Source organism: Aplidium turbinatum, chromosome 3 (assembly GCF_918807975.1).
Source record: "Aplidium turbinatum chromosome 3, kaAplTurb1.1, whole genome shotgun sequence".
Lineage (NCBI taxonomy): Eukaryota > Metazoa > Chordata > Ascidiacea > Aplousobranchia > Polyclinidae > Aplidium > Aplidium turbinatum.
The window spans coordinates 21575784-21719962 of record NC_137474.1 but is presented as its reverse complement, the minus strand read 5'-3'; the positions used below and the strand labels follow the sequence as shown (position 1 = coordinate 21719962).

The window sequence follows — 144179 nt, the reverse complement described above, 5'->3', positions numbered from 1 at the left end:
GGTGTTAGAGGAGAAGCCAAAGAAGCCAAGACTCCTCGGCAAGCATGGGAACTATTTTTTTCTTTAAACATTTTGAACATTATTGTTCAAGAATCAAATAGAAAAATTGCCACACTCATTTCTCAATTGCCAGAGAGAATTTTAGATGACAGCAGGTACTGCTATTTTGGCCCAACCAACAACGAGGAGATGCTGGCCTTTGTTGGATTGGAGTATTTTCGGGGGCTTTTAGGACAGGCTGGTCATTCCACGGATGTATTGTTCAATCAACTGCAAGGACATCCCGTGTTTAGTGCAACAATGAGCAAGAACCGCTTTAAATTTTTATTTTCGAACATTTCGTTCTACGACCAAAATACTAGGCCGCAACGTTGGAAGAATGACTGGTTGGCCGCATTTCGAGTCGTTTTCGAAATGTTTAACGAAAACTGCGGCAAACATGTCATTCCAGGTGACTACTTGTCGTTGGACAAAACGCTATACCCCATGAGGACACAAATTGCCTTCAAGCAATATAATCCAAACAAGCCTGCGAAATATGGCCTTCTGTTCAAGTCGGTAAACGCCAGCAGATTCCCATACACATTTGCGGCATCGGTCTATTCAGGTAAACCGAAGGAAGAGCCATTTAATTTTTACGTTCGTGGAACAGAAGAACTGGTAAAAGGAATGGTGATGAGCCTGGAACAACACGGTGACCTTCAAGGTCGGAATATTTTGTATGACCGCTTGTACACCTCCATACCACTCGCGCAGTGGTTGCTTGACAGGGGTATAACGTCAGCTGGAACCCTCAACGCTATACGTAGAGGAATACCCCTGGAAGTGAAGCAAGTGAGTGATAGGGAGAAGTTTTCGTACGAAATTTATTGGCAGACGAGTGAGGCTGATCTCAGCCTACATTCTTATGTAGTAAAAACGAAGAATTCTGGCATGCGGAATGTGTTGATGTTGACGATCATGCAACCTCTATTGGGGATTACCAAGGATGACGGCAAAAAGAAGCCAGGCTTGTATAAGCTTTACGACTTCACAAAGGGTGGCACCGATATCATCGACCAAAGGATGGGTTGGTTCATTCACGTGCAAAGCGAAGTCCCCACGGTGGACAACTACTGCGTTTGCTTATTGAGAAGGTGCCAGGAAAAATAAACTACCAAAAAACCGTGGCCAATGTCAGTGCATTGAAAAGCCTTTATGCCCTGCACATTCCATACGAGTATGTCAAGCTTGCTTTTGCGCAGAATAAACTATTTGAATGATTGCGGTTTTATAAACTTTGGCTTCAACCACAGCCTAAATAAAACGCGGAGCTCAATGAAAGATTTTCCTTTTTTCCTTTCATTAGACAGATAGCTATTTTTACGTTGATTCAACATATCAAGACGTTGAATACTTGTAAACATGTGCGGTTTTGCAATTAGATTGCTTATCAAAATCATCTATCCTTTTTTGTATAAAAAGTGGGTCATAAAACTAATCGTAATACTCGATGTAAAATTCAGTATTTTTATATGCTGAAACAGTATTGTATTCATATTTTATAAATCCATTTTCTATTTAGAAAATATCAATATAATGCGGTTTGAGCATAGCTGAATTTTAGCACGGATACAACGACGGATTTTATGACTTTTATACAAACAAGTACAGAAGAGAAGTAATCTAATTGCAAACCTGCGCATGTTTACATCGTCTTGCAATGTTGAATCCACGTCGAAATGATTGTATTAGCGTTGTATTCAATTTCTCGTATTATCGAACTGTAAATGTGCAGCCACTTGTAATTTCAATGTGCCTCATTGCATATTCCTAAATATTTCTGAACTTGTGTGTACATAACCTGACAGAACACAGGTTGCTTTACCATTGAATCAAGTTGAAAAACGTTGCAGCAAGAGCCTTGTGCCAATTGCTGCAGTCCGGTATATCAATATTTTGCTGCCAAACTGACATTTTTATCGCATAAACGCCCATTAGGCAGCTAATTCTTTGTAAAGTATTTCTCCAGGTTCACAATGATTTGACGCATAATAAATACTACTTTGAATAAATTTAAATATTGTTTGGATTTTAGTGTGTGGCATATGAATCTTAGAGAGCTTATTGAATCCACAAGAAAATGACCCGAGGCATTACAGATTTTACTTTTGATGAAAAGCGTTGTGACGTTCTGTTAATTAATGAACCGTAACTGTTTTATTTTGAATTTCTTTCTGACTTCTGTTTACGTGAAGCATCATCGACTTTATCGGGTACTCTTACTCCTAGTACTAGCCTTGTATGTAGCCGAGTTCACATTGAACTTACATTGAGAGACGCTGTTGCAACTACAATACATTGCATTTAAACCGCGTTTTTTGTTGCATGATCTTCCATTCGTTTCGTGGATTACATAATAGTATTTGATAAACGCCACCCTGCTTCTTCAGCTGGTCTACATTTGTTAATAAAGCGTAGGAGTTGCTGTTCTTGGAACCGAGGTCACAAGATCATAATCCAAATTGGTGTGACACGCGTTCAGAAATCTCATTACTGCATGTAATTGATGAAGCATTGTTCTTTTAGTCAAGGAGTGAGCTTTATTTTGAGCGTGGGAAAAGTTATTATTTTGCATGAAAAATATAGATTCAAATTGAGATTATGTAAAAAAAATTATATCACAACATTGCAATGCATGTTCTTCATTACTCTACCAAAAAATAATGTGTAAACTCACGCTACAATTGCTTTAATCGCAAAATAATCCAAAAGTCATAAGTCACCTCAACATTTCAACGTCTATGAGCAGTTCTAAAATTCACATAGGTTTAATTTTCGGATATGCTCAGCGTGAATAATTTTACAAAGTGAATCCCAAAGTTTGAAATCGTACCTTAAAAAATAACAGAGATATCACTCCTAAAGCATAAGAAGAATCGACAGCCCCCCCCCAAACTGAGCAAGACTCCAGGGAGCCCAACCTCGTAAGGGTTAAATTACAGTTGTAATATTTAATATCTTTTCAGAATTATCGATTATTTACTGTTTGCATGTGTTTTTTTCAGACCTTCTGATGATCCGTTAGGTGAAACAATTTGTAAAGGCTTCAGATAGTAATAACTATATTTGATTTAATTCGCTCTGCTTTGCCTTTTTGCTTGGCATTGAGCACTTTTTGTAGTATTAATAGTTTTCATTGTTTAGATATATATATATATACATATCAATATACTATAAATATTATAGTTTTTTTCTGTACATTTGGTTGGCTGTCTTTTGGTCTCTTCACTACAATATACAAAATTATGAAGAAATTCCGTCTCTTCATACAGAAAATAAGGATAAAGTTGAAAGCGGAAAAAGTACATTGCGATTGTTTTTAAAACGTTGGAACATTTAAATGCTACTGACAATTCGAGTAGTTTTCTCATGTTTACACGAAAGTTAAATACAAACAATCTGATGGAGTTTATTAGGTGCAAACTATGTCTAAAATTTTAGGAAAACAAAATTTTACTTAAGTAAAACAAGCGTATTGTAACCAGTTCGTATTTTCATTCACAAAAGCTGATCATTCAACAATCTAGTATGTGTAGGCTATTCAAGCCTGTTTTTTATCAACCCCTGGTGAGATCGGTTTAAAAGCTATGATAACATGTATGAGATTGTCATATCTAACAAAACGTTTAAAGTTACACAAAAAGATTAAAATAGTTACCAAAGAATACAGTGACATTAAAAAAAATTATCCTTTCCATGGTGTAAATACGTGACATTCATCGAAATCTAAAGAACCCTGTTACAGCATAAAGTTGAAACAATGTTGCAATCAATGCAAATACAAAGCATGTTCAGACTTGTTTCAAAAAGTAGATTGTGTCGAGTGTAACAGTACAGATGATGCTTTATGATCGGAGAAGAATGAGGAAGGTTTATTTTTGCTTAACACTTATTTTTTGTTATTATTTGCAAATGAAATACAATTAGTGTGTAGACCGAAATTGTTGTCAAGTTTAACGTTGATAGCCTGAAGAATAAATATAATACAACTTAAGAAAGTTATTTAAAAGATATATGGGTATCGTACACCATTTTAAACTGAGTCTTTTCATCCGACATTTTCAAACAAAAGATAGATTAATACTGCTACAATCATAAAAAACTCAAAATAATTACGGTTACAAAAGGGTTGCCAAAGACATAGCCTATTATCGGACTAAAGTTTAAGAGCAAGTTGTTAATTTTCGTATGACAACTATAATTTTATCGGTTTCGTATCGCCTTCTATAAACATTGGTAATTTTAATCATGTTAGTTTCTTCTTAAGTTTTCTCTGTATGCGTATGAGCGTATGAGTGGTGTGGGGACTGTTCTTATTGAAAGCTAACGTGAGGTAAATCCGCACTTTCATAAAATATCTTGTGATCTGTAATTAATGACATGTATAAGCTTTCTCTAAATTTTATTGGTACCGGTATTACATTTTGCTTTAAGTGGATTTGTAAGTTAGATATATTGGGCACAATATTCTTAAATAATGAAACTTGGAAGCAAAATTCTTTAACCATTTTATCTTCGTAACAAAGCTTTATTTCAAGCTTTTTAAAAATAAAAGTTTTTTTTAAATGAAGTGAAAGAGAATGGTCATCAATGTTGGATGTGAGATTCGAATCCACGCGGACGTTAACCAATTGGTTTTTAAGACCGACACCTTATACCCTCTCCTTGTCCAGTCTGTTTAATAAACCTTGTTATCACTTTCCATCGTGATGTGTCGTCTTTAAACCGAAGGTTGGTTGTCGCTTGCTTCCACATGTCACGCTTGTACTATTATTTTTTGCTTCTCGATGCTTGACAAGCCAGTCACTGGTGTACAACATCTCTCCAAGTTCGTCTCTGTTTTCCCTTGCATCTTTTTGGTTCACCTTACCTTACGATTAAGAACGAGAGTTGACACTTCAATACTTGCTTGACACGCTGGGGTATGAGGGACTCTGCTGTGTGTCAGCGCAGTGCCACGGAGCAAACAGTCAACCACATCATCTTTGGGTGTCTCATCTACTCCCTTCCCAACGGAATAACAGTCATCCGTACACTTGACGATCTGACGAAAAGTTGGCTCCAAGTCCTTCCTTTCGACCGACCACAAACTTTTTGCTTCATACGAACAAGGATGACTACCTTACCTTCAACACCCAATTGATGTCTAACAATCGTCTCCTCATATATCTCCCAAATTTCATCTTTTGTTCTACAAAATTGAAAACTAAACAATTTTTTAAAGGACACCATGTGTTTTGTTTTTTTTTACAAAATCGAAACTTTCACTTGTTCGTATCTTTGTTATTCTTTTTGCTTGTCGATGCTTGACAAGTCAGCTTACATTTGTAAGTTACAACACCTCTCCAAGTTTGTCTCCGTTTTCCCTTGCATCTTTTTTGTTCACCTTACCTTCAACAATCAATTGATGTACCTGGTCTGACAATGGTCTCAACATATGTCTTTTAAGTTTCATCTTTTGTTCTACAAAATTGAACTAAAAAAGAAAAAACCAAAGCAAAGGACAATATGTGTTTTGTTACAAAAAAGAAACTTCAATTGTTAGTACCTTTGTTATTCTTTTAGCTTCTCTATGCCTGACAATGTGTACAACGGCTCTCTATGTTCGTCTCTTTTTCCTCTGAACCTTGCTCTTTCTATCCTACCTTCAACAACCAATTGATGTAGCTGGTCTGACGATCCTCTCAACATAATGTCCCCACAAGTTTCATCTTTTGTTTTACAAAATCGCAAACTAAAAATACGGTAATAAAAATTACAAGTTAATACTTATAAAATGTCTTATAAATTTGGAAAAGAAAATTTATTTCAAGGACAGCTCTGCACTTTGCTATAAAAAACGAAACTTCCAGTTGTTATTTTCTACGCTATTGTTTTTGCCTCTCGATGCTTGACAAGTTGTACAACGGCTCTCCAAGTTCGCCTTTTTTTCCTCTGAACCTATTGCTCTTTCTATCCTACCTTCAAGAACCAATTGATGTAGCTGGCCTGACGATCCTCTCAACATATGTCCCCACAAGTTTCATCTTTTGTTTTACAAAATCCCAAACTAAAACTTATAAAGTTTCTCATAAATTTAGAAAAGAAAATTTATTTGCAGTACAACTCTGTGTTTTGTTGTAAAACAGAAACTTCCAGTTGCTAGCTCCTACGTTATTATTTTTGCTTCCCTATGTTTGACAAGTTATGCGTTGTAAACGTTGTGCTAAAATTTGATTGTTTGTTCTCATCATCATGTATCGGCCATGTAGTATGAGTATTGTGTTAGGTGTTCATTTGTGTGTCTCTTTTATACAAAAGTAGTTGTCTAAACTTGCGTTTGTTTCTCATATTTAGAAAATCTTGTCTTTTTATCATTAAAAATAGTTTAAAATAAAACTTGAAATGACTACAACACTCAGAAGTTCATCTAAAAACCCTATTGGTAACAATCACTTGAGTATGTCATAGATCGATAGTGTTTCACGTAGTAATTTCAAACACATCTCTTGTGATCACCTCATGTAGAATCACATCTGAGGAAGCTTGATAGGTAAGTATCTTACAAAATCTGAACCGAACAACTTCATCACAAAAAAAAAACTCAGAATACATGAATTTTTGTAGACTTATGGTATGTTTTGTTGGTGTGATTGTGTGTTCTTACAAAAAACAAAATGCCTTGGAGGCTAGGTGCTATTGTAAAAGAGAGTGATCGTTTACCAAGTCGTGTTGTTATATTATCATGTCAGTGCTTAGTTGTTGTTAGTATCATACAGTAAGACAAAAAAGTTATTTCCAAAAATACAAATAAAACTACAAACTTACGTCATTGCGACAAAGTTATCACTTTTGCAAACCTTGGGTTGTAACAATTTCAGGGTTTACTGCAGTTACAAACAATTGGTATCAAGCTTTTAACGAAAGCCGTTGTTGCGCTAACCTTCACTAAATGAAGACCTATAATGGAGGTTTACCAATACATGTATATAAACTAAAACAAGATGAAAGAATATAGGATTTGTTAAGTCTTTGGGTTAAACTGTTGGACATAGAGGGATAAAAATTAAAGAGTATGAATTAATATCAGAGTTGTAATATAGTTTGAGGCAACTGCGAAAGGTTACAGATAATAATGAATCCCAAAACTAAATGATAAGTGACTAAGGAACACTTTAAAACCTTGGATTACGATAAACTTAAACCAACCAAAAAGCTGTTACCTAACAAATGTACCTTAGATGATAATTTTTTTATAAAACTAAAATAAAACTTTAGTTCAACTAATCTTCTAAGGTTAAAGAGTATGAATTAAAATCAGTATTGTAATATAATTTGAGGCAACTGCGAAAGGTTACAGATAATAATGGATACCAAAACTAAATGATAAGTGACAAAGGAACCCTTTAAAACAAATTTCCTACAAAATTATGAGTAGGGAAAGTACCGACTTCTTTTTTCATTTATCCAGACGAATTAAGATTACGCAATGGTTGTGACACCGATGAACGATGACGCGGAGGAACTAAGATAATGTCGTTGCTCAGCTTTAAAGACACTGCTTTGTTTGGCTACACTGCTCTGTTTGGCTACACTGCTCTGTTTAGTTACCCTGCTTCTTGCTGTGTACTAGTACTACCAGACGTAACACTGTATGGTGACTGCCTATCTCACAAAATAAAACAAACAAGATATAAATCATTTCAATTGCTCATAAAATACACAAACAAGAAATAATAATCAGCTTTTACTACTTTTTTACACTGCTACCAGACGCTAAGGACATTGTCAGGACTCTTGCTCTGTTAGGACTCAGCTTGTCTCATCATATAAACAAACAAGATATAAATAATACCAAATTCACATAAAATACACAAACAAGAAACAATACTCAGCTTTCACTGCTTTGTCACACTACTTCTTGCTCTATACTGCCAGTCGTAGCATTGTAAAGGGGCTGTTTTCCTCATAAAATAAACAAACAAGAAATAAATAATAACAATTTCGCATAAAATAAAACAAACAAGAAATAATACCCAGTTTTCAGTGCTTTGCCACACTACTTCTTGCTCTGTACTGGCAGATGTACCATTGTAAGGGGGCTGTTTTCCTCATAAAATAAACACAACAAGAAATAAATAATACCAATTTTGCATAAAATAAACAAACAAGAAATAATATCAACTTCACATAAAATAAACAAACAAGAAACAATACTCAGTTTTCACTGCTTTGCCACACTACTTTTTGCTCTGTACTGCCAGTAGTAGCATTGTAAGGGGGCTGTTTTCCTCATAAAATAAATAAACAAGAAATAAATAATAACAATTTAGCATAAAATAAAACAAACAAGAAATAAATAATAACAATTTCGCATAATATAAACAAAGAAGAAATAATACCAAGACACTGCCAGAGCACTGCTTTTTGAATCTGCCAGAACTCTGCTTTTGGCTCTGCTAGGGCAGTGTTTTATAAACAAACAAGACAACTACCAGGGCAGTGCCAGGGCACTGCTTTCATAAAGTAGAGACTTTCAGTGTTTAGAGATGGATACAGATTCATTGTATTACGCTCTCTCTGCCCCTTGCCTCGAAGATGTCATCATTCCGGAAAAACGCAAACAATTTTACACAAATTACCACAAATGGCTTCCTGCAAAAGCCTGTCCTGCCCATCGAGAGGAGTTTGTTCGCCTGAAAATGTCTGGGGATGTCTTTCACCAAACGGATTGTTGTGTAGGCTACGCCAGCAACTCTTTGATAAGAGAACCCCTGGACTTTTCAAGTTGGAGTGGGAAGGATCCGGCTTCATAGGTCTTTCCAGCAAGACCTATTACTGTTTTGGTAAAAGTAATAAACAAGTTTCCAAAGGAATCAGTGTGAGACAAAACAATTTCAACAAGGATTCATACCTCAACGTCATTCGAACCAAACATAACCAATCAGGCACAAACATTTCATTCAGAACACAGAACAACAAAGTCTTCACATACACACAGACAAAAAACGGTCTCACCTACTTTTACCCCAAGCGCCAAGTTCATCCAGACGGTATAACCACAAGTCCACTTTGCATTTAATTGTGATCAGTTTATATGTAATTGATCTAGTTTCGCTTTGAGCAGTATAAATCGTTATTTTCTTCACAAACGTGATGTCGTTTATATTGAATTTGTTGATCGTGTATGTATTGAAATAAAACATCTGACGCAATGGTTGTGACATCATGGTAAGCTTTGCACAAGACCACTGCCAGGGCAGTGCCAGAGCACTGCTTTTTTGACTCTGCCAAGACTCTGACAGTACAGAGCACTTGCTCTGCTAAGGCTCTGCCAGGACAGTGTTTTGATTGATTGATTGAATCTTTATCCTCGGACTGGGAAAGCTTCTTGCAGAGCTTAATCCTGGCAGTTTCGCATACTTGTAGTAGAGGCTTTGAATCACTGACGCAGGCCCGGTCACCGAGATTGACAGAGTGAAGTTTCCGATTGTTGAAGTCTTGTTGCCGGGGAACTATTCCATCCATTAAATGCCGCTGAATGGAGAGCAGTTCTTAACGTGCGTTGCTCAAGCGTACACCCCGAGAGTCGAACCAGCGCCGCTTGATCTTGAAGCTTCCCAGACAGCCACTTAATCTGGTGCTGATCGTATTTTAACCGGGCATGGTCGGGCGTGAACAGAAAATGCTGATGCCAAATCAAAACCGCCTCTGGTCTGGACATGGTAGCACGAACAACGGATGCGGACGTCTGAACAGATCTGGCAATGATCTGTTTCACATTGGAAATAGCCTAGCCTACTGATGAGCAAAACATTGCAAAATGTATTTGAAACAGGTGAACCGCTGGTAATTTAAATCATAACACAGCAGAAATACTTCAGTTTAATGGTTTTAGATCGATAAGTCAATAAGTTAGAAAATCAAAACTAATGGATATATCAACAAATAAAAATGTAAAATATAAATTTGTGATGACAGGTTGAAACTTGGAAAATCACTATTGTTGGTTTTGTCGCTGTCTGATTGGTGTGTGATTTTGAGTTAGTTTTTTAAATGAAAATGTGATGAGCAGGGAAGGCAAAGCAAGGCAAAGAAGCCGATCTTCGTGGCCATCTTCAGTTCAAAGATATAAAGTCACAGCCGCGTGCTCATCACGTGATACTCCAAATACACGCGATTAAATTGCACACGTTTGTGACGTTTGTATTGCGCAACAAATCAGAAAGCACATTAGAAAACTTCCATTTTGTTGAAAACTCCATAGAAACTTTTCAGTTTTAAAGCGATTTCCGTAGTTTAAGTAGAAGTTTTAAGTAAGTTTCTGTTTTGCAAAAAGGTAAGCCTGGTTTTATGTGTGTGATCAGTGAATGAAAAGCCTATCTGTAGGCTACGCTACAGTAAGTGAAATTGGATATTAAAATTCAGAATGTACTAGGCTAATTCTTCTGTAGGTCGTGAAGTTACAGAAACAAGCGTTCAGACAATCTTAGTTGAAAAAGAAAAAATTAAATATTAGCTACAAGCATCACCGTGTCATCGTTATTGACAAAATGCAACTGGTTGTCACCAGGCCAAATTTAAAGTACAGGATAGGTTTATTTTAATACTTGCTGGAAGTGCGCTGCAAGTTTGGTAAAAACACCAGAGATGGAACACAAAGGTGAATCATACTGGACAAATCGCCGAATTTTGTGAGATAAAACAAATGCACACATTCAAGCAGTTTCTGAATGTTTAAATAGTGAAGCCTTATTTAAATGGCAGTGGCTATTTGACCGGCTCCGGTCTTTGAATCTGAAACACTATTTGACCGGTCATGACGTCACTACATAAGCACTTTTTTCTTTTTCTCATTCAAAGCAAAAGACGATAAGCGCCTTAAGTTTTAAATTCAACACGTTTTCTTCAACTGAGTCCGTGGCGCATACGTAACGTCTCGGGCCTCCATTCTAGAGGGAATGAGTTCGATACTATCCGGAAACGTTCTTTTTTTTTTTTTTTAACTAAATTTTGACCCAAAGTGCATTTTTGTCGTCAATTTTTAATTTGAGTAGCCTACAGCCCATTTTTTTAAATCTTTCCAAATGTGAGTAATAAAGTTAAGTTTTTTTAATTTGTGAATAAAAGAATAACAGTTAACCTCTCAAGTACATGTAGCTCCACACAGAGTGAAATTTACATGCCTTTTGACTCCTTTTTATTTCTTTAAAAGTAATATCTAAAAAGACATTATTGACCCAAAAAGAATGTCTAAAAAGACATTATGAAAAGCAACTACGGACAAAGGCCAGTGTTTCGATCTCCCGACCTCTTCAGCGTAGCCGTAGCGTAGTAAAGTACTAAAGTGAAAGTGGAAAGTTGTCTTGAAGGGTTGGTTGAGATGATGATTTGAAACTTGACTGATTGTTGTGCGACAATGAGACTGGATTTAATTTTTAACTTCGGACTTCAGCGAAACGTAATCTTACAGCCTATTAGAAGGCGTGATTTTTTTCAGAGAATTTGTGCTAAGAAATGAAAGGAATTTGTTAAAAAAAGACTAGAAAAAACTTTTTAATTCGTTTTGAAACTTTTTTATTCACTTGTTGATTCATTCAGATTCATATCAGTTTGTATCCTTTTGTAGATAAAAAAAAAAAAAAAGAACGCTTCGGGATAGTATCGAACTCATTCCCTCTAGAATGGAAGCCCGAGACGTTACGTATGCGCCACGGACTCAGTTGAAGAAAACGTGTTGAATTTAAAACTTAACGCGCTTATCGTCTTTTGCTTTGAAAGAGAAAAAGAAAAAAGTGCTTATGTAGTGACGTCATGACCGGTCAAATAGTGTTTCAGATTCAAAGACCGGAGCCGGTCAAATAGCCACTGCCTTTTTAAATCTATTATTGATGGTGTTCAATCTTCTCAAGGTGTACACATTGTCTTAACTCTTATATGTGGACTTTTCATAATGACTTTCTGTACTATGTAGGCTATAGGCTCTTCCATTAATTTGACTTTCGAACGGTAGGGTGAGTGCGTGCTTTTATATAGGCCAACTATTAGCAGAGTTGGTGTACAAGTCCCCCCCTGGTAAATCATGACAAAGACAGGAATCGACCAAACATATAGGGTGAAACTACTTTACCTTTGCTTTACTGTTCACACACTTCAATCCACATGTTTTGGTCAATTCCTGTATTGATGATTTACCAGGTGGGGGGGGGGACTTGTACACCAGCTCCCTATTAACATATAAAAAGGTAGCCTACTGATTTTATTTACCAGTAAGTAGAAGTTGTATTGGTATTGGTTAGGGATATTGGACTTAGGGGATCCGAAGCTTATCCGTTTTTTCATTTATTCCGTCCAACTGAAGGGCATGCCTAAATCGTGGTGTGCTCGTTTTTAGTTTGGTTTAAGCTGGTAGGTTATGGATATTGAAGACAAAGTTGTGACTAGTGTCAGTCTGTCAGATAGGTTAGACCGAGCAGATTTTTAATTTTCAAAATTATGTTGATTGGGTGAAGTGTCAATCTGCTATTGCCTGGAGTGGTCATTTTCTAGGCCTTAGGGTACCAGTACGGTATGTTGGAGGGTTGATTGATTGAATCTTTATCCTTGGACTGGGAAAGCTTCTTGCAGAGCTTAATCCTGGCAGTTTCGCATACTTGTAGAGGCTTTGAATCATTGACGCAGGCCCGGTCACCGAGATTGACAGAGTGAAGTTTCCGATTGTTGAAGTCTTGTTGCCGGGGAACTATTCCATCCATTAGATGCCGCTGAATGGAGAGCAATCCTTAACGTGCGTTGCTCAAGCGCACACCCCGAGAGTCGAACCAGCGCCGCTTGATCTTGAAATAGTTAATTTCATTATGAACTGACGGTCCAAGTTTATTCATAATAAAAACATACTTGAGTTTAGTACTAATCAGCTGGAAGCAGCAAATGACCAATGAGATTAGTAGGCTAACACTGGGGGAACAAGTCTTTTAGGCGCAGACAGTTAGGCGCCGGTCAAATAGACGCGCACACTGTGGCGTCTGGATATAATTAGGTGCGGAGCACTGGGGCGCCCGTTTATTTAGGTGCTATTCCTAGTAAAGTCTGCAGATTGTATCAGCTTGGCAGGTAGGGCAATGCTTTTCACACAAAATGTTATATTGAACTAAAAAATATGTCATGGCTTCCGTAAGTGAAGCTGCTTATGCCGGCAATGCTTTTCCCACAAAATGTTATATTGAACAGAAAAATATGTTGTATTTTAATGCGCGTGTTTGGCATTTATTTGTTGTTAGTCCAGGTTTGCGTCGGCGAAAGTTTTATCAATAAATTATTCAAGTTTCCGAACATTACTGAGTTCACTTTTAGTTAAGTCAAATAATAACTAGGCTACACTAAACATCAGTAAAAAATATACCGGTACCGTAGCCTATATTCAAGCGGGTGGTAGGCTTGAGTGAAGAGTAACTTAGTTTTCTGTCAAAACCCTGACTAGGTTGAATAACGAGCAAAGTCGCACCATTATGATATGCTTGCAACTTGTAACCAGGGTTCACATGCCCTATAGATTAGAAGTGTATTCATGTAGTAGAGTAGAGCATTGTCTCATACGTACTCGCAACACGACCAATCCATCCGAGTAGAAGTAATTGCGAAAGATAACAGATTAAGTAAAGGTCCGTCTGGCTGCAACCTGTGTTCAGGATGAATAGCAAATGTCCTGTGGAGATGAGCTAAAATCAAGAGTAGTAGAGCGTTGTCTCGCACCTCATATCCACACGTGCATTAACAAAACAAGATATTTTTCTGTTCAATATAGCATTTTGTGTGAAAAGCATTGCCCTACCTGCCAAGCTGATACAATCTGCAGACTTTACTAGGAATAGCACCTAAATGAACGGGCGCCACAGTGCTCCGCACCTAAATATACAGACGCCACAGTGTGTGCGTCTACTTGACCGGCGCCTAACTGTCTGCGCCTAAAAGACGTGGACCCAACACTGGTAGGTAGGCTAACAATACACAATTACACATCATTTCTACTCGTGCCAATGTATGATATAATGCTACAGGCCTCGAAATTCACGGCGGACACGGCGGTCATGTCCGCCGTCACAGCATATGATGTCCGCGGGAAGTACCATCTAGATCGGTCATATTTGTCCGCCGAGAAAGAACACAGGAACTAGCGATACAAATCGTCATTGCATACCACGAACAATTGTTGCAAGAATATAATTTCCCTCGCATTCTAGCACGCATCTAGAAAATGTGAATATTGTATCGTAACCCTTAGTTTCCATTCAATCAGGAAAACTTTCGATTTTTACGTTGCTTCAACGATTGATGACATTGAATCAGCGTAACAAAGGTGAATTATTCGCCAAGAATCGATGGGAGTACGGTACTTCTACACTATTCACGCGCAACTTTGTTTACGTCTTACGTCACAATCTCTGGCTTTGATCTCTGGGTAATATTGATAAGGCAAGGTTGGTTACAAAATTTTTTAAGCTTATGATATTACAGTAAGAAAGAAAAGGCCTAGGGAAAATTCACTTTCGCTCACATGACACGCAAAAATAAACCTAAATAAAAAGCCTAGTGAAACTTTGCACAGCAGAAAATAGTAGCGTTAGTGTAGAAGTTTTCCGATTCGTGCCCAGAGCATTGTGACGCAAGAAGCCACACGACCTCGTTCGGTGGAAGTTAATCAGTTATGCGGCGTATTAAGCAGCTACAGGGCGCTTTGACTCTTCAAGCGCAGGTCGTTGGTCTGATAAAAGCCTTTCAGAGTGACTTCACTGCAATTTTAACAAGCCTTCTAAACCGTAGCTATAGTTCCCAAATGGTGAAGAATTATCAAGATAAAGTGATTAAGCATGACGATCGACGCTAAAACTGGTGTGTCCGCCGTGAGACTTAATTTGTCCGTCGAGATAGCTGCTCAGACCGGACACGTTTGTCCGCCGTCAACAAAAACGATTTTCGAGGCCTGTGCTACCAAGTCTTTTTCATATCTCATTGTGCATATACCTGAAACTAAGTACTTGTGCTTGAATGTTATAGGTCATTCAAATTGTTTAGCAATATGGGGTTTACCTGTTTCGTTCCTAATTGTAATACTGGTTATCGTTTATCTCAAAGTAATAGACTAAAAGTGTAACTTTTTCGATTTCCTCGCAATCAAGATGCAATTCAAGCTTGGATTAAAGCTATTCCTAGAGAACAATATGCAGTCACTTCCTCCAGTAGAGTTTGTGCAAAACATTTTTATGATTCAGACTTTATATAACAAGTACTACCGATGTCCGGGAAAGAAGAGTTGCAAAAAGAGAATTGTTGCAACTGAAAAAGCTTCGCCTAAAGCCGTCAGCTGTACCAAGAATATTTTCTGGTTATCTGACAAAGCAACAGCCACCTAAAAGATCCACTTCTACATCTACAGCGTCTGCAAGACTGAAAAAGGAAAATTATTTAACAACTAACCGAACAATTTACAATTCAAGACTCGTTTTAAAATGATTTAAAAAAAGTGATGAATGCACTAGATGAAATCTTCTTTGTTGTTGCTGTCTCCGTTGACAATCATCTTTGCAACAGGTATTTATGTCTGCATGAATTGGTTGTGATGAGAGCTGGGTAATAATATTTTTGACATGCTTTAATTTGTCACTAGACCCAGGGTAGTTCCCAGTGCCGTTAAAGGATAATAGTTTGCGCATGTGTGCGCCTATTTGACCGGCGCCTAACTGTCTGCACCTAAAAGACGTCGACCCTTGTAAGTTAGGTGTACTTTTATGCAGTTTGAATGTATATACAAATTTATTGGACAAAAGGTGTAATTTTATTGGTGGTAATGCCTTGCTTCACATCGTTCAAATTAACTAACAATGTACATACTCTTTTATTTAGAAAAATGTTCATGGATATGTGCGGGAACAACAAATTGTCAAGTTGCATTGTGCATCCTACAAGGAAAGAAAAGCATTTGTACTTATTATTTGACTTCACACACAATTTTAAAAATAGTTTCAATAATTTTCTGAATAGAAAGAGAATGCACTTTCCTCCTGTTGGTGAAGATCATAGACACGTCTTTGGTGAAAAATGCACTGCTCGTTTTGAGCATATAAAACGCTTGTATGCTCTTGAGGAACACAAGCCTCTGAAGGCTGCATTTGCACTGAGGAAAGCATCGCTAAATCCCAGCAGCATAGCACGTACATCACCTGGCAACATGCTTTAAGTAAGTAAAGTTGTAAAATATGGCATTAATGACACAGAGACCCATCTGTGAATTGAGTATAGAATTCACTGCCTTGTAATGCATACACATAAATGGTGCTCAACTGGTGTAGTTTCTGTCTTGTATGCAGAAAGGTTTTGTCCGGATGATATGAGCATTGAGCACAACAACATTTTAAAATAGCATTTGAAATTGGCCGGTTATGACATCACAAAGACATATATATAAAAGGAAGTAATCAAATGTAGTTATTACTATCTGAAGCCTTTACAAATTGTTTCACCTAACGGATCATCAGAAGGTCTGCAAAAAACATGTAAACAGTAAAGAATCGATAATTCTGAAAAGATAGTAAATATTACAACTGTAAATTAATCTGCCAAAAAAAATTTCTAAACTTGTACTTCCTGAGAAGATATTAAATATTACAGCTGTAATTTAATCTGCAAAAAAAACCTCTAAACCTGCATTCCTGAAAAGATATTAAATATTATAACCGTAATCCAATCTGCAGAAAAAAAACTCCAGAATTACTAAGGACAGCCTCCATCCGCCACGATAAAGTATCAATCAATTTGTCCCAATGGAAACCAAGCAACAATGATGGCAACATCTATGACATCACAAAGAAGCAAAATGCTTGTTATGATCGGCTCAACCTGTAGTAATCTGCACAGAATGAATAAAAATTGTTTTTAAACCTGTAAAAATTAAATGAGATTTATAACCTGTAAAAATCAAATGAAATTTTATTCAAAATTATAACCTGTAAAAATCCCAAGGAATTGTGATGATGTAACCTGTAGTGTCCTGAACAAATGAAATAAAATCCGTTTATAAATCTGTAAAAATTAAATGAGATTTATAGCCTGTAAAAATCAAATGAAATTTTAAAAACCTGTGAAAATCAAAAGGAATTTATTTTATTTTGAAGTACTTGAGTTTAAATTTGTTTCTATGACGACATTTGCCGACCAGTTCCGAACGCTTGTTCAAAAGGTGGCCACTATCAGCCTTCAGAATGGCCAGCTTTTCAGCCAAACATAGGCCACAATTGTTACGACCACCACCACTATAAGGCCGAGCACAGCTGTGGATGGACCAAGTTATTTTAGGGTCAACACCCTTGTCCTTAAGGTCCCAAACTGCCTTAGATAGCTCGGTGCTGTTTCGTTTAGACCTATCCATGAAAGTACATTTATGGTTGGAAAAACGTTTTTTAAAAGTAGTTTCGCAACAACCAATGTAATTAAGAACCTTCGGGCTGTTATCAATGGTAGCTTTGTAAACAATGGCCTTCTGCAAGCATTGCCCATTCAAAGGACAATCTGGCCTCACCCTACAATTGCAACCAGGCTGCGATGGTATATTATCAGCCTGCAATATTGCTTTATTGTGGGAGGATATGACGCTTGCAACATTCGGAGTACAACTGTAGCTCAGCTTAATAGTATTACGGTTGAATATTTTGTGCAATCTATGATGGGGTGGAAAGTGTGTGGAAACAAGTTTGAAAAATTCCTTACCAATATTGCTATCAACCTGCAAGCTGAAAGGAGGGTTAAACCATAAAATTTTCCGGCTCCTTTTCCTAGATGTTCGTAAGTTATTAGCAGGGTTGTAGCAAACTCTCTCCGCAAAACCACTTTTCAAAAGGGCATCGTTATAAACAGATGCGGTCTTATCAAATTCATTTTGGCCAAATGATGTGGCGGACAATCGCTTTGAAATCATAGTCGGGATTTGTCTCTTAATGTTGGGTGGGTGATTGGACTGGGCATGGATGTAAATTGGGTCATTATTGGGTTTTCTATAAGGCCAGAATTTACCAGATAGCAAATTCAAAGTGACGTCAAGAAAATCAGTTTCAATTAGACCAGTATCCACAGTAATATTTAAGCCATGTTGTTTAAATAATTGAATGACATTCTTTCTCAAACGATCAATCTTAGGGCCGGATAAATTACGCAAAATAGCCAGACCATCATCACGATATAAGCCAAGCATGTCTCTGTCAACAATAGCAGAAAGTTCGTTCAAAAGAAACAAGCCGACCAACTCACAAATCTCAGCACCATCAAATGAGCCCATTGTAACGTCAAACAAACCATCTTTCTTAGCCCAAGTATCACCACCATCAAAAAGCAACGATTTCCTAGCATGGAAAATTGTTTGTATGATACAATCATCCAAATCCATAAATGGTTTGGCAAACTCAATTGCTTTACACAAAAGTTCCTCCGTAATGGATGGATAAAAATCAACAATGTCAAATTTCATAAAGGTGCATTGACGTTTAGATGGAATAGCCTTAAACCAGGATAACACAGAGTCTGTGTTTTTCCATTGATTCAGTCGTGATGCATCACGGATGGTTACGTTAATAGAGTCCAAGTATTGTTTACTTATACGGCCAATCTGGGACTTGGAAGGGTTAATCAACCTGCATTTAGGGTTCGATGTAAAATTTGGTTTATGATCTTTTAGCGTAATAAACGCTGGGTTGCTTGATACTTTTTCAACCCGATCATCAACCTTTAACGCCTTGGCAATCGTTTTAGCCTCAGTATTGATCGTGTCACTGATAGCAGGATTCACCTTTTTGTATTTTGCCGATACATTATCATTAAGCAATTTTTTATAATCCTGGGTTTTAACTTTGTATAAGTTAGTAGTTTTATCTGCTGATATCAACAGATCCGTAGAGTTAATAATATTCTTAATGTCATTAGTTAGTTTTCTCTGAAAAGAATTGTAAATGGGTTTGAACTTAATCTTACGAACCATCTCGTATAAACCATTCTCAAATGGTATCAAAGCACCATGCTGTGGAGGTGTTCTTTCAGTCGTAAAGCCAAAGTTATTAAAATGCTCAGACTGAGAAACATCTTGCTGGTTAAGATCGAAAAAATAGGCCTTCCAACGTAAACGTTTAATAAAATTTTCAAGCTTACCTAACATCGTCTTCAAATATCGATCTTTACTAAATAAAAAATCAATAATAAATAATAATAAATAATAAATAAATAAAAGTAAAGATCGATATTTGAAGACGATGTTAGGTAAGCTTGAAAATTTTATTAAACGTTTACGTTGGAAGGCCTATTTTTTCGATCTTAACCAGCAAGATGTTTCTCAGTCTGAGCATTTTAATAACTTTGGCTTTACGACTGAAAGAACACCTCCACAGCATGGTGCTTTGATACCATTTGAGAATGGTTTATACGAGATGGTTCGTAAGATTAAGTTCAAACCCATTTACAATTCTTTTCAGAGAAAACTAACTAATGACATTAAGAATATTATTAACTCTACGGATCTGTTGATATCAGCAGATAAAACTACTAACTTATACAAAGTTAAAACCCAGGATTATAAAAAATTGCTTAATGATAATGTATCGGCAAAATACAAAAAGGTGAATCCTGCTATCAGTGACACGATCAATACTGAGGCTAAAACGATTGCCAAGGCGTTAAAGGTTGATGATCGGGTTGAAAAAGTATCAAGCAACCCAGCGTTTATTACGCTAAAAGATCATAAACCAAATTTTACATCGAACCCTAAATGCAGGTTGATTAACCCTTCCAAGTCCCAGATTGGCCGTATAAGTAAACAATACTTGGACTCTATTAACGTAACCATCCGTGATGCATCACGACTGAATCAATGGAAAAACACAGACTCTGTGTTATCCTGGTTTAAGGCTATTCCATCTAAACGTCAATGCACCTTTATGAAATTTGACATTGTTGATTTTTATCCATCCATTACGGAGGAACTTTTGTGTAAAGCAATTGAGTTTGCCAAACCATTTATGGATTTGGATGATTGTATCATACAAACAATTTTCCATGCTAGGAAATCGTTGCTTTTTGATGGTGGTGATACTTGGGCTAAGAAAGATGGTTTGTTTGACGTTACAATGGGCTCATTTGATGGTGCTGAGATTTGTGAGTTGGTCGGCTTGTTTCTTTTGAACGAACTTTCTGCTATTGTTGACAGAGACATGCTTGGCTTATATCGTGATGATGGTCTGGCTATTTTGCGTAATTTATCCGGCCCTAAGATTGATCGTTTGAGAAAGAATGTCATTCAATTATTTAAACAACATGGCTTAAATATTACTGTGGATACTGGTCTAATTGAAACTGATTTTCTTGACGTCACTTTGAATTTGCTATCTGGTAAATTCTGGCCTTATAGAAAACCCAATAATGACCCAATTTACATCCATGCCCAGTCCAATCACCCACCCAACATTAAGAGACAAATCCCGACTATGATTTCAAAGCGATTGTCCGCCACATCATTTGGCCAAAATGAATTTGATAAGACCGCATCTGTTTATAACGATGCCCTTTTGAAAAGTGGTTTTGCGGAGAGAGTTTGCTACAACCCTGCTAATAACTTACGAACATCTAGGAAAAGGAGCCGGAAAATTTTATGGTTTAACCCTCCTTTCAGCTTGCAGGTTGATAGCAATATTGGTAAGGAATTTTTCAAACTTGTTTCCACACACTTTCCACCCCATCATAGATTGCACAAAATATTCAACCGTAATACTATTAAGCTGAGCTACAGTTGTACTCCGAATGTTGCAAGCGTCATATCCTCCCACAATAAAGCAATATTGCAGGCTGATAATATACCATCGCAGCCTGGTTGCAATTGTAGGGTGAGGCCAGATTGTCCTTTGAATGGGCAATGCTTGCAGAAGGCCATTGTTTACAAAGCTACCATTGATAACAGCCCGAAGGTTCTTAATTACATTGGTTGTTGCGAAACTACTTTTAAAAAACGTTTTTCCAACCATAAATGTACTTTCATGGATAGGTCTAAACGAAACAGCACCGAGCTATCTAAGGCAGTTTGGGACCTTAAGGACAAGGGTGTTGACCCTAAAATAACTTGGTCCATCCACAGCTGTGCTCGGCCTTATAGTGGTGGTGGTCGTAACAATTGTGGCCTATGTTTGGCTGAAAAGCTGGCCATTCTGAAGGCTGATAGTGGCCACCTTTTGAACAAGCGTTCGGAACTGGTCGGCAAATGTCGTCATAGAAACAAATTTAAACTCAAGTACTTCAAAATAAAATAAATTCCTTTTGATTTTCACAGGTTTTTAAAATTTCATTTGATTTTTACAGGCTATAAATCTCATTTAATTTTTACAGATTTATAAACGGATTTTATTTCATTTGTTCAGGACACTACAGGTTACATCATCACAATTCCTTGGGATTTTTACAGGTTATAATTTTGAATAAAATTTCATTTGATTTTTACAGGTTATAAATCTCATTTAATTTTTACAGGTTTAAAAACAATTTTTATTCATTCTGTGCAGATTACTACAGGTTGAGCCGATCATAACAAGCATTTTGCTTCTTTGTGATGTCATAGATGTTGCCATCATTGTTGCTTGGTTTCCATTGGGACAAATTGATTGATACTTTATCGTGGCGGATGGAGGCTGTCCTTAGTAATTCTGGAGTTTTTTTTCTGCAGATTGGATTACGGTTATAATATTTAATATCTTTTCAGGAATGCAGGTTTAGAGGTTTTTTTTGCAGATTAAATTACAGCTGTAATATTTAATATCTTCTCAGGAAGTACAAGTTTAGAAATTTTTTTTGGCAGATTAATTTACAGTTGTAATATTTACTATCTTTTCAGAATTATCGATTCTTTACTGTTTACATGTTTTTTGCAGACCTTCTGATGATCCGTTAGGTGAAACAATTTGTAAAGGCTTCAGATAGTAATAACTACATTTGATTTAATTCGCTCTGCTTTGCCTTTTTGCTTGGCATTGAGCACTTTTTGTAGTATTAATAGTTTTCATTGTTTTAAAAGGAAGTAATAATATGCTAGTAACTTAGGTTAGCACTATTACTGGAAACTGTGTACGAAATTAAAGTCATAGAATAAAAAATACTGAATAAGACTATTTTTGCCAGCCGCAAGCCAACGATGGCCTTTGCTATTTTCAGGTGTGTTCTGTGAATCAACTGCGCAGTGCGCATGCCTTGGAGTTGTATGCTGAAAGCAATGCTGGGTTCCTGGAAACATCAAGATTTGTGAAATTCATATAGAACATTTGGAAAATCATGTCCGTTAAATCACCATTTAAGGGTATGTCATGTCACTATACTGATATCGCAAATTTTGCATATATACTGTATAAAGCAGACTTCGTACTACCAACAACAACAGCTTTTCTGCAAAGTTTACAGAAGTCAGTGGAAGAAGTTAAAAACAGTGAACCAGCATATTTGAATCAATCTTATTGGTGCATACGACCCTAAAGCTGTTCTAAAGTTTATTATGCTTCCTGTCCACAACATTACTTGTGAAAATTTTCTGTTTTTTTTTCAATCAAATTAGATCATGAGCAAGTGGTTGAATCACTATCACCAGCAACTATTCCAACACATTAATAGCCAAATTCAGGACTTGTAGACTACACGAGGAAACATTTGCTACTGATAGCGATTCGACATGTTACTTTCCAGGCGTCGCACTCTCTTATAAATGGTTACATATTAAAGCAATGTTATTGATGACATTTTTTCTTTTTTGTTTGTGAAATGCTCACTTAACTCACTGCATTGTGTGTTTTGAAGGTGTAGCAAAAAAGGATGACATGTGCATGCCAAGGAAATTTCCTAAAGAAGGAGAGGATCAACCAAACATTCTTGGCATACATTCAAACGATGACAGCAGTGCCCGAACTTGCTCAGTATTTGCATGACAGTTTGGGATTGATGTGCATTCTTCAGTGCCAACAGAGTTGTGCTTTGCTGTAACGACAATGGCTGTTCAGTATTACGATGTCGTACTCAGCAATCCTTCTGCTAAAAAGAAAATGCTCACCCTACCAAACTCACGCTCTGCTTTTTTTCGAGCCGTTAAAAATGCAGCAGAGACGTCATTTGGTTTGCAGGCTGATGTGGCTTGTTCAAAAGGCTACTGCAATTTCGTGTTGATTGGAAAAACTTTGTTTAATTGTTTTGCCAAAAATGAACTAAAACGTTTGAACGCTTCCAGGCGCGAGGAACCCGCGAAGATGGCTTGAACAGTACGCAAGCGTACGAATGGTGGTTCACGCAAGACTGCAAATACTTGAATTTGTGTCATTGCCTGATTGTGGTTACAGTGTGAAATTATGATATCTGATTGTCCAGTGCAGGCGCGGATTTATGGGGGGGGCCCAGGCCCCCCCCAAAATTTTGTGAAAAATTGTATGTTTCCGCATCAAATGGTTTGATATGCTTCTAAACAGCTGATATTAGTCCCTCGGCATCACAATTGATGAAAATGGTTGTTTTAATGTCTATTTTCTAGCATATCGCCGCTTTAATTCAAGACTGACTTAAGTCCACTTTTCATGATTTTGACTTTTTTGCATTTTTTTGCTAATTGGACATAAGCCCATGTTATGAGCAATTTGCTAAGCTGTACCTGCCTTAAAACCAGAGATACTGTAGGCTTATGTCCACACATTTTTCCAAGTTTTAATAATTTATAGACTTATGTCCATGCATGGACATAAGATAAATTTTTTTATAAAACATTTGGACTTAAGATATTTTTGTGGACTTATGTCCAAAAACTATCAGTGTAATTTTGGTTGTAAGTCCATTACCAATTACTGGCAACTAGTTAAGCTTGCATTGTATCAACATCATAATAACAATCACTTTTCCTTGCAACAAAACTACAGCAGTTGGCCTGCACTTCAACTGGCAGCATGGCAAGTACGGTTTAATTGAACAGTCGTATGCACATTGTATCTATGCGTTCGGGGATTTAAGTAACTTTCAGATTGTACACCTGTACGTAACATACGAACAGAAACCACACAGTCTTGCCATGATCTCTTAGGTAATAGATATTTTATACCAATACAGCATCAGAAAAGGTTGTTGGCTATACCTCCTAGCAGGGAAAACGTTCTTTCATGACAGTATGATACAGGAATGAATCAGTCATTTGTTTGTAACATCTTTAACATTTTTTGACAATCATTTCTACTTATAACCTACCCCTACCTATGGTCATGGTATTTACAGCAGCCTATACCTGAATTATGTTGATGATTGCAAATATAATAATGTGTTGTTTTTAAATAGGTTGTAGTATTTTAGAGTATGGTAAGATAATAACTTAGGGCAGTGAAAATGGAAATAGCAGAAAGCTCAAAAGGTGCAGGTACGAGAAGTTGGATATCAAGCACAGATAAAATAAAAGCGAATGATTGCATATTTGTTCAAGCTGATTTATTCAACAAAAGTGATGTAGGACCAAAGTATACAGATGGCTTATTGTACAAAGAAAAGTCTCTCCTCAAAGGAATTGTGTTGAGTGTATATAGTAACACACTGAGGGTAAAATTTCTGATAGATAATGATGTTACATCCATCAACAAAGAAAATGCTATAACAGAACAAAGACTTGGTGATCAACAACAAAAATTTATTCTTCCAAAAACAAGCGATATTGATGATGATTCAGATATGGATCCTGCTTTTGTGCCACCTTCAAAGCCCCATAATCATGCTGTTACTGATGTGGAAGTTACTGCCAATGTCAACACAGAAGAAGAGGAAGTGTTTCTTTGTGAAAGTGGACAACATTTATTTAAAGCTATGATAGATGAAAGAGATTGTGGTACAGTTCACGGCGTACAAGTTCAGTCTTTTGAAAGGCGATATTTTATTACAGAAGTGCTAAGTGATGCATATTTGTGGGAATGTTTTGATGAAGATGTACACTGCAAGGGAAGTGCAATACTTTGGAATGAAAGTGCTGTTTCAAAGGGTGATTTGAAGTATGGAGTTGAAGGAAGACCTCCGACTCCATTGGAGAAAAGAAAGCGCAAACGGAATGAAGCAGAGTGGGAGAAGAACGTTTTAAAAAAGAAGAGACAAGCAGGAGAGCAATACACTTATAAATCAAAATGTGGTCAAGATTTCGTGAAATCTGCTAGAGCAGTAAAGCAACCATGCTCTGGAATCTGTAAAAAGAAATGTGCAGAAAACATTACAGAAGAAGAAAGAAAGCTAATCCATGACGAATTTTGGGAATTATCTAATATAGGCATAAAACGCACATTTTTAAGTAAATTAATTAATGTGTCAAAAAAGAAGAGAGAAAGGAAGCGTAAGAACCCGAAAGGAAAGAGACGTAACCGACAGTTCACAATAACCTACTCCTTGATTAAACCCAACAGCTCAGGCACAAGTACATCAGTACCAGTATGTCAAAGTTTCTTTCTTAATACACTTGATATTTCAGAAAAGATGGTGAGAACAGTTATCCAGAAAACATCAAAGAGTGGAGCTATTGAAGGAGACTTGCGTGGTCAAACATCAGATCACAACAAGATAGAAGAAAGCAGAATCAACACTATAAAGCAGCATATTCTGATGTTCAAAACTGTTGAATCCCATTACATCAGAAAAGAATCAAATTGTGAATACTTGCCAGAACACTTAAATATTGCAGAGATGCATAGAATGTATGTTGAATGGTGCAGTGAACGTAAGTTTCAACCAGAAAACTATTCCACGTATTACCAAGTATTAACCCAACAATTCAATCTGAAATTTCACAAACCGAAGAAGGATCAATGTGATAGCTGTGTTACTTTTGATAATACTCCAGAACATCTTGTTACCGATCAAATGAAGGCTGATCAACAAAAACACCTTGCTGAAAAGCAACTTGCAAGAGAGCATAAAGAAAAAATGAAGAAGGAAGCTTCTAACGATGCATCTGTTCTTACTGCAGGATTCGATTTCCAGAAAACATTGCTTTCACCTCATGGAAAAGCATCTTCATTTTATTACAGTTTAAGGTTGAAAAATTACAACTTTACTGTGACTAATTTGAACTCTATGCAAACTACTTGCTTTTTGTGGAACGAATGTCATGCAAGAAAAGGTTCTTGTGAAGTAGCATCATGTCTTCTAAGTTTTTTATCAAAACCAAACACCAATGGGGTAAAGAAAATTCACTTGTTTTGTGATCGATGCTGTGGCCAGAACAGTAACCGTATGGTTTATATCATGCTGGCTATTGCTCTCGAGATTTATGGCTTTGATGAAATCACCTTGAACTTTTTGGTATCTGGGCATAGCCAAAACGAAAATGATACAGCCCATTCAATCATAGAACGTGCTGCAAGCAAAATGACCATTTACACTACTGCACAATGGGAAACTTTGATTATGACTGCCTTCAAAAAGCATCAACCAATTGTTGAATGTCTGCAACATAGTGATGTGATTGATTTCAAAAGCAAGGATTTCACTCAGTTTTCGAAAATGATGAAAGCCAATGTCAATGATGGCAATGGAGAAAGAATCTACTGGTCCAAAATTATGCAACTAAAAATCACCAAAGCAGAGCCAACAACATTTTTTATAAAATACAGCTACAGTGAAAGCACATTCAGAAAACTAGACTTAATTGTTCGAAAATCCAGAAAGACGAAGCTGAGCACTACCACAGTACCACTATGCCAAGGTTATATAAATCTTTTCCTGGCACTTCAATGGATAAGAAGAATGATTTGAAAAAACTCTGCCTCAAAGGCTTAATTCCAATTCAACATCACGACTTCTTTCGAAATCTTCCGGTCACTCCCAACAAAGCCAGTATTGAAGTATAATTTCATAAACTAGGCTCAGAAATAAGTGATAGCGCTTCTTTGCAGACACTTTTGATTTAAAGACTTTATGCATATTGATGATTAAAGAAGTTATGCATAAAGTTATGCATATTGATAACGCATCATTCTGTTATGTCCAGTGAACTTGTCAATGTCATTATGCAGTATGGTGGTATATATATATAAGTTGTGCCAGTTAATAAGTGAAGTGAATGAAAGCGCATTGAATTTAGCAAATATGAAAAAAATTGAGGAAATTTAATAAGGAGATTGTGCTGGTGAATTGTAATGAGTTGGCAATAGTGGTAATTAATGAAGTGCAGTGGATTTAATAAACAAATTAAGTGCAGTAGTTACTATGTGCAATAGCTGAGTTAACAGTGGTAGTTGTTTAAGTACGGTACATTAAATTCAATTACAGTGACTACAGGTTGAATTGCACTAACTGTAGTCTGTATGAAATGGCAACATGTTAATTGAACAGAGAAAGATAATTCAGCACAACTAGTCAACTACACAGCAGTTTTACTCTCTTTTGGGAAAATGTTGCAAATTCACAGTTAGTGTGAGAGTTTGCTAAGAAGAAGAAGAGTTTTTTGGAAGAGTTTGTGTCAGTGTGATTGAATAATTAAATTTGTGATACAGAAATTTTGAACATGAAAGTTTGAGTAAAAATTATGTTATTTTGCTGTATGCTATGATACTTTACCTCTAAAAGTGATTCATCAAATGAAAATGAATGATGCTGCACTGGTATTAAACAATTCATTCGTGTTTTTCAGCATGTAGGTATCTTAACCTTAAGGATAAATAAGACTTATGTCCATTTACATAAAAATGAATCAAAAATATTTCGGAGCAAGAAAGACTTAAGTCCAACAACATACAAAAAAAAAATGATGGCACCACCTAGTGGCAAATTCTTCGGTGATTTTTGTGGACCAACATATTGCCTATCACTGGTAAATAGTAAGTCTCTGTGTGCACATCCATGTCAAAGAAATTTGTTCAGTTGTACAGGCAAATGCAGTTATTTGCAATTATCTCAAAACGCTAAAAATGGACTTAAGTCAGTTTTGAATTCAAGCGGCGATATCGTATATGTCGTAAGCTTAGTATCATTGTTCATATCTGTTTAGCTTTTTCTTTCTTTTTAATTGATTTTCAAATTTTCTGTCCCCCCCCGAAAAACACTCTTAGATTCGCGCCTGGTCCAGTGATATTTATTGGTAGTATTTTTGTTTGTGTACATAGCCTAGTAGCCAAGTTTATGAACAATAAGCCATTGGTCGTTTTTTTCTTTTGTGGATTCTACATGTAGCCTAATAAATTGGTTATAACTTACAATATTAATAATTTTGTCATCAACATAAGATTAACAATAATGTACAGATACAACTTTTGTGAAACGACGAATAAAACAGCCAGTGCAAAACAAACATTTTCTCGTGTAGTAACACCGCATTGTGCAATTCATTGTAGGCAACATGGTTAGCCCTTCAGTTGGACGGACGGATTTTGAGTTTCGCATCCCGTTAGTGTCTAGGTATCCCTGGTATTGGTGAAAAGATTGGTGTCAGTGCACTGGTAAGACTATATTATATGTGTTTCATGCTATTTTACATTTTCCTTTAAACTCTACTGATTTAGGTATCTGTAAGGTGTCTAGATTGTCTGGTTCTCTACGTATTGCTTTGTTCGCAGACATACAGTGTATTGTGATATTACCTGTAAAAAGCTATTTTGCTGTTATTCCTGTATTGCACCAGTCTTGGTTGATTTTGTCTCAGTTGATTTTTCTTTCAAAGATTTCTGTGTTTACTGATTTCTTGATTTATTAAGGTGCATCAATTATTGTAAAATATTTTGTGGTATTACCGTATCTTGTTTCTTATGTTTTTTCACTTTAAATTTTACATCAGTTTCTTATTGTTTTGCAATGACATCGTTGCACATTTTGTTGTTATTTTTGGAACGTGATGTTGCTTTCCAAAGGAACCCTTTAAAACAAATTTCCTACAAAATTATGAGTAGGGAAAGTACCGACTTCTTTTTTCATTTATCCAGACGAATTAAGATTACGCAATGGTTGTGACACCGATGAACGATGACGCGGAGGAACTAAGATAATGTCGTTGCTCAGCTTTAAAGACACTGCTTTGTTTGGCTACACTGCTCTGTTTGGCTACACTGCTCTGTTTAGTTACCCTGCTTCTTGCTGTGTACTAGTACTACCAGACGTAACACTGTATGGTGACTGCCTATCTCACAAAATAAAACAAACAAGATATAAATCATTTCAATTGCTCATAAAATACACAAACAAGAAATAATAATCAGCTTTTACTACTTTTTTACACTGCTACCAGACGCTAAGGACATTGTCAGGACTCTTGCTCTGTTAGGACTCAGCTTGTCTCATCATATAAACAAACAAGATATAAATAATACCAAATTCACATAAAATACACAAACAAGAAACAATACTCAGCTTTCACTGCTTTGTCACACTACTTCTTGCTCTATACTGCCAGTCGTAGCATTGTAAAGGGGCTGTTTTCCTCATAAAATAAACAAACAAGAAATAAATAATAACAATTTCGCATAAAATAAAACAAACAAGAAATAATACCCAGTTTTCAGTGCTTTGCCACACTACTTCTTGCTCTGTACTGGCAGATGTACCATTGTAAGGGGGCTGTTTTCCTCATAAAATAAACACAACAAGAAATAAATAATACCAATTTTGCATAAAATAAACAAACAAGAAATAATATCAACTTCACATAAAATAAACAAACAAGAAACAATACTCAGTTTTCACTGCTTTGCCACACTACTTTTTGCTCTGTACTGCCAGTAGTAGCATTGTAAGGGGGCTGTTTTCCTCATAAAATAAATAAACAAGAAATAAATAATAACAATTTAGCATAAAATAAAACAAACAAGAAATAAATAATAACAATTTCGCATAATATAAACAAAGAAGAAATAATACCAAGACACTGCCAGAGCACTGCTTTTTGAATCTGCCAGAACTCTGCTTTTGGCTCTGCTAGGGCAGTGTTTTATAAACAAACAAGACAACTACCAGGGCAGTGCCAGGGCACTGCTTTCATAAAGTAGAGACTTTCAGTGTTTAGAGATGGATACAGATTCATTGTATTACGCTCTCTCTGCCCCTTGCCTCGAAGATGTCATCATTCCGGAAAAACGCAAACAATTTTACACAAATTACCACAAATGGCTTCCTGCAAAAGCCTGTCCTGCCCATCGAGAGGAGTTTGTTCGCCTGAAAATGTCTGGGGATGTCTTTCACCAAACGGATTGTTGTGTAGGCTACGCCAGCAACTCTTTGATAAGAGAACCCCTGGACTTTTCAAGTTGGAGTGGGAAGGATCCGGCTTCATAGGTCTTTCCAGCAAGACCTATTACTGTTTTGGTAAAAGTAATAAACAAGTTTCCAAAGGAATCAGTGTGAGACAAAACAATTTCAACAAGGATTCATACCTCAACGTCATTCGAACCAAACATAACCAATCAGGCACAAACATTTCATTCAGAACACAGAACAACAAAGTCTTCACATACACACAGACAAAAAACGGTCTCACCTACTTTTACCCCAAGCGCCAAGTTCATCCAGACGGTATAACCACAAGTCCACTTTGCATTTAATTGTGATCAGTTTATATGTAATTGATCTAGTTTCGCTTTGAGCAGTATAAATCGTTATTTTCTTCACAAACGTGATGTCGTTTATATTGAATTTGTTGATCGTGTATGTATTGAAATAAAACATCTGACGCAATGGTTGTGACATCATGGTAAGCTTTGCACAAGACCACTGCCAGGGCAGTGCCAGAGCACTGCTTTTTTGACTCTGCCAAGACTCTGACAGTACAGAGCACTTGCTCTGCTAAGGCTCTGCCAGGACAGTGTTTTGATTGATTGATTGAATCTTTATCCTCGGACTGGGAAAGCTTCTTGCAGAGCTTAATCCTGGCAGTTTCGCATACTTGTAGTAGAGGCTTTGAATCACTGACGCAGGCCCGGTCACCGAGATTGACAGAGTGAAGTTTCCGATTGTTGAAGTCTTGTTGCCGGGGAACTATTCCATCCATTAAATGCCGCTGAATGGAGAGCAGTTCTTAACGTGCGTTGCTCAAGCGTACACCCCGAGAGTCGAACCAGCGCCGCTTGATCTTGAAGCTTCCCAGACAGCCACTTAATCTGGTGCTGATCGTATTTTAACCGGGCATGGTCGGGCGTGAACAGAAAATGCTGATGCCAGATCAAAACCGCCTCTGGTCTGGACATGGTAGCACGAACAACGGATGCGGACGTCTGAACAGATCTGGCAATGATCTGTTTCACATTGGAAATAGCCTAGCCTACTGATGAGCAAAACATTGCAAAATGTATTTGAAACAGGTGAACCGCTGGTAATTTAAATCATAACACAGCAGAAATACTTCAGTTTAATGGTTTTAGATCGATAAGTCAATAAGTTAGAAAATCAAAACTAATGGATATATCAACAAATAAAAATGTAAAATATAAATTTGTGATGACAGGTTGAAACTTGGAAAATCACTATTGTTGGTTTTGTCGCTGTCTGATTGGTGTGTGATTTTGAGTTAGTTTTTTAAATGAAAATGTGATGAGCAGGGAAGGCAAAGCAAGGCAAAGAAGCCGATCTTCGTGGCCATCTTCAGTTCAAAGATATAAAGTCACAGCCGCGTGCTCATCACGTGATACTCCAAATACACGCGATTAAATTGCACACGTTTGTGACGTTTGTATTGCGCAACAAATCAGAAAGCACATTAGAAAACTTCCATTTTGTTGAAAACTCCATAGAAACTTTTCAGTTTTAAAGCGATTTCCGTAGTTTAAGTAGAAGTTTTAAGTAAGTTTCTGTTTTGCAAAAAGGTAAGCCTGGTTTTATGTGTGTGATCAGTGAATGAAAAGCCTATCTGTAGGCTACGCTACAGTAAGTGAAATTGGATATTAAAATTCAGAATGTACTAGGCTAATTCTTCTGTAGGTCGTGAAGTTACAGAAACAAGCGTTCAGACAATCTTAGTTGAAAAAGAAAAAATTAAATATTAGCTACAAGCATCACCGTGTCATCGTTATTGACAAAATGCAACTGGTTGTCACCAGGCCAAATTTAAAGTACAGGATAGGTTTATTTTAATACTTGCTGGAAGTGCGCTGCAAGTTTGGTAAAAACACCAGAGATGGAACACAAAGGTGAATCATACTGGACAAATCGCCGAATTTTGTGAGATAAAACAAATGCACACATTCAAGCAGTTTCTGAATGTTTAAATAGTGAAGCCTTATTTAAATGGCAGTGGCTATTTGACCGGCTCCGGTCTTTGAATCTGAAACACTATTTGACCGGTCATGACGTCACTACATAAGCACTTTTTTCTTTTTCTCATTCAAAGCAAAAGACGATAAGCGCCTTAAGTTTTAAATTCAACACGTTTTCTTCAACTGAGTCCGTGGCGCATACGTAACGTCTCGGGCCTCCATTCTAGAGGGAATGAGTTCGATACTATCCGGAAACGTTCTTTTTTTTTTTTTTTAACTAAATTTTGACCCAAAGTGCATTTTTGTCGTCAATTTTTAATTTGAGTAGCCTACAGCCCATTTTTTTAAATCTTTCCAAATGTGAGTAATAAAGTTAAGTTTTTTTAATTTGTGAATAAAAGAATAACAGTTAACCTCTCAAGTACATGTAGCTCCACACAGAGTGAAATTTACATGCCTTTTGACTCCTTTTTATTTCTTTAAAAGTAATATCTAAAAAGACATTATTGACCCAAAAAGAATGTCTAAAAAGACATTATGAAAAGCAACTACGGACAAAGGCCAGTGTTTCGATCTCCCGACCTCTTCAGCGTAGCCGTAGCGTAGTAAAGTACTAAAGTGAAAGTGGAAAGTTGTCTTGAAGGGTTGGTTGAGATGATGATTTGAAACTTGACTGATTGTTGTGCGACAATGAGACTGGATTTAATTTTTAACTTCGGACTTCAGCGAAACGTAATCTTACAGCCTATTAGAAGGCGTGATTTTTTTCAGAGAATTTGTGCTAAGAAATGAAAGGAATTTGTTAAAAAAAGACTAGAAAAAACTTTTTAATTCGTTTTGAAACTTTTTTATTCACTTGTTGATTCATTCAGATTCATATCAGTTTGTATCCTTTTGTAGATAAAAAAAAAAAAAAAGAACGCTTCGGGATAGTATCGAACTCATTCCCTCTAGAATGGAAGCCCGAGACGTTACGTATGCGCCACGGACTCAGTTGAAGAAAACGTGTTGAATTTAAAACTTAACGCGCTTATCGTCTTTTGCTTTGAAAGAGAAAAAGAAAAAAGTGCTTATGTAGTGACGTCATGACCGGTCAAATAGTGTTTCAGATTCAAAGACCGGAGCCGGTCAAATAGCCACTGCCTTTTTAAATCTATTATTGATGGTGTTCAATCTTCTCAAGGTGTACACATTGTCTTAACTCTTATATGTGGACTTTTCATAATGACTTTCTGTACTATGTAGGCTATAGGCTCTTCCATTAATTTGACTTTCGAACGGTAGGGTGAGTGCGTGCTTTTATATAGGCCAACTATTAGCAGAGTTGGTGTACAAGTCCCCCCCTGGTAAATCATGACAAAGACAGGAATCGACCAAACATATAGGGTGAAACTACTTTACCTTTGCTTTACTGTTCACACACTTCAATCCACATGTTTTGGTCAATTCCTGTATTGATGATTTACCAGGTGGGGGGGGGGACTTGTACACCAGCTCCCTATTAACATATAAAAAGGTAGCCTACTGATTTTATTTACCAGTAAGTAGAAGTTGTATTGGTATTGGTTAGGGATATTGGACTTAGGGGATCCGAAGCTTATCCGTTTTTTCATTTATTCCGTCCAACTGAAGGGCATGCCTAAATCGTGGTGTGCTCGTTTTTAGTTTGGTTTAAGCTGGTAGGTTATGGATATTGAAGACAAAGTTGTGACTAGTGTCAGTCTGTCAGATAGGTTAGACCGAGCAGATTTTTAATTTTCAAAATTATGTTGATTGGGTGAAGTGTCAATCTGCTATTGCCTGGAGTGGTCATTTTCTAGGCCTTAGGGTACCAGTACGGTATGTTGGAGGGTTGATTGATTGAATCTTTATCCTTGGACTGGGAAAGCTTCTTGCAGAGCTTAATCCTGGCAGTTTCGCATACTTGTAGAGGCTTTGAATCATTGACGCAGGCCCGGTCACCGAGATTGACAGAGTGAAGTTTCCGATTGTTGAAGTCTTGTTGCCGGGGAACTATTCCATCCATTAGATGCCGCTGAATGGAGAGCAATCCTTAACGTGCGTTGCTCAAGCGCACACCCCGAGAGTCGAACCAGCGCCGCTTGATCTTGAAATAGTTAATTTCATTATGAACTGACGGTCCAAGTTTATTCATAATAAAAACATACTTGAGTTTAGTACTAATCAGCTGGAAGCAGCAAATGACCAATGAGATTAGTAGGCTAACACTGGGGGAACAAGTCTTTTAGGCGCAGACAGTTAGGCGCCGGTCAAATAGACGCGCACACTGTGGCGTCTGGATATAATTAGGTGCGGAGCACTGGGGCGCCCGTTTATTTAGGTGCTATTCCTAGTAAAGTCTGCAGATTGTATCAGCTTGGCAGGTAGGGCAATGCTTTTCACACAAAATGTTATATTGAACTAAAAAATATGTCATGGCTTCCGTAAGTGAAGCTGCTTATGCCGGCAATGCTTTTCCCACAAAATGTTATATTGAACAGAAAAATATGTTGTATTTTAATGCGCGTGTTTGGCATTTATTTGTTGTTAGTCCAGGTTTGCGTCGGCGAAAGTTTTATCAATAAATTATTCAAGTTTCCGAACATTACTGAGTTCACTTTTAGTTAAGTCAAATAATAACTAGGCTACACTAAACATCAGTAAAAAATATACCGGTACCGTAGCCTATATTCAAGCGGGTGGTAGGCTTGAGTGAAGAGTAACTTAGTTTTCTGTCAAAACCCTGACTAGGTTGAATAACGAGCAAAGTCGCACCATTATGATATGCTTGCAACTTGTAACCAGGGTTCACATGCCCTATAGATTAGAAGTGTATTCATGTAGTAGAGTAGAGCATTGTCTCATACGTACTCGCAACACGACCAATCCATCCGAGTAGAAGTAATTGCGAAAGATAACAGATTAAGTAAAGGTCCGTCTGGCTGCAACCTGTGTTCAGGATGAATAGCAAATGTCCTGTGGAGATGAGCTAAAATCAAGAGTAGTAGAGCGTTGTCTCGCACCTCATATCCACACGTGCATTAACAAAACAAGATATTTTTCTGTTCAATATAGCATTTTGTGTGAAAAGCATTGCCCTACCTGCCAAGCTGATACAATCTGCAGACTTTACTAGGAATAGCACCTAAATGAACGGGCGCCACAGTGCTCCGCACCTAAATATACAGACGCCACAGTGTGTGCGTCTACTTGACCGGCGCCTAACTGTCTGCGCCTAAAAGACGTGGACCCAACACTGGTAGGTAGGCTAACAATACACAATTACACATCATTTCTACTCGTGCCAATGTATGATATAATGCTACAGGCCTCGAAATTCACGGCGGACACGGCGGTCATGTCCGCCGTCACAGCATATGATGTCCGCGGGAAGTACCATCTAGATCGGTCATATTTGTCCGCCGAGAAAGAACACAGGAACTAGCGATACAAATCGTCATTGCATACCACGAACAATTGTTGCAAGAATATAATTTCCCTCGCATTCTAGCACGCATCTAGAAAATGTGAATATTGTATCGTAACCCTTAGTTTCCATTCAATCAGGAAAACTTTCGATTTTTACGTTGCTTCAACGATTGATGACATTGAATCAGCGTAACAAAGGTGAATTATTCGCCAAGAATCGATGGGAGTACGGTACTTCTACACTATTCACGCGCAACTTTGTTTACGTCTTACGTCACAATCTCTGGCTTTGATCTCTGGGTAATATTGATAAGGCAAGGTTGGTTACAAAATTTTTTAAGCTTATGATATTACAGTAAGAAAGAAAAGGCCTAGGGAAAATTCACTTTCGCTCACATGACACGCAAAAATAAACCTAAATAAAAAGCCTAGTGAAACTTTGCACAGCAGAAAATAGTAGCGTTAGTGTAGAAGTTTTCCGATTCGTGCCCAGAGCATTGTGACGCAAGAAGCCACACGACCTCGTTCGGTGGAAGTTAATCAGTTATGCGGCGTATTAAGCAGCTACAGGGCGCTTTGACTCTTCAAGCGCAGGTCGTTGGTCTGATAAAAGCCTTTCAGAGTGACTTCACTGCAATTTTAACAAGCCTTCTAAACCGTAGCTATAGTTCCCAAATGGTGAAGAATTATCAAGATAAAGTGATTAAGCATGACGATCGACGCTAAAACTGGTGTGTCCGCCGTGAGACTTAATTTGTCCGCCGAGATAGCTGCTCAGACCGGACACGTTTGTCCGCCGTCAACAAAAACGATTTTCGAGGCCTGTGCTACCAAGTCTTTTTCATATCTCATTGTGCATATACCTGAAACTAAGTACTTGTGCTTGAATGTTATAGGTCATTCAAATTGTTTAGCAATATGGGGTTTACCTGTTTCGTTCCTAATTGTAATACTGGTTATCGTTTATCTCAAAGTAATAGACTAAAAGTGTAACTTTTTCGATTTCCTCGCAATCAAGATGCAATTCAAGCTTGGATTAAAGCTATTCCTAGAGAACAATATGCAGTCACTTCCTCCAGTAGAGTTTGTGCAAAACATTTTTATGATTCAGACTTTATATAACAAGTACTACCGATGTCCGGGAAAGAAGAGTTGCAAAAAGAGAATTGTTGCAACTGAAAAAGCTTCGCCTAAAGCCGTCAGCTGTACCAAGAATATTTTCTGGTTATCTGACAAAGCAACAGCCACCTAAAAGATCCACTTCTACATCTACAGCGTCTGCAAGACTGAAAAAGGAAAATTATTTAACAACTAACCGAACAATTTACAATTCAAGACTCGTTTTAAAATGATTTAAAAAAAGTGATGAATGCACTAGATGAAATCTTCTTTGTTGTTGCTGTCTCCGTTGACAATCATCTTTGCAACAGGTATTTATGTCTGCATGAATTGGTTGTGATGAGAGCTGGGTAATAATATTTTTGACATGCTTTAATTTGTCACTAGACCCAGGGTAGTTCCCAGTGCCGTTAAAGGATAATAGTTTGCGCATGTGTGCGCCTATTTGACCGGCGCCTAACTGTCTGCACCTAAAAGACGTCGACCCTTGTAAGTTAGGTGTACTTTTATGCAGTTTGAATGTATATACAAATTTATTGGACAAAAGGTGTAATTTTATTGGTGGTAATGCCTTGCTTCACATCGTTCAAATTAACTAACAATGTACATACTCTTTTATTTAGAAAAATGTTCATGGATATGTGCGGGAACAACAAATTGTCAAGTTGCATTGTGCATCCTACAAGGAAAGAAAAGCATTTGTACTTATTATTTGACTTCACACACAATTTTAAAAATAGTTTCAATAATTTTCTGAATAGAAAGAGAATGCACTTTCCTCCTGTTGGTGAAGATCATAGACACGTCTTTGGTGAAAAATGCACTGCTCGTTTTGAGCATATAAAACGCTTGTATGCTCTTGAGGAACACAAGCCTCTGAAGGCTGCATTTGCACTGAGGAAAGCATCGCTAAATCCCAGCAGCATAGCACGTACATCACCTGGCAACATGCTTTAAGTAAGTAAAGTTGTAAAATATGGCATTAATGACACAGAGACCCATCTGTGAATTGAGTATAGAATTCACTGCCTTGTAATGCATACACATAAATGGTGCTCAACTGGTGTAGTTTCTGTCTTGTATGCAGAAAGGTTTTGTCCGGATGATATGAGCATTGAGCACAACAACATTTTAAAATAGCATTTGAAATTGGCCGGTTATGACATCACAAAGACATATATATAAAAGGAAGTAATAATATGCTAGTAACTTAGGTTAGCACTATTACTGGAAACTGTGTACGAAATTAAAGTCATAGAATAAAAAATACTGAATAAGACTATTTTTGCCAGCCGCAAGCCAACGATGGCCTTTGCTATTTTCAGGTGTGTTCTGTGAATCAACTGCGCAGTGCGCATGCCTTGGAGTTGTATGCTGAAAGCAATGCTGGGTTCCTGGAAACATCAAGATTTGTGAAATTCATATAGAACATTTGGAAAATCATGTCCGTTAAATCACCATTTAAGGGTATGTCATGTCACTATACTGATATCGCAAATTTTGCATATATACTGTATAAAGCAGACTTCGTACTACCAACAACAACAGCTTTTCTGCAAAGTTTACAGAAGTCAGTGGAAGAAGTTAAAAACAGTGAACCAGCATATTTGAATCAATCTTATTGGTGCATACGACCCTAAAGCTGTTCTAAAGTTTATTATGCTTCCTGTCCACAACATTACTTGTGAAAATTTTCTGTTTTTTTTTCAATCAAATTAGATCATGAGCAAGTGGTTGAATCACTATCACCAGCAACTATTCCAACACATTAATAGCCAAATTCAGGACTTGTAGACTACACGAGGAAACATTTGCTACTGATAGCGATTCGACATGTTACTTTCCAGGCGTCGCACTCTCTTATAAATGGTTACATATTAAAGCAATGTTATTGATGACATTTTTTCTTTTTTGTTTGTGAAATGCTCACTTAACTCACTGCATTGTGTGTTTTGAAGGTGTAGCAAAAAAGGATGACATGTGCATGCCAAGGAAATTTCCTAAAGAAGGAGAGGATCAACCAAACATTCTTGGCATACATTCAAACGATGACAGCAGTGCCCGAACTTGCTCAGTATTTGCATGACAGTTTGGGATTGATGTGCATTCTTCAGTGCCAACAGAGTTGTGCTTTGCTGTAACGACAATGGCTGTTCAGTATTACGATGTCGTACTCAGCAATCCTTCTGCTAAAAAGAAAATGCTCACCCTACCAAACTCACGCTCTGCTTTTTTTCGAGCCGTTAAAAATGCAGCAGAGACGTCATTTGGTTTGCAGGCTGATGTGGCTTGTTCAAAAGGCTACTGCAATTTCGTGTTGATTGGAAAAACTTTGTTTAATTGTTTTGCCAAAAATGAACTAAAACGTTTGAACGCTTCCAGGCGCGAGGAACCCGCGAAGATGGCTTGAACAGTACGCAAGCGTACGAATGGTGGTTCACGCAAGACTGCAAATACTTGAATTTGTGTCATTGCCTGATTGTGGTTACAGTGTGAAATTATGATATCTGATTGTCCAGTGCAGGCGCGGATTTATGGGGGGGGCCCAGGCCCCCCCCAAAATTTTGTGAAAAATTGTATGTTTCCGCATCAAATGGTTTGATATGCTTCTAAACAGCTGATATTAGTCCCTCGGCATCACAATTGATGAAAATGGTTGTTTTAATGTCTATTTTCTAGCATATCGCCGCTTTAATTCAAGACTGACTTAAGTCCACTTTTCATGATTTTGACTTTTTTGCATTTTTTTGCTAATTGGACATAAGCCCATGTTATGAGCAATTTGCTAAGCTGTACCTGCCTTAAAACCAGAGATACTGTAGGCTTATGTCCACACATTTTTCCAAGTTTTAATAATTTATAGACTTATGTCCATGCATGGACATAAGATAAATTTTTTTATAAAACATTTGGACTTAAGATATTTTTGTGGACTTATGTCCAAAAACTATCAGTGTAATTTTGGTTGTAAGTCCATTACCAATTACTGGCAACTAGTTAAGCTTGCATTGTATCAACATCATAATAACAATCACTTTTCCTTGCAACAAAACTACAGCAGTTGGCCTGCACTTCAACTGGCAGCATGGCAAGTACGGTTTAATTGAACAGTCGTATACACATTGTATCTATGCGTTCGGGGATTTAAGTAACTTTCAGATTGTACACCTGTACGTAACATACGAACAGAAACCACACAGTCTTGCCATGATCTCTTAGGTAATAGATATTTTATACCAATACAGCATCAGAAAAGGTTGTTGGCTATACCTCCTAGCAGGGAAAACGTTCTTTCATGACAGTATGATACAGGAATGAATCAGTCATTTGTTTGTAACATCTTTAACATTTTTTGACAATCATTTCTACTTATAACCTACCCCTACCTATGGTCATGGTATTTACAGCAGCCTATACCTGAATTATGTTGATGATTGCAAATATAATAATGTGTTGTTTTTAAATAGGTTGTAGTATTTTAGAGTATGGTAAGATAATAACTTAGGGCAGTGAAAATGGAAATAGCAGAAAGCTCAAAAGGTGCAGGTACGAGAAGTTGGATATCAAGCACAGATAAAATAAAAGCGAATGATTGCATATTTGTTCAAGCTGATTTATTCAACAAAAGTGATGTAGGACCAAAGTATACAGATGGCTTATTGTACAAAGAAAAGTCTCTCCTCAAAGGAATTGTGTTGAGTGTATATAGTAACACACTGAGGGTAAAATTTCTGATAGATAATGATGTTACATCCATCAACAAAGAAAATGCTATAACAGAACAAAGACTTGGTGATCAACAACAAAAATTTATTCTTCCAAAAACAAGCGATATTGATGATGATTCAGATATGGATCCTGCTTTTGTGCCACCTTCAAAGCCCCATAATCATGCTGTTACTGATGTGGAAGTTACTGCCAATGTCAACACAGAAGAAGAGGAAGTGTTTCTTTGTGAAAGTGGACAACATTTATTTAAAGCTATGATAGATGAAAGAGATTGTGGTACAGTTCACGGCGTACAAGTTCAGTCTTTTGAAAGGCGATATTTTATTACAGAAGTGCTAAGTGATGCATATTTGTGGGAATGTTTTGATGAAGATGTACACTGCAAGGGAAGTGCAATACTTTGGAATGAAAGTGCTGTTTCAAAGGGTGATTTGAAGTATGGAGTTGAAGGAAGACCTCCGACTCCATTGGAGAAAAGAAAGCGCAAACGGAATGAAGCAGAGTGGGAGAAGAACGTTTTAAAAAAGAAGAGACAAGCAGGAGAGCAATACACTTATAAATCAAAATGTGGTCAAGATTTCGTGAAATCTGCTAGAGCAGTAAAGCAACCATGCTCTGGAATCTGTAAAAAGAAATGTGCAGAAAACATTACAGAAGAAGAAAGAAAGCTAATCCATGACGAATTTTGGGAATTATCTAATATAGGCATAAAACGCACATTTTTAAGTAAATTAATTAATGTGTCAAAAAAGAAGAGAGAAAGGAAGCGTAAGAACCCGAAAGGAAAGAGACGTAACCGACAGTTCACAATAACCTACTCCTTGATTAAACCCAACAGCTCAGGCACAAGTACATCAGTACCAGTATGTCAAAGTTTCTTTCTTAATACACTTGATATTTCAGAAAAGATGGTGAGAACAGTTATCCAGAAAACATCAAAGAGTGGAGCTATTGAAGGAGACTTGCGTGGTCAAACATCAGATCACAACAAGATAGAAGAAAGCAGAATCAACACTATAAAGCAGCATATTCTGATGTTCAAAACTGTTGAATCCCATTACATCAGAAAAGAATCAAATTGTGAATACTTGCCAGAACACTTAAATATTGCAGAGATGCATAGAATGTATGTTGAATGGTGCAGTGAACGTAAGTTTCAACCAGAAAACTATTCCACGTATTACCAAGTATTAACCCAACAATTCAATCTGAAATTTCACAAACCGAAGAAGGATCAATGTGATAGCTGTGTTACTTTTGATAATACTCCAGAACATCTTGTTACCGATCAAATGAAGGCTGATCAACAAAAACACCTTGCTGAAAAGCAACTTGCAAGAGAGCATAAAGAAAAAATGAAGAAGGAAGCTTCTAACGATGCATCTGTTCTTACTGCAGGATTCGATTTCCAGAAAACATTGCTTTCACCTCATGGAAAAGCATCTTCATTTTATTACAGTTTAAGGTTGAAAAATTACAACTTTACTGTGACTAATTTGAACTCTATGCAAACTACTTGCTTTTTGTGGAACGAATGTCATGCAAGAAAAGGTTCTTGTGAAGTAGCATCATGTCTTCTAAGTTTTTTATCAAAACCAAACACCAATGGGGTAAAGAAAATTCACTTGTTTTGTGATCGATGCTGTGGCCAGAACAGTAACCGTATGGTTTATATCATGCTGGCTATTGCTCTCGAGATTTATGGCTTTGATGAAATCACCTTGAACTTTTTGGTATCTGGGCATAGCCAAAACGAAAATGATACAGCCCATTCAATCATAGAACGTGCTGCAAGCAAAATGACCATTTACACTACTGCACAATGGGAAACTTTGATTATGACTGCCTTCAAAAAGCATCAACCAATTGTTGAATGTCTGCAACATAGTGATGTGATTGATTTCAAAAGCAAGGATTTCACTCAGTTTTCGAAAATGATGAAAGCCAATGTCAATGATGGCAATGGAGAAAGAATCTACTGGTCCAAAATTATGCAACTAAAAATCACCAAAGCAGAGCCAACAACATTTTTTATAAAATACAGCTACAGTGAAAGCACATTCAGAAAACTAGACTTAATTGTTCGAAAATCCAGAAAGACGAAGCTGAGCACTACCACAGTACCACTATGCCAAGGTTATATAAATCTTTTCCTGGCACTTCAATGGATAAGAAGAATGATTTGAAAAAACTCTGCCTCAAAGGCTTAATTCCAATTCAACATCACGACTTCTTTCGAAATCTTCCGGTCACTCCCAACAAAGCCAGTATTGAAGTATAATTTCATAAACTAGGCTCAGAAATAAGTGATAGCGCTTCTTTGCAGACACTTTTGATTTAAAGACTTTATGCATATTGATGATTAAAGAAGTTATGCATAAAGTTATGCATATTGATAACGCATCATTCTGTTATGTCCAGTGAACTTGTCAATGTCATTATGCAGTATGGTGGTATATATATATAAGTTGTGCCAGTTAATAAGTGAAGTGAATGAAAGCGCATTGAATTTAGCAAATATGAAAAAAATTGAGGAAATTTAATAAGGAGATTGTGCTGGTGAATTGTAATGAGTTGGCAATAGTGGTAATTAATGAAGTGCAGTGGATTTAATAAACAAATTAAGTGCAGTAGTTACTATGTGCAATAGCTGAGTTAACAGTGGTAGTTGTTTAAGTACGGTACATTAAATTCAATTACAGTGACTACAGGTTGAATTGCACTAACTGTAGTCTGTATGAAATGGCAACATGTTAATTGAACAGAGAAAGATAATTCAGCACAACTAGTCAACTACACAGCAGTTTTACTCTCGTTTGGGAAAATGTTGCAAATTCACAGTTAGTGTGAGAGTTTGCTAAGAAGAAGAAGAGTTTTTTGGAAGAGTTTGTGTCAGTGTGATTGAATAATTAAATTTGTGATACAGAAATTTTGAACATGAAAGTTTGAGTAAAAATTATGTTATTTTGCTGTATGCTATGATACTTTACCTCTAAAAGTGATTCATCAAATGAAAATGAATGATGCTGCACTGGTATTAAACAATTCATTCGTGTTTTTCAGCATGTAGGTATCTTAACCTTAAGGATAAATAAGACTTATGTCCATTTACATAAAAATGAATCAAAAATATTTCGGAGCAAGAAAGACTTAAGTCCAACAACATACAAAAAAAAAATGATGGCACCACCTAGTGGCAAATTCTTCGGTGATTTTTGTGGACCAACATATTGCCTATCACTGGTAAATAGTAAGTCTCTGTGTGCACATCCATGTCAAAGAAATTTGTTCAGTTGTACAGGCAAATGCAGTTATTTGCAATTATCTCAAAACGCTAAAAATGGACTTAAGTCAGTTTTGAATTCAAGCGGCGATATCGTATATGTCGTAAGCTTAGTATCATTGTTCATATCTGTTTAGCTTTTTCTTTCTTTTTAATTGATTTTCAAATTTTCTGTCCCCCCCCGAAAAACACTCTTAGATTCGCGCCTGGTCCAGTGATATTTATTGGTAGTATTTTTGTTTGTGTACATAGCCTAGTAGCCAAGTTTATGAACAATAAGCCATTGGTCGTTTTTTTCTTTTGTGGATTCTACATGTAGCCTAATAAATTGGTTATAACTTACAATATTAATAATTTTGTCATCAACATAAGATTAACAATAATGTACAGATACAACTTTTGTGAAACGACGAATAAAACAGCCAGTGCAAAACAAACATTTTCTCGTGTAGTAACACCGCATTGTGCAATTCATTGTAGGCAACATGGTTAGCCCTTCAGTTGGACGGACGGATTTTGAGTTTCGCATCCCGTTAGTGTCTAGGTATCCCTGGTATTGGTGAAAAGATTGGTGTCAGTGCACTGGTAAGACTATATTATATGTGTTTCATGCTATTTTACATTTTCCTTTAAACTCTACTGATTTAGGTATCTGTAAGGTGTCTAGATTGTCTGGTTCTCTACGTATTGCTTTGTTCGCAGACATACAGTGTATTGTGATATTACCTGTAAAAAGCTATTTTGCTGTTATTCCTGTATTGCACCAGTCTTGGTTGATTTTGTCTCAGTTGATTTTTCTTTCAAAGATTTCTGTGTTTACTGATTTCTTGATTTATTAAGGTGCATCAATTATTGTAAAATATTTTGTGGTATTACCGTATCTTGTTTCTTATGTTTTTTCACTTTAAATTTTACATCAGTTTCTTATTGTTTTGCAATGACATCGTTGCACATTTTGTTGTTATTTTTGGAACGTGATGTTGCTTTCCATTTGGATGTTTACCTCCATTTTTTGACAAATTATTTTGTAACAGGTAGCCTAGTAAAAAATTATTTTACATTGTTAGTAATCTGTGTGTTTGTAATTACAAAGTATGGATACACTGAAGCTTGAAACATATGTAGTGGTTGAGTATACGCTGACAAACAAAGTATGGCAGTTATTCCTTTGCAGTGGATGAAAAGTCCATATGAAGCTTGTTGGCCTCCATACATCAATTCAAAACATAGCCATAATGCTGCCAAAAAAAAGAAGCTCCTGCTGATTTGGAAGGTTTTTGCAGTAAAAGAATGGTTTAGAACAGTGGTTCTTAACCTATGGGTAATTACCCACATGTGGGTAATTTCAGGATAGCAGGTGGGTAATCAGCTGAACCAGAATATTTAGAATTATAGATGTAACAAACAATGCCACAGCTGTAAGTGGTAAAGTTGCTTTATTACTTATACTTTTTTTTGATGTTTTGAGTCCGTTCAATACAACCAAACAAGCACAGTGATATTTTATCATTTTCAGAATTGTTTCGTCATAGTGATTTATTTTTCGCATTATTTTTGTTGCCGGTTTTATGTATTTCATATTTGTGACATAATAAGTAAGATTTTTCTTGTATAGCCTAATCAGTTCAGTTACAGTTGTTTTATGAGCAAGCTTGATGGCTGCGTTGCTGTTTGAAGTAGTATAGCTAAGTGTACATTTAGAGTTAGTGTTGAGACGAGCGAGCTATAGGCTATACTTTTGAAGATGAAAGCTTGGGAAAATTCTGGGGAATGATGGGGAAAGCATATCCAAAAGTTGTGCAAAACCATTAACATTGTTGACTATGTTCCTTTCTACTTATCTCTGTGAATCAGCATTTTCAAGTGATGTTGCTTTGAAGTCAAAATTACGAAACAAGCTGTTAGATCTGAAGTCAGACTTGCTTTGTGCAGTATCCAAAATCGCACCCAATATTGCATCGATTGTACACAAAAAAAGCGCAAATGTCTCACTGAAACTATTGATGCCGTTCTTTACGTTATATAAATGTTGTTTTTGTTGAATAACGCTGTTTTATATTTTTAATATGGTAAACTAGTTAAAATTAGATTTTGGGTAATGGGACTTTGATCTGGACAGAAATGGGTAATAAGGGAAAAAAGGTTAAGAACCCCTGGTTTAGAACAAGTACGGTAAGTTATTGTGTTGCAGTATTTATATCAATAGGCTGAGATATTATACAAAATGCCGATACTACAGGGAAAGAATCTGGTGGCACAAGTGGCTGCTATTTTACTTTGTACAATTAAGCTGAGTACGGTATGTTATGTTGTTTTACCACGTTTTGTACCAACATGTTTAATGATTTCATATCACAGGTGATTGGAGTGCTGCAAACAAAAAATGCACCATCTGGAGGTTACTTCAAATATTGAATCAAGTGATGATGATAATAGAGGGTGCTTTAAACGGGCTTAAAGGTAAATATTATACAGTTTATTATGAAACCATTTTGATCATGTGTGTAAAATGACTTCATACTGGTGTTATCTATATGTATATAGTATATTGTATGCATATATCTATTTGAATAAGTGTGCACTCGATGATTGGTTTGGCCAGAAATCAAAAGTTGTTTTAACTTTTCTATCAGATTTCATTGCTATATTCTTTATAGCAAGTGTTTTATCCAGTGCACTTTGACTGGTCTGATAGGACTTTGAGGTCAAAACATTGTCGCTGTTTGCAGTTATTCTTATGTCTTAATGACCTTTAAGGTGCATTATAAAAGAATGATATCTTTGATTTATTGTTTTGTGTGTAAATTGTTTTTCTCTGAATAGCCCATGACATTGTTTCAAAAATGTGGATAAATTGTATTGAAGGACTAAAGGTCTTCAACAAAGTCACAGTGGTATGACAGAAGCTCATCATCAAGTTTGTCACCGCACTCACAACTAAGTCTTTCAAAACATAAGAAACATAAAAAACTAGAAAAGCTTCAAATAAACATCAGTTTTGGAAAGCTTTGATAAAGCAAACCAACTCCCGATTCCTCCTGCTGTGCAAAGCACACATTCCAGTGTGTATTATTATTATCTTAATTATAATCAGTCTTACTGGACCTGTTAGCTTTTATTGTGGGTTTACTGCCAATATTCAAACTTTTATACATTTGTACACCGCATTGCGTAAAGCTTTCTTGTTGACATACACTTTTGGGTGACAATTTTAGTTTCAATATTCTTATACTGAACTGCACGACACCAAAGTATCATGTAGATTATTAATGTTGTGGTATTTATGTATATTTCTAGCTCCAAATTCTTTCCAAGAGTATAATGCTGAAGTGAACTGTAGCTTGGAATATGAGCATACTCTGAAGAAACGTTCAAGTTGTGCTCCAATGCAAACTACTCCAAGTGGCAACAGGATGATTTCTTTTCAGAACTTGAGCCTATTTTTAGTACGTATATGAAAGTGATTCATTGATTTGAAGTTTTTGTGGAGCATACAATGTATGTTGGCGGAATGGCCCGTTTCGGTAAGTCCGATTCGGTGAGTCCGATCTCTTAACGGGGGATTTTTTTTAATTTTTTTTTTTTTTAATTGTCTGGTACCGTAACCTAATTATCATTGCCGTTTTAGGATTAGGGGTTAAGGTTAGAGGTTAGGAACTCACCGAATCGGACTCACCGAATAGTAGCAGACCCGTATGTTGGACTATGCTTCTTACTTTTTGTTGTTACCTTGTGTTAGTCATGATTGCACATATATAGTGAATCAGTTAAACGAGTGTGGTTATTTGTACAAATTTTAGTTAAGTGTGAAGCTCATTGTTGTTTTAGGTGAATCCCATTTATGGCAATGTGTTCTTTACGTTAATGTTATCTTTTTCAGCTCGGATATTCAAAGTTCTTGAACAAATTCAAGCACAACAACGGTGCTTAAAAAGACTGATTTATGAAAAAACAAAGGAAAAGAGCAGTGAAGAATTTCCAATGTTTCAAAATTTGCCAATTTATTCTCAAGAACAACTTTGTGATATAGAAAGAAAGTTACTGGATGGAAAGTTCCAAACATCTATGGTGAGTAGTTGATTACCCTCACTTGACAAGTTTATTGTTTGCAGAGTCACAAATTTATTCATTGATCATTCACATACATTAATAATAAAAGTTTTCATCATCAACAAAGTTGTTTCTCCTGGTTGGATTTTACAGGTTGCTATTTTGATCTATGATGTTTGACACAAGATACTTTTTCACGTGATTGCTAAACTGTCAGCTTTTCGTCATTGTCTATTTCCACATGTCGTTGTAAAAGTGCATGCAGGTTAACGATATAGCATAAGAATTGAGTAACAGCAGAGACTAATTTTTTGCAGGTTACTTATTTGTTGGGCTTCAGCGGTAGAAGTTTGCCTGAAACCACAAGGAGAATGCTCAAGGAAACTATGGGCAATGAATTGGCGAAGTTTTATTACTTGAGTGGCAAGGGGCATCACGGAAAAAAAGGTTTCAAGCAACTTCGATTGTATAAAGTTACTTTTGGTGAGTTGAAAATGGTAGCTTATTTGTCATCACGTTTCTGAGTAGTTATTACTAAAATTATCTACTATATGTAGTATATATTGTTGCATAAGCTGAGAATCAAGTTTTTCAATTTAACATTTATTATTAATTTTTTTAATATTGCTTTTAAACGTTTTGTTTGCCGCAGTAGCACAGCTTTTAACGTACCCTCCTTTATAAAGAAAAATCAATCTTTTTCTAATGTAAAAAGTTTACATTTTACAGCTACCATTAGGGAACGTTCAAATATTACGTAACGCTTTTTTTCCGAATTTTTGACCCCCCCCCTCCCCCATGTAACGCCAACGTAACGCTTTTTTCAATCCCCCCCTCCCCCATGTAACGCTTTTTCACTACAAATTCAGCACAAAAAACTACCATTCCGTACTCGAAAGCGTTACGTAACGTTTTGCTTGAACCCCCTCCCCCCCGATGTGACGCTAACGTAACGCTTTGCATAAACCCCCCCCTCCCCCTCGAAGGCGTTACGTAATATTTGAACGTTCCCTTAGAGAAATTTATTCCGAGGCAAAAGAAACGGACTTTCGTGCAAGTGTGGTGCATTGGCTCGATGGAGCAAAAGACAGGGATGGTGGTCGGAAAATGCGACAAGCTGACGATTGAATAAAGTTGTGAAGAAATCGTAATCTGCGTTTCATCGATTTGAAATGACTTGCGTTTATTTCTTAAAGTCAAACAGAAAGTGAAAACAACGTAAAATGTTGACTTTCTGAAATATCTGTTTGTTACACGTTCAATAGACCTTCAAACTCGTGCTCAGGTTTGGTTTGTGTAGGCTACTTTTAGGAAAAAGTGAATTACTTCCCAATCACAATGGGCTCGAAATAAAAAAAAGTGTTGTGCATTACAGACCATCTTCTCAATTTCGAAAAAAGGAATTTGCTTTTTCACAACTCTCCTGTGTGTATTCCTTTATGTCCCCTGATGTTATGTTTATACCATGTTGTTGTGACTGCTAAATGATCGGATGTTCACTTCTATTGTGATTTGTTATATTTTTTGTAATAAACAAATCATTGAATTCGATGGCATTGTTTGATTGATTTGTCAGTTATGTTTAATTTCTGTCTGAATGTCGCGTCAACGGATGACAGATCATCTGATCTGAAATAAAATTATGCCAGCTCTGGTTAATAGTGGTGAGCCCGATAGGGCGTGTTCAATTTTTCCCGATCGTGGCTAGATCTTGCCCCGATGTTCATGCCCGATCGGAAAAAATGAGCACGCCTTATAGGGCACACCACTATTAACCAGAGCGGGCATAATTTTATGCCAGATCAGAGCCGGATTAATTTTGCCCGACGATGCCAGATCTGGTAAAGATCATTACCAGATTAAGTGGCTGTCTGGGTTCGTTCCAGAAGTGACGCGCTAACCAATTGAGCTATCGGGGCGGACTATAAACAAACAAGACCAGGGCAGTGCCAGAGAGAGAGAGAGAGAAACCTTTTATTTTGTCTGTTGCGACAATAGTACGGTACAATTATACACAATACGAATAAAATAGTACCATAGCTATCTAAATACCACAACAGACAGGAAACAGCGAAAGACTATATCAGTCATCAAGTCAGCTGCTTCCCAGTTCTTAATGTGACAAATGTCAAGCATCGGCAAATTACGTTGAAAGGAAATGTTCAAATATTACGTAACGCTTTTTTTCCGCATTTTTGACCCCCCCTCCGCCATGTAACGCCAACGTTACGCTTTTTTCAATCCCCCCCCTCTCCCATGCAACGCTTTTTCACTACAAATTCAGCACAAAAAACTACCATTTTGTACTCGAAGTGTTACGTAACGTTTTGCTTGAACCCCTCCCCCCGATGTGACGCTAACGTAACGCTTTGCATAAACCCCCCTCCTCCCCTCGAAGGTGTTACGTAATATTTGAACGTCTCCAAACAAGATAGGCCAGAGCACTGCTTTCATAAACAAACAAGAAATATTGCCAGGACAGAGGCTAAGACTCTGCCAGACTGCTCTGCCAAGACTCTGCCAGAACTCTGCTTTTGGCTCTGCCAGCGAACAACGATCGGATCATACTCTACTACTATCGCGTAAGCTGATCTTAGTATCAGATCTTTCCTCACCCTTTACATAACTTAGAAGGGCCTTCTCTCTGTTGGCTGCTGCAGGCAGATCCGCCTGGTTGAATCATCGATCAAGTTCAGCTTGAATCAAATCATGGGCTTCGATGTAGCCTACCGGTAGGCCTATTGCCGTTTCTATACTCCTTCTCCCGTAGACGACAAAGCATCCAATTCCTTTGTGTTTCGAAATCTTGCTGGAGTTTTGCTCACTCGGGGATGCTTTGGCATCTTTAGGTTATTGGCAGACGCAAACCCGTTCGCTGCTTCCATAAGCGTGGAGACGGATTAATCTTTTCTGAGATTTTGATCTGTCCGTGGAGAATGATGATGGATTCCAAAGCTGAAGAAGCAAAGATCTTCTTGTTTTGGAGCTGTCTTGCGACGACTTCTGCAGCTAAAAAATTTGACCGCTGCAGGTAATCGCAAAATAAAGCCGCATCGTGCGTGCTTGTTTACCAAGCCGAATATCTTTGCACGTGCGTTTCCTCTCATTGCACTATTTTCTGTCATGTCGGTCAGACATTGCAACAGGGTAGGGTAGCACTTAACAACACGAGCGAGACCAGAAACACGAACTCACCAACGAGTAGGACCATCACCTCCGAGATAACATTATCTCGGAGGTGACGGTAGGACACAAACCCAGCAAATTGCAGGCAACTTCATCAGAACCAAAAAGCGACATGAATAAAGCCTTACGTTTAGACGATTTACAAATTACAATTGCAACACTTTGAAAAACATATGTGTTATATACCTTAAATTGTCAGGATTTTCCAGGAGGGCTGAAGCAATTATCGAAAATTCCAAAAAGGGGCTGAAAGCTCTAGGGGGTGCAGCCCCTTGAGCACCCTTACTTCCGCGCCCCTGCCTTTAATTGTCAAAAATTTTTAGGGGAGGGGCTGAAGCAATTATTGCAAATTCCAGAAGGCTAAAATAGCTCTAGGGGGGCGGCTGGGTTAGGCTTATTGACTTGAACTGAAATCATGTGATGTAAATTTTGGAATTTGAGTATGGCAACTCTGAGCCTATCCCTTCCCTGATGAACTTTAAAATTTCCTTAATCAAGAACACCAGAAACCTGTGTAATAGGGTGGCTCGTTTTTGGACTTTTTTTTTTAATTCTCTCGGGGTAGTGGGGAAATGATGCCAATGAGTGAGAAAACAATCATGACAAAATTTGAGATTCGTAAAAAATTGTCTTCAGCCTCCTCATGGGGCCCAAAAATCGAAAAATGGGGTCAAAAACGCATTTTTTTTCAAAAATATTTTTAGTTTGGGTAGATACAATATTGTTTAGATATATCTAATTAGCCTAAGAAAAAAAATTGAAGTCATTTGAACTATTTCTTCAGCTTCCTAATCCTCACAGCTTATGAAAATTTCAATTTTCCTGAAAATCTCGCATTTTTGTGGGTGGTTACATGATACATATTTGCATTAGACATTTTGCCACCTATGAAACGTCATTGTATTCCTCTTTATAGACCTGCTCTGAGTTGTTGCGTCGTTTTTTAATGAAATTGGCTTAATTTGGTAGGAAAAAGTGACGTCTTTTATTTGAATTTACGTCACTGACGAAGTTTGTAGTTAAGTAACCACAAACAAAAATGAGAAATTTTCAGGAAAATGAAAATTTTCGTAAGCTGTGAGGAAGCTGAAGAAATAGTTCAAATGACTTCAATTTTTTTTTTTAGGTTATTTAGATATATCTGAACAATATTGTATCTACCCAAACTAAAAATATTTTTGAAAAAAAATGCGTTTTTGACCCCATTTTTCGATTTTTGGGCCCCATGAAGAGGCTGAAGACAATTTGTTACGAATCTCAAATTTTGTCATGATTGTTTTCTCACTCATTGGCACCATTTCCCCACTACCCCGAGAGAATTAAAAAAAAAAGTTCAAAAACGAGCCACCCTACTGTGTAAGGCCCTAAGGGTGGAGATGCTAATTGGTTTTGATTTGAATTAATTTGCAAGGAGCAAGCTTTTTACGTAGTTAGCATGTTTTACATGGTATTGATGTTTTCAGGTTTTCGCAGATATGCGTTGCTCTTCAGCATTTTACAAAGCAGACAGTACGGTACCGGTATCAGTGCAGCCATATACGGTAGAGGCCCTACCAAGTATATTATTTTCTGACTCTATTCCATTGCTGAGTGCCGAGCAAAAATAAGATTCAGTACCTACCACATTTAATCATCATCTGGCGGCATAATTTTGCAATGCTAACGTTTTGAATCTTTATCCTCGGACTGATAAAGCCTTTGATACTGTAGGTTATTTTTGTTAGTTTCACATACTTGTAGAGGCTTTTGACGCAGTGCCTTCATTGTATCTTAATATATGTTGCATGAAAAACGGTGTAGTTCTACTTTCTGTATGGTTTTTGATTGGCTTTAAACCACGGCTACGGTTTGCCTTGGAGTCACTCCATTATAATTCAACAAATTTTGAAGAAATTTTACACCACCATCTCGTAGATTTTCTTCATTTTTACATATGTGGTACATATTTTAGAATGATTTTCATAACTGTTGGAATTTTTATGATACCTTGTGTCATTTTCAACTTATCATAATTTAAAATTTTACATTTTTGCCTCTAGTGGCGCCATTGTGCATGGGAATTAGGGTGATTCATAAATTGAAATTTTTTTTAATTCAATGGGGCACCCTCTTGTATCGTGTCAATATCTGAAAAAATAATCCTGTCAAATTTTTAGAGCAATCGAAAGCATTTTTAAGGTTGCTACCGACTTTGAAAGCTGCACATATATAATACACAAATGGGTCATTCCCTGTCAACTCAACAGGGTGTGCAAGCTCGATCCTCTTAGAATTTCTTGAAATTCACACTAAAGTTTCATATTGATGTATAATGAACACAAAAAAAAATTTCAGCTCATTATCTCAAGACGTTTTGAGGTGAAAATCACTTGCGAACATCTTGACCTATACTCGAGTATATATTACCGGTATAAGGTATTCGATAAAAGACTATAAAGACTTTCGATAAAAAACAGGAGTGAAACACTTCGCCGTTGTTCACACTTTGAAAGTAAGTAATTAGCAAAACGAGGTTAATAAAACTGATAGCTGGTTTCCACTCTGTTTGAGATCATGATTTTTTTGCGTGTTATTTTGATAACTTCACTGTCTTGATCGTTGTTATTCACTCGCAAGAAAAGGAAATGAATCGGCTTGTTTTTCCAAATGTTCCATTTATGAGCTAACAATATCAAAATATTTACGACTACGCGTACTGCTTGCTTAAAACTAATCGTTTCAAGCAGCGGTTCAAATATATTCGGTTTGCAACCTAGGTATCAATATAAACAAGACAATAAGTTTAATCAAAGACTATTTTAATTGAGTAAAATAGCGTTATGATTATGACGTCATCACCTTTCTCGCCCCCCAATGTTTTTTGAAAAGATGGCGCCTATGTTTCACACTATCGGCTATTCTAAGTTGTTCAGAAATCCCCATTATTCATGTATGTGGCTTCAGTAGACTTTATCCAAAGTTCATAATATTTCCCGCATTGAGTTGTTACTAAAGGTGTAACAACTTTTGACATACGATACCTACTGTCATGATCATAGGCGCCGACTTTTAAAAAAAACCTTGGGGGGCGAGAAAGGTGATGACGTCATAACCATAACGCTATTTTACTCAAATAATATAATCTTTGATTAAGCTTACTGTCTTGTTTATATTGACACCTAGGTCGCAAACCGAATTTATTAGAACTGCTGTTAAAACGATTAGTTTTACGCAATACGCATGCAGTACGCGTAGTCGTTAAAATTTTGCTCTTAATAGCTCATAATTGGAACAGTTATTAGAAAACAAGACGATTCATTTCCTTTTCCAGGGTTCGATCTTAATGCTAGTCTGCTAGCATAGGCGCCTAACCCGTGGGGGCCAAGCCCCCACGCATATTTATGCATGGGAGCAACTTTTTATGCTGCATTGATACATAAAACAATAGATGAACTAGCGATCGGCAGCAGGAAAACATTTTTAAATGCAAACCGCAACAGCTTTGCGCTAAATAATCACTAGAACGAGTAGCGAGGCTACAATCCCACCCCAGACAAAAAAAATATGTCATCTTTACATTGATTTAACGTCTGCAGACTTTGAATCAATGTAAAAATGACTGATTTTGCTGCCTGAGACATGCTCAACAATCTACCATTTTGCGTCGATTCAATGTCATCAGATGTTGCATGCACCCAAAAACAACATAATTTGCTACGTGGACGCGTGCGTTTAGCTTAATGCGCTTGCAAACAGACTCGATGTCGCTTTCGGAAGTCGAAACTTCTGCAGAGAATTGTCGCGGCAGTGAATCGCTTGCTGTGAAAATGAACTTGAAGTCTCGGCCCGAGGTAACCACTAACCAACGCAACAAGGGCTGGTACAAACCGCATTGCGCACACACGGCATAATCAACGCAACAATGGACTCGCGCAAACTGCATGGCGCACACACAACCGTTGCCATAGAAACTCGATCAAAGGCGGGGAATATGCGCATCTTTTGTTTCATCTGCAATACGAAAACGGGCGTTTTACAGCGAATTGAAACTTGAAAGCAGGTCAGCTGGTCAGCGATAAGTTGCGATATTGTAGTGAAAAGGGAGCAATGTCAAGTCGAAAACTTAATCAAACGTCTCTCCGTAACTATTTTTCAAGGGCTGTTTACGGATGTCAGCAACTTTTAAATTTATTCAAGGTGACGTGCTGTTGCATTGATGTAAACATGAATGATTTTGCTTTCAACAGGTATATTTTCAAGCATATGACCAAGTTAGTATTTTCATTCCATTTACAGACAATACCTTTTAGTAAACCTTTTTGTCTCTTGTTTTATGCTAATATATAAATCTAGTTCGTTGCTAAACTTTATGTTGTGCTTAGCTTAAAGAATCGCAGTCCATCAACCGCTAGCCAACGCAGACGCATAGCATGTGTTTTGGTCGAGTTTTGTTTATAATAATTAACGGTAGGTCGTACGTAGCGATAACTCCGAGTGTGGCAATAAAAGCAATCCTAGTGTGACGACATAATTACGTCATCCATCTGCATGACATTTCGCTGAATTTACGTTGCTGCTGATGAAACACGCTTTCGCCCCCACGGCCAAAAAAATAGTTAGGCGCCTGTGTCTGCTAGCCAATGGCTAGTGAAAATTTGCGCGGACTAGTAGAAATGTTGCAGTGCTAGTCCGATTGGCTAGTGAAAATATTCGCCGGTGAAAAGTTTTGGTTTATCTCGTACTACAGATGCACACAATGTAATATTAAAACATAAATAAATATTAAGCACACAGCATGCCACATTTATTTTTTATGTTTTAAAATTGCATTGTTTGCGTCTGTAGTACGAGAAGGTGTTTTTGTGTGTATTGTTGCTCTCTTGTGCGTACTGAAATCTGAAAGCCTTTACTTTAGTTAGTTTCAGTCTAAGCCAAAACACTTATCTTAATAAGACAAGTGAAAAGTCAGTAAACTGGTCGGACTAGTGAAAAATCGTGAGGGCTAGTGAAAACGGGGAGCAATTAGTCCGGTGGGCTAGTAAAAAAAAGAAGTTAAGATCGACCCCTGTTTTCGTGCGAGTGAATAACATTGATCAAGGCAGTGAAGTTATCGAAATAAAACCCAAAAATCATGATCTCAAGCAGAGTGGAAAACCAGCTATATATATATATCAGTAGGGGTAGGCTATACATATGGGGTATCTCAAAGTCAATTGGTGACACCTTCAAGTTATTCAGTATGCTCAGCTGATTGTTTTAAGACATCAACCGGGTCATTTGAGTTATTTTCCAGACAGTGCCGGCAAAAACAGTGTTTCGGATTGCACACTATGAAAAATCCCAGATTTTACGCCAAAAAGCCAAATGCAGTCTTGAGAAAAGTACACAGTACACACCCATACGCAAAGTTTGCAATTTCACTTCAGATATTCAATCGGTACTTGCAAACACATGTAGCAAAGCAGGCATCACATTTAAGCAATCACGGCAAGCTCTCCAAACCATCTCAAGGAGTTTTTACAACCATACATATTACCTCAAGGTCGATGATGTTCCAGGATATGTGCCTCCAACAGATGGAACTATGTCAAAAACATCTCGTTTATCAACGGACTATGAATCCTACAAGCATGTGTTGCCTTCTCTACGAGTCATTGATGGTATAAAACATTTACAAGCGATTCAAAGCAAGAAAAATTGTGCCCTTGCAATATTGGATGCGCATGACGAAGAAACAATAATACATTATGTTAGTACCACAAGAAGAATTACAGGAGAATGGACATTGGACATCCATAATAATGAAGTTCAGTGGTGGTAAACCATTTTGATTAAGACCTCTATCTTTTGCGGTGGAAACCAGAGAAAATATCACAAGATGAATTGTGGAGCAGTTACGTCGATTGTGTTTGGCGAGCAATAGAAATGTTGCACCAATTGATCTATGGGAAAAAGTTACGGTACTTTAATAAAGACAGATTATGTCAGCAAAAATCTTGGCATCGAGGAATCCATTGCAGCTATGCTAGGGTCAAAGCATATATATACCTTTGCATTTGCTTTGCATCAGTCATACTTGCAAAGTCTTCGATCGTGGTAATTTAAATGTAATGTTGGAATACGAGCAAAAATTCCATATGCGGAAGATTTTATTGCTCACATACCCGCATTAAAATCATTTCTCCCCTGCAGCAAGAGTGTTGTGTTTGCTGCTTTGGAAGCTCTATCTAAACTGGCAGCGAATGATGGTCATAAGTCATCATAATTCGAATTGTTTGACAAGGTCGTTGAATCTGGAAAATCGAAGAAGCATAGCCAATTCAAGGAGAGATTTGGGAAGCTTGGATGCACATTGCACAGCAGCAATGATCTTGTATCACATTCCGGAATATAAGTCATTGCTCGAAAGCACAAAGTTGAATAATCAATTGGTGCAAGCTTGCCGCATATATTTGCAGAGTGACTTTGTTGTGTTGGGATTGAAAGTGCATGGTTTTCTTACCGTTTTACACTTCCAATTTTAAATATGGTACAAATATACTTGTACAAATATTACCGGACTTGCACACTGCCTTGGCTAATATTCAATATTCAGCAACGCTAATATTCAATATTCAGCAACGCTAATATTCTCCATGCCGATCATTGGCCAAAAGATCAGCAAGCTGCTCCAACAAAATATTCACTGCCACAGGAATCCGAGTGACTCGACGTAGTGACTGGGCCAAATTTGTTCAAAGTAAATCCGATTAACACGGAAGAACAAGGCGAAACTGAACCTGACCTTGATTCTAACTAAACAGTGTGACTCCATAAGAGACCTTCCAGAAATTTCATTAGAAGAAGACATGTTGACTGCATTGCATTTTACATATGACAACAATAATTAATCAAGAACTGGGAGATGCTGATCTACAACGATCCAGGAAGGAAGATGTTGAGGTAAATGAGCCGTGCATTGTAATTTGGGATGCTGGGAACAAAAGAAATTGACATCTTGGAATTTGTATGAAGAACAATGGTGATACAACTTACACAATTGAGCATTTAGAAAGGGTAAGTCATCCCAATGACAGTGGGAATCAGAGGTAGAGATATCCAAGCAGACCTGATGTCCAATGTGCTGCGTCCATACAGATAATGCCATGTAATATACTTGGTTCATGGGATATGTCAGGAAGAAATATGACATTTCTCTTGGATAACTGCCACATCCTTGAGGGATAATTCAAAGCATTTTACTACAAGTAGTTTCCTACGTAGTACTATTATCATGAATCAGTATAACTAGTATACAGAACAGTATACTTATTAAATACTACCACAGACATTGATTGCTTGCAGTAGCACAGTGGGCATTGCTAGTAGTGAATCCGATTCTTTTACTATGTTAACCAGGCCTGCAAATTCTCTTTAGTGGGGCAAGAGTCAAGCGTGCTTTAAATAATGGCGAGAATGTATATTTGTTTATTTTAGTAAAAAATATCACTTTTGCGTAAGTCTAGTTGGAATCTGGCGGAGTAATTACGTGAGTGCCGGCGAAAGTGCGGCTCTAATACTCTTCTCGAGTTTGCAAGACTGTAAACCAGTGTTTTTCAACCTTTTTTAGCCCAACGCCCCCTTCATAAACTGGCAAAATTTTACTACCCCCCAACAAAAACGATTAATTACGAAAAGCAAATATAAAACAATAAATACTACAAAAAGTGCTCAATGCAAAGCAAAAAGCCAAGCAGAGCGATATAATTACATCAAATATAGGCTAGTTACCAGTCTCTAAAACCCTTACAGCCTGTTTTACCCTAAAAGGGGGGTCATCAGAAGGTCCTTATTCAAATATAATTATATTTCTGTTTTCACCCTTTTAGGGGGAAACAGGCTGTAAGGGTTTTAGAGACTAGTAAGTAGTAATCATATTTGATGAAAAGCAAATATATATTTGCGAGTCCTATAGGCCTACTGGTAGTCAGTGTGAACCCTGGGCTTGGTGACAAAGTGCCAGTTTCTTCACATCCGGTGTAAAGCCAGTGAAAAACATTCGAAGGTCACCTCTTATGGAAATGTCAAGTGGGTTTCGCTGTTTGGTATGTAGCAGAACAACACAGCTGAATCACTTTTCCACCAGGTATGAGGTAGGAAATGCTACCACGAAGATACTAGCTCTTGACGAAATCGTTTACCCTTAAGCCGAGGTAATCATACTGCCCCCCTGCAAAATCAAAATGCCCCCCTCCTTCCGGGGGCCGGTACCGCCCCTTTTGAGAACCACTGCTGTAAACAATGACCATCTTGAATGTCACCACTGTAAACAGTAAGGCCAATTGCTGGCTTATGGCGACATTATATACTGTATTAAATGCATTACTATCGTTAAAAGTGTCATTTTCGATTTTATGCATTCCGGACATCGTTTTTGCCGCACTGCCTCAGTTTTTCTCCAAATTTATTGAATTATGGCTTAAAATGCTCAGGAGACAATATACTTCAAAATAGGGGTGTCACCAAAATTGTCACCAAAATCTCAGTTGTTGAGAGCAAAGTAGATCCCTGTGGAATATGTGGCAAGAGAGTGATGAGAAATTCAATGCAATGCAAGGAATGTGGAAAGTGGGTACATGCAAGATGTGCTAATGTCAAGAGAGCCGCAACAAGATTGGCGAAGTGTTTTGTTTGTGGGAAATGCAGTAAAGGAAGGAATGAAGTGGAAGGCCATGATGATGAGTTCTGCCATGGCATTGAAACAGTGACAGACTTCTGTTATCTGGGTGATCGGATAGATGGAAGTGGTGGATGTGAAGCAGCGGTGACAACAAGGGCAAGATTGGGCTGGGCAAAGTTCAGGGAATGTGGGGAAATGTTGTATGGCAGAAAATTTTCACTAAGGATGAAAGGAAAAGTATATCGGAGCTGTGTGCGGCTGCTGCGGCCTGCAATGCTATATGGTAGCGAGACATGGGTATTGAGAGAGAGTGAACTGGCAATCCTGAGAAGAACGGAAAGGTCAATGGTGAGAGCAATGTGTGGGGTGAAAACGAGAAGGGAAAAAAGGACTGAAGAATTGTTGGATATGCTAGAGATGAGAGAGACCATAGACCAAATGGCAAGGGCAAATGGAGTAAGATGGTATAGACATGTGATAAGGAGGGAGGAAGGAAGTTTTCTTAGAAAGGCACTAGATCTAAAGGTGGATGGGAAGAGGAAACGCGGTCGTCCAAGAAGAACGTGGAAACAACAAGTGAAGGATGAATTTAAAAAAGTCGGACTGAAGGAGGAAGATGCAAGGGACAGGGTGAAATGGAGAAAAGGGATAAAAACAATTGCTGCGCGGAAACAATCGGCCACCCCCACTAGTGGGGAACAAACCGACGATGGATTATGATGATGATGACCAAAATGATCCAGAATGATAACTTTTTTAACCATATGTACAGTAGGGTGGCTCATTTTCCTTGATGTTCTTTAAAATTTTTGTCAGTTTGGAATAATGTTCCATTTTGCTCACTGATATTTGCAAACCAAAAATTTTTGTTGAGTTTTGACCTTTGACCCTGGTTCACCCAAGAAGAAATTCTGAATTTTTCTGAAAAATTAGTAACTTTCGAAGTCGTTTAGCAGTATCTGAAGAGGGGATTTCTCAAAATTAGATCACGTGATTTTGACGTCACTTCCTCTGTTAACTTTCACGTGGAACATCTTTACCCTACTCCAAGTCTGAGAGTCACTAATAGTGCATACTTTTAGTGTCATTTTAGTTGATTTTACAGCCTCTTCGCAGTCAGTGAATCTATAACATAGACCAACAAAGAAATTTTGGCACAAAAGATGAGAGTCATTATAGAGTATTTCAGGGCCCCTGATTTCGAAAATGCACTTAGTTTTTTCGAATTGGCTCTAGTTTTCGAGATATTCGACAATGAAAATATTTTTGAAATCGTTTCTCAAAAGCTTTCCATTAGCAAATTACTTATTTTCAGCCCTGTTTAGCATTATGATCTCATAATTGCACTTGTGTAGTTTAATTGGTTCATGTTGCACGAAAGTTTGAAACACAAGCAAAGGTTGAAATGAACTGTGTTTAACGTAAGCAAGACATAAATACTCAACGAAAACAGTTGTGAATCAGTAGGCCTACATCACAAGAAAAATATCCCGAAAGTCATGTGTTTATGAATGCAGCTTTATATTGAAAAGGTAGGCCTACTGAAATGGATACTGTACAAATGAAATTTTATTCTAAGCCTTTGCTAAGGCCAAGTCTTTGCTGCAAGAAGTTTTTTCTGGCATATAGGCTAATAAAATCTGCCTTTGACAAGTAGGATGCTGTACAAACAACCCAGATATATTTTGCTGCATGAGGCAACTCAGAGGAGCAACGCATTCTGCGATAGATACAGCGCTATATAAAAACAAGCATTATTATTATTATTGCTTTGACATGAAGCTGGGTGATCAAGGTGAGTCCTGGGTTCCTCCTATAAAGTATTCAAACATTGCACTCAAACCCGTTTCTGGGCTCAAGGCTAAGAAGTTCAGAGTGCCATAGCATAAAGAGAGCCGTGGAATCACCATGAAAATTGATACTTCTGCACGGTGAAGATTTTCGAAGGAAGTTGGAACATCATGTTTACATGGAGTGTGCAAGGCAGTCGTTGCATGGATGTTGCTATTTCGGTTTTTTGTTTGCCCTCTCTAGTTTCAAGTGGTGATTTGCTTGAAACAATTGGAAAACGGGCATGACTGAGAGTAATCTCAATACCTTCAGTAATATTTTGGAGCAAGGTCAAGTTTTTTTCTCAAAACCATTTCTACCACCTGCTGTAGTAGATAAAGATTTCGTTACCAAAAGTGGTAGCTGGAATCTTGGCTCCTCATGTCGATGAACATGGCATTCTTGACTCCAAGGCCAAGATTACGTTCTTCCGCAGCAAGGATAAAATTTTAAGCAGCTACTTTACTGAAGAACATAACTTTGTATTCTGTAATTATATAAATGGCCTTCGTACCTTGATGGGTGTTGCTCAGTAGGCCAATCATAATAAAGAGTTGCGTTTGTTTATCGATAGCTTTATTTTGCTTATTTGTCTAGAAGCAAAACAATGTATGCATTTTGTTTGTACTTAGTAGCTTACTTAGTAAGTCTGATGCTGTTGAAGTGAAGAAATATATTAATGCAAAACGCAAGTTATTCTACATCTTGTATCCTCAGGCTTACTTCAAATCATATTTTGATTGTTACTAGGCCATTAAACGTTAAATAGCTGTTTGTTTGGGTTGTAATCAACGTGATTGGTTCCAAATAGCGTTTATACAACTCAGAAATGTGCCTGAGATTACTTCCAGTTTTGTCTGTGTAGTAAACGACACGACGTTAAATCTATAGGGGCTCAAAATTGCGAAAAATAATTTTTTGCTGTAACTGAAAAACTAAAGCCAATTCGAGAAAACTTGGTGCATTTTCAGAATCATGGGCCTCGAAATACCTTAAAATGACTCTCACATGTCCTGCCTTTATATAAAAAAAGTTTCGTTGGCCTGTGAAAATCGGTAAACATCGTCAAATGATTCAAGAAACTGAAAGAAGTAGATATTTACTACGGTGAAGGGTGCACAAAGAAAATCATGTCTGAAATGTGGTAGAATTCGACATTTTGAGAGTAATACACGTGTCAGTGTTCATGGAGTTGCTAATTAAACCACTTTGCTTGCTACAAGTTTGTGTTACTGTCTCTTATTGTGTCCATTCAGATGCTAGAGTGCATTAGAAGACAGCAGGCGAGCAGTTTCAGGGATAAGCGAAAATTCGATATTTTGAAAAAATTCAAACCAGGTGAACCAGGGTCAAACATTAATTATTTTTTGTGAAATTTGGTGTAGGAGATACATTTACCAAAAGGAACAATATTCCAAACTGACAAAAAATTTGAACGAAAAAAAAATTTTTTTGAGATTTTGCGCCAGCCTAATGTACAGCCTACCCCTAATATCAGTTTTATTACCTCGTTTCGCTCATTTTGCTATGTAGGCTAGCATAGTTGGGTCTGCTACTATTCGGTGAGTTCCTAACCTCTAACCCCTAACCCTAAAACGGCAATGATAATTAGGCTACAGTACCCAATAATTTAAAAAAAAAATTAAAAAAATCCCCCGTTAAGGGATCGAACTCACCGATTCGGACTCACCGAAACGGGCCATTCCGAGCATAGTTACCTTCAAAGTTAAGAACGGCGAAGTGTTTTCTCTTGTTGGAGTGGCCAGTCTTTTACCAAATAGCCTAGTGCAGTTTTTTCATAATTGTTGATGCATAGGCCATAGCTAGGCTATATTATTGTGATTGTGAAAATATATACGGTACACCAATACAGTACTTATTGATATTGAAGCTAAACACGGATGACAGTTTTGAAAAATGCATTTTTTCTTTAAGCTGTATTCACGTAATTGTTTGTTGCGTCGTAGTTTCAACTCGATAAAGTTTGTTAAAATCGATTTCATGTTTGAAGTAACAGAAAATCTAATGGACGTTTGGATAACTTGTGAAATGAAAATATACCTCGCATTCGCTTTTTCGCTATCACACATTTTGACCTTGGACTGGACTTGTTTGACGTTTTGACCTTTTTTGCGCCTCACGCTGTGACTGTTAGTGTGCGTGCCTTGCGCAATTGCGCATCTCAGTAGTAATTCACGTTCCAGAGAAAGCTCTGCAATCAGCTATTTTGCGGGTAAAAACAACGTAGGCTGTTTTTCGCTTTCGGCATTCTTTAAGTCCGTTTAAAATTTAAATGATCTAAATCTATTTTGCGAAGTATTTTATCTTTGAAACACCACTTGTAAATGTAATAGCGATTTTTGTTGCCCCTCAACCATAAATTTACGGGGGGCAGCGCCCCCCCCCCCGAAAGTCGGCGCATATGGTCATGGTTAGTGTTGGGCAATATATCGAATTTTCGATACGATATCTTTTCAACATCGTTCGATAACTCGTAACTGCAAACCCCTACAAAAACGTTGTTGAAGCCAAACGGCAAAAGTTGAAATTGCCTCGGCAATTGCTGTGAACTTTATTACGAAAAAAATTGTACCAAACATGGAAAACGAGAAGCGAAAAATATGCTAGAGTAGTCTATCACGACCGCACTGTTTGATTTGTTGTGATGTAATTATACGAAAAGTAGCGATAAAGCGAGCAACGCGATACGCACGCTGTTACAGTAATTCACGTTGAATAACTCACGAGGAGGAAAAGTAAGTTAATTTTGGGTTGATTCAACGTTCGAGTCAGCACAAACTGATTTAATTTTCTTGGCTGGTTATAGTGGTTATGTTGCATAACAACAATGCCCAATAAGAAGTTTACGTTTGTTTTACATTAATTCGACATCTAGCGACGTTGAATTATCATAAAATAATGTTAATTGCTCAACCAAGTACCGGTAACAAATTAATAGCTCCCTGCGAGAAGATTGCCTCGATTTACGTATGCACTAATATAATTTCGGCACGGTTGGGATACTGCAAGCAACACAAAGTCTGTTTGATGAAGAACTAGATGTCAGAATCGGAATCATCAGATGCTGTATCAGAGGATGAGGTTGTTGTGTCATCACTGGAATCGGACACATCAAGAGGCTCATTGCTTAGCTGTAAATCTACACTGTCTTCGCCGTTCGCAATGAAGCGTCCACGTTTTGCGGCTTTCGTGCTTTGATACCCATCCACACGCCTCTTTCGCAGAGCTCCATCAGGGTGTTGACTAAGGAGCAAATCTATGGCTGTGGCATAACGACTGGGAGGAATGTCTAACCCTAACCTTACTAGCACTCTTCATGCATCTGCGTCGGCAATCACCTCGGCAATTGCCGACATAAATTTCAAAGACTGAGAAACTCTTTTCTTAATTAGTACAAAAATATTGAAAAGTATCGAAATATCGAGTATTTTTTCAAATATCGTATCGTTTTGTTTTTTTCAATATCGCCCAACACTTGTCATGGTAATATATAAACTTTTGTTTTTGCAATGCCTGCAGGATACTTTTTGACACAAAAAAAAATGTTTTTATATTTTGGTCAATAAGATTGCTCAACAGTTTATTGTCAATATTTTTTTATGTTTAATAATGGCCAAGGAATATGACCATCTCTTCAAACTTCTTATAATTGGAGATAGTGGTGAGTTTTATTTTAGATTTATATCGAAAATCAGTTGTGTACTGTAATTCCATCTGTATTCTGTACTGTACCGTACTGTAATTTCCATCTGAGTTGTGAAAATTGTCATTAGTATCAAATTTTCCACAATCTTTAACCTTCCTTCAGGTGCAATAGATCTGTCAGGCATACACATGAGTCGATGACATAATTTTGTGTATCTTGAATTTTTAATGTCAGATGAACCTACCCTTAAATCATCGACATACAGTCATACATGATACACCACTTGCTGGTAAGCAATAAAAATGTGTTTGTAAGTTTAGAATCGTAGAAGGCTGATAATCCAATGATAAACTGTCATCAGCTATAATTTAACCAAGTTTCATATTTAACTAATATATTTAACCACTACATTTCACAAGGCTTATATACCCAGAGGAACTAAAAGTTGCTCAAATAATTCCAGTCCACAAATCTAGCTCAATCGAACGCTGCTCAAATTACAGACCAATCTCATTGTTTCACCCATCTCTAAAATATTTGAAAAGTGTCTGAATGATTGTATTTACAGCTTTTTGATAAAAACAAAATATGTATATTGTCTGAATTGCATTATATATGTGGAAAAAAATCACATGTATATATATACAATATTTTTGATCTTGCTAATGCCTTTGACACTGTCCACCATGAGGTTTTGATTGCTAAGTTACAAAAGTATGGCTTATGAGGTCTTCTATTACAATTACTGCATATGTATCACTATCAGTAATTATTTTTCAAATTAGAAGCAGTATATATATATACAATCTTCTGGTTTTATTCCCTTTTCAAACGGAATGGCCATTTCAGAGAAATCCCAATTCGAAGACAGTCTTTTTCGAAGAAAACTAATTCGGTGATTTTTTGAAAATCGAGTGACAGCTTCTGTTTATGTAGAAAATTTGTAGGGATTATATATTATACTTATTATTACTATTACTTATTACTTATTACTATTACTTTTCGTAATGTCTTTTTAGACATTCTTTTTGAGTCAATAATACTTTTAAAGAAATAAAAAAGAGTCAAAAGGCATGTAAATTTCACTCTGTGTGGAGCTACATGTACTTGAGAGGTTAACTGTTATTTTTTTATTCACTTGTTGATTCATTCATATCAGTTTGTATCCTCTGGGGATCCTTCTCTTGTATCATGGGCCAATCCTATAGATGTTTGCTGGTACACCCCTTCATTTTCTTTGAATTATATATTATATTTGAGTATGCGGTTTTTGTGTATAGCCTATCTTCCCATACTCATGCAAACAAGACAGTTATTGTTTCAGTGAAGTCGATGTAAAAATTAGATGATCTTGCGGGCATAGGCTAGCTATAGTGATATCTTGCAACGATTAGGTTTATAGTTTGGGAAATTAACCTAGTAACGTTGAGGGGCAATTTCATACATTTGATAAAGAAAAGTAGTTGACCTGCAGGTCAATATTAACGGAATGGCCCGATTCGGTGAGTCCGATTCGTTGAGTCCGATTCGGTGAGAGCCTTTTTCGGTGAGAGCCTTTTTCGGTGAGAGCCCTATTCGGTGAGTTTTTTTTTTTAAATTATTGCGCGCCGTAGCCTAATTATCATTGCCGTTATAGGGTTAGGGGATAGAGGTTAGGGGGTTGGGGGTTTTTGGGGTTAGGGGGTTGGGGGTTTTTGGGATTAAGGGGTTGGGGGTTTTTGGAGTTGGGGGTTTTTGAGGTTGGGGGTTAGGGGTTTTTGGGGTTTGGGGGTTGGAGTTTGCGGTTTTGGGGTGTTTGGGGTTAGGGGGTTGGGGGTTTTTGGGGTTGGGGGTTTTTGGGTTGGGGTTTTTTGGGGTTGGGGGTTTTTGAGGTTTGGGGTTAGGGGTTTTTGGGGTTTGCGGTTTTGGGGTTAGGGGGTTGGGGGTTTTTGGGGTTGGGGTTTTTTGGGGTTTGGGGGGGTTAGGGGTTTTTGGGTTAGGGGTTTTTGGGTTAGGGGTTAGGGGTTTTAATTAGGCTACGGTACCCGATAATTTTCAAACAAAAATTAAAAAAAAAAACACAAAACCCCCCAACCCCAAAAACCCCCTAACCCCTATCTCCCAACCCCTAACCCCTATCCCCTAACCCTATAACGGCAATGATAATTAGGCTACGGCGCACAATAATTAAAAAAAAAAAAACTCACCGAATAGGGCTCTCACCGAAAAAGGCTCTCACCGAAAAAGGCTCTCACCGAATCGGACTCACCGAATCGGACTCACCGAATAGTAGCAGACCCCAATATTAATGTACAGACGAAATCAGTTACCGTATTTTACGGACCATAAGGCGCACCGGACTATAAGGCGCACTGTCAATAAATTGCTTTGATTAGTTTTTTGTTCATACATAAGGCGCACCGGACCATAAGGCGCACCGGACCATATATAATAGTATATCGGTACTGGTTTTGAGTGTAGGCAATAAAGCACTACCACACTTGATCCATACATAAGGCGCATCGGACCATAAGGCGCACGATCAATTTATGAGGAAAAAAAAGAATTTAAAGTGTGCCTTATGGTCCATAAAATACGGTAATCTTTTCTCCAATTTGCCAGATGTTTTGATACGATTGTATATACGGTTGATTCGTTTAACCAATTTGCTAAAAAAAAGGTTTTATCGTAATTGTTATAAAGATGCCTGTGCTGACTTGAGCAACGGACATGAGCAAGAGCAATGCCAGCCAAAGTTGGCAGATAAGCAGTAGGTGTGGGGCGGAAACAGCCACTCAGCCAGTGATGATGCGCAAGGTGTCGTTAATGCATACATCCATCTTTTTTGTGTGTCTGCTACGGTTCCACACAGCTGTGGCATATTCGGCTGAGCTGTAGACCAAGGCTAGTGCACTTGTACGCAAGGTTGATGCTCGGGCTCCCCATCCTGTTCCTGCAAGGCTTCTCAAGAGGTTATTTCTCGAGGTAACTTTGGCACGGAGTGACTCGATGTGGGGTCTGTGCTGACTGGGAGAGAATGCTTTGCTGACTGGGAGAGAATGTAGGATCAAAGCATTTTTCTGCAAACTGCGGCAATCGGACTTTTTTTCATTTCACCGGTCTTTGTGACGTCACAACGCGAACTTTGACCGTTGAAGTTTTTGATTCAAGCATGCTATTTTTAGCTCGTACCAGCTGTGTAGTTTTGAGTATGGTGCAATGTGGCCTACGAAATCGCAAAGGTTTTGTTTTCAAGTCTTTTGCGCTGTCTGGTAAAATAATTAATTTGCAATGTTCTTCAACTGAACAAAACTGCACAAATGAAATTACGCACTGCATTTCACAACAATAGGCTACTTTTATTCAGCAATTTTAAAAAATTTCTTCAAAGTTTTCTGGTTTAAACTTTTGGACATGCTTCCCTCGCAAGCCAAAATAATTTGTCCGTGTCCATTCCTTGGAAGGCCAGTCGCCGACGGATGACATCAAAGGCATTTAAACTTTTTTATTGGGAAACGCGATTAACTGATTATTCCTATTGTCTGCTCTTCTGTTTTAATGAAGCCCAGCTGTGCAAAAATTGGTTGTTTGCAGTGCGATGTCTAGCACATAAGATTATGGCCTGGGATTACGGGTCTGCTACTATTCGGTGAGTCCGATTCGGTGAGTTCCTAACCTCTAATCCCTAACCCTAAAATGGCAATGATAATTAGGCTACGGTACCCAATAATTAAAAAAAAAATTGAAAAAATTCCCCGTTAAGGGATCGGACTCACCGAAACGGGCCATTCTGTGGAATTACAGACACTTGTATTTGTTTTGATCGTATGCGTCTGTCTCACCTTTGCTTCATTTCACGTTTGAACATTGCAGACAATTATGCGAAGCAAAAAAGAGACATTATGTTTTCGCTTACGGGTACAATGATGATGATTATGTGCCTGATCTGATACACGGTACACGACATCTGGGCGAGACAAACTGGGCAATACCCACTTGAGCGAGACCAAGTGGGCGACGAGCCAACTGGGCGACTGCCAAAGTGGGCGATGGTAGCGAAAGTTTAGCCGTTCGGAACGATGGGGACATACATAGGCGTCGAAATAGGGTGGGCCGGGTGAGCGGCGCCCAACCTGCCATGAAACGAGGGTGGGCAAAATATGTTTCGCCCACCCTGTTTTCAGGGTCTGCTACTATTCGGTGAGTCCGATTCAGTGAGTTCCGAACTCCTGACCTCTAACCCTTAAACGGCAATGATAATTAGGCTACGGTACCCGATATTTAAAAAAAAAATTAAAAATCACCGAATAGGGAATCGGACTCACCGAATAGGGAATCGGACTCACCGAATTGAAGTCACCAAATCGGACTCATCGAAACAGGCCATTCTGCTGTTTTCATGACACTTATGAAGTGTTCGTTTCTCGGCAGCCGATTTGTAGCAAGAATTGACAGCGATAGACACGTGTTTCGCCCATGAGGCTCGGTTCATCAGTATCGTACCGTATTCTTGCCACAAGGTATTCGACCGCCGGTTTACCAGTCAGTTTAACTTTTATCTTTGTGGAAAGAAAAGAGCCAACAGGCGCCAGGGGAGAACGTGTGAAGAAAGGGGCGTTCTTCCCGGCTATCAGCACAAGACTGAGCACTCACTAGTACAGCGATCAGTTGCGATTCGCTAACCATAACGATGTAGCTTCCACGCTAGCCATTCAGACCATCCAATCAACGATATGTTTCACAGCAGCTGATTTGTAGCAAGAATTGACAGCGATAGGCACGCGCCTTTCTTCACTTATGAAGTGTTCATTACAATTATTTCCGTTTTTGTTAAACGCTGAATTATCCAACCAACTGCAGTGCAACTTCTTGTTTTACGCTATGTCTTTTGCTAGGTATCCGATAGAACAAAGCAATTCCGCAACAACGCTGTGTTAAAAAAAATGCGCTAGCCTACTCACTGCATTGTTGTTGCTACAGCAGCTGCCACACGCTGGCAATTCCTGGTGAGAGAAAGCCACGTTTGATCTTTTCTCCGAATGGTCTCACTTTCGTTGCGTCACAATCAAATTCAGTTCTGGGTCAGCGTAAGGGATATGAATATGACATCATAATGAACATGACAATAAAATAACCGATACAAACTAAAGACGTACTGAAACAATCGCTTTTTGCAAATCTTTTCTCACAAAAATCAATCAATCATTTTATTTTTTGTCATTAACGTGTCCGGGACGAAAAAGATACTAACTACAAAAATCGATGTAGACCTACCAGCACGTTAATCAACGGGAAAAGGTGGCAAAACCTTGAAAGGCTTAAAACGTGCCTGAATGAAAAATTATGTAGTAGGCTATATATCAGTAGTTAGCACGGCCACAAAACCCAAAAACCAAATAGCAAAAAATAAAACAAAAACAGAGAAGCACACATGTAGTAATGAATGACAGCCTAAGAAAAAGTGTTGTGGATTGAATTTGCCAGTTCCAATATTGATGTGGATGAGCAGTCATAATAATAATAATACGATGGAGAAAGAAAACCGGACATAAAAGAAACCCATCCTCAGGCAAAAGCCCGTTTTGATGTGGCCCAGGAGAGCAGGTGTTGAGCTCTTTCCATGGTCAGACTGCACATCACACAGTAGCCTAAGACGATTGAGGTTTGATATCCAGTTTAAGTTATTGTTTCTTGTCCTGGTGGGTGATGGAATGGATGAGCTGGTAGATGATGATGTCCTGATGGTGTTGATGAAGCTCTCATCCCTTTTTGCGACGTGTCATGTTGATTATGGAGTGTTGCGTTTGCTGTTAATATCTACAAACATAAAAGTACAGCACAAGCAATCGATATTATTGTTAGGTAAGCCTAATCTTTTGTAAATAATTTCGAATGTCCACTAAAATCTTCACAAGAATGCAAGAAAGCCATTCTACGGTATCTTTCTATTGCGTGTCCGTTTTGCTTAAATGTTGTTTTAGTTTGTGAATAAAAAGTGACTTTGTATCAGTCTTTCTAATTGAAGAAGGAAATTTGTTCCATGTTTTTGCACCTGTGAATTCTATTGAATGCTGAGTAAGCGTTTTTGAGAAGTATGGAATATTTGGAGAATCATTATCATGGTTTCTTGTAGACAGGCTGTGAAACTCTTTGACATATTTAAAAATGTTGGAAAAGCAATCTGGTAGTAAATTGTTGTAAAATTTAAACACGAAAACACCAATTTCTAGTTTGAACAATTGCTCAATTGATATCGGGATCTTGCTACAACTATCATTGTTGGGACGGAAAATACGATGAAATTTGTCACAGATTTTTGAAGTTTTTGTATAAGTCCTTCGTTGCCGTATTTCCAAGTCATAATGCAATATCGTACCTCAGGTTACTTTCAATTAAAGAATGGTATAAGCAGATCAAATTTAACAAATTAAGACAAAACTTGATTGAGTTAAGACAAACTTGTTGCTTGGTATAAATTGGGGCACCGCGCGATGTTGTCATTTCATTATTGACTAGTTAAACATGAAGCAAAACTTGTCAAACATCTATTCGCGCATTCTTAAAACCAGCTACCAAAAGGCGTCGAGATGATAACGCTGAAGAAGCCACGTCCAGTACGAATGAACGTAGAGATGACATAGATGAAGAAAGCAGTACTTCAAGGATGGACAGTGGTGAAGTCATTGTCTCAGGCAATGCACCGGTAGTTGTAGAAGACAGCATGAGCCATGGATCTCTACCTGTTCTATTTGACGTTAGGATGCTGCCGGATCAGCTTCCAACTCAGGAAGGTCGTGTGTTGCAAAGGAAGCTTTTTTCCGAATTCCAGTGGATGCGTCTTAACTCTGATGGTACTTGTTACTGTAGCGGTGTAGCAACCTGTCCGAACATTTTGCGGCAAATCCGAAGGCGCCACTTTAAAGATAACAGGTCACGAGTCACGCGCTTTTTAGGTCGCAAAGGAAAACATAAAAGAAGTTTGTTTAGTTTAGCAGCGCTCATAAGATCGCAAGGCGAAAGAAAGCAAACATCAAACCTATTAAAGCTGAATTGCTGCAGCGATGCTAAACGCAGTCTTTGTGAGAAAGACAAACCATTGCGAATTTGCAAACATACACATTCAATGAAATCTGTTTGAAAACTCTCGCCCACCCAGAATTCCTCTCTTCTAAGAAAAAATCGACGCCTATGGTGACGTATATAATTTATCTATTTGCTTTGCGCGTCACGGTTTATCGTGAAGCTTAAGAGAAACTCCTCAGAAAACAGACAACGAATGGTCAAAGAGTGGTTGAAGTCTTCGAAGCTTGTCAGTCTTTATAAAGTCATATTTTTTGTTTTAGATCATAAAATATGACTTTTTATTTTAAAATACGATGATTGATTTGTGGAAGAGAGGCAATGAGAGTTCTCACGCTGAGTTTCATGAAGCATTGGAATAGCAGTGGGCTATACTGGTGGTGTGATTTTGACTTTTTTCAACTAACACAACAGAACTAGAGTTTAAAAGGTGCCTATGGACATACCTATGCACGTGCAAAATTTTTTTTTTAATTTTGTTCACATTCTGGATGAAGCCCGGACTTTATGTGAAAAATACAAGATGTCCGCCATACAAATTGACAAATCTGCAATAAATTTTCTTCCAGTCAAGCTTTTGAGCTGATTTTGGTGTCAAAAGAAGCAGCAAGTTGAGCCTGTTACTTTAAAAGAGCAACAAAACGCCCAGCATGCTTGAAAGTTCTCTAAAACATCCAAGAATAATAATGACAATTTCAACAGTATATACACAGAACTTGTTACCGGTATACGAAATTTACCTAAAAATGTCATGAAATACACTAGATATTTGAGAAACATTTATACACTTTAGTAATGACACGATGGTTGTCACACCTTGGAACACCCATTCAGTCTCTACTGTGACAGGGACGATTTGAACAGGAATGACATTCTGAATGTCATCTTTTTTTGGTCTCCTCCACATGGTATTGTTTTTACTGTCAACCCGCTGGTAGTGGTCACATTCTACAGTGCCATCATTGTTTAAATGGCAGACCCTTGCGAAAAACCACTGACGTTGGTTGTTTTCTCCGTCCCACACCACAGCCACATTTGTTCCTATAGGGTATTCTTGGAGTTCAGGAATTGCTGCTGCAATACACATTTTCACTGGTTGATCTGTGTCACCAGAGGAAGCTGCAGCAGTTTAAGATGGCATATACCTCATCTTCTGTTGAGAAGATAGTCCCAACAATCCAACATCCTCATCCTCAGTTCCAAAAATCACAGCTAAGTTCAGCAGCATGGTATCTACATTCAAGCTGTTTACTTTGTAGATGCTAGGATTTGCCTGGCTGTCGCGTGTTGGTACTAGATTTCCATGTGGAGAATTTTTTTCTGCGTGGATGGTGATGCTTTTGGCAGAGCTTGGAGCTCTTCCACTTTTTTAATTGGGCCCCCATGTCCCTTACATTGATGCACCAGGTGGTTGAGGAAATCTCCCTCCCTCCTGCTCTTTTTAATGCGTTCCTTCAGGTTAGTTTTCATCAATTCTTTTTCTGTCCATGCAATCTTCATTTCATCTAAATTCTTTATCACTTTGCGCGATGCTAGCTCACTGTCAATAAGTGCATCTTTAGCAAACATTAGATCATCTCTTATTCGTTTTGAAGTATCTATTTGAATGTGCTGCGAACAGTCCTGCAAGGTTTCCGAATTGGGCTAAGTATCTTTCTGAGAGCAAGTTCTCTGTGAAAAGGTTTACCCTTATTTTTTCAGTTAGTGTATGGATCCTTGTTCTCCTCTCACTATTCTCTGTCTCGTCTTCCCAGTACTCTCTTCCAGGGCTGCGATTTTTGCCTTTTTCGGTGACGAGGTCACTCGACACGCGCCATCACTATTCGACAAACGCCGTGCCTTACGGAAAAAAAACAAAACGAAAAAAAAAGGAAAATAAAAAGGAAAAAAACTGAGAGAGGACTTAACATCGTCAGGTCGAGGAACCATCGGGGGGGGGGAGGGGGGCATGTCATGATGCAATCATAAGAGTGCTGACTTACGTAAACTTTCCTTCGCTAGGTACTTCAAAGCGTCAGCGCCGCCATTTTGAACACTGCGGGAGAATGCTTTGATCGAAGTTCCAACGCCTGGCATCAAACATTTCGCAACACACGTTTCGTGCTATTCGACACAACGGGTTTCTTTTATAGATGAAATAACCTAGGCTACGTTGAGTTGTCAACGTCTATGCCAGTTTGTATTTTGCCGTTTGAGCTAATTAGCAATATTGCTCTGGTAAAATGACTGTTGGATACTTGCTATGAAAGTTTTTCACATGTAGAAAACAGCCTAGTTTCCGACCAGACGTTCAGAAATACAGATGAAAAAAGCTGTTATTTTTATGGAAAGGAACATTTTGAACACTGCGTGAAAACGCTTTGATCGAAGTTCTAACGCCTGGCATCAAATATTTCGCCCCACACGTTTCGTGCTATTCGACACAACGGGTTTCTAACTTTCTTCGAAGTAGGCTACTTTTACTTGTCAACGTCTATGCAAGTTTGTATTTATGTCTGACTTATGCACTTGTTGTTCCAAGAATGGAGAATTTTTTTGCAATGTGAATAAAGAATAGTAGATATATAAACACGGTTGCAACTCGACTTCCTTCCACTAAAAGGGTTTCTGTGATTACGTAATGGGCGATTTTGCACTTGCATTCACAAAAGCACACAACCCAGCTAGCAAAACCCCTCGTTTTTACATTGATTCAACGTCTGCAGACGTTGAATCGAAAAAACGAGAAGCAAAAAATATACTAGAGTAGTCTATCACGACCGCACTGTTTGATTTGTTGTGATGTAATAATACCAAATATAGCGATACGCACGCTGTTACGTTAATTCACCTTAAATAACTCAGGTGGGAAAAGTAAGTTAATTTTGGGTTAACTTTAAAGTAAGTTAACAGCACAAATCGATTTAAACTTCCTGGAGGGTTATATTGCGTAGGCTACCCAGACAGCAAAAATCATCATTTTACATTGATTCAACGTCTACAGACGTGAAGTCAATGCAAAAATAACGAATTTTGATGCCTGCGTATCAATGCCCAAGAAGAAAATTACGTTTGTTTTACATTAATTCGACATCTAGCGACGTTGAATTATCATAAAATAACGTTAATTGTTCAACCAGGTACCGGTAACAAATTAATAGCTCACTGAGAGATGATTGCCTCGATTTACGTTTACACTAACATAATTTCGGCACAATTGGGATACTGCGAGCAAACACGAGTCTGTTTGATAAAGAACTAGCTGTCAGAATCGGAATTATCAGATGCTGTATCGGAGAATGAGGTTGTCGCGTCGTACTTGAACACTGGAATACTTGAAGACGCAAAACTGCCCGTTCATAAACGCGCGATGCCATATGATCGGAAGCATTACTTTACTGCCAAAGAACCATTTATCGAATTTCGTACTACTTTTTTAACTTGACCCCGTAGCTTTTCTAATTCCAATTTGTTTCCGTCGTAAAATTCTTTACAAATTTTGCAAAATACCACACTAACTTTTCCTTCTGTTTGATAATTATTCTATAGCAGGTAAATTCTACTTTTTAACTGTATCTTCTTTCACCATGATTTATATTCGCAACGACACCGGTAAACAATAAGCATTCGATGAAAGAATAACTTTTGCGTAACAATTAAGCCAGTATTTACAAGGTTGCAAACTTTTCACAGTTCACAAGAGCATTGTCAGCGCATAAAATACCGGTAGCTTGCGTAATGCTCTGGGCTACCGCCGTGTGACACGATGAAGAAGCGCATAAAATTTCGTTTGATTAAACTTTAAAGCATACTGTGCGGCAATTGCCGCCGCAATCCAAGGTTTGTTGATTTGGCGACGGCAATGTTTTTGAAGTTGTAGATACAAGCTAATTTCGAGGGCTGTATAGTGTATACATGTCCGGTAGGTACATAACTTAGCGCTTGATACTCCTTTGCAATCACTCAACCAGCGTGCGATTAAAAACTTAAGTAAGTGACTCTGATACCACACAACTTGTGCGGTAACTCGCGGCCAAACGCTTATAATCTGACTCTTGTGACGTCATATTACTATTCGACAAACAAACGCAGAATTTTTGGTCGTTCGACAAGAAAGAAAAAATCGCAGCCCTGCTCTCTTCCACATTGCATCTTGAGGCCAAGTGCACGCTGCTTGGCCATAGCAGTAACTAAGTAGTAGTTGAGGTCTGTTGTGGGGCTGTGTGATTGAGCATTCACATGCTTCCAGGAAACGTGGAAATCAGACAGGGTTTCAAGATTAGCCCTCTCAAGATCTTTGTAGTTTAGGAAGGATCTGGACGAGGTCGGAGTGTTGGCAACGCTCAACCATGTTGATTGTTGAGGTAAGGCATTGTCACCTTGTGACAGAAGTGAGACAATGGTTTTAGTGATGCCACAATGAACTTGTAGTGGACAGCAGGCAACTTAACATTCTCCAGGTAAAGGGAACAGGCTCTGACAAGGAGGTTATTCTTGCTAGTTCTGGATAGCATCTTCTTGAAATGGAGAACACAATCAACCAACGCACCAGCAATGTGACCCAATCTTGTTAATCTGCAGTCTTTAGAGCGAGAAGGATTATTGAGTACCACTCTCCTTCAACACCAGGCTAAACTCGTCTGCCATGGAAGTAGTCTTGCCATTACCACCCCTAGCCGCAAGCTTCACTAGAGCCAGGACTACAACTGAGGCGACAATTGACTTGCCTACTCGAAGGTATGACTTCAGTCTCGGCTCTCGTTTCTCTAACATCTGGCATAAACCGATCTAAAAAATCTGAAATGAAGTAAAATGTGAAAAATTTGACAGAAAACAAGCTGAAAAAAGCTTCAAAAGGCACCTTTTTTCATTTGTTTTGTAGTTCTCATACACACTAAGTGTTTATTGCTCTTTTAAACCAACAATCTCAACTTTCTGCTTCTTTTGACACCAAAACCAGCCCAAAAGCTTGACAGGAAGCAAATTTATTGCAGATTCGTCAATTTGTACGGCTTTCTTGTATTTTTCACATAAAGTCCGGGCTCCATCCGGAATTTGCACGAAATCAAAAATTTTTTTTTAAACATTCCTAGGTATGTCCATTGTCCATAGGCACCTTTTAAACTCTAGTTCTGTTGTTTTTGAAAAATCACCCCAGTATAGCCCACTGCTAATTGGAAGCAACATTTTCATTAGTTTTCTAGTCTAGTAATAGCGCTTGCTGTTTGATGTTAATTTGCATTGTGACATCATCTTGACACATTATTTTGCAATTTGCGGCGTCACGGTTTATTGTGAAGCTTAAGAGAAACCCCTCAGAAAAGAGACAAATGAATGGCCAAAGAGTGGTGGAAGTCAGAACGCTCCCTAGCCGTTATCGAAGCTTGTAAGTTGTTATAAAGTCATACTTTCTGTTTTAGATCATAAAATATGACTTTTCATTTTTATTTTAAAATACAATGATTGATTTGTGGAAGAGAGGCAATGAGAGTTCACGCTGAGTTTCACGAAGCATTGCAAGCAACATTTTCATTATTTTTTGTAGCCAAGTAATAGCGCTTGCTGTTTGATGGTAATTTGCATTGTGACATCATCTTGACACATTACTTTGCAGTCCAGTCTCTGAATAATTATTATAAACACTTGCGGTACCGGTAGGTCACTAGGTCAGCCAGTGCTGAGATCTCAACTACCCGGTACTAAGTAGCTGGTTTGGTAAGACCGTACATAATTACATGCATTAGACATTTGAATTTTTGTAGTGATTTTCAACCTAAGCAGAAGTTTTTTGTTAGTTGTTCGAGTGTGTTGTTGTTCAAAATACATGTAAAAACTTACATTCGAATCAGTAACTACGGAGATTAGCATAAATGTGATGCTCTAAAAATAAAGTCATATATTTCAAAAAATAAAGTCATATTTTTCAATAAAAAATGGCCCTAGTAGGCCTAATGACTGTGAGTCACAATGTGTTCTGCAAACTGCTGATGCGGCTACGCACTACGCAGCGTCTAGACTAGAGCATTCGGATTAAAAAAGATCAAGTTGAATTTAAGTCCCCAAGTTAAAATTATGACTTATGCCTCTTGAGTAGTCCCACATAGTCTGTGGTGGATCATGTCCATTAAAGTTTTATTGGTACTTTCACATACAACATTGTAAACGTGAGTTAATAGCAGGTCTCTGTGAGACATTGGATTTTCCGCACATTATACGATTTGTAGCGTCTAGAACAGTGGTTCCCAACACATGGGTTGCAACCCAAAGTTGGGTTACCTGATTTTTTTTTGGGTCGCTTGTTTTTCAGGCATATTGTATCTTGGGCGAAAAAATAACAATAAAAAAATTTAAAACGTGAAGAGATCGATCACAAAACTGGGAAATATAAACACAAGTCATGAAGCATTTCATGTCAAGACATCGGAAAGCTTTGTAGCATGATCGTAGTGTAAGAAATTTCAACACTTTTCGTTTTTATTATTGTTAGTATTATTATTAAATGTAAACCCAACAGGGCGAAACCCAACAAAATTTCAGTTTCAAACATAAATTAACTTGCCAAACTTACGGGATATACATTGTAACGTGCACTATATGTCATGAATACCATGTAGGACAAACCATGACAAATTTTTCCGCACGTTCGGCCACACATAGTCTGATGTGGTAAAACGCATCAAAGACAAAGCCCCAAGTGCTGTATGGACTCATTGCTTTCTCCACAGAGAGGCCTTTGCTGCAAAAAAGCTGTCTCAAGAGCGGCACGAAGTGTTAATTGATGTTGTGAAGAGTGTAATCTTCATCAAAGCAAGTCCACTAAATCGGCGTTTGTTTTCGTCTTTGTGCACTAACAAGGATTCTGATTATTATTAAGCATTGCTGCTGCACATAGAAGTGCGATGGTTGTCACGAGATCGTGTCCTGAAGCGAGTTTGTAATTTGCGGGTGGAGATTGCCATTTTCCTGAGGCAACAGAACTTGTGAGATTAGCCAAGAAGTTTTTGCAAGAAGATTTCAACGCAAAAGTTGCTTATCTTGCCGATATATTTGACTCTCTGAATTCTCTAAATTTATCTATGCAAGGCAACGGTTTTACGGTGATTGATCGCGCCGCAAAAGTTTCTGCTTACTACAAAAAACTCCTATTCTGGAAAAGTTATGTCACCAGAGATGAGTACGATATATTTCCTCAGCTAACGCAATATAAGCCTATTTGTGGCAAGGAAGCTGATATTAAGCAAACCATAATTGGACACCTGGAACAGATTGCCAAAAAGTTTGTGCACTACTATGGAGAATCTCTAACACTTAATAGCCAAAATGATTGGATAATTGATCCATTTGTTGGAAAAGATCTGCCTCAACTTCCCATCTATGTTGCAAAACAGTGTATGGACATAACGACAGAAACAGCAAATCGTATTTATTTTGCATCCTTTAAAGACAAATACCCCTAAGATTCTGCAAACATCCACTTTTGGGCTTCCATGTACAAAGTGTATCCCACAGTTTCAAAGTTAGTGATTCAAAAACAGATTTCATTTGCAACAACTTGGCTTTGTGAGACTGGATTTGGTGCCAAGTGTGTATAGAAAACTAAAGAGCGAAACCGGGTGGAAGTTAAAACCGATATGCAGCTATGCCTAAGCAAAATAACGCCTCGATTTCAAAAACTCACTGACAGCAAGCCAGCACAGATATCTCATTAGTGATTTGATATTAGATAACATATTATTTTTGGAAAAACTTAATGCTTTGTAGTGCTGTTTGTTTGCAACGCAATTTTGTATGGCTTTTAAAATACTACGACAATTTGTTGAGGTCGCAAGATTTTACCAAACTGAATTTCTTTTAAAAATGGGTCGCCTTAAAAACGAGTTGGGATCCACTGGTCTAGAACACTAATTGTGTGCTGTTTTTTTTCGGTCATTGACCAATTTTTGAGCAAAATGTCTGAAAAAAATGTACTCAATTCGGTCAAAATGTCCGAAAATATATAAATAGTCAATTTGGCCGGGTGTTGCAAGGTTGAGTTTCGCTGATGAACGTTGATGAAACGTTTGTCTGTTGATACTTGATACTTCTGAAGGTTGATACTTCTCAAGAGACAGGCGCAGTGGAATTTTTAGATGTCAATCATTGCATCACCCATAGTAATAAGTAGAGATGTACCGATATATCGGCATCGGTATCGGTGATATCGGCCATTTTTTGAGTATCGGTATCGGCATCGGTATCGGCAAAATTTGGCCGATACTGTGGCCGATACTAAACGTGTAAACAAAGGCGTTTTCTGCGGATTTTCTGCAGAAGCAAAGATATAGATTTTTTTAAAGTAGTAACTAACGTCAATGTCGTCACATTGAAGTAGAAAAATAACAACCTGATCAAATTTTTGATACCTCACACTCCCATGACTTCATGGGCGCACCTTTTGGCATTGTTTGCTTACAGTGATTCTTTCACTCAAACAAAACGTTTTGTTTCAGCAGTTTTGCGTTGTTCGATTCTTAAGTTGTGAAGGAGACTCAATTTCTCCAATGTTTATCATTTGTGTTTCTTTTTTACTCTCAGCAGAGGATAAAACCAGGCCAAGACTACCCAGTACCCAGGTGGCGGGAATGTGTAGTTTTGCATCGTTTTTGCATTGCTGGACGTTTGAGGAACCCGTGTGGCTTGGTTATTTTGGTGGGCTGGTTCTGTCAGTTTGTGATTTGGTTTCCGCCTTTCGTTGAGGCGGACTCACCAGGCTTGAACAATGTCGTGGCGGATTGGATGGGCTCGGAGTGGGGGCGGTGGGACTGCGAATCCTCACTGAACTAATCAATAAGTGGTCTTGTTGCGCTTGGGATGGCGGCCTCATTGTGGGGGGAAGTGTCCTTCCCTGCTGTCGGCACGGGGCTGGGCGCTTACTGGTGCGGCGGGCTGTTGCGATTCGCTGGCCATAACGGTGTGGCTTCCACACTAGCCATTTAGACCATCCAATCAACTATATGTTTCTCGGCAGCCGTTTTGTAGCAAGAATTGACATCGACAAGAATTGAAATGGCTAGTGTGGAAGCTGCACCGTTGTGGTTGACGGGTCGCGGCAGCTCGCTGTGCTGGTGAGTGCTCAGCCTTGTGCTGGTGGCCGGGGGGGACGCTCCTTTCTTCGCAATGAGGTTGTCATCTTGGGCGCAACGGGACCATTTTGATTGGTTTTTTGAGGATTTGTGGCCCCATTGCTTTCTTTTTGGGCCTACTTATTCTGCTGTGACATTGTTTGGGCTTGGTGATTTTGTTGCGGCTAAGGGTGCAAGTGGAATTGCCGACTGGTGGAGCTGGCTTGCTGGGGGCAGCCGAGTTGCACAGGTTTTTTGAGCGTTTGGCGGGGTGGGAGCGATGCAGAAGTGTGCATTTTTGCTACCTGGGTAGTCTTGGCCTGGCAAAAGCTTTTCAACCAAACGCCCTTAGGTTGCACATTACTTGTCGAGTAGTTTTTGTACGACTACACAAATCACTTGGTTTACATTTTACATCTTATTATCAATTATGATAGCCTTATTTGAAGAGTTTGCGCAAACATTTTATTAATTTTTCAGAAACCCCAATTATGATGTAATGTTTCTTCCCTTATACCCCAATCCTCAATTACGGTGGCCTTTCATTACTAAAACCTACTATTATGACACAACAATGTGGTTGAGATTGGATTCTTGAATCTTTAATAAATTATGCCAATCCAAAGTTTTTTTTAATAGTTTTATGCAAATAAGGTAAAACTTAGCATTTGATATATTTCCTTGCAAATACCAAAATTGCTTCTTTTTGTAACACTAAAGTACCGGTATCGGCCAAAATATCGGTATCAGTATCGGTATCGGCCTAAAAAAGTGATATCGGGATCGGTATCGGCCAAAATATTGGTATCGGTACATCTCTAGTAATAAGTTTAAATTTACCACTGAAGATTTTGTCAAAGCTACAGCAAAAGATCGTTGCTTCATTAATGGAAAATCACACCACCCTATATCCACCTTCAAATCCATATTATACGGAGAAGCCATCCGAATGCGTCTTCTGAATGAGTGCCATGAACATTACATTTCCAGCTTGTCAAGACAAGCTACTAGGTCAGATTTCCCTATCGCGATGACAAATAACATGATTGAAATTGCTTCAACTTGGACTGGCAGACTTAGGCCACCAAAATATCAAAAGAAAAACAGCAAGACTGTGTGGGCTACTGCTTTCCCAACTTTATTGAAAATGAGTGAAAAAGAACTTAAACCTGATGTCATGGTCACATACACAAGGCCAAAAACAATTAGAAATTATCTTACAAACTACAAAGATCTATAAAAAAAATCCAATCTTCTGTTCTACAAAGAGGTTATTCTGCCCCTTGTGGTCGCTGTGCGTTGTGTGGTAACCATGGTCATCGTCGCTTGTCAATGGTTTCACGTACAACGACTTTGAGCACTCCACAAAGACTTTTTAGGTTAAAACAGGAACTCAATTGCAGCAAATATGGGATTTATGTAGCAACAAGTTTACTTTGCCATGAACAACATGTTGGACAAACTGTTAATAAATTTTCGGTTTGTTGGTCAGGCCATCGTGCAACTTGGAACACTTTCGATTTTTCCTCTAATAATGACAGGGCCGCGTTGTTAAAACATTTTGCTGTATTTCATGATCTAAGAACTGAACCACAACTTTCCCAAGTCATTTCTGTAGTCGTACAAAAACTATTTGACAAGTAATGTGCAAGCTAAGGGCGGTAGGCACTTTAACATATACTGATATCCCATTGAACCACGAACCATCAACCAATCAGAAGCTACGCTGTTCATGACGTCATCAAGGTTGCGTTTCTCGGAACAAAGGAAAAATGCAACTTCCCACCACTGCTATTGCTCTTGTTTGTTGTGTAATTACCAAAAAAAGTTTAAAGTAATAATCAACTCTCTGGCTGAATGCTGAAATGGTCACAATTAGACGGACAACCTAACATCTGATGGTTCGGATTTGTTCAATTGGATATCAGTATGTTAAAGTTCCTACCCCTAAGGGCGCTTGTCATTTGGTTGAGAACCTTTTGCCGGGCCAAGACTACCCAGGTACCAAAAGTGTATAATTTTGCATTGTTTTTATGTTGCTAAACGTTTAAAAAACCCATGTAACTTGGTTGTATTTATAGTAAGCTGGTTCTATGAGTTTGTGATTTAATTTCCGCTCCTCGTCGTAATAAACTCATCAAGCTTAAACAATGTCAGAGTAAGTAGGCTGCGCATTACGCAACGAACTCCCACAGCCACAGTTATCACCACTTGCTGCTGACAATTGTCAAAGAAAGCATCTATGTCTTTTGATGTTGCCGATTTGCGTCACATTTTTTTTTTTTTTTTGTAGTGATACTTGCTCTTGCTATTTCTGTTACGTTTAGATGATGTCATGTCATTATGCCGACTTGAGATATAGTTTAATTCATGACGTTATATGGGATGAAAAACTCTTACAAGTTTTATAGGCCTACTCTGTTGAGAGTAAAAAAGAAACACAAATGATATTTATTGGAGAAATTGAGTCTCCTTACACAGCTTAAGAATCGAACAACGCAAAACTGCTGAAACAAAACGTTTTGTTTAAGTGAAAGAATCACTGTAAGCAACCAATGTTAAAACGTGCGCGCAAGAAGTCATGGGAGTGTGACGTATCAAAAATTTGAACAGGTTGTTATTTTTCTACATCAATGTGACGTTAGTTACTAGTACTTTAAAAAAATTATATCTTTGCTTCTGTAGAAAATCCGCAGCAAAACGCCTATTTTACGTGTTTAGTATCGGCCACAGTATCGGCCAAATTTTGCCGATACCAATACCGATACTCAAAAAATGGCCGATATCACCGATACCGATGCCGATATATCGGTACATCTCTACTCATAGGCGCCGGGTTTTGAAAATTGCCGGGGGGGCAAACTTTCTAGCCGACCGATTGCTTACATTCAAAATGCTGATGTTTGTTTGCGTCTATCTGCCATTGTATATCGCCAAGCTTTATGATGTAGGCTCAGGCCTCGAAATTCACGGCGGACATGTCCGCCGTCACAGCATGTGATGTCCGCGGGAAGTACCATCTAGATCGGTCATATTTGTCCGCCGAGAAATAACACAGGAACTAGCGATACAAATCGTCATTGCATAGCAGGAACAATTGTTGCGATAATATATTTTCCAGCGCATTCTAGCGCGCATCTAGAAAATGTGAATACTGTATGATATCCTTAGCTTCCATTCAAGGAGGAAAACTTTCGATTTTTACGTTGCTTCAACAATTGATGACATTGAATCAGCGTAACAAAGGTGAATTCTTCGCTAAGAATCGATAGGAGTACAGGTACTTCTACACTAATCACGCGAAATTTAGTTCAAGTTTTACGTCACAATGTCTGGCTTTGATCTCCGAGTAATATTGATAAGGCAAGGTTGGTTACTAAATTAGATTATACGAGTAGGCTATTACAGCAAGATGCAGCAAAATTTGTTAAGTTTTGGTATTACAGTAAGAAAGAAAAGACCCAAGGAAAATTCACTTTCGCTCACATGACACGCAAAAATAAACTTAAAGAAAAAAGCCTAGTAAAACTTTGCACAGCAGAAAATAGTAGCGTTAGTGTAGAAGTTATCCGACTCGTGCCCTGAGCATTGTGACGCAACAAGCCACACGACCTCGTTCGGTGGAAGTTAATCAGTTGTGTGACGTATTGGCCAGCTACACGGCGCTTTGACTCTTCTAGCGCAAGTCGTTAGTCTGATAAAAGCCTTTCAGAGTGACTTTACTGAATTTTTAAAAAACCTTCTAAAACCGTAGTTATAGTTCTGAAATGGCGAAGAATTATTATTAAGATAAAGTGATTAAGCATGATGATCGACAGCTAAAACTGGTGTGTCCGCCGTGAGACTTGATTTGTCCGCCGAGATAGCTGCTCAGACCGCACACGTTTGTCCGCCGTCAACAAAAACGAATTTCGAGGCCTGTAGGCTACTTCGAATTATATGCTGGTCACTTTGAACTTTAGCTCTTAATACGGGTAGATACTAAACTGAGCAAACTGCACCTCGTTATTGACACTCCCAAGAAAAAACAAAGCGAAAGAAATCAAGAAAAACGTTTTTCAATCATTGTTACTATGGTTCAACGGCACCATGCTGGCGTTTATCAGCTACCGTACTTCTGTTTCTTTTGTTATCTTAGGAGCAGCGCTCTTGTTGCAACAAGTAGATCTTTTAATTGAGATCGATCCGCAATGAAGGTCAAACTAACGCAAATATGAACTTAGAAACATTTGATTTAGGATTTTTTTTTAAATAATTTGCGGGGGGGCAGCCACCCCGAGCTAAATTCACGGGGGGGCGCCGCCCCTCCGCCCCCCCGGAGTCGGCGCCTATGTCTCTACTACAATGTCACATTTGTTGAACAACCAATGTTCATAATCTAGATGCTTGTGAAGATAAATGGATACATGCCAAAATAAATATCCAAAAATTAATTCTGCCTCAAGTTTAATTTTTTGACGCTCCACTACATTTTTGGTATTTTTTCAATATTGTCCTGCCTTATTATTCACTGCCGTCTTTGCCTACTCTTTTTTTCCATAATGCTACATTTTGTGTTTGCCATGACGCTACATTTAATTATTTATCGCTGTGCTTAGTTTGTTTATCACTGCCTTTGACTGCCGTGTTTCGCATATAATTTATTTTCTTAGCTGTAATTTGCCACAACGCTACATTTGCAGGCTTTGCTCACCGCTCTTTCATCAATTCTCGTTTATGTATTTGATACATACTTTACTTTATTGCCAGCTTGGTTTAGGTTTTCTTCAGCATTTTTTTAATATAATTATGCTTATGCTTTTTTAATACTTACGCTCATGTTTTGACATTATTGCGTCACTGTATTGTTATTTAAAACATTACTTGTAGGCTTTAACTGCCCATTTATCAGAACTGACGATGCACTCATAGGCGCCGACTTTTCAAACAACCTTGGGGGGCGAGAAAGGTGATGACGTCACAACCATAACGCTATTTTACCCAATTAAAATAGTCTTTGATTAAGCTTACTGTCTTGTTTATATTGACACCTAGGTCGTAAAGCGGATTTATTAGAACCGCTGCTTGAAAGGAGTAATTTTATGCATGCACTACGCCTAGTCGTAAAAATTTTTGATATTGTTAGCTCATAATTGGAACAGTTGGAAAACATGCCGATTCATTTCCTTTTCGTGCGAGAGAATAACAACGATTAAGACAGTGAAGTTATCGAAATAAAACGCAAAAAATCATGATTTCAAGCAGAGTGGAAACCCGCTATCAGTTTTATTAACCTCGTGTCGCTCGTTTTGCTAATTACTTACCTTCAAAGTGTTAGCAACGGCGAAGTGTTTTCTTTTCTGCTTTTTATTGAAAATCTTTATAGTCTTTTATCGAATACCGTATATACTCGAGTAGAGGTCGAGATTTTCGCAAGTGATTTTCACCTCAAAAAGACAGGTTCGAATACACGGGACAAGCTGTTGTCTCCAGCTCGGCAGTTTTCAAAGTGAACCCATTTTTACTGAGGCAAAATGATTGCCGACGTAGATTAGTTACGGATTGTGAAATAGCCAAAGTAAAAATTTTGAATACGTTTATTTGCAGTGATTCAAATTTAACTTTCAAATTTAATGATTTCTTGTCAATTCTAAACTTTATGCACTTCTTGAGCAATATGCAAAGCTCACGAGACAAAACAGCAGAAAGAGCTGTTTTAAGATATCAATTTTTTATTTTTACGTCTAGGATATAATCGTTCTCATTATGTAACATTCCACGATCGTTCCAGTTGATGTCAAACCTTAGCGGCCGCATAAAACAATGATGTCAGGTTGGCTTGGTGATAAAAGCGGTATATAAGAGACGTCGTTAATGCAAGCAATATCTGCCATCAACGCCATTAAACAACTTTTCCTTGATCGGTTTTCGATTTAATTCTCATAACATTGCGAACAAAACAATGCGTTCTGTTGAATCATAATTGATCTCACGGCCGGAAGACCTCATAGAAAATAGCGCATCAAATTTAGCTGGTTTACTTATTGTTGCCGTGAATAGTTACAGTACGTGACTATTCCAGCAGCGTAAGTTACTCTCTGCTCTACTTTGAAATTTCCTCACAGTATGTAAATACCAATACTTAGATGAACCATGGAATGGTAGTGTCGGGAATAAGTTATTTGACTTATACATGGGAGAATGAAATATCACCGATTTTCTGCTCAAAAGTAGGGCTTCGACTTATACAGGAGATCGACCTATTTCGAGTATATATACGGTAGCCTAGTGTAGAGTGCATATATTTTCACAATATATACAATATACATCAATACAGTCCTTATTGAAGCAAAACACGGATGACAGTTTTGAACAATGCATTTTTTCTTTAAGCTGTATGCACGTAATTGTTTGTTGTGTCGTAGTTTCAACTCATTAAAGTTTACTAAAATCAATTTCATGTTTGAAGTCACAGAAAATCTAAAGGACGTTTGGATAACTCGTGAAATGAGAATAAACATTCAACCTCGCATTCGCATTTTCGCTACCACACGTTTTGACTTTGAAGTTGCTCCTCACGCGCGGAAGATCAGCAGTGTGTGACTGTGAACGACTGAGCGTGCGCATCTCAGCAGGCCCAGTAATTCACGCTCCAGAGAAAGCCATGCGATCAGCTGCTGTTTTGCGGGCAAAAGCAACGCATTAGGGACCGTTCAAATATTACGTAACGCTATCGAGGGGGAGGGGGGTTTATGAAAAGCGTTACGGTAGCGTCACATCGGGGGGGAAGGGGGTTCAAGCAAAACGTTACGTAATGCTTATGAGTACGGTAGTTTATTTGTGCTGGCTGGTATTGTCGTTTGGATACTAAATTAAGCTGAAATCATATCCAACAGCACCTATTCAGCACCAACAAAATCTCTATCAACTATCAACTACGGTACTGTAACTCCCGTAATTTCATACAGGTTCTAAGTGCTCAAAACCTTGCATTGCGAAATTGCAAGGCAGCATTCTTACATCACAAAGCTTGCTTTGATGTGAGTGAACAACATTAGAGTTGCCAGATGGCTATTTTAGGCCAAATTCCAAAATCTGACCTTTTTAAATTGCAGTTGGCTTAAAAAAAAATGATGCAAATAAGGCCAGAAAATCTGGCCTTATTTGGCCCTTTTTATGGCTGCAAATTTTGACCGGTTTAGAAAGTATTATTTTAAATAAATTGCAAATAAAAGTATCACTTATCATCACTTAAAGCAGTGGTTTTCAACCTGTTTGGTGGAACGGAACCCAATGAAACATTCGAAAAGCTCGAGGAACCCCTGTTCAATAAGTTAATTACCTTGTGCAAAGCTTCAAGTAGAGAACATAGAGAGTAGAGAATGTGTTGGCTGTGGACAGGGTGGTTCTATTGAGTTGAACCGGGTGGGCTACTAAACGTTTTAATTCCAAAAAAAGAATATAGCTAAAATTTCATGTCTCAAACGTAAGCTTTAGGTGCATACAAACCAAGATATTTTATCAGCACGTGTTTCCACGTCATAATTTTGATATAAACTGGCAAGAGGGGCTTTGTAATGGAAAAGCGTCACGTGGGGGAGGGAGGGTTTGACAAAAACGTTACATTGGCGTCACATGGGGGAGGGGGGATCAAAAATTCGAAAAAACAGCATTACGTAATATTTGAACGCTCCCTAAAGCTGTTTTTTGGTTTCGGCATTGTTTACGTCCGTTTAAATGAGCTAAATCTTTTTCGCAAAGTATTTTATCTTTGAAACACCACTAATGGCCATGTTTGTTGCCCCTCAGCCATAAATTTACCAGGGGCGCCGGAAGTCGGCGCGTATGGATGCACTAGCAAGTGCGAAATATATTTTCTGTTACATCTACTGACAACTGATCTCTGTTGCTAATATAGCAATTGAGGTTTTAGCAGTATTGTCAATGTAATATATTCGTATATTTTGCTGCCCCCAATAATTTGCTGCCCTAGGCAACTGCCTACTCTGCCTACTGATAAATCCGGCCCTGGTTTTAGCTCACATTTTATAAAATTAAAATATCACAATTATCTGAATGTCAATTCAGATAGCTTAATTTTAGTTTAGGACTGGGTAGTAATAACTGAAAAAGCTTGTGTTGTGTGAGTTTCATTGAAGTTGTACAATTTTGAAATGACAGGAAGTTCAAGAGTTTTGAGCCAACTAGCCCCTCTCTCCCTACTGGCGATTTGGGCTAATAGCAGATTGGCCAGTCAAATTTTAAGCTACATGTTGTGAAGGTCTGTGTTTTTATATCGGCATGACCAAGCGCTATATATCAAGTTTCACACTGAATTCGAAAAAAAAGCTGTTTTATTTGTTTACTATCAAAATGTTGTTTCAAAGTGGCATTCAATTTCCGTTTAAAATTGAAGTGTTACTATTATTGCATTGATTTGTGATAGTGTTGTTATTAATTGCCTTTCCCAAGAGCACAACAAGCAAACTTGCCTACTTTTTTTCACTGCATTGAAGCTAAAAGTCAAGCAGAAAAGCTATGAATACCGTTTTTTTTTAAGTGTTTGATATGAAACATTAAGGTTTATTCTAACACCATGCTGCACTTGAGTTGAAAGATTGTTGGTCTGACATGGCGTGCCACGAAATATTTTTACCTTCTGAAGGGTCCAACTAGCCTAAAAACGTTAGGAACCACTGACTTACTGGATATCGTCTGTAAGGTTTTTACTCTAAAAAAATAATGAAAAACTATTTCACATTTGGGCCTAAAAAGTTGTTCAAATCAAAACTAGTCAAAATACACTGTTGGTAGAGGTGTCAACTGTCCGCGGTCAGACAGTTAGTGAATTGTCCCCAACTGTCTACTGTCATGACCATGGTCTGTCACTAGGATTTTCGTCATCAACTGTCATAGTGCAGGCCCTTAGGGGAATCTTTAGGCTAAACGTGTTACACGTTGTTTTTTTGCCTATTTTTGCAGTTGGTCAACCCAACTTTGATTTTAGTAGGTGCCGCAACTTTTTGGGTCACATGATCACCCCCAAATTGGGGATTTCCCCAGAAATCATGTTTCAGCTCTTTTTACGGCAATTTTGTGCAATTACATAATATATTTGATTTTTGCATATTTTTACTTAAAAAGCACACACAAATAAGTGAGACAAAACAAACACAAAATAATTTGATTGATGATGTCATCATTTTTTTTTGCTTTTATAACCTATTTTGGTCGTCTGCTGTTGGTTTTAGTTGGAGTCTGGGTTTTTTTTTTCGGTCATTTATCGGTCATTGACCGATTTTTTAGCAAAATGTCCGATACAAATATAGTCAATTTGGTCAAAATGTCCGAAAAAAGATTAACAACTAACAAAAGTTTTAACAATAGCTGTGAAGCCTGGTATAGATTGGCCAAGTTTGGCAGCTATTGCTAATGCTTTGCTGACTTTTAATGCAGAGAACGCAACCGTAGAACGTGGATTCAGTTTGCTTTCTCAGTTCCGAACTCCAACAAGAAATCGCTTGCGTTGTTCAACTGAAGATAAACTTATGCGTTTGAGGTTAAATGCTGCATCATACAAAACATTCAATTATGACGCGGCATACGCGCACTGGCACAGTGAAGCGAAGCGAGCACGCTACAACCTGAGCGGTAAAATTGTTGAGGAGTTAAATCACTTTGTAATTGCGAACCATTAGAGCAGGGCTACTCAACTAGCTGACCGCGGTCCGAATGCGGACCTTGTGGGTGTTAATGGTGGACCTTGAGCTATTAGAAGAATAACCTCATTGCCACGTTTCAGGGCTTCTTTGAACAGATTTCTACTGGGAGGAAGCAATTTTTACTGTGATTATCCTAGTTACTGGGGGGCTTCGACTCCCAGATTTCCCAACACTTTCTCAGAAATCCAATTCGAGTTACATTTTACCTAAAAAAGTGGTTTGGTAGCTACAGATAGTTTAACTTTCGTGGTTGCGTGGAAAATAACTTATTTACCGGACCGCTAAAAATATTCAACTTGTCAAACTGGACCTTTGTTAACATTAGTTGAGTAACCCTCAGCCCTTGAAATTAGCTTCCATCTACGACGGCAAAAACATTGCTGTCGCCAAATCAACAAACCTTGGGTTGCGGCAGCAATTGCCGTATGCTTTAATCCAGGGGTGTGCAACGTGCGGCCCGTGAAACGTGTTTATAACTTAGTTTAGTCTGGTAAATGTGAAAAATTCATTGTGGAGTGGATTATTGTAATTTCGCACCTTCTGTTAACTATTTCAGAAATTTCCCACCGGTCACCGCTAATCCATTGTATTTAATTATTTGGAACGTCAGCAGATCAGAGGCGGAGTCCTGCTTTCGTCTCTGGCTTTCTCGCCTTTTTGTTTGATCTCTTGCTTAAGACTTTTTGTAGAGCCGGCTTGTGTCTAATTTAGCAGTTGCCTCATGTAGCCTAAAAGCGGTTGGATCAGAACAACTGCCTAGCGGCAGAAGCCTAGCGACCCATTCCTTGCCAAATTTGTTGAACCAGTCAAAATAGCAAATTTTGTTAAAATTAGAAGAACAAATTACGACTTTGGAAAGCTCACATACAGACAGGAAATCTTTTTCACTTTCCAAAATTGAGAGAACATGGAATGCATCTTTGGAAGAAAACTAACTTGAAAATTGTTGTATGAATTTTTGGCTCGTTTCAAGGACTTTAAATCTCATAAACATTTGTTTGGTATATTCTCTTCGTCATTCAACACAGACATTGACAAACCACCAGGTGATATCCAACTTGAATTGATTGATCTTCAAGAGAAAAACAGATTTGAAAGCAAAGTATTTATAAATGAATCTTGGCGATTTTTACCGAAAACATCTCAACCAAGATGACTTTCCACGTATTTGTGACAACGTACTTGATTAGCAGCATCAAAACTGCGATTGAGACTCACTGGCGTGCAGAAGCTTTGAACATTCTTCACTGCAACAAAGACTTGCTCTCCTAGGCAGTTACTGTTGCTTTTCGTGTCGTTGCCACTTTTCCATTATGTGTCTTCAATAAAACCAGAATAAAAACAAAGCTTTTTGACATTTTCTGAAATTAAACAAACTTATTCTAGAATAAGTATTCGAAATTCTAAATTCGAAAAATTATTCTAGAATAGCTTTTTCTTCTAGTTTGCCCATCCCTAGTTTATTCCGAAAAAATCGATCAAATACTATCATTATAAGTTTTGCAAATGCTTAAAATTTTGCAATTGCAAGCAATAACAATAATACCAGGACAGCAGGCTATAATGACGACGCAATAATGACGTTATCAAGGAGATAACCAGAAGAGCAACTACTAGGGGTGAGTTTTACTTTTAGCCATGCGACTTCAAAATTTAAAATACCGTAATATATAGTTATGATCTACAAATCAAATGAATACACGACACCAGATTATGCAATGTCTGAGTCTTAACAGTGCTGTCAATTCAAGATGAAAAAACTAGCGGTTTTCGATGTTAAATTCCAACCATACGTAATTTGATAAAAAAATTCGTACCACAAGTTTTTTCAAGTTACAACATAGAATTTAAAAAGTCAAAAGCATTTCTTGAATGGTCAGTGTGGATTGGAGATGAAACGTCAATGTGGAATGAAGATGAAACATCAGAGAGCATAGGCGCCGACTTTTATTTTTGCACGGGGTGGCGGATAGCACAATATGGCAACCTAAAAACTTTCAAACTGCATGTTTTTGTTTTTTACTAAGCGTGTTTCGTAGATGCAATTGTCTTTTCACACCTGATTTGTAGCTCGATTATTTACAAAGCCACTTTACAACAAAGCACAGGAAGTATGTCGTGAATTTTATTGTTACGTTGTCGCTCTGACACTTAACATTTGGCAAAAGTATTTTTGCGAACGGCAGCTCTGTCAATCCAACTGTTAATCAACTGGTCAAGTTGTAACCGTTAAGCTTCAGCTTGATAAACATTTAAAATTAGGATGTGGTTCTATCGCTGTTGCGTCATGGTAGATCACAAGTAGGTTTTTATGCGCCTGAGTGCACTTCTAAACGATCGCTCCGCCTCGCAGGTGGTGGAAGGCAACGATAAGTATATTTTCACAATGCAGACCACGTTTGGAAGCATTAATGATCTTGTTTCATTGCTTGCAAATAGATCAAACAGTTGCGACAGTTGAACGCTTTTTCGGTGGCATCTTTAAGCTGAATAAAACTGGAATGTCGGGGAAAACTTTTACTGGACGACTTTTTGTAATTTTTTCTATGATGTAACAAGCAACTCCTAACTTATGTCAGACCAATAAATTCCCTCCTCAAACTTTTACAGGACAACTTTTCATAATTTTTTCTATGATGTAACAAGCAACTCCTATGTAAGACCAATAAATTCCCGCCTCACAATTTGTCACGCATTGACACGCAATATTACATTATTACTGCATAAAGAAATTAAAGCAAGAAGTAGATGACAGTACACTCCAATTGAAATCGGAAAATAATTCAAAATGCAAAATCTTGACGAATTGAAAAAGGTTGCTTTCATTATTGGGAATTGGCAGGGGGTGTAGCTTTCCTCGAATAGAATCATGTAAACGTGTAAATTTGCAGAACGTTAAAACTGCTACTTTACTAGGTGCACTTTTTAAATAAAACTCAAAAAGTTTCGAAAATTGCATTTTTTTAATATAATTTGAAAATAAATATTCATTTAGGGGGTGGAGGATGGAGCTATAAATCATCGAGATAATTTTATTTCCAAGTATTTTATAGCTGGCATAATTTATAGCGATATTATGAGCAGTTTAAAAAATTTCAAAAAAGATTTTTGAGGGAGGCAATGGAAAGATCGTATTTTATTGATTAATAAATCCCATTGTAAACCTAACAATTGTAACAATGACTTATGACAAGTATCAAATAAAACAATCGCAACAACAACAAGGAAAAAAATCGTAGCCACGTGTTGCGTAATCTTCACGTAGCTGTAGCTTGCTTGATGTTACGCGAGTATCATGCTTGTGACAAAAACAATCATTTTCTTTGCAATACTGTATTGGTTCACCTCTTGCTTTACGTTGACTTGAAGCGAAAACAAATGATCAAAAAAAGATTTAAACGTCCGTTCAAATTACATTTATTTGCAGTAAGTAATGTAACCTAAGCGGGGTGGCTGCCACCCCGCCACAGCGGTTACGGGGTGGCGTGGCCACCCCGTAAGTCGGCGCCAGTGTCAGAGAGGATTGGAGATTTTGTGGTCGAATAGCATGTTTCGTACTTGGATGAACAAAGGCTTGTGCATTTTATGGATTTTGTTTTACAGGAACATTGAGAGCCACAAGTAGACTGACAACTACAATGATCTATCAGTTCGTGAATCGATGATGCGAATTAGCTTGAGGTCCAAAATGGAACAAACTGATTTGCATCATTATGTTTCCAACCCCAAGCTAAAAGAGAAGGTAGTTGCTGGACATTTACGAGGCTTGATTTCCATATTTCAGCTTGATATATCGCTCTGCGTGTATGCTGCATCAGAGCAGCTGACGTTGGTGGCAACCTTTGAATAGTGCAACCATTGGTAAACGTCATATAACGGCATTCGTTTACATCCGTGATAGTAGGACCATTGCCATAAAGAGCTATGACATACTTTTGTATGTCATTCATAGAACTAGGAGAGCTTTATAAATTCAGAAAGTTAAACAAACCACACATTTCGGTAAGATTAAGCATCTAACAATCCCAAGCCTTTTTTTCCAAAGACGAAACAGTAGCCTGTGAATGTTAAACCTGTGATAACATAAAACAAAGGCAAAGAAACGCAAATCATCAGAGATTGAGGTAAAGATGAAACAATATCATGGATTGGAATGAAGCGAGTTTTTTCTCCAACTCCAAATTCAACCCATAGGTTACAGATTTCTAATTTGTCAAAACACGAAATTGCAATGATTACCACATCAGTATCTACTGTTTTGACTATGGCATCGGATTTTCCATGTTTCACATGGAGGAACCATGCGGGTGTCTGCCTCTTCGTGATCACACGCGGAAATCTCAGACATGTCCAATGTTTGATTGCTAAGAGCTGTATCTAACGATGTAACAACACTTAGGCCCTGTGATCGACTGAAGTTATCACAGCTTGTTGAACCAGTTGATATATCACAGTTTTGTTGCTGTCATTTCTCAAAAACTCAGACCAGTTGAGAGGAAGACGAGTATTACTTGTGACAGCCACGTAACATCCAGATCCTCGTCTGTTTCTTGCAGAAGATTTGATGTTATTTTTCAGATATACATTGAAGACAATGTCAACACAATTATACTTTGCTGCCTTGCCAGTAACGTAAGGGATAACGATTTGAAAAATGTATTCTTCAAATGTTTTCACATTACTTCTGGGTTTATTATTTACATGAGTGCTGAACCGTCTATAACATAGACGACAGACGTTGCAACTTGGTACAGTACATTGTGGATATCCAAAGCATTCTAAAATTGTGAGCAGAGCCGATTTTGTTGTAGATCTCAAATAACTGTTTGCAGATAATGCTATAGGGTACAATGATACTTCGTGGTTAAAGAACAGCTTTAAAGCATCTTTGCCACGAACATAGCTTGAAACAATCCTCTATGAAGAAGGGATGATTTATGTTTGACTATGGGTTGTGTGTTCTTCTTTGTTGTTCGCGTTTTGCCGAGCAAGTCTAACAATACTTTGGTTATTGGTTCTCCAAACTTTGATCTTCAAGAAAACTGGAAGATACAAACGATTCAAATTTTGTTTTCCCAAAGTTATGAAGGTTTAGAAGCTGTTGCATACCTTCATCATTGGAGGCTTGCCTTGAGCACATTGTCAAAAGTTTTCCAGACGAGTCGGTGAAAGGGTTGCCAAGCTCTTCAAACGTTTGCACCAAGCAAATCAATTGGTCATAAACGAAACCTCTTGTGATAATCTTCGCTTTTTTCGTGATGTAGCCATTGGAGTTTTTTGTCACTAAAGCCAATTTCGTCATGAAATTTTGTCACCGTTTCTACAATCATTGGTTGGCATCCGCAGGCATCCAACCCGCTGAGCTACGTCGTAACGGAGCCACGATTTCTCTCGCTCTCCGCGCTCTGGACCCCGACCATCCCCTCCATGCAACATTCAAGCGACCACCACCTTCAAAGCAGCGGCTGAAATCAAGACGCCCCTTCGTGCCTGCCGCACAACAACTACTTACAAACACAGAAGAATTTGGTTTAAGTGTGGAACACTGGACGAACCACATGTGGAACACAGAGTGGCGAAACCACACCTCCACGCTCAGTGACTTCATACCCAATGCCGATCCTCGTCCACCGGGGATGACCCTCGCAAGGCTTGCGTGGGTCAGGCTTAACTGTCTGCGAACTAGCGTCGGCCGTTTTCGTTCAGACATGCACAAGTGGGGCCTGGCTCCATCACCAGAATGTGAGTGTGGTGCCACTGAACAGACCGCTGATCATGTCGTCCACCACTGCCTAACCCACCGGCCTCCACACAGTGCGCATGGTCTGAGGGTCTTGGACGATGAGACTGTTGAGTGGCTGATGATTTCCTGCCCTCCAATCTAGCCTTGAAAGATCTGCTCATATGCCGAGATGAGTACCGATACTTTTTTGGTAGTTACGTTCATGATAGGCCTATCACTAATCAACCTGTATAAAATACTAGTTATTGCCTACCCACTATACTAACCTATAAGAAACACATCTGAAAAAACATCACAAAACAAATTATGACGTCATTCGTGATGCAATGCTGACGTCATATTTGAAGAGGGAATTATTTTAGCATTGGTAACTTATTGTAACCAAAAACGTAACACCAACAACAAACAAGCGACTAGAATAAGAAAAATAAGCAAAAAATTAATGTTATGACGTCACAATGACGTCATTAATAACATAATTTTGTGTGATTTTTAATCTCGTGTATTTTGTAGTGGCAATCAGTCCAAATATAAAAAATAACGTATCTAATTGCATAGAAATGCCGTGAAAAGAGCTCAAAATTGATTTGGGGAAATCCCCGATTTGGGGGTGATCACGTGACCCAAAAAGTTTCAGCACCCACTAAAATTGAAGTTAGATTCATCAATTACAAAAAAATGCAAAAAAACAATGTGTAACACGTTTAGCCTAAAGATGCTCATTTTTGCCCCTAAGGGCCTGCACTATCAGCCACTCTGTCATTTGCAAGGATGCCAGCGCTAGGTTTTTCCACCTAGGTCTGGGTTTTTTTAACCACTTTTGGGTTTTGAGTTTTTTTTTCAAATTTGGGTGAATCTAGGTTTGTCGGTTTGTAACTTTGTACAGAGCTTGTTCGGTATTAGGGCACTGGTATTCTCGGTTAAAGGTCCACACTGCAATACAAAAAATGGTAAGGTAATATTTATGGCATCAGCTACGGTAGTCAGCAGGGTTGACCAAGGAGGTTCCCCCACTTTAGTTTTACCCACGTAAAACCATGGGGGAAACTGGGAAAAACCTTCAGACGTACTTGATGGAGATTGATAGCAAGAAAGATGCACGGTTCAACTCACTGGAGTGGTGGCGCTCTAACCGTAACTGATATCCAAATGTGGCTCGTGCAGCGTGGAAATGGCTATTGGTTTCTGGGACATCTACCCCAAGTGAGCGAGTATTTTCAATTTGTGGAATAGTATATACTGCTAAACGTTCCCGCATTCTTGGAGAATCAATTGAGAGCCAAGTAGTCGGCTCGCAATGCTTGGATCTAAAGATAATTAATGGCAATTGAACGACAGTTAGACCTTTACTGCCATTGACACTTCAACTGTCTGACTGACCGTCGAGGCTATGACCGTTGACACCTCTAACTGTTAGTTTTAGATGTCACATATATCCAAAAAGTGATTTAAACATTTCTGATGATGCCCAAGAATATAGGATGTAAGGTTTTTTATTATGTTTTTTTTTTTATTGATGGAATTTTACATGTCAAACACGCTGTTAAAATATGTTGGAGGTTTAAACTTCAAAATATAAAAAGATGTGGGACCGTGAATATGTCTGCCTAACAGTCAGAAGACACATTTAATCTTGCTTTATTTAAACAGGCATCTTACTTGTTTATTGTGTTTTCAGGTGTTGGAAAAAGCAGCTTGCTTCTTAGGTTTGCTGACAACACCTTTTCAGGTTAGAAAATAGGCCTATCAATTCTATAGTTTTTTAGCTTTATGTAACTTGCGGAGCCATTTTTCTTAAAAAAAGCGGTGAAATTTGATTGATTAAAGCTGGTGTGCCCCAAATGTACATTACATGCGGCTGCCGCCCAAACTCATAAGTGATGACCCACATGAATTATATATCGCTTATGATGAAGAAAACTTAGTGTTTGTGGTTAGATTTCCCTAACTTTTTAATTTTTGTGATTAAAGTGGCATGAATTTCAAAACTTGCAACCCAATACAATAAATCAGTGGTTCTTAACCAGGGTTCGATCGAACCCCTGGGGTTTGACGAAGCTGTTTCAGGGGTTCGGTGCGAACGTCCTCTGAAACATTAACACACGGCCTACTGAATGGTATATCAGAGAATATTTTTGGAAAATATTGTCCAGCCGAAACTTGATTGCGGCTTACATGATGGTAGCCTAAATAAACATCTACAGATGGGTGTGATTGACGCGTGTGATTAACGCGAGATTGAAGGTGTGATTGACGTGATTGAAGGTGTGATTGACGTGATTGAAGGTGTGATTGACGCGTGATGTAATGATGCCATCTGCATGTAACACAGAATGCAAAAAACTATATTTTTACCTAACATTGTAAAAACAATCGGTATGAAAAACTTTATTTTCTTAAAGCATGAATTTCTTCACGTTTGCTATTTGCATGGAACTGCAAAAACAGGGCTCTCACTTTTGAGGAAACTTCCTTAGTTTAAGGAAATTTAGTTCTATTTTCAATTTTTTTCAACAACAGCAGATATAAACAGTCCATAGGCTACTTGGATTACATTATCGAGCTTCAAGAAAGCAAGATGCAAAAAAAAAACCTCAACACAACAAATTTTCAAACGTTTTGGTGCCAACAAATGGAAAGTTATCTTCTTATTACAAAAGTTGACCTTGAAGTTCTCATGCCATTCGTAACCATTTATTTATGCAAGCATGCGTTTTCTATTCTGGTGGATGTTAAAGCAAAAAAAAAAAAAACGAAACCGGCTTGCATGCGAAAATGACATGAGAATTTGCTGTTTCCGAGACAAAGCTTCAAATCTCACTATTGGTCCCAGAAAAACATCAACAGAAGTCTCATTGATACAGTAATGTATTACTATTAAATGTGGTAGATTTTCGTTTTTGTGATTCAGCGAAAATTTGGGGTTCAACGAAAGCTTGCAGATTATCGTAAGCCGTAAGGGTTCGGCAGGTTAGTAAAGGTTAAGAACCACTGCAATAAATGGATAATATTGATATTTTCAAGACTGCCCTGCAAGACTAACAAATCAAACTAACCCAGACAAGCCTACTTGCTTGACTTTAGGTTTGTAATCATTTGGTTATTTAAAATCATATTTCATTTGTTAGGCAGTTGGTGTTTGTCATAGCTTACCGGTGAGCTGGTAGGCTGCACCACTTGCATTGTTAAATTTCAATGCGTGTTTTCAACATTTTTTCTTCAAACACGGTCAGATTAATATTAGTGCAATGCTGACTTCAGGTTTTAGTTTTTGCAGTTCCAAACGTTTTGAGGAACTATATGGATAAGAAAAGGCATGTTGAAGATAAGGATCGCATGTTTGGAAAACGGAACGCACGCAAAAAAATTATGCATGGAGAGCCTGCTGGCATAGGCGCCGACTTTTCAAAAAACCTTGGGGGGGCGAGAAAGGTGATGACGTCATAAACATACCGCTATTTTACTCAATTAAAATAATCTTTGATTAAGCTTACTGTCTTGTTTATTGACAGCTAGGTCGCCAACCGAATTTATTAGAACCGCTGCTTGAAACAATTAGTTTTACGCATGTAGTACGCCTTGTCGTAAAAATTTTGATATTGTTAGCTCATAATTGGAATAGTTGGAAAACAAGCCGATTCATTTCCTTTTCGTGCGAGTGAATAACAACGATCAAGACAGTGAAGTTATCGAAATGAAACGCAAAAAATCATGATTTCAAGCAGAGTGGAAACCCGCTATCAGTTTTATTAACCTCGTTTTGCTAATTACCTACCTTCAAAGCGCTAACAACGGCGAAGTGTTTTCTTTTCTGTTTTTTATCGAAATTCTTTACAGTCTTTTATATACTCGAGTATAGGTCGAGATGTTCGCAAGTGATTGTCACCTCAAAAAGACAGGTTCAACTTATACACGGGACAAGCTAATGTCTCCAGCTTGGCAGTTTTCAAAATAAACGCATTTTTACTGCGGCAAAATCATTGCCGACGTAGATTACGGAGTTTGAAATGGCGTCGTCCTGAGTAAAAGTTTTGAATACGTTTATTTGCAGTGATTCGAACTTAAATTTCAAATTTAATGATTTCTTGTCAATTCTAAACTTTATGCACTTGCTGAGCAATATGCTAAGCTCACCAGACAAAACAGCAGAAAAAGCTGTTTTAAGAGATCGATTTTTTTATTTTTGCGTGTAGGATATAATCGTTCTTATTACGTAACATGCGATGATCGTTGAAGTCGATGTCAAACCTAAGCGGCCGCATAAAACAATGATGCCAGGTTAGCTAGGTGACAATAGTGGTAAGAGACGTCGTTAATGCAGGCAATATCTGCGACCAAGACCATTAAACACACTTTTTTTTATCGGTTTTTGATTTAATTACACATTGCAAACTAAACAATATGTATACGTTCTGTTGAATCATAATTGATCTCACAGCGGGAAGACCTCGTTGAAAAAAGCGCGTTTAATTTAGCTGGTTTACTTAACATTGGAGTGAATAGTTACGTGACTATTCCAGCACCGTAAGTTACCCTACCATCTACTTTAAAATTTCCATACCGGATGAGAAAGCCATGCGATCAGCTGCTGTTCTGCGGGCAAGATCAACGTGGGCTGTTTTTCACTTTCGGTATTCTTAAAGTCCGTTTAAATGATCTAAATCTCTTTCGCAAAGTGTTTTATCTTTGGAACACCACTTGTAATAACCATTTTTGTTGCCCCTCAACCATAAGTTTACGGGGGCCACTGCCCCCGGCCCCCCTAGAAGTCGGCGCGTATGCCTGCTGGAGCTGCAAATTCATTAAAAAGTCCAAAGTCAGGATTCTTTCTGAGGTGTTCACATTTCTGAATAGTGAAAGTCATGACTACGAGATCATTCCGCCACAGCAAAGAGTAATGAAAAAGCAATGTGTGTTTCCAACCTACAAACGAAGACCTGAAAATCTTAAAGTTTTTCTTTTGTCTACCTTGCAATCAACTCATTTCAGTGGAGTTTGAAGGAGCTTATTCATCCATAAGACTAACCGACCACATCATCAACGATTGTATCATCATCAAACCCTCTTAAGGTGTGGAAGGTCTGCGTGTCCTGGATGCGAAACCAAACACTGACTGCTCTTCGTAGCCTTCTGATGTAATTTGGCAATATTGTGAATCTGAGGTTGTAAAAGATTACTTCCTTGGCCCTAAAGGCTCATACGACGACAATAAAGATTGGAATTTTACAGAAATTATGTGTGAACATCAGCTACTGTTTGTTTAATTTAGCCTACTAAACCAGTATATCTCTATTGTTGAAATCAACAAAGAAACTTCGCTTTAGCAGAGATGGAAGTTTCATTGTTATTCCCAGTTCTTCATGTGGAGCAGAACGATCTTTTTGCTGTGTTGCATGCATAAGTTGAAAACGTATTTGCAGTATACACAAGCAGTCAAGCACAGCAACTTATTAAATGGCCTGGCTATCTTGAATACACATCGAGATCACGTGGGAGGTCTAGATCTCACCGAAGCCATGGATGAAGAAATTAACGTCGGTAATCGGCAATTGCCGAGGTGATTGCCGACGCAGTCTATGCATGAATGGCGCATTAGCGTCGGCAATAAAAATACCGAAGCAACACGAGCGCTTGTAAGGACCACATGATTACAAAAAAACTAATTTTCTCAGACACCACCAGACTAGGATGTTGATTCAATCTTACTAATTGTTAGATATTTTCAGTTGGGAGAATTGAATTTTTTATAGTTATATCTTGCATTGATTTAACGCCAGTAGATGTCAAATTATTGTAAGCATCTAATCCTTATTGTGCCTCGCTTTCCGTTATCTTGTCCAGCTGATACAGCATCTGATGATACCGATTCTGACTAGTTCTTTATCAAACAGACTTTGTGGTGCTCGCAGTGTCCCAATTTTTCCGAAATTATTTTAGCTTATACGTAAATCGAGGCAATTTTCTTGCAGGGAGCTATTAATTTGTTATGGGTACCTGGTTAAGCAATTAAAGTTATTTTATGATAATTCAACGTCGCTAGATGTCGAATTAATGTAAAACAAACGTAAATGTTTTATTGGGCATTGTTGTTATGCAATTTAACCCGCCAGGAAAATTAACTTACTTTCCCTCCGGGAGTTAGTTAGCGCGAATTACGGTAACAGCGTGAGTATCGCGTTGCTCGCTTTATCGCTACTTTTTGTATTATTACATCACAACAAATCAAACAATATGGTCGTGATAGACTACTCTAGTATATTTTTCGCTTTTTGTTTTACATGTTTTGGTACAATCTTTTCGTAATAAAGGTTTACAGCAATTGCCGAGGCAATTTCAACTTTTGCCGTTTGGCCTGGGCAACGTTTTTGCCGAAGTTAAAATATGCTAATTTCGAAGACTGAATTTGCTTCCAGAAGTCAAACCCGTAACAATATGTTTGGATCGAGTTTGTGACTTCATTTCACTGATAGAACACAAAGCTGTTCAAACTATTTATCAGGAGTGTAAGTGTATGAACGAAAATTCAAACAAGTAACAAAAACTGTTATGCATTTTTTTATTCTGTATTGATTTGTTTTGTGGTGATATTGCTGTTTGATTGACTGACGAATTTAATTCGGAACGAAAGACGTTCACTGCATCGTATTGAACTAAGTCCTACATTTAAGCATGAGAGGTTTTCACTATGTGTCCTTAGAGCGTTCGCCGTTTGTCAACGTTATGCAATTGCAGCCAAACGAAACGCTGCACAAAATGTTAAATTGTGATCGACTGAAATGTGACTTCACGAATAATAAATTATAATCGCTTTGGCTAAAAATCGGCAAGTTTTTAAGGATTTGCTTTCAGAATTAGTGGGGAATTCTTCTCCCCACTTGAAATTAGCTTACTTCAGTAAAAAAACGATTTCAATGCATTACCGCTTATAGCATCCACTACATATTTTATTGTACTTATAATTAGAAGAATGAGCAAATAAAAACGTATGCTGGAATTGGTTTGCTGCAGAAGATATGAAACAGACACAGATAAGAAACAAGATGCTGTAATGCAACGCAGAAGCGATTTTACAGCAATTCAGCTCCCGAGAAGCCCATAGTGAGGAAAAGAACGAAAGGTATTATAAAACACTTTTTTACAAACGGCGCTCCATAGCATAGTTAAACAAAAAATGTGTTTTTCCAAACAGTGCTTTCGGAGATAAACTGCGCAATTGTTTTGTCTTTGTCAAGTACATCAACCTCTTCCTTGTGACCGATCATGATGCAGGCATGGTTAAGACGTTTCTGCGTCATGGTCGTTCGCAAGTAGGTTTTCACTCTTCGCAGTGTACTAAAAGATCGCTCCGCCTCGCATGAAGTGCACAGCAAGGTCAAATGCAGCTTGGCAAGTTTAGTGATGTTCGGATAAACTAGCTGCTTTTCTTTTTTTTTACTTAAATACGAACACAAATCATCACCAGTTGCAAAAGCTAAATTTTTGGAGATTTTATAAGTACTGAATCTTCTGATTTCGGAAATCAATTCCGCTGAATTAATATCCGGAAAATGGCGTGTTATATCTTCTGATGAAGCTTTTACATCTCCTTTCAGCAAGTCTTCTATAATTTCTACAAACTCTAAGTTGTTTGTAGAGTAGCGTGTGCTCAAAAAATTAGAAGCATTGGATAGAACGTCTGCATAAACTTGTCCAAAATAATTATCAGAAGAAGAAGGGGTGTTGCTGCTTGAACGAAATCGGCTGGTATGCATATTTGGTTCATTTATTTTCAGAGCAAGTGCAGCATCTTTGCAGCTGTCCAGAAATGCGCTCGCAACTTCGCATTGTCATTAGAAGCTGCGTATGCTGATAGCGACTCCACCAAAGCGTTAACAATTTTTAAGCATTTTCCGATTGAAATTTCTCTGCCCTGGATGGCAACATGGACCGGATGAAAGACCATCAGTAAATGATGAAATACGCGTAGCTTAAAGAATGTAGAAAAGTTTTCCAACGCAAGCAGAAGTGACTTGGCCTTACTGCGGTTTGCAGCATCTAATTCAGGAGAATCTTGAATGCCGAAAAGCCAGTCAAGTATTTTTTCATAATTTTTCAAGAAAAAATCTACTGCTGGGTAACGAAGAACCCAGCGGGTCGGGCACAGCGGTCGGAGAGATGCACTTGCAGATTCCGTTTCGTCCCCAAGTGAAATTGTTTGAACATGGAAAGTCGTTTCGGTGAGCCTTTAATATATTTCACAACAGCGCAGAGAACGTTAATGGCATTCATACCATCATTGCATAATTATATTGAACACATCTTGTAGCGCAAGGTTGATTTGATGTCCTGCACAGTGGAAATACGGAGCATGTGGATTCACTTCTCTAAAAAATTTAGCTTGAAGTCCATTGAGTTAACCACACATGTTTGCTGCCCCGTCATACGCTTGCCCCCGGCACTTCATTATATCAATCTTCAGCGACAACAATGCTTTTTTTATTGTTTCAAAAATAGAGTTGGCATCAGTTTGAGCAATATCGTACAGTCCTAAGAAAACTTCATGCACTCGAAATGAGTCATCAACGTAACGCATACAGATGGAAAGTTGTTCCTTGTTTGTCATGTCGGTAGTCCCATCAGCGAACGCATGGTATGTATTATCCCCATGCCTGGGTCCCCCATTCCATGAGCCGAATGTAGATCGGCACAATGATTATAATATCTACTGTTACAATGTTTTTCTATTGCGCTCCTGCCTCTCTTCCAGTCGCGAAACCCTGTCATCCAAACCTTTCCCCTCCCCTCAAGTAGTTTTTTGTAGACGGGTTAGCACGTCCAGATTGTACTGCCCATTCGCACATTGAGCACGTCGCAATGTCACAGATCGAATCATAACGAAGTCATGCAAACGATTCTAACCATGCTGATTAAAACTTTCTCCCCTCGTTTGGGTGAGAACTTGAAGCTTGCGGTTGTACAGAGCTCTCGGCAGAACTGCTTGAAGACCGAGCTGAGGAAATGGTAGCAACCACGTGCGGAGATGGAATTGGAACATCTGCACTTTCAGTTTCACTGGGGTTAGCATTTCTCGGTCTCTTTGAGGCTGAACTAAAAAATGAATCTATTCGTTTTGATCCAATGTTAGTCACCTTCCTCGACATTATGATACTCGGAAGGGTGATCACCAATAATAATGTAGAACTCCACTGTTGTTTTCCTACCACCAAGGTCCAAGATCTAGGCTTCCTAGTTCCTACTACTATAAATTGCAAATATCTAGCGTTAAACTGCGCTATTGAACCGAGCTTACATTGAATCTACAATTAGAACAGTTATATAACGAAGGAGCTGAATTGCAACTAATGACAACCAACGGTTTCATCCGGCCAAACCAACACATGCGCACAGTTTAATATCAGTGATGTAACAGACGCAACTGTGATGATTGAGACGACAAAATAGAGCATTTTGGCAGCAGAGTTAATTGATAACGTTGTTTGAGAGAAAATTACTCTTTGAAGAACAATGCTACAGTTTTTACACCGATTTAACATCTGGCGATGTTAAAACGGTGTAAAAGCAATGGAAATTGCGGTCAGACTTTTGCCACGAATGAAGTGCCTCACAGGTTTGCGCAATTTACTTGATTTGTAGCACTGGGCTACGAGTGGCAGAGTGGAGACACACGGCGCAGCTGGATATTTTTGCTCGTTTAACGGCGAATCAACGTTGTTTAACGTTGCATGAATGTAACAATGGCAATAATTGACGAAAACTAATCGCTTAATTAGTAGGTCTAGTAGGGCCTATCATAATTCATATGGCGACAAAACCCTGCAAATAAGGTAGGCTAGTATCAGAAGGTGGCAGATGGTTGCAGAAATATTGGAACTTAAAATTGCATTAAATTTTTTTTTTAATTCCTGAAATGTCCGGCCGGCGCGGCCCGCTCGCCCGAGACTCGGCGCCGGTGGATTCAGATGTAGATAATCATTTATTTGAAAATGAGAATGTATTGCAAAAAGATTTTGCATTCCTTCTGAAATTGGTTTTTACAATTTCTAATGTTATAAGTTGATTGCTGTCATGGGGTTCCTGTTCATATAATTATTAAAATTACAATGATTTAGTGAAGTTGAATTTTTTGCACCGCATAATATGTCTTGTCCCATTCTTGAGTCAAAAATGATATTACATCTGTAGCATATTGTTTTATGTATCGAGACCAACCAAACCTTTTTAAAGATGAACTTCAGCTTTCCGCATGTGGGCGATGATGCAGATGGGCCATTAGTGAACCATTCACCAACTTTCCCAGCCAATATAACACAGTTTTGTTTCCACTTACATAAGTTAAGTCAAAGTTTGTGCGTTTTGACTTTTTTGCCTTATCTTACTATATCGTAATCAACACTTGTTTATGAGTAAATAAACAACCTCTCTAACCAAATTGTAGTTATTATATTGTTTGTGATTTTTTTAATTGCTTAACTTTGTTGCACAATATACAGTAGTTTTTAACAATTATGCAATAGTTGTAGCCTGGTTTAGGTAGTTACATAACCACAATTGGTGTGGACTTCAAGATTCGTACAGTGGATATTGACGGGGAGAAAGTGAAGCTTCAGATTTGGGACACTGCTGGCCAGGAACGGTTCAGAACAATCACTTCAACGTATGTTCTAACTACTGCTTCTAATGTTGAACCCAGGGCTGCGATTTTTTCTTTCTTGTCGAACGACCAAAAATTCTGCATTTGTTTGTCAAATAGTAATATGACGTCACAAGAGTCAGATAAAGCGTTTGCCGCGAATTACCGCACAAGTTGTGTGGATCTACATCAGAGTCACTTACTTAAGTTTTTAGTCGCACGTTGATTAAGTGATTGCAAAGAAGTATCAACTGCTAATTTGTGTACCTACCGGATGTGTATATTATTGTTTTCAGAGTTCCCACGCAGTTGGGAAAGTAGGGAAAAAGTAGGGAATTTGAAAACCGGTTTTCCAGATCGGGAAAAGGTCGGGAATTTCGTGAAACCTCCCTCGTGGTATTGAAAAAGTATGGAAAACCTTGATGACTAAATTGTAGATAAAAAATCCGATATATCGGTATCGATGATATCGGCCATTGTTTGAGTATCGGTATTTGGCCGATACTAAACGTGTGAAAAAGGCGCTTGCTGCAAATTTTCTACAGAAGCAAAGATATAGATTTTTTAAAGTTGTAACTAACGTCACATTGATGTAGAAAACTAAAAACCTGTTAAATTTTTGATATCTCACACTCCCATGCTCACACTCCCATGCTCACACTCCCATGACTTCTTGCGCACGCATTTTGGCATTGGTTGCTTGCATTGATTCTTTCACTCAAACAAAACGTTTTGTTTCAGCAGTTTTGCATTGTTCAATTCTTAAGTTGTAAAGGAGACTCAATTTCTCCAATATTTATCATTTATGTTTCTTTTTCAATCTCAACAGAGTATAAAACTTGTAAAAGTTTTTCACCCATACGACGTCATGAATTTATCTTCTTCGTTGTATGAGCTTTCTTCCGGACTATATGTTAGGGCATGAGGTCATCAGCCAATCGACAGTCTCATCATCCAGGGCCTTCAGTCCGAGCGTTCCATGTGGTGGTTGATGGACTGGGCAGTCATGGACGACATGGTCTACTGTTTGATCTGTGGCACCACACTCGCATCCCGGTGAGGAAGCCAGGCCCCATCTGCACATGTCTGAACGAAAGCGACCGACGCCGGTTCGTAGGCGGTTAAGTCGGACCCACGCAAGTCTTGCGAGGGACATTTCCGAAGGGTGGGGATCGACGTCGGTAGGAAATCACGGAGTCGGGAGGTGTTGTTTTGCCGGTGCACGGTCGATTGGTCGACAGACATTTGGTCGACAGGACAATTGGTCGACAAGACAGTTGGTCGGCAGGACGTTAGGTCGACAGGTTAGGGTTAAGTGCTTAGGGTTAGAGTTAGGTTAGAGTTAAGGTTAGTTAACTAACCCTAACCCTAAAATGAATCGTTCTGTCGACCTAACGTCCTGTCGACCAACTGTCTTGTCGACCAATTGTCTGTCGACCAATTGTCCTGTCGACCAACTGACCGGGTACCGTTTTGCCACTCCGTGTTCCAGGTGTAGTTCGTCCAGTGTGCCGCACTTATTCCAAGATTGTCAACGTTGTTCAGAAGCTGTCGTGTGGCTGGCGCAAATGGGTGTCTTGATTTCAGTCGCTGCTGTTCTCCAAGTAGGCGCTTGAATGTGCTGTGGACAGTGCTTTCACTTTGAAGGATTTTATTCCGAAATCGGGATTTTTCAACGCTTCAAAGGATAAAAAAAGGAAATGAAAATAGGAAGGATTTTTTAACGATTTTTAACAATTTTACAAGGAAATTTTGTCTTTAAAAGGGAATTGTTGTTTTTAGCAATTTTAAAAGAAAATTTTATTAATATTCCCTTTCAAAAGTTCTAAAAACGACTGGAATAACATGATCAGCTGGTTTCCGTTGGCACTCAACATCCGGAACCCCCTTCACTCAGCCCTCTCACAGTCTCACTCTCTCATTCTTGCCTTTCTGTTGCTTGATATCTATTCTAGGCATTTTGGGAAATGGACGTGAGTGCAGTGAGTGAGTTAGTTCTCAATTATTTTAGTTAAAATTAGGTAATCCGTTGATTTACAGTTGAACTTGAGTAGCAATGACAAAGTTCACTGAGCTTCGACATACAGTTAGGTACCGTATGATAAGCTTAGGCTAGTGGTATCCTTCCGGTTTAGAAAAGTTATTTATAGCCTATGCTAACCTATTATGGTGTCATAATAATAGAGCTAGCTAGGCTGTGTAGTGTGTTTGTGTATACAACATACCGGTAGTGTACACAGTCACACTGATTGAGTCAGTATCATGAATAGGCCTAGTATCTTGAAGTTTTTCATCAGTCTCACTCTCAGATGATTGTGAAGACGTTACTGACAAGGAGAAAAAAGAGATAGCCTAGCCTATAGTGTTAAGCTAGCGCATCAAGGAAAATTGAACTAAACACAAAAATAAATTTGTTAGTGGATGTATAATTCGTTACTGGACATTTACCACCTGTATATTTTCGTTGTTAGGGATAGGCACTAGGCAGGGTTGCAAGTATCGGTTTCAAATCGCTATTCGATAGCGCTATTCTCTACTTTTTCAATATCGATTACGTCATAGTCTTTTCTTTTTTCCGCCAATATCGTTTATGGTTTTTCTTTACTTTTTTTTGACTGAATCGATATTCTTTATTCGATTGTTTTGCAACTTTTTTCAAGCCTTTAATTCTACTTAATAACATGCGACCGACAATGATATCATAACGTATTTTTACTCTCATGCGAGAAAAACAATGTATATATAATTGAACAATACTGATCAAGCGGAGTTGAAAGGATAAGCATTTTGTTTGAAGTTATGCATGATTGAGCAGAAAGGGAACACTGGTAGGCAGTATAAAATCAGATACTTGATTTGTATTTTTTTAAATTGCGTTTAATATCGATTAGCCTATGCTTTATTCTCTACTTTTTGGGAGGCTATTGAAATCGGATATTTTTCTACTTTATTGGGAGACTATCGAAATCGGATATTTCTCTACTTTTTTGGGAGGCTATCGAAATCGGATATTTCTCTACTTTTTTGTTTGATTATCGATATCGATTTATCCCCTACTTTTTTCAATATCGACTTGCAACCCTGGGTAGGGTGCACCATTTGCCCCAAAAATTTTAAAACTTCTGTCATTTCATCCTAACTTTTTTTTACTTGTGAGGTTAGCTTAGTAAAAGACAACTTCAAAATTTTGTGTCGTTTGGATAAAGTTTGACCCCCCCAGCCGGCCATTATTTAAGGCCACTTACAACACTTTTTGATGATTTTTGCCACTAGAGCGCGCTGTGGATAATAATCAACTAACAGTTTAGTTTCAGCAGATGCCTCTCTTCTTACTCATTCATTAAAAAAAAAATTGGTCAAAATAGGATGAGAGGGTGCAGAAATATAGGGAATTTTATATAATTTTATGCTTAAGAGCGCCCCTAGTGGTGATAATACATTATCAAATAACTAGCTTGTTCGTTATCCAAATCTAATGAAACTGGTGTCTAACCCCCCATTTTCGAGGGTGGAGATTTCATTTTTGATGCTTGGTTTTAACAGATTTGGTACTGAATGACAAAAACATCATATTTTTTATTTTACACTACTGTATGCAAAAGATGAAATTGTGTTATTACGGAGAGTTGCGGTTTTTTATATTAGCTTACACAAAATGAGATGTTTAATGGAGAAGTAAAGCAATGGCTTATTGCAGGGGTTCTTAAACTGGGGTCCGTGTACCTCCAAGAGGTACGCGGACTAGTTTTAGGGGGTCCATGAAGGCAAATGGAAATCTTAGTGTATAATTTCAAAAATGAATTGTTGTTTTGTTGTCTTTGCCACATTGTTGTTTTTACCGCTATTTGAACATTGCAAAATTTTATCAGTTGCAGCTAAGCTAGACGTCAGCTAGGCTCGGTTAAGATTGTGAAAGGTTTTTGGTAAAGAGAGCCATGGCTGCTATAATCCCTTTTGCAACTACATATTTATGTGAGTCTGGATTTTCATCCTTGGTAACTATCAAAACAAAGAGTCGAAACCGATTGGATGCAAAGGATGACATGCGTGTTGCCCTATCAAAGACGAAGGCACAATTTCATGTTTTTGTTGAAGACGAACAGCAGCATCCTTCAAATTAAAGAAATTAAATCAAAGATATTGAAAAACAATCTGCATTCGCTATTTTTTTAATTTAATGAAACATAAATTTTGTTACCTCAAATCAAAGATAGTTACTACTCTCTTCACCCTAAATAGAGGATCATCAGAAGGTCCTAATTCAAATAGAAATAAATTTTGTTACCAATTCATTTCAATTTTATTTGGTTATGTCCAATTCATGCTGATCTAAAAAGTTTCTCGGACGAGGCCATAAAGGGGGTCCACGCAAACCAATTTTGTTTTAAGGCAAAGGGGTCCGCGTTAAAAAAAGTTTAAGAACCCCTGGTTATTGCAATAAACTAGCAAATAATAAATATACAAAAGAATTTGCCTATATCATTGTCACTTCAATTGAGGCAAATTACACTGGGAAACAACTTTGAAACAAATTTTTGTTGACTTTGATTTCACACTTGATTTAGGCTAATTCCGGTGTGCTGATTACAAAATTGTGGCCAGTTTTTTTCTATCACGCCAAGTGTTTGCTCTACAGCATACATCCAAAGTATGCAACTTTTCACCACTTTAGCCATATAGCTTTTCTAAACGTAATTAGGAATGCACAAGCAAAACATATAGTAAGTTATATACAAGAAGGGTCAACTCAATTATTAAGCAACAAAGGCATAGGCATCGATTTAGGTCGATGCTTTTTCCCACATTTTTGGTTGGAGGATGCAATCATCCAACGAAACTAGATTAGAATGGTAAAATTAAAGTTAGTTGCTTTCCACTTTCAACCATGTATGTAGGCCGTTTGTTTGTTAGAATACTATCATGTCTGCTACTGCGTCTGCTGTTTCTCGTCGTCAGTGTCTAAATAACCTGGTTTCCTTTTGCTATATATAATAATATTTGCGGCAGTTTTACTTTCCTAGCCAAAGAAAAGACGTCAGTGCATCTGTCAAATAAGCCTACTTTGCATATTTAAAAATAAAACTTGGTGATAAAGATACAAGTCTTGAGCACCCCACAAGGTATGTAAGCAGTGTATCGAGAGTTTGCGGATGTGGACCAAGGGAACACGTGATAAATTGGTATTCGAAACACCTACGCTCGAAGATTTGGATCATGATGAATGTCTTATTGATGGCAGGCCTAATGATGAAGATTTTGAAATTGAAGAGGATTCAGAACTTGGAGTATTCCATCAGCATGAGTTGAATGATTTGAGACTAAGAAAAAAGCTTCGGAACTTAGCATCCAGACTAAATGAGAAAAACTTACTTGGAAAAGGAGCGAAGGTACCATATCGTACTTTCGATCGAGAGAAAGTGTGTTTTTACCGTACTTTCGAAGTGACAGTTGCATTGTGTATTTGTGGCTTTGTGTATTGCCATAATGTAAAAGGTTTACTAGAGGAGTTGGGAATTTCGATCTACAACTTAACTGAATGGCGAATGTTCATTGACAGCTCAAAGAGGAGCTTAGTACAACCTTCTCCATAATGTCAATTTATACGGTGTAGTACCAATTGCACATTCAGTTAGTCTTCGTTAAGAATACGGAAACATAAAAAGAGTTATGGAATCGTTGCAATATCACAAGCACAATTGGATCATATGTGTTGACTTTAAGATTGTATGTTTTCTTCTTGGTCAGCAACACAGATACACAAAGTACCCCCTCTATTTGTGTATGTGGAACAGCAGAGCCCAGATCAGCACTGGATGGAGAGGAATTGGCCTCCGAGATCTGACCTTAAACCTGGTGATCCCAATATTCTACATGAGCCCCTTGTTGACAAAGAGAAAATTATTTTCCCACCTCTGTATATAAAGCTCGGCCTAATGAAGCAATTCGTTAAAGCATTGTCAACTGAAAGCAACTTTTTCAATCACCTCATTTTGGCTTTTCCTGGCCTGTCAATACAAAAAATTAAGGCTGGTGTATTTGATGGTCCACAAATTCGGCAACTCATCAAAGATGAACGATTCTGTGGTTCAATGTCAGAATTGAAAGAAAATGCGTGGTTATCATTTAAAAACCTTGTCAAGGGATTTCTTGGGAGTACACGGGCAGAGAATTATATTGAAATTGTTCAGAGGCTATTGGAAAGCTACAAAGAACTCGGCTGCAACATGAGCATCAAGATGCATTTTTTGCATTGCCATCTTTCTAATTTCCCGGAAAACATTGGTGTGGTCAGCGATGAGTAAGGAGAAAGATTCCACCAAGATCTGAAGGTGATGGAGGATATAGTGATATATGAGTGAATGAGGATATAGTGCCCTATAGTGACCAATTTGTAAAATAAGCATCAAAAATGAATTCTCCACCCTCGAAAATGGGGGGTTAGACACCAGTTTCATTTGATTTGGATAAGAAAGAAGCAAGATATCTGATAATGTATTATCACCACTAGAGGTGCTCTTAAGCATAAGAATGTATAAAGTTGCCTATAGTTCTGCATCCTCTCATCCAATTTTGACCAACTTTTTTTTAAATGATTTAGTAAGAAGAGAGGCATCTATTGAAACTAAATTGTTAGTTGTGTATTTTACACATCGCCCTCTAGTGGTAAAAATCGCCAAAAAGTGTTGTAGGTGGCCTTAAATAATGGCCGGCTGGGGGGGTCAAACCTTGTCCGAGCAACTCAAAATTTTGGAATAGTTATTTTCTAAGCTAACCTCACAAGTAAAAAAAAGTTAGGCTTTCTTGTAAAAAGTTGGGGCAAATGGTGCACCCTAACCCTGGGGATAGGTAAGTTAGGAGTCCGGGTAAGAAAGATGATAGTGGTAAATGATGTCCAGGACTTCTGGTGGTAAATGTCCCAGAACCGACTAACTGACAAGCAGTTTTTTGGCTAGACAGTGAACAAAGGAAGTAAACCATGTTATTGTAAAATGTGTGCTGCTTTTGTGCAGCCTACTGTTCTAATAAAACAATGTTGCTTCGACATACCGGTGCTACAGAAACAAATCGAGATTAAAATAGCTTTAACTGAGATTATAATACCTTTAAAGATATGTTCGCACTTTTTTTAACTTAGATAACATCATAAATAACCTCGCCTATGAAGGAAATTTTGAAGGATTTCCGACTGAGAAGAAAGGGATTTTTCAGGACAAAAAAGGAAACTGAAGAGGATTTATCAATTGTCAGAAGTGGAAGCACTGACTGTGGAGGAAGTGGTCGGGGTCCAGTGCGCTACGAGCAAGGGAAATCATGGCTCCTTTACGGCGAAGCTCAGCAGGTTGGATGCCTGCAAGGATGGGAAGGCATTCTGTTGGAGTGGGACGCAGGCATCCAGTCACAATGCGTAATGCGTCGTTGATGGCGGTGTCAATGTGGCGGGTGTGAGAGCTGCGGCACCACACTAGTGCGCAGTACTCAGCGGTAGAATGGACAAGGGCCAAGGTAGCTGTGCGAAGGGTTTTCGTGCCAGCTACCCAGCCGGAACCCGCCAGCCGCCTCAAAAGTGCAGCGCGTGCAAATAGTTTTTTGCGCAGTGACTCCAGGTGTCGTCGGTACGTGAGTGACCTGTCCAGGGTTACGCCGAGGTAAGTGGGTTCGGCGCAGTATGGCAGGCGTTCGTCATTGGTGGTAATGTTGATCTCACGTTTTGCTTCCTTGTTGTTTAGATGGAAGGCCGCCAACACTGTCTTTGCCTTGCTGAGCTGTAGCTTCCATTTCTGGAGATATGTCAATATAGTTGACATTTGGCTTAGGTTTCTCTCCATTGACTGCCAATCTCCGGCTGGATGTAGGAGAGCCAGGTCGTCTGCGTAAGCATACTTCCTGGAGATGGTGTCAGGCAGGTCATAGATGTAAGTGTTAAAGAGGAGGGGAGCCAGGACAGAGCCCTGTGGGACGCCGTTCCTGAGTCGACGTAGTCTACTTCGTCGGCCGCTACCGGTGGAAAGGGTAAAGCTGCAGTTTTGCACAAGTTCCATAATCATATGGACCATGTGCCTGTCAGGAAGGAGACAGAGTAGTTTGCAGGTAAGGCCGCTGTGCCATACAGTATCGTAGGCAGCCGTGAGATCGACAAACACGGCGCCAGCCTTCTTTTTTGCCGAGAAGCTGTCCTCGATGTCTTGGGTCATCAGAGTGACCTGGTCTACGGTTGATCTTCCGTGGCGAAAGCCGGCTTGTTCCCGAGAGAGCTGAGGGTCTATTATCGGTTCGACACGGCGTAGATAAGTCTCTTGAGTATCTTGAAGAGGATACAGAGCAGAGAGATGGGACGGTAGCTCTTCGGATCCCCTGGGGGCTTCTTCGGCTTTGGGACTGCAACCACTAGGGCTTTTCTCCAGATTCTTGGGATGCGCAGGTGACGCAAGCAGCAGGAAAGGAAGTCTTTTAACCAGGACCTCATAGCAGGGGCAGCTTGGAGTATTAGTTCCGGGCATAGGTGGTCAAGGCCCGAGGATTTGCCTGGCTTTAGGTGCTGGAGGGCGGAGGCAAATTCTTCTGGGGTAAACTCACCAGAGATGTTGCCCTCGACAGGTGTTGGGACCTTCCAGAGGTCCGTCATTTCCATGAGGACGGACTTGTCTGATTCACGGTTTCTCGTTCTGTGCACTCCATTTTTCACAAGTTGTGAGGCGATGGCATTTGCTGAAATGGGGCATTGGCGACGAGGGGCACGTGATCTGCCAGTGAGGTTGTTGAGTGTACTCCATGCTGTGCGGCTGGAGTGCGTGAAGTCGATTGAGTCGATGGCTTCTGTCCAGCGCTCCTTCCTCTTTGAATCCAATCTTGCCAGCAGGGCTGTTGCTGAGTTGGAGGTGGCGGTGCCCTGGGGGGAACGGAGGAAGTCGCGGTAGAGCCTGTCGCATTCCACATCCCAGCAAAGTATGTAGCTTTTCCATCGACCTCGCGGGATGGAATCTTTTGCCGCAGATATGATTGCATCACAGAAGTCCTGGTAGGCTTCGTCTACTTTGATGGTGTGTGGGGATGGGAGGTACTGCGTAGCTTCGTTTGTGAGGAAGCTGTTGTGTTCCCAATCGGCCTTTCTGAAGTTCCATCGCTTGACAGGCTTGCTCGGTATAGGTGTGGCGAGCAAGGAGGACGTGATAAGCGAGGGTCGATGTTGAGACGTTGGGAACTTCTCTAGCACACGTCTGTCCGACTGGCGACCATCGGGGTCATCACTTGCGAAAGCCAGGTCTGGGTTCGTGCCAGTGTTCCAACAACCGGAGTGGAAGCTCGCTACGCCCTTAAGATCGTATAAGAGGGCGAGGTTGTTGTTGGTTGCCCAAGCGGCCAGACTTTCTTCGTCGTTGTTGATGGAGTTGTAGCCCCAGTCAGTGTGGTGGCAGTTAAAGTCGCCAGCGTAGAGGCTGGGGTGGGGGAACACTGGTATGGCTGTTGATGTTATCCGTGCGCAAAGGTAGGGTCTTGTGGACATTTACGATGTTGTAGCCTGCTACATCTACACAAAGCCATTCGATCTCCGATTAAGCTTGGGATTGGTCAACCAAGGACCAGCTCAGCCGGTCATGGACAAACGTGGCGAGGCCGTGTTTCCTGCTGCAGGTTGCGAGTGTGAAGTTGGTTATTACCAACGTATCCACAGATGTGCAGTGGGTCTTCTGGAGGAGGATGATGAGGGCTTGATGCTTGGTGGCCAGGTGCTCGATGATGCTGAGCTTGCTGGCCGTGATGCCCTTGGTGTTCAGCTGCAGTACGGTGGGTCGTCGGTACTTTTTGACAGTGTGAGCACCGCCGTGTCCTGAAAAGGGCATTCCCTTATCCACCCTGCGCTGAACAGTCTCGTTAGCTCTTGTTTGACAAGCTTCGTTTCGCATACGTTTCATTTATGTTTCGTATGTTACTGACGGGGGGGGGCCACATGAAGGTGCTTGTCTTCCTCCCCTCATGAATGAAATTATATTTCAAATCGCGTAATGACGTGATATCATCTAAACATTTTATCGAATAAGGAATTAACAATTATTCAATCGTCACAAGTGGTTTGGTGGTGGTAAACAAATACGCTTTGACGTTGAAGTTCAGTGGAACAAAATATCCATTAATCTATATGTATGTAATATATGTACTCAAATTCCATATCAAGAGTAAGTCCATATTTTTTCAGGTTTATGTCAGCTCCAGAGATCAGTAGGTACAAGAAGACCTTTTACTGATTGGTTCAGTGAGGATTCGTGGTCCCGTTGCTCTCATTTTTAGTGAATAGACTTGTTTTCAATTCATTCTTATAAGACATTACGTAATGAAGAAATATGTGATAAGGTTGCAAGACATTACATCATGTATTTTCAATACAAATTGAAGTTTAAAGTTTATTCTTTTGTTCATAGTCGTAATCCACCTTCAAAGCGGTATTACAAAGAACAATTTTCGATAAGGGGGGCAGCAAGAATAAGTCGACATGACGTTTAAGGTTTACATCAGCTCCGGAGATTAGTAAAATATAAGGTTGTCATCTTAGGTGCAACACGACCATTGATTGATTGGTTTAGAATTGGATGCCTGCAAGGAGATTATGTTTCATCTGCTTGTGGGACGGCCAAGCTAGTAATAATCACTGGGTGAAAAAACGGTGGCCACTTACAGATTCCATGAGAGTTGTTGAAGCATGAGAGTTGATGAAGCATCTCCAATGGACCTTTAATTGACAGAGAGAAAATCATCATTCCACCATCACACGTCAAACTTGGTTTGATGAAGCAGTTTATGAAAGCCTTGCCTACGACTGGCGACTGCTTCAATTATATTTGCCAAGCATTTCCTGCTTTGACTATCGAAAAGCTGAAAGCAGGCATTTTTGATGACCCTCAGATCTGCAAACTCATAAAAGATGGCAATCGTTTGTTTTAGTCACACAGAAATTCCTTGGAAACAAAAAGCTGAATATTACCAAGAATCGGTAGAATATATGCTTTCCAAGTTCAAAGATTTCGTGTGAGGATGAGTATCAAGGTTCACTATCTCTTCAGCCAATTAGATCGCTTTCCTGCAAACCTTGGTGACCTAAGTGAATAGCACGGAGAAAGATTCCATCAGGACATTAAGGTCATAGAAGAGCGGTACCAGGGCAGGTGGGATGCCCACATGATCGCTGACTACTGTTGGAATCTCCAACGTAACTGTTTGGCCACATCACATTCAGAAAGTCTTACAAAAGAAAATTTGTAAGCATTGACTATTCTTTTCGCATCGTGATGGATTAATGTGCTTTAACAATTTACGAAATGTAGGCTACTTCGATTGATACTAAAAGTAGTGTTTGTGCTTTGATACCACCTGTTTTTGCAAACGAAAATCTGTTGTTTACTGCTAATATGGTTTAATTTTTTGAATTTTTTCTTGATTTTCACAGAAAACATAATTTGCCTATAGAAGGCTCTCTGCAATAACAATTGTCATATTTCACAGAATCGCATCACAAATATAAAAATAAGATATGGGGACATGCTTGTAAAAGACAGACAATGTCTCATCAAAGTTATAGGATAAAGAAAATACCAATGTCTAAATTTGCATGTTTTAGCACTTTTTTGGAGTACAACCATGGAATATCTCAAAAATTAGAGCCAATTTGTAAAAACCAAGGTCATTTTCGAATTCAGCGGCATCAAACTACCCCAAAACTGTTAAAACTTTCTTGGCACCAACATGTGTGTTGACCAGTGATTGATTACCCTGTAGTGTATATGGATAAGGGATGGCAACAATGCCAGCAAAAAGTTAGGAATGATATAAGTTTTCCCTTGAGACTGTGGTGTGGTGCCACAAGTCAGTGTGATGTGTCTAGTGATGCTGCTGGGTGTAGATGTAGTTGCACATGCTTCTCATCTATCGCTTTCGCCTCATCCGCCAGATAGTCTTTGATAAAAAGGAAGCCGAGTGCGTTAGTCTTCCCTGCTAGTACATAACCTCTTCACTGACAAGACTCTAGCCAAACCTCCCTGTGGTACACCATGGAAACTGGATACCATGCGGCTCCAGGCTAACTGGCTTGGGATCTCGGAGCAGATTGGAGCTCTAGAGGTGCAGTGTGCACTGTGCAGGGCCTGCGGAAACGTCTTGGCACTTACCAATCCAATCCCCGGCCACTGGGATATGTGGCGTCTGCTATCTCTAGATAGCCTGTCATAACCTGGATGACAGTAGCATATGCAGCGGGTCACTGCTATATTTGTTGACAACGGTGCATTATGCAAGTGGAATTTCCCACAATTGTCCTAGTTAGCTGGGAACGATGGAGATCTTGGTCTGCCAAAAGTGTACCAAGTTAGTCAAGGAAAGGCATCCGGCTGTAAAAACTGCATGTCAAGTCGAAAAAGAAGAAATAAGCAAGGCAGTGCCAGTAACAACAAGGTAACTGGTAATGTCTTGGGCTTGGCGGACCTCCGGGTGCATGGGTCTGCAGGGTCCGGCCATTGTGGAAAATACTATGAACGCCCTAAGCCTTTCCGTGTGGGATCACTTAATGTAGGAACCATGCGAAGAAAGGCAAATGAAGTAGTAGAGACAATGACTAGGAGAAGAATAGACTTACTCTGTCTTCAGGAAACCAGATAGAGGGATGTTGGAACTAGGAAAATTTATGGGAAGGACTCGCAAGCCAAGTTTCTCTGGTCTGGTAATGGCAAGGGCACAGGAGGGGTTGGTATCATGCTGGCTGAAGATTGGTGGGAGAAGGTATTCGAAGTGAGACGCATTTCCGACAGGATACTCTTAGTGCTTTTAGTTGTGGGTAAAGTTGTGTTTGTTATCGTCTGTGTTTATGCTCCCCAGGCTGGGCTCAGCGAAGATACCAAGACTCAGTTTTACGAACAACTTCAGAGCCTTATCACCACTGTCCCTGCCACTGAAGAACTGTTTGTGTGCGGTGATACTGATTGGAATGGCCACATAGGCAGCAATCCAGACGGATACGTAGAAGTTCATGGTGGGTATGCCATTGGCCAACGGCCAACGCAATGAGGAAGGTGAAAGACTACTTGAATTTGCTGTAGCAAACGACCTGGTGATAGGGAACTCCGTATTTAAGAAGGACCACAGACATCTGGTCACTTATCAATCTGGAGAAGTTTTGACGCAGATTGATTACATCCTATATCGGTGCAGGTTCAGAAAGCATACGTTACAAATGTAAAAGTCATCCTGGGTGAAGACTGCGCATCCCAGCACAGACGCATGGTGTCGGAAATGATGGTACAAGCTTCACACAAACAAAAGCGACAGTTTAAGCCCTGCTTAAAAATCTGGCTGCTTAAAGATCCAAACAAACAAGCTTAGTATTCTGAACTCTTTACCTCCAAGATTGAAGGAGCCCATGCAAGCACTGTAGAAGAGATAAATGGAAAACTCTGAAGGAAGGAGTCACTGAAGCTGCACAAGAAACTTGTGGTGTTTCAACTAGGCACTGATGGAGAAAACAAACCTGGTGGTGGAATGATACAGTGGAGAATGCTGTGCAGGAGAAGAGGAGATGCTTTAAGGCATGGAAGGCAGGAGGAAGCAGAGAAGCGTACAACGATGCCAAAAGAACTGCTAGGTATGCCATATACAATCCTAAAACCGAAGCTGAGAAGACACTATTTCACAATGTCAACTCAAAGTCAGGGACCGTCTACAAGCTGGCTAAGCAAATGCGGCGTGACAATCAAAACGTTAGTGGTGATATACCCATCAAAAATGATGCCGGTAAACTCTCTCTCAACGAGGAAGGAAGTTCGCTTGGAAGACCAAAATAATGATCTCTGGCATCAACCAGAACTCCCTAAGAAGATCAGGAAAGCACCCTTTACCCTTGCTCGGTATGCCTAAGTGGAAATGGTAGAAGCTCTTTCTTCTGCACCAATTGCTCCCACTGGTTCCACATAACGTGTAGTGGAATTAAAGGGTCACTCAGACCGGACCCACACTACTCATGCCCACGCTGTCAGGGCAAAGCAAGACCAATAGATGGCAGGCCGGTAAACGAGGTTGAGGTTGAAGGTGGCACACTTGACGTGGTAGCTGACTTTTGCTACCTTGGTGATACCATGTCTTCTGGAGGAGGTGTGAGCATGCGGCTATATCTCGGTGCAAGTCAGCCTGGAAAAAGTTTAGAGAACTCCTCCCTATCCTCACAAGCAAGCAACTTTCTGCTGCAACCAGAGGACAAGTTTACTCCAGTTGTGTGAGGAGTGTCATGCTCTATGGCTCTGAAACGTGGGCTACTTTAGCAAGCACCGTCAAGCGCCTACAACGTAATGACAGAACGATGGTAAGATGGACCTGCCTAGTCAAGCCTGAAGACAACATCCAGTTTGAGACTCTTTTATCAAAGCTCAAATTGAAAGACATCAGTGAAGTCCTCCAATTAGGCAGACTGAGATGGCTTGGTCACGTTGAGCGCACCTCAAGCTGGATCTCACAGGTCAGATGCGTCAACATCGCAGCACAGCGGGGTCAAGGTAGACCAAAACTTTCTTGGGACAAACTTGTAAAACGTGACCTTGTAGCCCTGAACATGGACTCTGCCAACCCAATAAATCGCGAGGTGTGCAGGGGAAGACTTCGTTCTCGACAGACAGACAGGCCACACCCTCGACATGAGGATTAATTCATGGCCTGTATAATTAAAATTGGTTGATGATGATGATGACTTATTAAATTTTTTACTGGTGGTAAAAATTAAAAAAAAATAGTCAAACTTTTTCGTTTCCTTGACATTTTTATTCACAGAAACGTTTTCCATCTATTTAAGTACCATATTTTAATTTCAGTTTTCATGCTTATTCCAAAGATATATAATATGTGGGGGTTTCTACAAGTTAAGCACATTTTTTGCGCAATTTATTAAGGGCAATACTGAAATCAGAATGGCCCGTTTCGAAGAATCCAATTACTGAAATTGATTAGCGGTACTGAAATTGAAGCATAATATTTCGTTTTCTTTCCATTATTCTCCATTCTTCCGGGAATGGGATGGCCCGATTTGGTGCCGTCGGTTTAGAAACCTGCTTTTGGAAATTCGTTTTAGTGACGACCGTTTCGGAGCGGACGTTCTCGAAAGTGCGTTTCGGTGTTGCTTCTATTTATTTAAGGAAATTGCAGGGAGCAGCTTAAGGGGTAACGTACATTAAACATTATTTTGCGGGTAATTGCAACAGATCAGAGAAATTGGAAATTGATTAGAATTTCTGTCTTTCCGCAAATTTCAGCTTCACAATGAAAATAAATGCTTTCAACCTCTGTCAGCTCACAGCTCACTTTTATGGGTCTGCCACTATTCGGCAAGTTCCCTATTCGGCGACAGCCTTTTTCGGTGAGTTCCCTATTCGGCGATTTTTTGAAAATCCAACGACGCCTTCTGTAAATCCATCGATTGAATATTATTCAATATTTACACATTGAATCAATGTAAATACGACCTGTTAGGCTAATTGGGTTCTTTAAACAAATCGAATGGCTTTTGCAAATGTTTCTCAGGTACAACCTATACCTGGTCAGCAAGAGTTTCCTTTTGTACACGATTTCAACGTTTGGCGACGTTAAAACGATGTAATTGCCTTTACATTACATTCAAAAGTTTTGCTGACATCAAGTCAAAAATTCTTTGACTGTTTTGAGTTACAGCATCGTTTTGTGAAAAAGGTTGTTTTGATGTAAAATATATTTGGAATATCATATAAAATCAACAAATAGCTTATTTAACAAATGAATGACATGACGCAAAGAAGCTGGATGACGTAGGATACATGTCAATTTTATGTGAGCAAACATTTTAATTTAAGTTCAAACATTTTTCGCTAAATTTCATTTTAATTTATTTTTCTTTGTCGGAATGCAAAAGAAACGATATTGTGTAAAAAAATACAAAATTCTCTAAATAAACAGAAGGCGTCGTTGGATGTTTTTTAAATTGCCGAATAGGGAACTCGCCGAAACGGGCCGTTTTGCACTTATATCGAGCATTTTTGTTTGGACATCGACAAAGTTTTTCGACAATATAACACTGAAATAAACTAACAAAATGATAGAAAACACAACTTATTGTTAATGAGACACTGGGATGTGCTTCTTATAGACATTCTAATGAGACACTGAGACAAGGTCAAAGCTAATTTAAGGAAAACAGGTTGGCAGAGAGCCATTTTACCTTGTGTCATAAGAGCAGAATGCGAAATTGTTAACTCAACAATGATTAGATTGATTGTTCTCATATCATGGACTGATCAGTGGAAACCAAGGGCGCAACTAGGGGGGCTGTCTAGTCGGCATTTAAGATTTGCAACTTCAAGAAGAGAGACGACTAACTAGACTGAGACTTACGTACTACTTAACATGTGTCCGTTCAAGCTACGTCCTATGCATACCAAACTTGTTTCACGCTCAAGTCACATAAACCGCAATACAAAATATTAAGAGACCGTCATTTATTCACGCAACATGATGTCATAAAAACAAAATGGCTTGGGAAACCGGCTCAGCTTTACGCTTACAACGGCATGAAAAAGAAGCTTTGCAATGCCATCATTTTAACAAGTTCTCATTCTCAGGTTCAATCGTTTTCTTCTTCGTGCCTTTGTTCTCTCAAAACAACACACGCGCGCACACACGCGTAAGGGACCTCTGTTAATCACATGCAGAAACGGATTGGCATGCACGACGCACGTGACTTGCAGGCGTTTTGCGGTAGGCGGAGCATTTTTTCAATTTTTTTTCCTTTCTCCGTATTATTTCCGAATCCAATTACCCGATAAAAAGCGGTTTTTAGATTCGATTCTGGATGGATTCGAATCTTAAGGATTTGAAATTCTACTTTGGGCATCCCTACTTAGGATGCAACCTTATTAACCCACAAAACGAAACTGCAGCTAGCTTTAGGCTAGTCAGATTTGTAATCTTCGTATGGTCGCAACTTCACACATTCTTAAACCAATTTTATAATTTTAACCAATTTTATAATCTTAAACCAATTTTATAATTTATAATTTTGGTATCAAAAAGACGACAATTAAATTTTCTTTACAACCTTGACGTGTATCCAGGCCCTAAGCTTGCGTGGACTACTTTTTAAAATGTGGGCTTGGAGAGCAAACAATTTGCTGCCTACTTTCGAAAGCGCGGAAAACTTTTTTGAGAGAGTAGCAAGCGCGGACAGAGCGAAAACGGTCGCTTCGCACGTCACAGAATTGGATCATTGCGCTGTCAAATCACACTAGGCTAATATTCTAACAATCTAACTGTGATATATCCACTTCTACAAATAAATGTTAGTTTTCTCTCTCGTTGCCGACCCCCTTTGATTTTTTCTAGTTGCGCCGCTGGTGGAAACTATTAAAATATCGGTTAATTTTAGGAACGCTTTGGTTAATTGAACCGGAAATTATAATATGTTTTTAAATGTCTTAAAACCACCAACTGAAATGGTAGCACCTTAATTTGATTTTTGTATACGTCCGCACTAAAACGTGTCATCTCCGAAACAGCGTTTTTGAATTATCGTAGAGCCCTTTTTTGGTTGCTCCTCCGCTTGTCTTGTTGTGGTGGCTTATATCATCATGTCATATTCAAGCATCATAGTAGACCTTGACTTCTATTCGAACAGCAGAACGTTTGTGAATAGAGCCACAACAAGATGCCTGGGAATCACTGAATGCACGAAGGGCTAAGAGAAAAAAAATGTTGTTGAGGTATAATAATGCTCTTTGTATCGCTCGATTATGTCTCTTTCGTTTCGTGTTATATCTCAACAGTGGTCCGGAAAGTTGTACACATTCAGGCTATGTTTTGTCTGAGGGCCAATTGACAGCAATGCGGGCTTGATTATCGTTCACCGGTCTGCAGACAAGAAACTGTTTTCACAATGTTGCTTAAGCCAAGCCCCCACCTCTCATCAAGCCATTGTCGTATGAGCCATTACGACCGAATGTCTAATTGTCTATATTGTTTTGCCACCCCACGTCGGCATTATTTTCCTAGAGTACTAGACCATACCATTACGCTGCTGGACAGCAGCCAGACCGAGTTGAGTGACATGCATGAAGCGATGTCCTGATTTTAGTCGATTAGGATGCTTGCTTAAAGGAGCATGGATGTCAGAGTAGTGGAAACAATTTGGATGCAGCGTTAAACGGTAGTCGTCGACCAAAAAACAGAGTACGGTAGTTTCTTCGCGACGAAACTCGGTGGCTTGAATGTCTACAAAAATGGCCAGTAGTCTGGGACGCAGATATCCTGTCGTTGTGCGCAGAGCGCTGTTGATTGCAGTGTCGATGTCTTGACATAGAAGTGCAGTTTTACAGTTTCAAATGAGTGCACAGCACTCGGCTGAAGAATATACATGGACAACTGCACTCACTGTATCAACCCCTGCTCTCCAACTGGAACTTGCCACGCGCTCCAGCAATGCAACGCGCGAGCAGCCTGTGCAGTGATACAATTAGAGTCCGACTGTCCATGGTGCGTGAGCGATCTACTCCAAGATACTTTAGCTCATGGTTAGTTTTCTCCTATCCCAGATGAAAATAGTTTTGTCAAAAATAACTTCCCGCTGTGACTGATAGATCACGTATATATTGCCGAACAAACCTGTATTCAATAAAATTGGGGCTTTGCATAAATTATATTCACCGAGAGTCAGTGGCGGTGCGAAGTACAGAATGAACTTGAATATATTGCTTGTTGTTTCAATCCGCTTCACTTACTCCATTGACACAATTGTTTCGTTTTTTTTTCTCCAATATTTGTCTTTTGACTTGTTGTAATTGACAAACAATGCACTCCAGCGCTGTTTTGCAACGTATCCAACAAGATGGTGTATCAAGCTCCATGCTTATGTAGTTTCATGTTAACAGGCTCACTAAACTTTGTACGGCGAAAAGTGTTAAACAACTTCGGTCCCGTGTGGTTATATTGATGTTGTTACTTGCAGATATTACCGCGGGACGCACGGCGTCATAGTTGTCTATGACGTACAAAGTGCCGAGTCGTTTGTCAACGTGAAGCGATGGTTGCACGAGATCGAGCAAAATTGCGACACTGTTAACAGGATCCTGGGTGAGGAGATGTTCTCTCTTGTTGACTTTGATGTTTATGTCCATTTGCTGTAGTTTTTACTGAAATATCTTGTTGATGCAAACATGCACATTCTGGTCACATCATCAAAAGCCAACGTTGCATGGGAAATTTTACGGCATCCATTTTGTCTACACTAAACATCTTTACAGTTGGCCTGTAGTACACTAGTAATGCATTTCACATGGAGCCGTTTTTTGATAGATTGTGACGTCATTAAACCGTTGTTTCTGATGTTTGGGTCTACGTTTTCGTGGAGATAATCGATTTCGAGACATTACAAATACACGATCATGTCAACCATCTCAGATTTCATTGTACTACAAGAATGTTTAACTCGTACAAACTGTCTTTGGAATCAAAACTAATGATGTATTATGTCACTTTCTAATGTCGCTAAGCCGCTACAGTCGAATAAGTTCGTTGTCACAGGAAGAAATTCGATAACATTAATTGTTTCAGTCAGCTTGAAATTATTTTAAACCAGGAACATGTTTACATTTAATTGTATTTAGGTTATCAGTTGTCTATGAATCTAATTGTGCCCGTTTGATGTGATTCTTTGTGCTAAAGCTAATTTTTTGCCTTTTTAATATTTTTAAGCTCTACACAAATTTTATTCAGTTGCTTAACTTGATTGTTTTTATTAACTAACGATAAAGCTGTTGCTACAAAAGAAGCATCATTTTTAGGTTCAGCACTCTAAAAGTGACTCTACAACATCTTTTTTAAATTACAAATGACCATGCTTAATACGCCACCTAGTGTTGAAAATTACCGAACCTAATAGGCCTAGCTTCAGGACTACTGGCCGAATGGTAATTGGTAATAAGTTTTTTATTTTGTTTCAAATGAAATGAAAAATGATATAATAAAGCAAGTAGCACCGTGTAGTTTTGTAATCGAATGTCTATTGTGACCAGTTGGAAACAAGGATGACGCGCCTGAGCAAAAAGTTGTTGAGACGACCGACGCGAAGAAGTTCGCGGACCAAATAAATATCAATTTGTTTGAGACGAGCGCAAAAGAAGACAAAAATGTGGAGGAGGTGAGACGAAACGTACGCTGTTTATACCCACATTCCAGGCCGTGGTAAAGATCTGCCGCATACAGACGTTAGCAGTGCAGACGATGGTGGATCGAAACCCCGCCATGATATAGCAAGCGGGTTTCTGCAGTGATTGCCACTGTCTCTTGCTGTTCTGGCAATCATGATCTTTCAATTTTCAACCATTGAATTAGTGTTGGCAGAGTCGTTGCGGCATCAAATATTACAATTTCCACAAAAACTACATTTTTAAGAGTTTGTCTTGTCAAATTCATAGCGTGACGTTTATTTCTTCAGATGTTCACGGAAATAACTCGGCAAGTCTTGCGAACGAAGAAGTCGTCACAACGGCAGGCGGGAGATGGCCAAGCCGGTAATGATAGAATAAAACTTTCCGATCGTGGCAAGAAAAAGAACAAAAAAGCCGGAGGAGGGTGCTGCTGAGCAGTTTCTAACACCCAAACAAATCGAAGTCACGTGATCATGGCGTTAATTAACGTCTCGAGTCATTTCGTTGCGTGAAAATGCCGAATACTTTCAATGACGTTTGCAGTGAAGCAATGCATCTATTGATATTTCAAAATTGAAGAGTCACTCTGAAGTACCTGGCATTTGCCCCTTCGCGTTAACGTAAAAACGTTACTACGACTCAATACACTGCAACAGCGCTATCTTAAATTCCATGAAAGAATGATTGCGAATCATCAAGTCAAGCTACTCTGTGCATCAGCGACGGTTTCGATGTTGTTTTCACGCACATGAACATTTGAAGCTGCAGAAGTGGTGGTCGTTGAAGCGCAGAATAGCTCGATGAATCTTGCTTCAGTGTTAAAGCTAAACGTTCAAATACTACCGTATCTTTTATCACCATCCGTTTGAATCCATTCCTCCCTACTTGCTGTCCGTGGCACGTTACGTAGTCGTTCTACAAGACGATCCCTTCTTAGCTGCGGTTGCTATAGTCTGCGCTCATTGCGATGCGACATTATGACTCCCTCCGCACTGTCCTTGGTTTATTCATTCATTCATAGCTCACTAATTCGGTGATCCATGTCTTTCGCCATGGAATAGTTCCTTGCTGACCTTTGCCATCGTCGCCTGCTCCGGATCATATTCATCCAATAGCTAGTTCTGTTCTATTGAATACGAAGATATTGTAAAGGAATTTCAGTTTTGCCATAAATCATTTTATTCGCTCATAGTTTTATTCTTTCATGTGCGTTGCTTAAATGTAAATAAGAAACATTTTTAACATATTATAATCATGGACATGCAAGCGATTTACTTTGTCCGGAAACACTTGTCCCTGCTCTTCAGCCATCATCCTGGAAAATCATTGTTCGCAATGAAAGGCATCATTTGGCTACAGCGTTTTCTAAGCCCCGGCTCAATAATCCTTTTTTGATGGACTGCAAAAAGCGTATATCTTATAATTAATGTACTTTAAAATACGTACGTGTCCATTGCAAACAAACTGGCGACACATACTCTTTCGTTGTCAAGTTTTAATTTACATCAACGCCTCAACGGTATGGTAGATAAGATAGCCTTGCACCTGTGTTCAGACTAGAGAGGTGATGAGGGTTGCCTGTGCTTCAAGATCCTTCATTCTATCCTCGGAAGTTTGCATCATTTTAGGGGACATTAGTCTGATTGTCTTAATATTCTTTGTGTTGTTATCATTTTGCACATATCTTAAGCAAAGGATTTTGGATCGCAGTGAAGATACCGTAGTAGTTTTGTAGCGAGACCTGACTTGTCGAGATCCGCTTCTTCGAGGCAAGGCCGAGACAAAAAACATAAAATTAGCTAGAAATACGGTCGAGCCATTGAGACTTGGAACGAGATTTTACTTTACTAGCTAGTCCGGCGTAGTCCAAATGCTGACCGTGAACAATTTTTGTATGCCATATTTCTCCTGACAAAATAGGCAAGCATTTACTAAATGTTTCTACGTTTTATATGAAGGATTAATTGAATCTTTATCCTCAAATGCATGTAATATGTCAAACCGTGAATATGTCGTTCACCGAAAGTCGAAGTAGGTTACAGGTCAATTACAAGGTACGTTTTCATACTTTGTGACGACACAGACCAACGCTGACGTTTCGTAGGATAGCCTACTCCCGAATTCAGTTGTAAGTTAGCAATTGTGAATTACAATTTCAGTAGAGAGGTAACTCTTTTAAACCATAAACAGACATAACTCAGCAACCAGGGATATCTAGAGAAGGGGATATGAAGGCTCGCAGCGATTGCCTTATTCTCATGACACTACCAGGGCGGTAGTTTGTAGTGCTTTAAAATGTGGTTCTTTTTAAAATCGTAGAAAGTTTTGTAGTGCAGCTGGTACAGTGAGCTACAGGAGACAGTTAGCAAATGTTAAGTGGAGCATATTTAAAGAATACTTGTTTACAAAGACAGTTGAAAAGTTACCAGTAAGCTGTTTTTTTTAACAAAGCCTTTGCAGTAGGCTAGATGTAAAGCAAGTATATGGGTAGTTGAATTAACAAGCAACCATGAGCATGCTGTGAATATCCAGGCCTGATGCTAATAGTGCAATGCAAGTTATCATAACAAGATTTAGTAAACTACTATTGGTGCCAATTGTCATTTTACGATAAACAAAAGCCCTTTTATTGTCAGACGTAATAAAAGCCTTCGTATCCCCTTCTTTAGATATCCCTGTCAGCAACAATACTACATTTAACATTATAAAAACAAAAAGCGAACGTTTTCGGCTAGTCATATAGCCCTTTTCAAGCCTATAAATTCAATTGTGAATTGTTGAAGAAAAGTTAATCAAAAGCAATGTTTAACAAAAACAGGAGTTTCGAAAAATGGGAGTGTAAGAAATAGGTTATAGCCTATCTAATTAAGGATATTTCTAATTAATCAGAGATGGATCCAGCAAGTAGCTGTAGGGGGGATTTTAAACAAAGCACCATGATGTGTAGGTTAAGGGAACGTTCAAATATTACGTAACGTCTTCGAGGGGGAGGGGGGGTTTATGCAAAGCGTTACGTTAGCAGTAGTTGGAGATGTTGGCTTATCCCCCCGTGTACAGACGGGTATTGCCATAGGTAGGGTACAGACGGAAGTGGCACAGACAGGGTATTGACATGTTATATAGGTATATTCGGCGCGTGACATCACTCTATGATAGTATTTTTTTTTAAATATGATAAATAATAATTGTTTTTGAAATACGCTGTTAAGTAACATCCTTGTTAAAATATAAATTTCATTTTGTCAAAACTAATGAAGTCGTTTTGTTCTACACAGCTGGTGGTGGTTAGGCGTAAAACTCTCATAACCCAGTAGGTCTAAAGTCCACTAAACAGAGATTTGTCTATCATAAGCAGTTTTGTTGTGGATGCACGAACTCAGCCTGCTTCCTGTATAATGATATCTTCAGAATAGCCTAGCAAGCAGCTGGTACAATGCACTCTTAGTCAGTTAACATTATCCAGTTTTTCTTGTGTTGTTAGATTGTTAGAGTATGTTAGTAAAGTTTAGATGTAATACTTTGTACTGAAATATGTTAGCAAAGTTTTAATATTGAGTTGGATATGGAATAATTAAAGCTGAAACATAGCCCCAAAGTTGATTTTAATTAGATGTTGAATTAGTATAGAAAGAAGGTTAGAAAGAAAAGTGGTTTTAATTAAGCGGATTGCATTAAAAAATCAGTGAGTTATTTTATGTGTGATAAGTTGTTAAAGTTAGTGAGAAGTAGAATTCACATCTGTCAAGAATGATCATGGTAAGTTGTTTTGTTCATTTTTTTTAATTTGATTGGTATGGTACTTACAGAGGGTTCCATTTTGCAAAGTTTATGAAATGGATGGGTATATTCTTTAGGCCTATATAAAATTTCAACAGGTGATTTGTTAATTATTTAAACTTAAATCCAATTCACTAACGAAAAAGCGAACCTAGAAATAAAAAGTATTGGCTCCCTTACTGATCATGACTCTTCAACAAATTTATTACAACGCAATACCATAAACGAATGTTTGTTTTTCTTCTCGTACAATACGTAGTGGGAACTGATTGCGTGTAAGTTAGCAAACTGTCTGTATGTATATGTTTTGTATATGTTCTGTATGTGTCTGGTATGTTTTGTTAATTTTTTATCGGTTTGGTTGCAGCCATGTTTTTTCGTGAAGCTGTTTGCTTGCAGGAATAGAGTTTTCACTATTGATTCTGGTAAGTAGGTCTACTGGTTCGATTCCAGGTCTTTCCGAATACTGTGTTTTATTCTTATGGGCAGTAGATCTTTCGAGTTTCATAACTTGTCATTGATTGGTGGGATCTTTTGGTAATTTTATTGGTATATGAGGTTTCACTGTTGTTTCGAATGTTTAGGTTGATTGAAGATTTCGTTGTACTTTGATGAGTTTTTTGATCTGTGGATCGGTTTTAGTTCATTGTACGGCAAATGATCAAAGGGTTGGTTATAATTATTATAATCTATGACTTGTCCAAAAACCTTAATAAATACTACATTTAATCATCTGGAATAATAATAAATACTGCATTTTTTCATCTTTTCGGTTAATCTTCGTTTCGGTTTATGTTAGTTTCGGTAAACCTTTACTTCTTTAGGTCTACGTTTCGCTAAAACAGTGGTTTCAGCTAAACCTTTAGTAACGTTTGATACATGTAACTAACCTGGAGTAATAGCTTGGTCAAAACAACGTAACTTTAGGCTTATCATGCAGGAATAAATTTTACATTTTTATTTTAGATGATGCTAATACCAGCTAAACAATCAACACTTTTTTTAAACAACGAGAACACCCAATTGAACAGCTATAGAACAAATTGTTGCAACATATACTTCTACAATCTGAGGACTGGAAAAAAATCAACAAACCTAGCGCAATCTACATCACAAATTGTTACCTTAAGACAAGCATAAAAAAATACAAACTCCAGCAGAATGAGAGCACAAATTTTGCAACACGTAATGACACCTGCTGATAAAAACACACAAACAAATCTCCAAACACAGATTTTAACGTTACAAATTATGCAACAGAAACTTGTGATATTTTGTTATAGTTTTTTAAGCTTGTAAAAATAAAATTGCAATTTGTTGAAAATATTTTTTAAGTTTGTAAAAGAAAACTTAAGTTTGTCACTTAACATAATTTTTCATGTGTATGTTTTCATGTGTTAAACTTTCAGATTATAATTTGTTAAACTATTTTTTTATGTTCAGTTTGTAAGTTATGGAACTTATAAGTTTGTAGTTTGTTAAAACTATTTTTTAAGTTTGTAAAAGAAAACTTAAGTTTGTCACTTAACATAATTTTTCATGTGTATGTTTTCATGTGTTAAACTTTCAGATTATAATTTGTTTAACTATTTTTTTATGTTCAGTTTGTAAGTTATGGAACTTATAAGTTTGTAGTTTGTTAAAACTATTTTTTAAGTTGTAAACTATGGAACTTAAACGTTTGTTAAAACTAATTTTCAGTTGTAAATTATGGAACGTAAAGTTTGCACCTCGTTAGTTAATGTTTTTTTTTTAATTTATCAATCATACAAACTGAAAGTTTGTAGCTTGTTAAAAATATTTTTGGTTGTTGGTTTGTGCAATTAAAAGTTTGTGATTTGTTAGAACTATTTTTCAGTTTAATAGAAGTTGAGTTTGTGATTAATTTTTCGTGTTTATGTTATTAGAATAAAACTTTTAGTTTACGATTTGTCAAAACTACTTTTTAGTTTGTAAAACAAAACTTAACTATTTTTTTTTTATTTAAAATAGTTTTTCATGTTTATGTTATTAGAATAAAACTTTTAGTTTACGATTTGTAAAAACTACTTTTTAGTTTGTAAAACAAAACTTAACTATTTTTTTTTTTATTTAAAATAATTTTTCGTGTGTATGTTGTTAGAATAAAACTTTTTAGTTTACGATTTGTCAAAACTACTTTTTAGTTTGTAAAACAAAACATAACTATTTTTTTTTTATTTAAAATAATTTTTCGTGTGAATGTTGTTAGAATAAAACTTTTTAGTTTACGATTTGTCAAAACTACTTTCTAGTTTGTAAAACAAAACTTAACTATTTTTTTATTTAAAATAATTTTTCGAGTGTATCTTATTAGAATAAAACTTTATGATTTATTAAAATTATTTTATTTTTTTTTTAGTTTTGTAAGTTGCAGAACTAACATTTTTACTTTCTTATTTTTTTTTTTTGTGCTAATGTTTTAAAAAAGTTTTAGTTTACAGTTTGTTGAAATAATTTTGTTTTCAGTTTTAAATTATGGAACTTAAAAGTTTGTAGTTTGTTAAAAGTATTTTTTAGTTGTTGGTTTTTGCAATGAAAAGTTTATGATTTATTAAAATTTTTTTTTTTTCAGTTTTGTAAGTTACAGAACTAACATTTTTAATTTCTTAAAATAATGTTGTTTTTTTTCGTGTTAATGTTTTAAAAAGTTTTAGTGTACAGTTTGTTGAAATAATTTTTTTTTTATTTCTCTCAAGAATAATACATCCGCTTATTTATTCTTTTCATTTTAAGATGAAGTATTTCCAGCAACCATAAGCTTACTCCCAGCAACCTTAAGCGTATTTCCAGCAACAGCACACTTACGATTTGCGTACTCTTAATTTGTTTCTATAATCTTAATCTAAAAATCATAAAACACTTTGGATGTGTCTCATGAGACTTTTAAATGACAACACTGTTTACTTAGGGTTTCACCTCCATTCGGTCCTGAAGGTTTTATTGTTGAGCTGTTGGATCCGTGATCGATCCCACGCTTACATTTGTAAAACGGATTAGTGTCTTGTTTATACTATGGTCACAACTATTTTTTTTCACATTTTCAACCCCTGTTATTTTTGTTAAACACACGCATGGTTTACTTTGTAGATGATAAAATTTTATACTAGTAGCCTAGTTTTATGAAGCATATTACTTTAAGTGATTTATATTTTCTACCTGCTACAAGTACAATTTAATTTCACATTCATTCTTAGCGATTTAGAGATTACTTATGTATCTTCTTCCTATTCCATAAGTACAATTCATCTGTAAAGATAATAATTATTGCTGTTGTTTCTCTGGGCAAGAAACTTTACGATAATTGCCTCTACCCAGTGATCGATTTCGAGTAATGGGTAGTACCAAATTTAAGTCATAAGTAAAGTAGACAACCGGAAACAGACATTGCAGTCGGCTGCAGCGTGGGTCAGGTGTACGTCGGAAGGCGTACACCGATGCATAGCGCTCAAGTCCGCTTTCCCGCAATGCAGGATAAAGATAATAAAACAAACAAACAAAAACAAATTACCTATAACTAACTGTTTTGAAATAACAACACATTATTTTTGAATCGTGGTAAGTTGTATTGCATAAATCAGTCTTAATGCTGTTTTATTAAAAACGTCTTTGGTAGGCTTCATATGCGTTGCATTTTACAAACTCCAGAACCACTCCACAAGATTGTTTAAGAAACAGAAGAAGTCACGGAGTTGCATTGTTTTGATGAAATGCTTTGACGGGTAAAAATTTTGTAGTATTGACGTAAATTTACCATTCAAGGGTTGGTAGTTTATAAGTTTATAACACAAGATTCACTTTAGTTATAACTTAAGATTCACTTTAGCTTCCTTGTTGACTTGCATAAGTAACTAATCAATGTTGTTTTATGAACTTTCATAACAGGTTGTTGTTTCGCTAGGGTTCTTCAGTTTTATAACGCTCAGTGCTTAAACTGTTTTGTAATTATATCTTACCTAATATGTAACCTCTAACAAATATACCAAACTATTTTATCACATTGAAAGATGTTTTTCTAGTAACCCATTGTTTTATACGTTCTATATGCCTCTAACTTTATGTAATGATTTTTCCACATCTACTTATAACCTAATTTCAGTGAGGTAGGTAGGCCTACTGTATATTTAAGCCAACAACTTTCTATGAGTATCAATCCACAACTAAATTTTTTCACTTCAATTCATTGCTGGGTGAAAGCACACAAGCAGATCTCGGAAACAAAAGATTATTTTATACCAGTCCTGATACATTGTCTTGTATTACATCCAAACTTCAAAATTTATCTGTTACACTGATTGATTTGTATAAAAACGAACCCATAGTTCCTTAATTCCTATCAAATTCGTCTAACGAAGTGGAGCTTACAACTTAATCGCTTCCCTTAATTGGATGATACCCTTTAATAAACTGCTAGCATCTCCTGTTTGAAAAGCTTAGGCACCTGCTATAGCACATAATTTCATGATCACGAGTTTTCACAGTTGAATTATGACTTTAAACGTCTTTGTTTTATCATAGTCAAAACATTTTTTAAATGAAATTGCAATAAACTGTTTTATGTTGTTTAAAACAGACGTAATATAACAATTTTTAGTTTGGTCATGCGTACTGAACACTAAGTTAAGGTGTTGATCTTAAGAACCAATGAACTAAAGTCCGCGTGGGATCGAAATCCCACATCTAGTATTTCGATTTTTGGGTTAATGTTTAGCACTTAATTCTGTTTGTTTTGTTTCTTAACCTCACGTCAGTTGCTTGTACAATGTACACACGGTTGTGGTTTTTCTTAATCACAACAAGATTCACTTTTTCACATAAAAAACATAGAAATCTAAAAATTTGCCAATAAGTCCCTTTTGTTTGCTCAGATTCCAACATAAATAGATGAAAAATCGCTTTACCTTTGATCTATTTTACTATTTTCTGACAAACAATCAGGTTTTAGCAACACTTTTGCAACAACTTATTAGATTTTTACGTGTTTTCTAGCTACAATCTACTTATCACGAGTTTACTTATAATAAAAACGGTGGATAAAAATAAAGAAACTCAAGTTAGAATGATGTAACCTTCGTGATTTGCGATAATTTTGTGCCTACAAAATATCAATTTTGAAACTGAATCAAAGTTAAACACATATAACGAATAACATTTTACTTGTTTGCATACAGAAATACCAAAAGTATTAATTATTTCCAACCATGTAACGCCATTCATTCGTTTAGAATCGACATAACCCATTTTTTTTAAAACAAGTCTGAACACGATTTATATGAAATTAGCGGTTTATTTTAAATCGATTACAATATCATTTCAAATTGATTTTGTGGCAAAAATGTTTATTTATTTACATCATGTAAAAGTACGATTTTTTTTTTAATTGTGTTATTGTTTGGTAAATTTTTGTTAATATCTCCGCCTCTTGTGTAACTTTAAGTGTTTTACAAGATCTAAACAAAAATCAAGCAGTCTGATGCATTTCATGGTAACTTTTGAACAGGTCTAAACCGGTTTTGATGAAAATATGCTTGAAAACACATGATGATGCTTTATTAAATGATCCACGCTTATCACCACAAGCCAAACCAGTTGCAATAATTTTGTTTCACAACATCAAAAAACTTTGTGTTCGTAGATTTTAACAATTGTTTTGTTTTAACGAGTGGCTTTGTGTAGATGTAGCAGGCTACAACATCGTCAATGTCTACAAGCCCCCACCTTCGCGGATAACATCAACAGCCATCCCAGTGTTCCCCCACCCCAGCCTCTACGCTGGCGATTTTAACTGCCACCACACTGACTGGGGCTACAACTCCATCAACAACGACGGAGAAAGTCTGGCCGCTTGGGCAACCAACAACAACCTCGCCCTCTTATACGATCCCAAGGGCACACCGAGCTTCCACTCCGGTCGTTGGAACACTGGCACGAACCCAGACCTGGCTTTCGCAAGTGATGACCCCGATGATCGCCAGCCGGACAGACGTGTGCTAGAGAAGTTCCCAAGGTCTCAACACCGACCCTCGCTAATCACGGCCCCCTTGCTCGCCACACCTATTCCGAGCAAGCCTGTCAAGCGATGGAACTTCAGAAAGGCCGATTGGGAATACTACAGCTTCCTCACAAACGAAGCTACGCAGTACCTCCCATCCCCACACACCATCAAAGTGGATGAAGCCTACCAGGACTTCTGTGATGCAATCATATCTGCGGCAAAAGACTCCATCCCGCGAGGTCGACGGAAAAACTACATACCTTGCTGGGATGTGGAGTGCGACAGGCTCTACCACGACTTCCTCCGTTCCCCCCAGGGCACCGCCACCACCAACTCAGCAACAGCCCTGCTGGCAAGACTGGATTCAAAGAGGAAGAAGCGCTGGACAGAAGCCATAGACTCAATCGACTTCACGCACTCCAGCCGCACAGCATGGAGTACACTCAACAACCTCACTGGCAGATCACGTGTCTCTCGTCGCCAATGCCCCATCTCAGCAAATTCCATCGCCTCACAACTTGTGAAAAATGGAGTGCACAGAACGAGAGACCGTGAATTAGACAAGTCCGTCCTCAAGGAAATGACGGACCTCTGGAAGGTCCCAACACCTGTCGAGGGCAACATCTCTGGTGAGTTCACCCCAGAAGAATTTGCCTCCGCCCTCCAGCACCTAAAGCCAGGCAAATCCCCGGGCCTTGACCACCTATGCCCGGAACTAATACTCCAAGCTGCCCCCTCTATGAGGTCCTGGTTAAAAGACTTCCTTTCCTGCTGCTTGCGTCACCTGCGCATCCCAAGAATCTGGAGAAGAGCCCTAGTGGTTGCAGTCCCAAAGCCGAAGAAGCCCCCAGGGGATCCGAAGAGCTACCGCCCCATCTCTCTGCTCTGTATCCCCTTCAAGATACTCGAGAGACTTATCTACGCCCGTGTCGAACCGATAATAGACCCTCAGCTCCCTCGGGAACAAGCCGGCTTTCGCCACGGAAGATCAACCGTAGACCAGGTCACTTTGATGACCCAAGACATCGAGGACAGCTTCTCGGCAAAAAAGAAGGCTGGCACCGTGTTTGTCGATCTCACGGCTGCCTACGACACTGTATGGCACAGCGGCCTTACCTGCAAACTACTCCGTCTCCTTCCTGACAGGCACATGGTCCATATGATTATGGAACTTGTGCAAAACCGCAGTTTTACCCTTTCCACCGGTAGCGGCCGACGAAGTAGACTTCGTCGACTCAGGAACGGCGTCCCACAGGGCTCTGTCCTGGCTCCCCTCCTCTTTAACACTTACATCTACGACCTGCCTGACACCATCTCCAGGAAGTATGCTTATGCAGACGATCTGGCTCTCCTGCATCCAGCCGGAGATTGGCAGTCAATGGAGAGGAACCTAAGCCAGGACATGTCAACTATATCAACATATCTCCAGAAATGGAAGCTACAGCTCAGCAAGGCAAAGACAGTGTCGGCGGCCTTCCATTTAAACAACAAGGAAGCAAAACGTGAGATCAACGTTACCACCGATGACGAACACCTCCCCTACTGCGCCGAACCTACCTACCTCGGCGTAACCCTGGACAGGTCACTCACGTACCGACGACACCTGGAGTCACTGCGCAAAAAACTATCTGCGCGCGTTGCACTTTTGAGGCGGCTGGCGGGTTCCGGCTGGGGAGCTGATGCGAAAACCCTTCGCACAGCTACCTTGGCCCTCGTCCATTCTACCGCTGAGTACTGCGCACCAGTGTGGTGCCGCAGCTCTCACACCCGCCACATTGACACCGCCATCAATGACGCACTACGCACTGTGACTGGATGCCTGCGTCCCACTCCAACGGACTGCCTTCCCATCCTTGCAGGCATCCAACCTGCTGAGCTTCGCCGTAAAGGAGCCATGATTTCCCTTGCTCGTCGCGCACTGGACCCCGACCACCTCCTCCACAGTACACTCCAGCGCCTACCTGGAAGACAGCAGCGACTGAAATCAAGACGCCCATTTGTGCCCGCCGCACGACAGCTTCTGAACAACGTTGAAGATCTTGGAATAAGTGCGGCACACTGGACGAACTACACATGGAACATGGAGTGGCAAAATAACACCTCCCGACTCCGTGATTTCCTACCCGACGTCGATCCCCACCCTCCGGGAATGTCCCTCGCAAGACTTGCGTGGGTCCGGCTTAACCGCCTACGAACCGGCGTCGGTCGCTTTCGTTCAGACATGTGCAGATGGGGTCTGGCTCCCTCACCGCGATGCGAGTGTGGCGCCACAGACCAAACAGTAGATCATGTCGTCCATGACTGCCCAATCCATCAACCACCACATGGAACGCTTGGACTGAAGGCCCTGGATGACGAAACTGTCGAGTGGCTGATGACATCATGCCCAAACATATAGTCCGGAAGAACAGCTCATACGACGAAGAAGAACAATTGTTTGGTCTGTAATCGACTTTACCGGTTTGTTTACCATCAACTTACGTTTAAACATAAAAAAAAATTACTTGAACGTTCTACTTGGATACATAGTACCATAGCATTTACGCGTGATGATTACTTTTAATAACTGCAAACCAATGACGCCAATTTATTCAACAGATCCATTAAGCAAAGATTTGTTTATCATTATCCGCAACTCTTTCTATTGTCTTTTCACCATTGAATCAGTTCCTCAGACTTTCTTTTGTCGTATGTTGTGTAATGTTTAATTCTTAAAAATATGTTATTTGAACAATTTTCCGCTTTTATGCTTATCCTCATCTCAAACAGATTGCTTGTGAAGACCGTATATTTTAATAGTTTCCATATTTTAGTAAAGATTTCCATGTTTCATTTAACTCTTTTATCTTACCCCTACATCTAAACTTATTGTTTGGTTCCTCTTGAACTGTCTTTTGGTCACATGTTCCTGGTGCTTCATCTTTATTACCTTATCTCACTTAGAATACTCTGGTTTGTGGTTAGTCTATGTAATACTGACATATACACTTGGTACTAATTATTACTTCCAGACAGTAGATTCATCCTCTTTATCTTCACTTAATCTTACAGTACAACGGCTTTAATCTCTTCCAAACTCCTCTTCTTTAGTCTTTCTCTGATCTTATTGGCTCAAAACGTAATAAGTTTACCAACTAGTCTTTCTGTCTTTACATATCCATGGTATTTTACCGCCACTCGTGTGTTTTTCAGATATAAATCCAAAGGTAAAGCTTTAATTTTGTGTAACATTTTCAAAATAACGTCAAACGATTTTTTAAGACATGTACAAAATATCATAAAATTGTGTTTGAACCTAGAAACAAATAGAAAAAAAATGTATATCTACGTAATACTTTTCACTAAACACAGATGCAAAATTGTTAAATCACTCAGTTTTGATGATCACTGTCTGTTACACAACAACAACCTATCTTTTGCTTGAGTAAACGTTTTTTTTTTCTTTTAGATAAGTCACAATATCTGTACACACCTTTCCACAGTGATTGTCTACCAAAGTGGTGCTCCTTCCACAACACTTGTTCGAAATATTTGTGGTGACGTACTTGTATTTAATATGATTGTGATATGCTAACTGTAAGCTATCAAACAAAATCTAAGACACTGTAAAATATACCAAAAAGCATTTGTCAAGAAAAACTAGAATATACTATAATAGAAAACTACTTTAACATATTCTATATAATTTTTAATAGGTATAATATGATATATATATATATATATATATATAATAAAAAATATAATAGAAAGATATAATTTTATAGGATAATCTAGTTATAATATGTTGATTAAGTTGTAAGCTCCACTTCGTTAGACGAATTTGATAGGAATTAAGGAACTATGGGTTCGTTTTTATACAAATCAATCAGTGTAACAGATAAATTTTGAAGTTTGGATGTAATACAAGACAATGTATCAGGACTGGTATAAAATAATCTTTTGTTTCCGAGATCTGCTTGTGTGCTTTCACCCAGCAATGAATTGAAGTGAAAAAATTTAGTTGTGGATTGATACTCATAGAAAGTTGTTGGCTTAAATATACAGTACCTACCTCACTGAAATTAGGTTATAAGTAGATGTGGAAAAATCATTACATAAAGTTAGAGGCATATAGAACGTATAAAACAATGGGTTACTAGAAAAACATCTTTCAATGTGATAAAATAGTTTGGTATATTTGTTAGAGGTTACATATTAGGTAAGATATAATTACAAAACAGTTTAAGCACTGAGCGTTATAAAACTGAAGAACCCTAGCGAAACAGCAACCTGTTATGAAAGTTCATAAAACAACATTGATTAGTTACTTATGCAAGTCAACAAGGAAGCTAAAGTGAATCTTAAGTTATAACTAAAGTGAATCTTGTGTTATAAACTTATAAACTACCAACCCTTGAATGGTAAATTTACGTCAATACTACAAAATTTTTACCCGTCAAAGCATTTCATCAAATCAATGCAACTCCGTGACTTCTTCTGTTTCTTAAACAATCTTGTGGAGTGGTTCTGGAGTTTGTAAAATGCAACGCATATGAAGCCTACCAAAGACGTTTTTAATAAAACAGCATTCGTTGTCGTCGTCGTCTGAGCTTCTGGGGCCGAGGGTCTATCCTTTTACCACCCCAGATTCACGATGTTCCCGGACTACACTGGAAGGCTGCTAGAGAGCAGCCAGTCTTTAGTTTCATCATCCATGACGCGCAGACCTTCCACTCCGTTAGGTGGCTTGAAGATGAAGCAGTCATTGATGATGTGGTCTGCGGTCTGTTCCTCGGCACCACATTCACAGGAGGAGGAAGAAGCCATTCCCCATTGGTGCATGGTTGAGCGGAAAAGGCCGACGCCCGTACGGAGACGGTTGAGGCGCACCCACGCCTGTCTCTGTAGTGTCAGGCCGATTGGGCGTGTGTCGGCGTCGGGGATGAATGAATGGAGTCTGGTGGTGCTTGACCTCCATTCAGAATTCCATTTATGGTCCGCCCAAGTAGCCGCAGAGATGTCTTGTTCATCAGCTTCGTTGATCAGAAGCCGAGCGGCTGGCACGAATGGGTGTCTTGATTTCAGTCGGCGGGGGTGCTCGTTTGGGAAGGCAGAGATCTTGTGGTGGAGAAGATGATTAGGCTCCAGTGCCCGTCGACCGAGGGACAGAGTGGCTTCTTCGCGACGAAGCTCAGCAGGTTGGATGCCAGCGAGAATGGGGAGATTGTCCAATGGTGTGGGACGCAGGCATCCGGTCACTGTGCGCAGGGCGCTGTTTATGGCAGTGTCGATGTTGTGGCGGTGAGCACTGCGGCACCAGACAGGTGCACAGTACTCTGCTGAAGAGTAGACAAGGGCTAAGGCTGCTATTCGCAAAGTGTCAGCCCTCGCCCCCCAGCTAGAGCCTGCCAGGCGCTTCAGTAATGCAGCGCGAGATGTCAGTTTCTTGCGCAGTGACACCAAATGGTGGCGGTATGTGAGCGATCTGTCTAGTGTCACCCCAAGGTACCTTGGCTCGGGACAGAAGGACAGAAGTTTTCCGTTGTTGTGGACATGTAGCTCACGATCAGCTTCCCGATTGTGTAGGTGGAAAGCTGCCGCCACAGTTTTGGTTTCGCTGAGTTTCAGTCGCCAGTTCTGGAGATAAGCTGAGATGGTTTGCATGTCCTGGCTCAAGGTGTCTTCTAGATTTTCCCACGACTTTGTGGAGTGGAGAATTGCCAGATCGTCCGCATAAGCGTATTTTGCGGAGACCGTGGTTGGCAGGTCGTGGGTGTAGATGTTAAAAAGAAGTGGAGCCAGGACCGATCCCTGTGGGACGCCGTTTTTCAAGCGTCTCAGTCTGCTTCGCCGTGGGTTGCCGGTGGTGAGGGTGAAGCTTCGATTCCTGACAAGTTCCATAATCATATGGACCATATGTCGGTCAGGAAGCAGGCGAAGCAGCTTGTAAGTAAGGCCGCGATGCCATACGGTATCGTAGGCAGCTGTGAGATCTAGAAAGACAGCGCCGGCCTTCTTTTTTGCCTCAAAGCAGTCCTCGATGTCTTGGGTCAACAGTGTGACCTGATCTACAGTGGATTTTCCGCGCCGAAACCCAGCTTGCTCTTTTGGAAGGAGCGGGTCGATGATTGGGTTGACGCGGGCATAGATCAGTCTTTCGAGGATCTTGAAAGGAACACAGAGGAGGGATATCGGACGATAACTCCTTGGGTCCTCTGGTGGCTTGTGAGGCTTAGGGATCGCAACTACTAAAGCTCTTCTCCAGATTTTTGGGATTGTGAGGTGGTGCAAGCAGGAAGAGAGGAATCTACGTAACCAGGACTTTAGGGCATGGCCAGCATGGAGCACAAGCTCAGGGCAGATCTTATCGGGCCCTGGAGACTTGTGTGGTTTCACTAGGCGGAGGGCGGTGGCGAATTCCTCTGGAGTGAAGTCTCCAGAGATTGTTTCTTCTGGTGGTGTTTCCACTCGCCATAGGGCAGACACTTCCTTGGCAACAAGGCGGGATGCCTTGCGGTCCTTTGTCTTGTACACCCCGTTCTGCACTAGCTGGGAAGCGATGGCATTAGCAGAAACGGGGCACTGACGAGGGGAGTTTGCTGAGCGCCCAGTGAGGTTGTTGATGATGCTCCATGCTTTGCGGCTTGAGTGTGAGAAGTCGATGGTTTGGACAGCTTCGTTCCACCGCTCAAGCTTTTTTGTGTCCAGCCGCTCAAGTAGTCTGGTGGCGGCGGTGTTTGAAGCAGCACCACTTGTGGCGGCTAGGTATGAGCGGTAGAGAGTTTCACACTCAGAGTCCCAGCATGGTTTATAGCT

The 144179-nt window shown here is 38.6% G+C and overlaps 2 protein-coding genes across 4 annotated transcripts; both read left to right on the top strand.

Annotated features, from left to right (window-relative positions):
- Positions 1–39827: 39827 nt before the first annotated feature.
- LOC145767089 (uncharacterized) lies at positions 39828–49414 on the top strand. Of its 3 annotated transcripts, none has more exons than XM_082578840.1 (7): positions 39828–44403; positions 44993–45175; positions 46177–46278; positions 47116–47264; positions 47699–47886; positions 48186–48351; positions 48908–49414. In XM_082578840.1, exon 1 carries the CDS (start codon positions 40322–40324, stop codon positions 42719–42721), a length of 2400 nt encoding a protein of 799 aa, XP_082434966.1. In that variant the 5' UTR covers positions 39828–40321; the 3' UTR covers positions 42722–44403; positions 44993–45175; positions 46177–46278; positions 47116–47264; positions 47699–47886; positions 48186–48351; positions 48908–49414. The 3 variants fall into 3 exon arrangements, with proteins under 3 accessions (XP_082434966.1, XP_082434965.1, XP_082434964.1); XM_082578839.1 differs by having other exon boundaries at positions 48901–49414; XM_082578838.1 differs by having other exon boundaries at positions 48885–49414.
- Positions 49415–65066: 15652 nt separating this feature from the next.
- On the top strand, positions 65067–129617 carry LOC145766312 (ras-related protein Rab-35-like). The gene is made up of 6 exons (XM_082577992.1): positions 65067–65204; positions 98451–98501; positions 107303–107426; positions 126394–126518; positions 127460–127584; positions 127882–129617. The coding sequence occupies exons 1-6, from the start codon at positions 65153–65155 to the stop codon at positions 128026–128028; spliced, it is 624 nt and encodes a 207-aa protein (XP_082434118.1). The 5' UTR covers positions 65067–65152; the 3' UTR covers positions 128029–129617.
- The last annotated feature ends 14562 nt before the right edge of the window (positions 129618–144179 follow it).

Excerpts from the sequence above, each read along its gene's own strand:
- LOC145767089 (XM_082578840.1), top strand. The coding sequence starts at position 40,322 with ATGGAAATAGCAGAAAGCTCAAAAGGTGCAGGTACGAGAAGTTGGATA.
- LOC145766312 (XM_082577992.1), top strand. The coding sequence starts at position 65,153 with ATGGCCAAGGAATATGACCATCTCTTCAAACTTCTTATAATTGGAGAT. Across the intron at positions 65,205-98,450 it reads TCTTATAATTGGAGATAGTG|GTGTTGGAAAAAGCAGCTTG; the intron begins GTGAGTTTTATT and ends TTGTGTTTTCAG. Across the intron at positions 126,519-127,459 it reads CACTGTTAACAGGATCCTGG|TTGGAAACAAGGATGACGCG; the intron begins GTGAGGAGATGT and ends TATTGTGACCAG.